The sequence below is a fragment of the Apus apus genome, chromosome 7 (assembly GCF_020740795.1).
Source record: "Apus apus isolate bApuApu2 chromosome 7, bApuApu2.pri.cur, whole genome shotgun sequence".
NCBI lineage: Eukaryota > Metazoa > Chordata > Aves > Apodiformes > Apodidae > Apus > Apus apus.
Genome location: NC_067288.1, coordinates 10,526,147 through 10,670,325, shown reverse-complemented (window position 1 = coordinate 10,670,325; position 144,179 = coordinate 10,526,147). Strand labels below are relative to the sequence as shown.

General features: G+C 37.6%; 1 long non-coding RNA gene across 1 annotated transcript; it reads right to left on the bottom strand.

The window, feature by feature from the left end:
- Positions 1-31,015: 31,015 nt before the first annotated feature.
- Positions 31,016-141,471, bottom strand: LOC127386909 (uncharacterized). Its single transcript, XR_007890012.1, has 4 exons — positions 141,378-141,471; positions 86,330-86,441; positions 49,064-49,155; positions 31,016-31,073 (listed from the first exon to the last, which is right to left on the bottom strand). It is a non-coding gene; the product is annotated as an uncharacterized LOC127386909 (long non-coding RNA).
- Between the last annotated feature and the right edge of the window lie 2,708 nt (positions 141,472-144,179).

The window sequence follows — 144,179 nt, the reverse complement described above, 5'->3', positions numbered from 1 at the left end:
CTCACCCAAGTGGGCAAAACATAAAAGATCAGATGTTCTATAAGGGTCAATCTAGTAGAACAGTAAATACACTCACAGAATGTGCATATTTCTCCTCTATCCAAAAGGTGATCAAGCCATCAAATATCAAAGGAATAAAAGTGCAATGTGCAAATTTACCTAACTCAAATTCCAAGATCTCTAGTAAGGGAGACAAACAGGGAGCAAAAATTAATTTTCACCACCTGGCCAGGATGCAGATTTAAGTAAGCATAAGAAAAACTGCTTGCAACAAGAAGTGAAGTAGTATCAGCAGGTAGTATGCTTGTTATAAGGCACTTACCAAAGTGAACAACACAACTGACCTACAGAACCCAACAACAGTTACTTTTCAAAAAACCACAAAATTATCCCCTTTAAGACCTATTAACATTGTAAAATGCTTGATGATTCAATGTGGAGAATTGCAAGAGCTGAGCTTTTCCAATTGTAGTGACAAAAATGTGATGAGAATGTATTTCTATCATGTTGGAGGATAGATCGTGCAATACAATACTAGGGGGATAATTACTGTTCCTTCAGGCATCTGACCATTGTATTCAAATCTGAAAGATCTAAGAAGAACCCAAATCACTTTGTAGGTGAGTTAACTTCTACTTAGGCCATTTGGTTATTAATTTCAGCCCTTCTCTATGCACTTGGCAGTTAAAGAAAAATAAATTTCTGTTGTAGTTCTGATGTTCGTTCAAACAACAAAACCTTACTGCTTGACCAGGTATCAACACAGCACTGATGTGAAACGCTAACAAGCAGAGACATTCCGATTAGATAACTTAATCAAATGCTTAAAAACAGTTTTAAAGCTGCCAGTAAAACAAGATATAACAATAAAAAAGACTGACCAATGTATCTTGGTTAGTCATTTAGGTTTTTCATTGTTTGTTTGTTTGGTGGTTTTTTTTGTGGAATTGAAATTAAGAAGGAAAATAGACTTCACAGCTACAACAGTAATTGTGCACAGCAGTCATAAAACAGGGATTATAAGGTTATGGATAATTTAAGAATAATGTGAAATTACTTCAGGAGTTAGGCTAGGCTTGTTTTTCTGATTATATCAAGCTCTTTAGAGAAGCATCCTACCGGATCCTAAGAATGGAGACATGCATATTAATAATATAAAATCCATTTCTCCTCGATAGAATAAAGGGTAATTCATATGGTAACTAAATATTGAGGTTTTGTTTTCCTTTTTATCTTAATTGTACAACTTACCAAACAATATGTTTAATACTTACACAAAAGGAAAACAAAAAGATAAATTATAGGAAAACTGGTGTGGTTGGTATAAACATCTGCTAGGTTCTATATAGATGCTTAGTTTTACTGACACTTCCCACTCTAGTTACTCAAAAAACTGACACATTAAGTATTTAGGTTAAGATTATAATTATTTTGAATTGTATTTATTTTCCTCATTTTGTGTAAATTTACATAGAATACACATCTCGTCCAAAACAATTTTCTAACTAAATGGTAATACAGGCTTCCAGAAAATATATGTTCCTGTGCTGAGTATCTTTCATTTAGTCTCAAGATTTTCAAAGGTTGCAAGGGTAATCATAGGAGCTTATTAATTTTGAAGTTAGCTGCTTATGCTCAAAATAATAACAATTAGAATTATATCATTGCCTGCTACAAGTATTAATAAATGGATTTCCTCATCTCTGGCTTTGTGAAAGGCAGATTGGCTGCACTGGGCAGCCCCTGCAAATCTCAAGTCTCATTCATTTAAGTAGCACTCGTTCAGAAGTGCTATTCCATTAGGAAATACATTCTCGGAAAACATTACTCCTTTCTCCTCCTTTTGGTCCCCTCTAGCCCACTTATGAAACAGCCTTTCTATTTCAACACAAGATCATTCAAACTGAACAGAACAACTTCTGAGAATCAAAAAAACCACACAAAACGAATCAAACCAAATTGCTCCTATATCTCCTTTTGTTTCCAACTATTAACCTGCCCTCTTTCCAGTTCAACCTAACACATCATCCTAAAGCATCAAGAAAATGTCTGATCCTGCCAGCTTCATTATTCCAATTTAGCTGATAATGGACTTTTCATTTTTTTCCTCCATGAACAAATGTTCCAGTGATCAGCAAAGTTATCAAACACTAGACTGCAAGCAGAGGCAGTGTTCTACGCAGCTCAGAAAATACACTTCATCCTACACTTGTGTTGTAATCACTTGCCCATGCCAGCAGGTATAACAAATTTGATTTCCATAAATGAACAAAGAAAAGAATGGCAGATATAATCAGCATATAGTTTCCACTTTTCAAGAGAAACAGGATTGTAAATCACATCTTTGCAATGGGAAATGGATGTACTAACTATTTAAGAAGCTGAGCTACTAGTCGTGAATACTTTAAAAGTAGATTTCCAATAGTTGTTTATTTTTGCCCCTACTGTCTGCATTTTTATAACTTTAAATGGGATACATATACATATATATATATATATATTTCACATCTGTTAGGAATTTAAGTGAACATTTAAAACCATTTTTTTCATCAGTTAAAATCTATTTCCTGACAGAAATGATCATAGGACAAAACACAAGTCCTATTTGAAAAGGCATAGCAGTTAAATTTTTGGTGTTAATATATCTTTGATGTAACATTAAAGCATAATGTCAAGATCTTTGAGATTAACAGATGAAAGTTTAGATATTCCCATAAGCTTTTAAATAAATTAAAAAAAGGAAAAACCTAAGCATGTATAATGCTTTAGGATTCAAAAAGGTTGTTTCTTCTAGATCACCACTTATAAGTGATCTAAGCTGAACAGGTCCCAACTTTTAATTGTATTTCTATTTCAGTAATTTTTTATAAATTATTTTCCCTTTATATTTACTTTTTACTAATCTTCATTCTTATTGCTTAAATAATATTTTACTGCTCTCTTCTTTCCTACAATAAAAAGCCATAAGAATAAAAGCTGTAATTAGAAAAACTGCAGTGACCTCTCAATTGACAAACATTCACATCCTCAATTTTACACTTCATTAATGTTCCAGGTGCTGTTAATAGGTGCACAGATATTGCATGCTTAGCTGTATTCCATGACCTACTTATATTTGCAACTGTGGCCCAAGAAACCTCTAACACAAACGAAGTGCAAAAGAGCATTTTTTCCCAGATCACAAGCACCAATCATAAAAAAGTCAGCTCTAATCCAATCCAAGGAATCAGAGCTCTATGACTATATATATATAAAGGATCTGCAGTATCTTGCCCACTTGTGCAGAAAATGGAGATTTTTGTTTTCTCTTCTTAGAACATAATAAAATGCAGTGGTGGTGAAGACAGCTTTGTGACACCTGAGAGACAGCAGTTAACCCGGGAAGTAGAATAGCTTTAAGCATATCAGTGGCTGGTGGGCGGGGTGTTCATCAGAGATTCGGGGGAATGACAAAAGTCAGAGTACAGGTCTCCCATATGCCAGATAAGTATCTTAACTGCTCTCTATGGGCTCACTATGGTGCTTTCCTCTCTGCCAATTCTATTATGTTGCTAGATATTTAAGAGTTAAGTGATAAAATAAATCTTCATGCCAGTGGTGCAGTTCACTATCCACAAAAAGCTTTAAAAATCTATCCAGAAACAAAATAAATTCTGCTAGACATATGCTAAACTTCAGATGACATAATTTGTCATTTTATTGCTATCAAAACCCAAATACTGTATTTTATTTAATTACAAGGTATTTAAAATTTTTGCATTCACACTCTGTGACTAACTGGATAATTAGCTATATTTTTTGCAAATAAACAAATGCAGACAGAAGATTTACTTATCCAAGACAGTCATAAGAGCTAAAAAAGAACTATTTATACAACTCTTTCATACAAAAAATTTTTAACTCCCACAAGATTTTCACATCACTAAGTATACTCTTGTATAATAAATGTTTCTGAGATACTATGTAACTATTTCCTCCCTGGCAACAAATCTAACATACCTTTTCTGCATCATGCATGAAGTACACCTGTCATTTTATTCAAATCAGCACATCATCATCCAAATTTGATCAATTAATCTGTCACTAAAATCTAGGAGAATATTATCATCTGTACAAAGTTATGCATGCAAAATCCGGCACATAAAAATAATTCAATACATATAAGAATATTAAAATATTAAGAATTATAGTCAATGTGGCAATCTTATGTACCTAATGTTCCAGAAACTGCCCAAACTTTTTGATCAAAGTTTGAGAAGTAGGAAAGAAGATACATTTCACAGAGCAGCCAAAAAAAAGAAAAAATCACAAAGAGGTATTTTACAGCATGAAACTGTAACTGTTATTCCCACATCCCAAAACTGCAAAATAAGGCAATTAATACAAAGGTTAGTATTTATAATAGCAGGTTCAAACACATCTGTTTTAAGAGAACAAGCTCTTGCTGTAGACTGGTCTCTTAAAAAACTTAAACCTTGTATTTGGCAACCATCAAAGCACAAAGAAAACAGCCCTAAACTTTCACATATAAAAATGTATGTACTCATAGTTATTTTTACATCTGTATGTATCAGAATATGCATAAAAATGTTTTAACCACTCAACACATCTAATCCATTCTAATAAAACAGCAAATATTTTTTTGCAGATACTGCATTTAGACCACATCTTTTTAATAGCTGTGTGCTTTATTCAAGCCCAGGAGATAAAAGAAAGAAAGAAAAAAAAAACACAACATTCCACAGTTAAAGCACACGTTCAAAGAAGTCTGCCTCCTACTCAGACAAGTGTATCTCCCTGTAATGGTACTGACGTACATATGGAGAACTTTGGTGTGAATAAATGAAGGAATGCACTGTGGGAATGTGATATTTTCTAAATACATATAAGCAGCTAGACCAGAAAGATTTTTTTAATTTCTTTTTTTCCCCCTCTTTTTTAAGGAATAAGTAAATATATGAGATCATTGGTAAATATTTCAGGCCTGACCTCGTTCTAGCAGAGGACAATAGAATTAAGCCCAGGCAACTTAAGCTGAGTAGTACTGTCCAAAGCATACTTTTCTTTTTCTGTTTTTGATGGTATTTGATGTCAGAGTCAACCAGATACATGTCCTGACTGCCAAAGCACAAGCATTGAGCATCATTTAGGATGCTGGAGATTAGACCTTCTGTCTCTGGCACCCTCCTCAAAGGGGTACAGCATTGTCTGTGTCCTGGGTTGTTTTTGCCAGCCCTCTGCAGGTAACCTAGGTACCAAAGACATCTAACAATATACTAGCCCTGAAGTTTAAGCAAGTGACTCCTATCCTGGATAGGTGACTTGTGGAAACCAGTCCATGCTGTCAGGAGTGACTTCTTGTGTCTAACTCCCAAATGGGAAGGTGCAGCTGGCAAGAAATAACTTTCTGCAGGTTATAATACTCATGTGGATTAAAATCAGCATGAATTCTTCACACTTCTTTATGGTTATTCTGTGTTTTGAAATTTTTATGTTACAAATTTCAGTAAAATATGAGTTGATAAGTACAGGGCTACTTGTTTCTTCCTCAGCATGTCTTAGTCACTGACTGTTGAGGTTTTGGCTTTTAACTTTAGCACATTAAGTATCAGTATGACATGGCTTCTAGTTCCCTGCCAAAGTATATTCCATGCTTCCCAGAAAATCGTTAGATGCCATTGTAGCTAACCCTATTATTGTAGGATTTTGCTGTCAGCTGGGTACATAAGAGGACAGTTAAAAGCTCAGAGCCACCTATTGTTTCTCTAATTTCCATCAGTTGATCCCCGATACCAAATACTTCTGACTGAATGATTCAGACATCTGTAGAGCAGGTACATTTTCCAAATTTAGGCACAGGTTTTAATACTTATAATGAAATGCATAACTTCTGCTCTGTTGTAATAAAGACTCAAGGGACAATTATTTTCTAAGACTCCCAATGTCAGGGATTATTACAACATAGGGATTAAATTAGAAATGGTTTGGATTGACAGACTAAGGACTCAGCTTTTCGAAAAGCTCTAATATTCCCTCAGCAGGTCCACGTATTACAACGAAGGATAAATTCAGATTAAAAAAAATGTGTACAAGACTTACCAGTATGGCTTTCTACATATATATATACACACACACATATATACTGGCTGTCTAACCGGTTGCCCTTTATGCCACACACTCCAAAATCAAATCAAGCCACAGATTCGATCACAAGCCCCAGCAGATTTGTGATACAGCTTTGAAGGCCCTTAACGCTGATTCATTGCAAACGTGCTCCATTTGCTGCCTGGTTGTATCCTTAGAGAGTGAGGGATGAGATCACATTGGTATACCTTATTCTAGACTGTATTTTACATTAAAAGTAATCCCAGTGAAACCAGAGCAATATGCATGAGATTGAGTCTCAGCTATGATAGATGGAAACCTGACCAAGAGAAGCGAAGGCATCAGCACTACAGCAGAGACATCCACAGCATGCTAGGGCAAATGGCAGAATTTGGTCTACATACAGGTCCTTTATAAAGTTTTGAAAGATGTTAGTATTTAATTAACAAGTCATTAAAATGTTTTGCTAGCTCTTTTAGAAGTGTCATGAGCAAATACAACAAAATTACTAATTGAACAACAAAAACAAAGCTTCGGATACATATATAGTAAAATTTAAAGACAAAGTAAATGAAGGGTTCAGCCACTATTTATATTCAGACTAGAATTTAAACAAAATAAAGTTAGAATTGTAAAACTATTTCTGAGTACACAAATAAAAATACCTGATGTGTGGATTTTAGCAGCACTGAGAATTGTTTTGGGCATGTAAGGAAGGCAGAGCAGAAAATTTTGGAAAAGGGATGAAAGGTAGCCATACATGTCAAAGACTGCATGTCCTGTGATTAAAAGAAGCTTTAAAGCTAGCAGACAAATGTGACTAGTTAGGGTAATCACAGATCAAACTTTCCTTACACCTGCACTTTTATAAAGACTTCCAACAGCACAGCAATATCATCTTAAAACCTCATGTTTCATGTCCTGAGCTCTCTGCTGAAAAGTCCTAAGAAGACTTTTAATGATTAGAGGTCTTTCAAAAGAAGACGAAAGTATATTTTACAGCCTACATAAAGTCACTGTGCAACAGTTTTTCTCACTACAAACTGAAAAATTTAAGTATCAACCAAAATATACCAAAAGGCAAATGAAGGGTGCCTGCTCAGACAGAAAGCTGAAGAGCACATACATATTAGACATTACTAAAAAAAAAAAAAGATTTTATGTAACATTATAAATGGCACACACTGTAGCAAATATAATAACTTTCTGGTTTCTTTGTCACCTCCTCTCTTCTGACATGCTGTGTTTTTCCAGACTATTCAGGTCCATGAAGCAAGGAATCATCTGCATTACATGTGTCCATGCAGTGACTTCTTTTATTTCTTTCAATAATACATACAGAGGCTCCAGCCCACGGTCTGTATCACACACATTTAAGTATAAAGCCATGAACTTCACAGGATCACTCAATAGTTCTAGATGAGCAAGCATGTCAGACTGATGGATTGTGTCCATATTGCCATTTCTGTAATACAACACTATAGTGATTTCTTCCCATGATGAGAAGTTACTCTATTATTTTGTAATTTTGTTTTTAACAGAGCTCTCTGAATATTCATTGAAAGGGGCTTTTTAAAAAAAAAATAATCAAGCATACAATTTTTAATTGTGTGGTTTCATCGTGTGGTTTAATGGAGCATTGTTTTATATATTACGCATTTTTGTATGCACAGCTGATCATCTAGATCTTATAACTGATTTTGCAGCAGCATCAGTGTGACACAGAGGCAATGGCTAATGATGTCATCAGTGAATTATATCTCTCAGATGAAAATGGTCATTGCAATCTCAAGTAAGGCCTTAGGCAGTGCAAAATATTTGAAGGGTCTTTTTATTTTCCTCTGTGCAAGAAATTGATCTGACTCTAAACACAGACTCTAAATCTGGAAGAAAATGATTGCATAACTGAAGAATCAGAAAAGATGAGTTAGAACCAGATGCACTGCTTGTCTAGGCTGACAGAGCCCCCTTGAAGTCGAGAGGGTTTAGCCCTTACATGATATGTTTCCGGTATTAGGCAAATGATTCTCTTGGCGCAACATCAAAGGTACTGTGCACAAGACTTGCACCTCTGCCGTGCCTGTGGTTTGATCCACTTTGGCTCATCAGCCTGCCAGAATACCAGAGCTCCAGATTAGGGATTTTGGAGACCTCAAAAGTATTTTCTCCTCCTTTGTACAACAGCGAATGCCTGCTATTTGCAGCCAGAATTCATTCATCTCCATTTCATGCTACATCTTTATTCATAAATCATTTGCCACAAACAGCCTGTTGGATGGTGTGTGGACAGGGTTTTTTTTACTGGGAGGGTGGGGAGATAATGGAACAGATTGCCCAGGGAACTTGTGGATGCCTCATCTCTGGTAGTGTTCAAGGCCAGGTTGGACTGGGCTTTTAGCAACTTGGTTTAGTGGGAGGTGTCCCTGCCCATGCAGAGAGGTTGAAACTAGATTATCTTTAAGGTCCCTTCCAACCCAAACGATTCTATGATCCTATGATTCTTTCTTGCAATCTCATTGTAACAGTGACTTGTGATAAAACTTGCAGGAAAATTAATAAATAATATGGCTCTGATCATGATTCTCATGGTACTTGAAGACAAAAACTAAAAAAATAGTTCTAAAGATTAAAAATGGTAAACAACCGATAAAGTTATTTTAACCAAGGAAGGTAAAAATTTCAAAGCTCCTCTCCTTTTATTTCCTAGGGTGAAGTCAGCACTTGGAAATCACATTTGAAGATTATTTTTTTATAATTTCCTTTCAACATTTAATAGCATTATCTTTAACGAGTAATCCCACTACAGTTTTGCTGCTTTTTCCTTCTGCTTACAGCATTACTTTTCCTTTTTTTTTCCAGAAGTCTTTTTTGCTTTCCTTCAGACAGTATTTTCCCTCTGTCAGTTGCATTTTCATCTAATGATAATGTTAAAAATCAAATTTAGATTTGAGGCCCTTGACAGCAAGAAAAAATTTCCATCATAGGAAACCTAGTAATGTAGAAGAAGATAATAAAACTTGATTCATCCATTCTTATTCTCTCCAAATTCTTTAAGTTAGGCTGAAACATGACATGAATTAAAGTGGAATAATTAAATCCTCCTATTTAAATCCCCAAAGAATAGACACTAGCTCTATTGCAGTAACATCTTCAGATTTTTTTCCTACCTGTTTCCTACCAAAAAACTCCCATATCTTAGTATTGCAAGGGACACCTGTTGGCCAGGTCACTAGACCTAAACCTGTAATGCCATTTCACTACTGGCTGATGTTCATCCATTTAGCACAGGAACTTGAACAGACCTATTGCAAGCCTCAAACCTGTCATATGTCTTGTGTCTCTTCAGCTGTACAATTTAATCCATCAGTTCAAATTCAAAATCTGCAGGCTGCTTTCTATACAACAGTCAAGGAACTAAAGACAAAATATAAAAAGCATCATCTAACAGCACAACTATTTTACAAGATTTAGTAAGGCTTAAACTCTGTTTAGTAGAGATCTGTCAATTTTCAAAATACATTTTTTAGAGATGATGGAAGAACAACAGCAGAACTGACCTGTAATACTACAAAGCAGTACTATCACCCCTGCCTAGCTACACTTCAAAGCATCCACAGAAACCAAAATGAACAGCAATCCAGCTGACCGCATAATCCCCTCTAGGCACACATCGCCTGGTTTTGAAAAACACATTAAGTTTTCTAAACAACCAGATTTTAGAACTTTACCAATTTGGGTAAACATTATGCAAACACTGTAGAGTTACGGTATCATGTGTTGTTAAGAGGTTAACATCTACTGAGAAGTACATTTTTAGCAGCACACACATGCACAATTACAGAATTCGTAATCCAAGCACTAAATTACATTGCATACTGAATAGGCAGACTAATTGCTTCTGTACATCAACTTCATATATTAAGAAGTTTTCATTCTGTACTACAGAAAAATGTAAAGAGAAAAAATGAAGTCACAATAGACAGTTCTACTGAAAACATTAAATGAAAAAGAATTATTAAAAAAATTGATTGCAATGTTTCTGTTGTAGTGAAATAACTAACAGGAGGCCACACTCAAAAAAAAAAAAAAAAATTAGGATATTTGTGTTATCTTTGTTACTATATAACTAATTAATACTTCTTTTTTTTTTTTAGTTCTTTTTAAAGGTGAAAACTATAGAACTGGTGTATCTTGACTATGCACATCCCGTCAGCCTTTCAGTGTAGCCCTCCATAGCTACTTGCTTGATAAGAATGCAGCAAAAAAGAGGGACAGGTGAAGAGCAGTCACTTGAAAAAGCTGCCCTGCAGGTTCAGGGATGAGCCCTCAACCTACCCTCTTGCATCTGGCAGGTGCTGAAGGCTTGTCCTTCTGCTCACTTTTGTCCACTGTAGGAGAGAGAACTTATCTTAATCACTTCTAGAAATTCTCATCTATCCCCCTCTCTGCAAATGAAAGTGGATGGTTTCATGGAACCTCCCCCCCCCCAATGACAACAGTAAAGACAGGAGAAGCGAGACAGCAAGCTGGACATGGGCAGATGAAAATTTTGTGCTAGGAATACAGCAAGATTTTTTACTTATTAGCAACATCACCCTTGCAGTTAATGTTTATTTTTAGTCTGTATTGAGGCAAAAAAGGACATTTAATATCTTGAATACTAAATATCATCTACAGGCAGAAAGATGCATCCAGGCTAAAAATTAGTCACTAGGCTACTTATCTAATAGCTAGTGCTTATGATCAGCTTGTGTACCTATGGAAAAATAGGCTGGTAGGTACTAAAAACTCCTCCTTCTCCCCCACTCCCATTTCTTCTCCCTATTTTTCATAGGTTTTTCCTTTTCTCTCTAACTATGCACCTTCTTTCATGGCCCTTTCTAAGTGGAAGGTAAACTAAGTAATGTTTGAGTTAGATGTTTGAATCCATTTTGTTAAATTTACTTGGAAATCAGGCAAAACCAGGTTGACCCCCTTTAGTCACTGCTGTTGAACAATTACTTCAGAGTAGACAAGCATAAAAGCAAAGAATATTTACTTAAAATTAAGTAATCACTTCAGTTTTCTCCTTCTAGCAATTAAGGATGTATATAGCTGGGTAATGGAAAAATAAACATAAAAATTACTGTTCTATTCATTTCCAATAAACAGTATTCAGCAAGCTGCCACTGAGAATACTTGGTCACCAAGAAACGCCCACCTCCTTTCTGAAACAATAATCACATTCTCTTTGCATTCAGCTCAAGGCACCTTTCATTCCAGTCAGAAGTCATGTTCTAATTAAGGAGCTGCTCAGGAAAATGCTCCTGCAACGGATGAGCTCTTTGCCCTGTTGCTGTTTCCCAAGTGCCTCCCACAGAGATGCAAGCCCCTTTGCCAGACTGGGACATTCAGTGAAGCCACTCAGGTGAGAATCTTAGCATTAGGGCACTAGACACATGGCACCTGAGGGAAGAATACAGTCACGAGCACCTTGCAGGATGCCCAAAATTTTAACAGAGAACAAGCGTGCAAATGACAGTAAGCAGACAGGGGAAGCCAAGTGTGCACCTTGGCTGAACACCCAAATGGTGGCAGGGTGGGGATTTAGTGCTCATCCTCAGGTTAACTTCAGCTCCCAAACCAAACCTGGGCCCTAGTGATGCAAAATTCAAACCCTGGAGTGGGCATTGTGTACAGCCTCCTGCATCAGGCTGCTGCTCCCTCTCTGAGAAAAGATAATGAAAGCAGAAGTCAATAGCGTGGAGCTCGTTCATTGCTTCCTAGTAGCTGGAATGTATCCGGAAAACTCTTGAAATAGCATCATCGCTGCTCTGCCAGCTCCCAGGGTGACAGCCCAGAAGGATTACACTCAATTACTTTAGGTCTTTGTTATCCAGCAAATGGAAAGGATGGAAATTAAAGCTGCACTCAATTAGATATTAAAGCAATTCAGATTTATTAAATTATTGCAGACCACACAGTTCTTCTGAAGCTACTTCTGATGAGTGTGTCTTACTAAATCTCTTAAAATATATTGACTTTGCCAGCTTTAGCCCACATGGCAGCTCTTCTATTCAGTAACCAAACTGTGTCATGTAGAGATTAACCCAGTGATCCCACACTTGAAAGGGAATGCTGCAGGACTTCATTCATATTCTAGCACCAGCATTATGTTGGGAAAGGCTAATTAGTCCACAGTAAGAGCAAAGTGATGAAACCTGAAGCCTGAAGGAAATGCTGAAAGATGACTGCTTAAGTGCTTCAGCCAAAATAGTAAATCTTACATATATGTTACAAATAAACATTGTGTTATTATATAGGATCAACTAAATTGTGGGAAAACAGATTACAAAATCATTAGCAGGATACTGTATTTATAAACGGCTGTTAAATGGGCAGCTTTTTGCATGGTGTTTGTGATCTAATATTCTCTAATGTGCACAAGAGCTAGCAAGGATTGTTCTTACAGTAAATGCAATTGATGAAAAAACTTCTTCTTTACCCTTGAAAGTAAAAAAATTCTTTTAAAAAACTTCTAAATTGCAAGAGCCATTTCAAAATAATCCAGTTCTCACACAAGCTTCTCTTTTTGATTTGCAACTTAACAAAGAAGTATGCAAGATCTGACTAAACATAATTGTAAGCTTGCTCTTTGAAGTCACGTAGTAGTGAATAACTCTTGGAAATATTCGTCATATCCTGTTTGTGAAATACAATTTAAAATACATACACACTTGCTTGAAACTGCAGATTTGGGCAAACAGCTTGGAAAGAATTACAAAGGTTCCCAATTTTGCAGAAATTAGTAATCTCAGCGAATGAAAATTTTCACCTGAAGAGTATTCTTAATTTGGGGATCAAAAGCAATACAAAATGTCTATCTTATTAATCTAATATTTTAGAAAAAATATTCTGACTGCTTTTTTTGACTTTTTTTCTCCTTGATAGTAATTTTAAGACTTAAATACTCTTTGCCAACATTATGTCAAGGTTTGAATGAGACTCAGTGTTGAAATAAGAGTTTTTACTTTTCTGTCCTGCCAACTGGAAGAGATTGCAGATCAGATTTTCCCTGTACCACATTTCTCCCCTGCTAGTGTAAAGCAGAGAATTAAATCCAAGAGTCATATTCAGACCTTCTGCTTTAGACTACCAGTTAATGTGCAGTTCAGAGCATTGTTAGGGAGTCTAATTTCCCAAAACAGTACTGGAAAGAGAGACTTCTCCAGGACACAGTTTGGGTGCCAAGGGCCAAATATTTTAAATGAGAGTACTCCTAGGTAGTAAATACCCAAGTAACTTGGGCATTCATTAGCACAGGTCTTATTAAATTGCATTTCTCAAAGTCAGACTCCTAACTACTCATAGTAGCAAGAAATTTTAGGAGGCTATAACCCATGCTCAGGAACTTGAAGAGCATCTGTCCAGAACAGAGTTTCCATTCTGAGGTCATGGACTTCAGATGTTTTCCTGCATTGAAAAAGACCACCCACAATTTTATTCTACAGTGCATAATCAAATATTTTAGAATAATTCATTAGAGTTAAGCAATACTGTGTTTCTCTGAAATGTCCACAGAAGATCCAAGACAAACATGTTTACACCCCTTTTTATAAAGATCTGTTGTAAACAACTGTGTCAGAGCTTGCAGGACACACCTTGGCTGGAAACTGGGTTCTTAAATTCCTGTTAAATTAGGTGTAATTTTCCAATGACTGACCAATATTTGTCATATAAATAGGCTACCTAAAACTTGCCTCACGTGTTTACTCTCTCTCACATTTGCTTCCCTGTTCAGGAGAGTTTTAGTTTAAGATCTTCAAGTTCAGTCTTAAAATGAAATTCTGTGTAAAACTCAAAAGATGAGAACGAATGTGACTGAAGCCAGAGACACTGTTTGCCAGTTCAGTGATTTTCACACAGCTGTGAACAAGTGCATTCAGCTTGTCCAGTGGCACATGTTGTCTTTACTTGAGGGGAAATTATTTGACTGTCTGAAGTAACAGTACAAACCAGATGAAACAGCTTTCTGTGAATAACTTCAACCTGGGCATTTGTCCTTGCACCAGGTCAGACTGCAGAGATCATTCTAGCTCATTCTTGCATTTGAAAAACTAGATCAAATTATTAGAGAGAGCATTTAAGTTATTGGATTGGAAGAACCGTATGAGGCTCAAAATTACAAAGATGCAATGAGGTGAGGAGCAGCCATGTGAGATGTGAATTAGTTTCCCAAGGACTAAAGAAAACAGCACTTGGGAACAACACTGTGTACTTGCTATAAGACTTTACACTGGAAAATAATTAAGATTATTGCATTCTTCTAGTTTATTACAGTGAGGCTACGAAACTGAAGCTGCTGAAAAGGCTGTGGAAAAAAGAGCTTATCAAAATGTACTCTGTAGAATGCCCCAAGTCAGCCTGAACAAGTTAATAAAATTAGGGAATAATAAATAAACACCTTGATAGATACTTGCCTCACTCCTGTTCTGAGACAGTGCATGTAGCTTGCAGCTACGCAGTCTTAAAACCACAATTTTAATAATTCTTCTAGAATCTCTGAAAATAAACAAATACTATTTATCTCTTCTCCAAAGCAGGAAATTAAAGTAATGAGATTAAAATAATTTTCCAAAGCTACAATTCAAGCAATCTGCAAACAGGATTAGATCTCAAGATCCTAGACCAGCCTTCTGCCCACTAGAATATATGAACTCTTTATTAACCACTGGAGAATACTTTCTTAAATTAAGAATTAAAAAAAAAAAAAACAAAAACACTTTACCTTGACTATATCTGTGTATTAGAATTTAGATGTAGTAGTAAGAACAATCAATGCATCTTACTGATTACGAATGGCTTATATGTTGATTAAAAAAATCTGATTAGGTGGCTGCATGCACTGTGGACCAAAGAAATGCTTGATGAAAACAAGAGTGCAGGGGCAGGTGCACAGATTACTCTGCATAGCATCAAATGCAGCATTTAGGTTTCACTGGCAGAGGCTGTGACTCTGTGACTAACCTTAAATCAGCCCTAAGATGTAGTTTTCTCTTGCAGTTCTTGATCTGTAGTTTTAATTCACTGTAATCCAGAAATTAATATTAGTTACAGGAAAAAAATGATAAGAGAGAGATGCGTATCAGGGTGTTCTGATGCTTAATTAATATTTGCAAAGCTCTTTGAGCTTCTCTGAAGAAAGAAGCCATAGAGGGCAAACTGTTATTTTTCAACTTATTATTATTTTGTTTTCCATTTAATTAATTGTGTCAATATATGAATAATTGAACTCGCATACTTCATCAGTTGTTTTCCTATGCTCTTTACAAGCTGCATTGCAGTGATTGAGAATAGAGGAGAAAATAAAACGGAGAATAAATAAGTCTAGTTACAAGTTATAGATACAAGTTTGAAACTAGCATTTTATCCACTGATCTAGAAAAGAACCGTTGCCATAGCAATGATTACATCCTGTGTACTGAATCCTTCCTTAGATACTGATATAACTGTCCCTTCAAAGACTGAGCTTCTGTATGCTTGACCATAATTTACCAAAAAAAAAGAGGAAGTTTCTTTTGGAGGTTTACTTATGCCTTACAGTTTTTACTCTCTAGCCTCTCCATGAAACACTCCTGTGATCAAGCATGATTAGTGTTGCTTGTTGGGTGGTCCAGCAGCACAAGTCTAAGCTCTGGTCAGAGGAACACGAAAAGCAGCACTGCAGGTGGCATGGCCCAGCATCCCTTCCCATCCCTCTGCCCACTCAGATACTTATTTAGTCTTATGTGGGGGGAGAAGATGGGCTGTTCTCCACAGATACCCACTTACTGCCCCTGTCTGCAAAATGGGCATGTGCCTACTTCAGTGAGGGGATCTATGGAAGCTATACAAATTTTAACTACTTATTACCCACGAATTAAAAGAATTTGTGAAAAAAGGATCCATAGCTAGAACACATCTGTGATTCAGTCAGCCTTGACTTCATATTTAAATGCTAAGTGTACTTGTCTGGGTGCCCACTTCTCACTTGTTTGGGTACTTCTTTTTTAACACTTTACCACACCTTCCCTCTTTAAAGACAGAAATATTAACTAAAAGATTAATTCAAAAATTCTCCCTAATTATTTCTCTTTTCCATTCAAAACCTAAACCAACCTCACCACATTTAAGCTCATTTTTAAGTCTATGGGAAATATATATTTTTAGCTACTGTTGTTTTATGTACTTGCTTTAACTTCAGATAGGATATTTGAAATTACTATGATACTTTAGCATTGCAAAAGAACAAAGCATTTTTTGGACACATCCGTTACTGTTTTCTTATGCCTCAGGAGTCTGATTGTCAGTTCATATCAATCAACATTGTTCCAGCAAAAGTCCATCATCTACCACCTAAGAATCAGGTTTGCAGAATTTTCAACTGTGTGTGATTCACTAGCAAGAGAAAGCTTCTACCTACTGTAGATAAGGGATACTCACACTGAGTTTCCATTTAGAAAAACTGTGGTTATATATTTTAGGAAATCTGCATGGATTTGTTTCCTCAGTCAAGGATACTGAAGAGCACAGCCTCTAAGGAAGAAAACTGTGCTCATTTAAGGGTCACCACAGCAGCCTCTCTTCTGCCAGTCTTTCACTTCTATCAGTCACTACTCCTACAGTCATTCCTTTATACATGACAATTATCCTGTTAGACGCTAAGCTTGCCTCCATTGCACAGATTTGTTTATAGCTTGCTCTTCTTCCCTGCTTATTTCTGCCAGAAACAAGTTGCATTGTTTCTCTCTTTGTAAGGATGTCATTTAGTTTTCACTCAGCCATTAACAAGGTTATACTCCCATTAAGAATAAGTATGTTTTTCCACCAGCAGATTTGACCGCTGGAACATACTCATTTTTTAATTTAACACTGTTTTAAAAAGGGAAGGGCGAGCTGAATTATTATGAAAATTAGACTAGCATTTGGAAGATAAAGACAAGCTCTTACACAGCAAACAAAGAGATTTTTAGTAAAATCCCAATAGCCAGCCAAGTGCTTTGTTTTTTGGTTTTTGTTTTTTTTCTTTTCTTTTCTTTTTTAAGCAGTCATTCTCTTTTATTTATAAATTTTGGATTACAATGAAAGATGGCAATTGAGCAGGTTACATTTTTTACAAGAGCTGGCAAGAGGAATGGCACTGAGCGTAGTGGAAGCTACTATGTGAAATGAATAAGCACTGTGGAGAATATACAGCATCTTTTATGCTTTGGAATTTTGTATAAAAGTTGGAAACCAAGGGATTTGGTCATTGCAGCCTGGAGAGGCACATGGTGATCTCCAAGCTAGTCTGTCCACAGAGCTCAAGTACAGAATCCAATAGAGATACTTGCTGATGTCCTGCAGTTAATTCCTTTCTTTAGCAAAATGTGGCACCTGACTTACTGGTGTGTCTTTCAGTGGGCTAGTTAGCCCACTCAGGAGTTTACTTTGCCAATTTTACCTCAGAAATTCTTGAAAGCATCTGCATAGCACTATCCACGTTAAGAGGCTTAAGACTGCTAGGTGCCCTGTTCACACTGATTTCATAACTCCCTGGCTTCCTCGATTTTCAAGGAATAACTCATTTGTTTCTTTCTACTGACTACCAAAGGTGCTAAATCATTCAATAAAATACTTCTCAGTTTTATTACATAGCATGTTTTATGACTGTAATAATGGCAAGATTTAGTTCTTTAATTTTCAACATATCATCTTGATGAATTCACTTGATTAGATACATTGAAGGACTAAACTCCTTTTGTATCAAAAAAAGCCGGAAAGGTATCTGAATAGACCTGAAACACCAATTAGAGATAAAATAATATTAGCTACATCATTCAAGAGACACATCCCATTAGAATGTTTTCATTCTTGAAATGAAGGACGAGAGCAAATATAGATCATGTCTTAAAGATCTTAATGCTTTGAAGCCCAACACCAGTATTTCTAACTACTGGAAACCTGGGCAAACAAGATCCTTGAGACTGCTGGTGATTTTAATGCCTGAAAGCTGGATGGTGCTGTCTTCAAAAATCCTTATCAAATGGAAATAGTGTACTTAAAGAAAAAAAATTTCACCCAAGTGTGGGCTCCTGGCTCTTGTCCAAGTAATGTTCCTTCTCTTCAGCCTACTTCTCAAACCCTGGAGCTGTTCCTAGCAAAGCTAATGATATCGTCTGACCTTTCCCTCTATTCTCACTCTCTGAGGGTATGTTGATATTTGAAATTGAATATACTATTGAACTGGATCTGATATTTACTTCTGAAATACTAGGCTTGGAAAAAACCAAATCTTTACTGACTGGCCCAAAATGGATGACCATGTCTCACTAGGGTTACTTCTGTATAAAGAATACCAAAATCTGCAGAAAACACACAGCCAGGAGGTCAATTACTCTAGTTCAAGTAATATCATCATGTACTTCATGTTCCTTGCTTTGTCAGAGACATTAAGTGCGTGTCTAGCTTTATGTAGAGGAATAATTTCCTTGTGGCTTTTTTTTTTGCTGAAATTATTTTAAGCTTAGATCTTAATATTCCCAGCAACACAAGGAGCGCACATAGGAGTGACCCCTCAGGATTAGGCCAGTTGCCTGCGTAGTCTGTCTTATCTTGGAAGGTGGTCAATGAAGGATGAGAGAGGAAAGTTCTAAGAACAGAGAAGAGCTAGAGGTTACTTCCCTAGCGTGTTTTCCCACTTTCAAAATTTTCATCTCAGAGGCTGCCTCAGGCAGAAATGATAACTACATTTAAGAACCAGCTGACTTTCTATAGCTATTATAGCATATACATTTTGTGGCTTATTTGTGTTTGCAATATTACTATTCAAATTACTGTAAGATTCACTTTCATACTGATGCCTTGGATACTGTCACTTCTGCAATTACTCACAAAACATTCAGATGACGTAAGTATAAACATTTCACTCTCCTCCACTGATTCCTGCATTTTTACAAGCTTTGAAACAAATCTCGGCTTAGTAATAAAAGCAAGCACAAAAGAAAAATAGATAATAACTTAATTGTGCAAACTTGAAGCCCCATGAATGTTATGGGTTTTTTTGCTTTCAAAGAAGCATTTATATCACTTCCATCTTTAGACACTCGTAAAACCCAACTTACTTTCATTACTGTATGAATTTTTTTAGTTATTTGTTTTACACCAAATATTGGTTGGCTTGGTCAAACAGAATTTTTCCCCCCGCTTTCGTGTAATTCGAGTAATTAAAATGCATATTTGGCTCCACCACCCCCCTGCCCCCCCTTCATCTCTCCAACAGGCTTTTTATCTAAGTAACAGCTTCTCTGATATTCTGAAGAAAAAATAATTTCACGGAAAACACATTCTCTAAAGTATGTCTTATATTGACAGATTTACTCTTATTTCACTGGTTGTCTAAACACATTATTCCTTTAAAGATGCTCAGCATATCATTCCATAGGCCATTTACCTTCATAGTTACGGACATCTTAGGAATATTGAAGTATTTAAAATACTAGATCTTAAGCTTTATGCCCTGTAAGCCTAAAGATAATGAAATAAGCTGCATGAATGTGTATGTATATACACCTTACCTCCCTGCATTCTATATAAGGCATGTACTGCAGCATGAGATGGTATAAGCATTTTATCAGTGCAAATTTAGAATCACCTCATTAATTCTGAGTAGTGAAGGACAAAAATTAATCCTGTCAGTCACACTATGAAGATCTATATGATGCCAGTAAAGAGTATCATAGGAAAATTTTGCAGAATTGGATAAACTTGATTAACAGTGTTTTCTTTGCACTTGAAGCTAACACCTTAGAAGTTACAAAAAGTAACAGTAAATTTCATACATCCAGTCCAGCTGGGCAGATGTCTGTCTATATTGCAAAATCTGACTTCTTAACCTTTTTAATAACATATTTATGCATGAATGAAATGCTAGTTTTCTAACAGTGGCACCTTACTAAAATGCAGGTACATACATTTTCTGTCTAGGTCAGCAACATTTCTCAGTACTGTTACAAAGCAGATGAATGAACCTTGCATAATTCTTTCTATATATTGTGCACCAAGGAAAACTCAAAAGATGTATCAATGCTGCAGTCATTTCTGCGTCTATAATTCAACAGATACCAGAGCTGTTAGTTGAGATGACATCAGCAATGTAACCACTGCAGCACAGGAGATGATCACATCATAGGGTGACTTTCAATGTTCTTGTGACAACATACCTTGCTCTAGATAAGCAATTACAAAGCCAACTTCAAAATATCCACAAAAGTGCAGGGCATCACTTCAGACTTGTTGTCATTCTTGGTTGTCCAGATAGTAACAGAAGCCAAAATCATTAAAACCCAGAACATTTTCTCTACCACACATGACAACAACTCTATTACAGTGATCTACATTTCTGTCTTCATCAACACACATTATATGGGAAATTCTATGTCCACAGAAGTTACAGGACACCCAGCTGCAAGCCCTTTGGGCAAAATCACAGCACACCTGTATTCCATTCTCTACACAGGGGAGTAAAAAATAAATAAATCCAACTGTAAGTTTACAGTAAGGTCAGCAATTTTAAAGCCTTCAAACTGGCGTGGGTCAAACTATCTCACCGTTTGCTTTGTCATCCATTACACTTTCCGGAAGTGCTTATCATCTAAAGTACTACAGCGAACATTTCCCTGAGAGGCATTCTCCAGAGCAGAGGGCAGCTGCTCTCCATCAAAGCCCAGAGCTCTGAAATATACCACTATTGCTAAGCACAATGAGCCAGAGTCTTCATTGAAGTCCCAGGGTGAAATTAATCTTTTTAGACAGAAATTTGTCTATTAAATCACAAGGCTGACAGCCAAGCAAAGTTTTCTTACAGAAACAAATTAAATTAATCCTATTTGAAGAAGAATTTTAAGATTAAAAAGAAAAGAGAGGCAGAGAATGAAATGTAAAAAAAAAAAAAAAAATAAGATTATGAGAAGGTTTAACAATTCCATGGTTGGCAACAGGATTTTGTAGTAGTAGAAACTTGATTTTTAGGATACTGTGTTGGAGATAGGATATGTTTTTAACCAACCACATCTAACTGGACTGCAAGCTCTGAATTATTATCTATGCATGTTCTTAAAAGGGTCAACAAAATCCTCACAAAATTTAATCTGTGCTGAGCAACCTTTTTCCTTTAATAAACATACTTAACTATAATTTCTTCAGCTTTTGATTAGCACAAAAAAATTATGATCCTGGTAAGCAGCCACTGTATAATACCACTGCATAATACTACAGGAGAAATAAGGCTTTTAAATCTCTTTCAGAGAGAGAACCTTACATGAATAAGAAATCTAAATTATTTAGAATTCTTTTGTAGTCTAGCTTGTTAAAAAAAGATCAGAGGTTTTACCTGATCCAGAGCCAATCAGGTAATAAAAATAAATAATGACACTTTTCACTTACCTAGCAATACAATTTTACCACTCCAAACCCCTCAAGCTATTTTCATTATTAACAAACTAGCTCAATGTCACTGCAGATGTACAGGTGCTGCATGATCTTTTTTTTGGTTTTGTTTGGTTCGGTTTTGGGATTTTTTCCTGTTTTTTTTTCTGATTTTTTTTTTCTTTTTCTTTGGTTTTTTTTGTGTTTGTTTGTTTGGTTTGTTTTTTTGGTGGGTTTTTTGGTTTGGTTGGGTTTTTTTGTTTGTTTGGTTTTTGTTGTTTTTTTGTTTGTTTGTTTGTTGGTTTGGTTTGGTTTGTTTTTTTATGTTTGGCTTCAGATGCAAAGCTAGTACTACATTATTGCTTATTTAAAAGATAGGGCCAGAATACAGAAATAGATGATGAATCTGAATTTCTATTTCCAGGTTTTATGACTGCTGTTTTAAGTCAGCTACTAGTTTGTTTAAAAAAAAAAAATATCCCACTGTAACCATAAAATTAAACCTTTATTTATAATAAATATAATTTTCCTCTTTGTTTTGTAGCTGAGATAAAATCCATCCAGTGGCACAAAACACAGCTCTACTGCCTATGGCAGGATGTATTTAAAGGCACTTCTGAGATTTATGAATATTTGTGTGAACTCTAAGTCTGGGTCACATAGGACAGAGCAGAATCTGTGGTGGACAGGGCCACCATCAAGCAAACCCCCAGTCATCCTGTCCCTCAAAGGGAAAGCGGGAGAGTCTTGATCTACTGCAATTCCTGGATTGTTCAGGCACAGTGGAACAAGAGAAGTCTCCTCTCCATAAACATTTTATTTACTGCCCTGGAAAAAAAGGTTTTCCTGTTCGAAATTGATTTAAAAGTGTACCAGGAGATTTTAAAGCAAAAGAGCTACAAAGAACTCATTGGTGTTACAAGCTTTATTGTGAGCTATATTGTAGTGCTACAATTCGATAATAGTTTCAGATACTGCTCTGGTCTGAGGCATAAATTTCCTGTAGTGGTCTGCTGTTCAGCACTTAGGTCAGGATCACAAAGTCAGACATTCAATAAACAGTTATTATAAGAGTATTAGCCTTCCTGGGTCCCAAAAAGAAGAGAAAAGCAAATCTAAACTATAAGTCATTTTTCTGGCTTAGTAAATTAAAGACAGGGTTTTGGTTTTAGCAAGCTGTAGCTCAGCAAGATATTCCTCATCTAGTCTACTCCAGGCTTGTCATTACTGGTCCTTTTGTCACTACTTCTATAAAAGTTGCAGCTGGCACATTTGCTAGCACAGGTATATGCAAAGCTATGCCATTTATCTTTAAACACAATAGCATTGATTTACCCCGTCAAGAGCAGGCAGCACAGACTGTAGCTGCAGGAACTGCAGTCTCACTTTGGGGAAAGTTTGATAATGTTTTTCCCACTGTCACCTTCAAAATATAACCAAAGGGAAAGAAATTCCTGGTACAAGTTAGATCTCTATTGGAGGCCCTCCTTTGGTATGCAGGAGTGACCTGCAGGGTTAGGGTACCTGTTGTGCTTGGTTTCTCACTTCCTGGTGGAGGGGAAGGTGACTCTGCTCTGTGGTGCACATGAAGTCCAAGCCAGCCCCCTGCTGACATGCTCTCTGGTTCACACTGTAGCCACTGGGCTGGTATAGAAACATCTCCTGGCACCCTTTTTATAAAGGAGAAACGTCTGAAGCCAATGAAAGGTAGTTTCCTGCACGGTTCGGGAAGCCAGAAGCAGAGTCATGAGCTAGAAGCAGTGTAATCACATCATTGTGATTCCACTCCTAAGCAATTTCATATGGTCTGCATATGTGGCTGCTCAAGGCTTCCAGTTTAAACTATGGCTGTCTGGGTCTGTGTATTAGGTGCTAGGCAGGGACTTAGAAGCAATAGGTACATTTTTGATTTAGTTGACTAGCTCTATGACCTTGGCAGGAAACTTTACTCCCTTTTGTTTTTATTTTTTTCTCTGACATTTTTGTCCATTTGGCCTCTTTAAACTACCAACTAACAGCAGGGGCTGTTCCAATATGACAAATGCTTTTTAACATATGGTACTGTGTATAAATGGATTCCTAGAAGTTTGCTGAATGAAGAGATAACTAAGCAATTGGCAGCATTATATCAGTATTATTAAAATATTTCAAGGCGGAAAACACTTATGTTTTAGAGCCCACTCTAACCTTTTATATTATTTTCAAACTCTCCCACTCAATAATAAGGAAAGGTCCACAGCTCTTGTATAGCACCTTTTACATTTCTGAACATTGAGAACAGTTGTACCATCCTTGAACACACTTAAAATCTACACAGAAGGGTAATTATTTAGTCCAGTGCATGGGAATTCTGCATTAATAAATATAAATATTTACAGTAGATTTCTCACAGAATGCTTATGCTGGGATTTGGTGAAACAAGAGAGCCATGGGGAATAACATACCAAAAAAATAGTCTTCCATCTAGAATACTGTGCAATATCTAGCACAAATAAATGTCCCACATGAAAGATCTTAGCCTAAAAGTGTGCTACAGTGCTTTACAATAAAAGCATTTCTTGGTACTGAACCAGTAATATCAGAGGTAATGCAAGGAGGAAAGTCAGACTTTTTGGTGCATTGGAACCAACGCTTCTGCACAAGGTCCTTATTCTATTCACTTTTAGACTAGACCAAAAGTTTGCCGAAACTGCAATATGACTGACATTACTGAGCTGGTTTTAAACTAGATAGCTCAGATACCAACGGCAATGTAACCATGACAACACAGAACTCAGTCAGGATAAATTTGTCCTGTACAACCTGGTATCATGCTGGTTGGATCCAGCTTTCTTAGCAATTTCTGTAGGCACATACATGACTACACTGCAGCACAAGTAAAACCAGCTTAGCAGGAAATCTCCTTAACACATTCTAGATGTCAAAGTTTCAAGAGTTACCTTTTTATTGGAAAAGACAGTAAATAACATCAGTAAAATATATATTTACTACTTAACTAGCTGCACAGTAGTGAAAAAGCTCAAATACTTCAAAAATTAATTCAACATTTTAACACAGCCAACAGTAACAAGACTCTGAATTCTGTATGACTGCATTGAATGGTGGCTCTAGTCATTCATCACTGCTGGAGATCTCAACAGCAGCAACACTTCTTGCTCCACAGTGTTGGGTATGGTGCCAGCACATCTGTGTTCAGTGCTGAGTCAAACAGGACTCAAATTTATGTAGTGTTATAAAGTCCTGATGAGGATGGACCCTCTCTCTCCGAGATGAGAACTGTTAATGGTTATACTAGTCAAGTGAACTTGGCTAGTTAGCACTATGTTGTATATACTAACACCACAAGAAGTGCTATTGTGCTTTGCCAGACCTCAGCCTTTGAAAAGGTTCCCACCACAGTCTCCCATTAGAACTTGACAACAACACCTTCAAAGTCACCCAGATCTACTTTGATCTTACATGTATTTTCCTGTCCCATAAGAGAGACTCTTGGAAAGTAATTTTCCTTCTTAGTGGAAGACATCTACTCAATTTACTACTATATTTTCTAACAGCTTTTACATTAAATTTTAAAGGTGGTGGGATTATTTTCACTTGAATTCTGAACTAAAATGCTAACTGAACTAAGAATGTTTACAGTAGAGTCTCAATTCAGTGCTAGAAAAAATTAACAGTAAATTAAGAAATTACCCAAAAGACCCCAGTTCTATCTACCAGCCAGAGTTTCACAGTGTCTGCTGTGTGTTGCCTCTCCTGTATGCTGTCCTGACATCAGAGGCACTCAGTGGCCATTAGAACTGCATTTGAAATAAAAAGGCTTACTTCGCCAGCTGTGAACAACACGCACTGTCCAGCATTTCTCCTAATCCACCTTTCTCAACTCTCAATTCTCCACTAGGATCAAGGATCATATAAAGCCAGCCGTACTGATAACACAGTTGTAGCCAGCATGAATTCCCACAAGTCTTAAAGCTAAATTTCCTTTTAACAGTTTAACAGAAAAAAATCTAGGATTACAAGGACAGAAATTATAAGCAGCTCCAAAGCACTGTCTGGAAAAGAACCAAAAAAAGATTAAAACTGAGCCCAGTGATTAAATAGAAATATATATAATAAAACGAACATGGCCAAGCTATTGAACTCACAGCAGACAAGCAAAGCAGCTATTTCTGAATGGAAGAACAGACCTTTTTACATTGTGTTCTGTTTCCCTTAAGGAGAAAACTAAAACCAAAAGCCTCAACTTTAAACCAGCAGATAATTCTCATCTAAAAGATGTTTTAAAACCAAACTCTTCAGGTGTCCATTCTATTCGGAAATAACATGCATGGGCAGACTGCAAATGTCTTAACAGGTTTTGTTTGCATCTGTTAAGAATAAAAACAACTACAGTACTGATACGGATGTCCTTGATTTTGTTTGTCACCAATTTCTACTTTAGCAGAACTAATTTTTCTCAAACTTTTCCAAATTAGTATCAGAAGATCAGTTTTCATGCATATCAAGAGTAACTTTGATGTTGTACAACTTTATCATCAGCTTTTTTCTAAAAATCAGGCATCTCCCAGATAGTTCTGTGCCTTTTCATTTTAGGAAACATTTGAAGTGCTAAGCTGGTCTGTCTTCTTTTTTTTTTTTTGTTAATCCTCACACGATCTGGGATGTTAGACTGCAGTCAGTCTGTAACACTGCTGCAGTTCTTGAAAATATAGCACTTTTATTCAAAAAATCAGTAATAATTTTTCCAGAGTTCATTAGTTAACCCATACAGCCTGCTGTATAAAACATATTATGATACCCCTGTTACAGATTGGAAACTGAGGTACAGAGAATTACTGTCTTGTATAGGACTAAACTGAAACAACAGTAATGTATTTCCAAGCCCATTCCTTTAAACTATATTACCAAAAAAGAAGGGAGATAGACCAAGTCCAATACACTTTGAAATCTGGGAAGTTTTTCAAATGAGAATGGATCACAGAGTCACAAATAAGGATAAGGAAGTAAGAAAAGGAATGAAAATATAAATAAAAATTTTTCGTTGTGTTTCCTTGCTGTTATCTACCAGTATCCCCTAACTTCTCAGTAGAAAATGAGGGACACTTCAGCACACATGAATTAGGGACAACTATAATTCAGATTTTAAAGTTGACTGAGCTTCTGAAGATGAAGCTGTCAGACAGATCAATGCATGATTAGCATTAACTGTTAAATATTAAGATTTATTGTCTTTCCTCCAGAATTGGTTCTTTAAAAAAATAATATTAAAAATTAAAAAAAAAAATCAAACATATTTCAGCCAAGAAAGCATCTCTGGAATTTCCTTTGGGTAGCGGCAGTATTCCCACTTCCAGTGTGGTTATAGAGCAGCCTTGGAGCTGAACACCTAGTGAGGTGTAGTGTTTGCTCTCTGTGATCCCTGAAGTCCTAAACTAAACACTTCATCAAGAAGTTACTGTACATGCATGAGCTTAGGTTGGGGAAGCAGAATAAGCCAACGTGAAAACATAGGACTTAAAGCCCCTAAACTAAACCTTGTTCTTTTTTTCCTATATATTAATCTTTCTTTCTAGTGTTTTGCTGCTGCACATCCTCCAACAGAGCGTACAGTCCCATCTTATTACACACAAAATAACAACAAACAGCTTTTTCAACTAGTGAAGTTTGCAATACTAGAGATAAAAGGTACTATTTATCTCCTAGTCCAGTAAAATAGGCACAGGGAGCATTAGCAATTTACCCACAATCAGTCACTGGGAAATTGTGAAATGATTTATGTATCCTCAAGATCTCCCTTAGCTATCAAGCACAGAAAGACCACCTTTTTCTTTTACATAAAAATTAGTTCCAGAGGAGAATCTAGTGTCACTGACTGCAAAAGGATCATCACTGCATTCAAGAAAAAAGAAATTCTTTCAAAAATAATGAAATAATTTTTCTAGCATCATTTTTCCTTCAATTTGAGCACAAAATGCACAACAATTATCACATTTGTTCAAAATCTCATTTTTTTTTTTTCAGTGGATTCAATTAAATGTCTCTGCAATAAACATAAATAGACTTGGGACAGCATGATATCCTTGGAATCAACAGTCTCACAGTGCACCAAGTTTGCCATCATCAGAAAACCCTGGGAAAGTGTGATGCTTACAGCTGCTTCTGTACTTCAAACTTTGACTTTTTGCATCTCCAATGCATAACACCTTTTGTGATTTTTAAAGAGGTGAAGATTACTGATGGCTCAACACCTGGCATACATCACTGGGCATAATCTCTGACCAGATCACGAGACTGACAAATGGATTAACTAACCTAGGATGACAGTAACCAACCAGGGAAACAGAGGAGGTTTCAGTTTTGTTTTCTGATAGAATTCTAAGAGAGAAAAAAGAATGGTATTTTTTCCAGAGTGTCAAGGAGTCTTGGTGCCAGTACTAAAGCTCCCCAACTGAACTTTAGGACCAAAAATGCTTGCCAGCTGGATTTGGATTGACTATTCTCTACAATAGGGTTTATGATCATTCAGAATCAAAGTCCATATTAATCTATGCATTGTTAGCAACTAGGACTTCCTGTATTGATATGGACTGCCTACCCAAAATACCAAATATTTTAAATACAACTAAAAAAATATCATGCAGTGCACAAGGATGGATAAAAATCCTCTAGTACAATAGAACATTCCATGTCTGATAGTGAAACTAATAGTGCCACATAGTGATTCTCTGTGAATATTTCAGTTAATTTCTAATGAAGAATGAAGGTCCAATTTCTGTGCATTGCACTCATTGCAACCCTACTAGTTGCAGAAGTGCATTTCTGGTGCAAAGTATATACCCAGAATTCAGTTCAAAATGTTTGCAATTGTTTGTGCATGTGTTTTGCTGATAGCCTATTACTCTAAACCAGGAGCAGATTGCTGTCAAGTGACATCCCTGAAAATCAGCAAGCATTTTGCATTTGGCTGTCAAGGCCAGGGAGATTGATGAATACTGTAGAACACTGCAATAAAAGAGCTTGAATCATATCAGAGGAAGTGTATTTGATGGAAAGTGTTGTGTTTATGGCACACTAACACATATGCAGATTGAGCAGATAGTGTTAGCATCTTCATCATTCAGCTTTATCCAATCCAATAAACAGTGCTAGGTTTGTGGTCAAGTGGACTCTTATCGCAGTATCTCAAATAAGTATATAAACATTTATACGTACAGCCACACTTAGGTTCAATCCCATCATTTATCTGCCATGAACTTGCTCCAGGCCACTAAAAAGGCCTTTGGGAGTTCCAGGAAAAGAGCCCGGGTTTCTTGCATGCAAATGACCAAAACATTTAACCCTCAAAAATTGAGAGCAACATAAAATATAAATAACAGCAAAATATTTTCCCTGATAAACCAAAGATTTGGCTGATAAACCAAAGGCTTGCTTTGTCCTAGATTTGGCCTTTTCCAATTTTATCATTTAAATAGCTAAATCTTTCCTTCTAATAAATAATCTTGAGTGCTTCATACTGTATTTGGGCAGCATATATTATCTATGACTAGATAAAAGATACACCACAAATGAGATCAGAATTGTGAAAGAAGACTGAGTGGCATAGAAACTCAGTTTATTGGGAAAGAGTAGTCTGGTGCATGACTGTATTAAGCCCTACTAAAAAATCTCAGCTTTCTTCTTCAATTATGTGTCTACCTTAGGAAAAAAGCAGAAATTCTGCTGTACTTCTCTGGAGTTCCAGACAGATTATTTCTGGCAGATCTGAAAGCAGACCTCGATTTGCATAATTTTTGGAACCTCTTTTCTCCTTAATACTAGTGTGAATGAAACTGTGTATGTCTATAAATAGTGGAAATAAATGTAAAGAAATAATCTGTTTAAGAAGTAAAATCGCAGAGGTGAGCACTGCTAAGGTTTGAAATTTCATTTTACAGAGTTTTGGAACCTTCTGTCCAGACCCTTAATTTTATGAGTTATGTCTCTAACTTTAAAAATACAAAACAAGAATAAAAAAACCCAACCCCAACAGATGAGCTGGAGAGAGTGGTAATTCAGAAAGCAGAGAGACTGGGAGTCAGAAGAGATGTTAATAATGGAACAGTTAAATGAAAGTTCCAAGGGGGTTAATATCAATCCCTTTTAACAAAATGTAGGAACATGCTGCTGGCATCAGTAGATATCAGCTCTTCAGTAGGATTTGTATGCCTCCACAGGAGAATTTTTCTCTGCCTCTGTTTTATGGTAGACAGCCAATCAGGTTTGCTGAGATTTCCAGTGGGTTGGGGCAGAAAAGGGCTCACAGAAGCATTAGCTAGTGCTTTGCCAACAAAGCTAGTAGCCCTGTGCCAAAGAGATTCCCTTAAATCGTGTGAGATTCAGGCAAGTTATTAGTTTGGACCAGGGTGTGAAAGCAGGCCCACAAAATTGGCACTGGCCTTGGTGGAAACTGTGAACCAAGAGGTAACTCTATACCCCAATTCCAAACACTTAATTTGTTGAAAAGGTGCCATTCCCAGAAATTTGCCTGGCCAAAGCCCAGATCTCAGTCTCACCTAACACATTCAGAGAAGACCATCTAATCTGGACAGACTTCTAAGTCACACTCTTAGTGTAAATTATCATTTTATTGATAATTTTGGATGAATAAGGAAATAATACCCTAAGTTGTATGAATCTTGCCTGCTGTCATTTGAAGGACTGAATTTAGCCACCAGACTACGGGCTTTGTTAATTATTTATCTGTTGAAGAGCCTACCATTTGGCAGATCAAAAGGCAGCACATTGCACAGCTCATGCTTGATATTGTTCTATAAAACAGAACTATGGACACTCATAGCTCCAAGCAAACAAATGTGTTGCACTCAGAACAAAAAGAAAACATCAATTGCTTTAGAAAAGCTGATATCTCAATGAATTTTGCAAAAGATAAAAAAAATTTACATATTGTCCCCACATAACAAGTTTGTAGTTCATGCTGCAAAAAGTGACATACAAAACATATATAGACTACCAAAGGATCTATAGGAGCAATAATTTTGAAAAAAAGTTAATTATATGCTGACTCCTCCAAATTGCACTTGTGACATCCAGAGCAAAATATTCCACAGGGTTAACAGATAGTGTTTCAGGAAATGAAACAAGCGCAAGGCATAAGAGAGCCATTCTCCATTCCGCTTTCATTTGCTGTTTAATTAGAGGCAGTTTTTCCCCAATGTATTTTTTCAACTAGTGGAAATAGACCAGGAACATTGATATAAGTACAGGCTGCTTTTTAAAACTGAATGGTTCTTGAATAAAAATTCTAATAAATAAACAAATAAATACGTTTAAATAAACAGAAGAGTGGCAGTTTGTAGGAAAAATGAACAGTTCAATGCAGAAAACAGGGACTAGCAGCAATATATTGAAACTGTGTGCCAGTTTTTTTACACATACAAGATTACAGAGAATGAAACAATTTTCTTAAACATATAAAGTGTTAAACTTACCCTGTCTTAAGCAGTGTGTAGCAGTCTCAGAAACCAGGAGATAAAACACCAGAAGAACTGCAAAGGATTGCAAAGGAGTAATACACATCAGAACCAACATCAATGAAAAATATTTCATTATAGGAAGACGCAATATAGTATACTTATATGATACTATAGATATGTATGTGACAGCCCAAAAGACTAACGGAATATTGCCCATTTAGAAATGTCCTAGAGGACATACTGAGAGAATGAATGTTCTGTTAATAATGAGAGATTTCAAAGACCATTCTTGGCAAAAGTAAATTTAACACGGCCCAAAGCAGTAGAACTAACAAGAGCAGCAATAGAAACAGCAGAGGAAAAAAAATACCAGATCTGTTTCAAGATGGAAATAGTCCGACAAACTCAAACAAAATGAGAAGCTAGGTGGAAGGGGTATAAACAGTTAATTTTCTTTAACTTTCTACATTAAAAACAGTCTCGTTATTTAAATATCTCAAGATCAGATGCTTAGATTAAAAATTATGCAGTGATTAAAAGCAGTCACCAGACTTGGAAAAGTAGAGTCTCCAGAAGAACTGAGGAAGGAAGAGCAGTCACCATGTGGTTAAACAATAACAACTCTGATGTGACAGAAAGGAAGCAAATGAGTGGAAGCAAATGAGCCTTTTTGAATGGAACAAAAAGGCACAACAGTATACTGGTGTGTCAGTTTCTCTCATTAACTAATGTATGTATGAGCTGCACAAACCGAAAATTATAATATTCAAACCTTTATTTACTTTTAATAATTTCAGAACCAAGAAAAAATATTGGCTGTAAAAACAAGGCCTCCACTCAGTTGAATTAAGCTATAGCAAATATGAATTAGTTACTATTTTAGCTATAATTTTTCAGGTAAGATTTAGCAATTGACAATCATTCTGCAGTACCCATCACTGACCCTTATTTAGAGAAAGCTTGAAGAACTTAGAGTTGATAACAACTAGCATTTATAGAAAAGACCAGAAGCAGAAGTGAAATGACCTATGAGAATTCTTATGCATCAGGAGATAAGGCACAAGTGGAGTCAGGTGACAGCACAAGAACACGTTTTCACTCTTGTCACTGTTTTAGGAACACCACATACTAATGCTAAGGATGTCTGCAGGAATTGTAAGCCACAGTGAAGCAGGTCCCAAAATTAGACATTAACATGTCCCATGAATAGACAGCATCAGGTGAGCCTTAAGATGATAGTAAGCTAGACATCTTACGGTGCCAAAAAATGATAAAGAAAAAAAAAACCCTCCAAACCATAAAAAAGTGCTGCCACAGACATTTGCAAGGGATCTGACTCAAGTGTATTAGACTGCCATATGGAACACTGTCTTGAGCTTTTCAGACACTGAAAATTTGTTAAGAGATACTCTGCATCCTGGAGTCAGAACTGACAACTGTTTTGTCATTTGGACCTATGATACTAAATGTCTATCAATGTAAAAAATATCTTTCAAAGACTGGAGGTAGCAGGACTTTGTTAAGACAAAAAGCATACTTCCATTGCTACTGGAAAAAAATAAAGTTGAGCTAAATGACAGCAAAAGCGGAGATTTATCCTTCAGACCAACAAATCCAGTTCTTCTTCAGAGCTTGCTCAGACTATACACATAATATTCATGCTACTTGTGCTGTTAGCCCAGGAGTTTTCTCAAGTGTCAGCTCTTGAATGGTTACCACATACTCCAGAAAGTCAGAGGCTTGTCATTCATCCATACAGAACAGGGTATTTTGTCAGCCACAGATACTAGAAGGCCCAGGTCATAAAGGGTTGAAAAACATGGCGAGAGGTAATTTTTTTTCTTTATATTTTAATCTGTATGGTTTAAGTTTTAGGAATGCACAAAGGCTTATCACAGTCCAGCCACACACAGCTATCCAGAAGCACAGACTGAAGTTTGATTCGGAAAAGCAAATCTTAAATTCTCACGATATATGGAGGTAAATTTATTTTAAAATAAGTTTCTTATTACTTACCTCATTCTTAAGCTCTGCCATTTATAGATTATATAGTTGCATTAAGTGATAGAGATGCTTTTTAGCTACTCTCCTTACACTTACTCAGTAAAAAACAAGATGCAAAGTAAGAATTCACTTGTGAAATATGATAACCTTGCTTCAGGCACTCAGAAAAGCACCTTACACCCTATGCAGGAGCCAGCAGTTGTCTTCCCTAAAGTCCCCACTATTGATCTTACATCTGTGGATTTATCAATTCTATCCCACAGCTCCTAATGCATTCCTGAAGAGATTGACGTTTTCTCAGTGCTCAGGTCTGGACATATTGCAAAAAAAAAAAAAAAAATAAAAAAAAATTCAGAAGCAACTAAAATAGTGTGTTGATAATATGGTTTGACTTAAAGATTTTTCATTTATTCTTTTACTGTTTTTATCATGCACACCCATGTGTGATAAGCAATTACAAAAGATCCTTTATGAAATTGCATTATGTTGTGTTATGTTTTGTGCTACACATAACCCAAGGTGTTTATCTCCAAAAAGTCAAATCAATTAAAATATGTGATGGTTGGAAGATAATAATACCTAGTCATACAACTATTTTATGTTTAAACTCTTAGGTCTGATTTTCAAGGACTATGAAACATAAAAGATTCTTTGCTTGCTTTCTTTTACTTTTTTTTTACCTCAAACCCCTAGAAAATTACTTGTGAACCATGAGACAATGTGTTAATTACATTCATTTAAATTTAGTCTAGAATTGGCTAACTCACACACCAGTTACCCAACAATTCTATGAGGTTTCTTGAGGTGTGCCCCAGTTAAATGTTCAATAGGGATATGATATATGACAATATTATTACTACTATATTAATAATAGCAATAATAACAATAACAAGAATCATCATCATCCCCCCTTAGAAACCTGTCAGCAATTTTCTGTGGAGATGGGAGGGAATGAATTCCCAATACTGGAACATTGCTTGCTGGACACACTGTAGGATAAAATGTTTAGTGGGCAGGAGGTCAGGCAGCACAGCAGCCATACTCCACCATATGGCAGTACAAGATGCAGGTCCATAAGGGAGCTGTCAGCTCAGCTTGCAGCTGGAACAGCCAAACTGGGAGACCAGAACTTGCAACATCCAGTCTCCCAAAGGAGGAGTTTCCCAAAGTTCATCAGATCAAAATAGCCTGAAAAGTCTGGGAAGAGCTACATGGCAGCTCACTAACCTGGCACTGTCACAGATGAAAAAGCTGGCTAGAAACTATGCAATCTGGCCAACTTTTCTGCCAGACCTGCTTTCCACCAAATGTTTTGATGTAATCTCTGTAAACTTTAGAAATGTTTTGATACCATAGACTCCTCATTTTCCAGGAAAACTCCCCACGATGTGAAAACTGCAAGTCCAGAAATGCAGAATAAAAGAGAGAAAAACACAAGGCCATTTTACACTAATTAGAATCGTCTGATCACAGAAATCAACACAAGAAGGGACAGAAGCATCACTGTGGACAGCTCAGTGAAAATTTCTCTCTGATGTGTAAAGAAATCATAAACCAAATAAATGTTAGGATGACCAGAGAACAGGACAGACTATAAAAACTTATGCACATCTTTTAATACATTACTGAGTTTGGTAGTGCCTCAAATACTGTTCTGGTCCCTATGTTACTGTGAAACTGAAGGGGCTCAGAAACCAAAAGTTTGAAAAGACATTCACATACTCAGACATGAAGAGTTTGAAATTATTTCCTAGAGAAAGCACAAGAAGCAGAAGGAACAATAGTCAACACATGTAAAAGACTGAGGTAATTTCTGTCTTCAAGACCTTACCAAAACCACTCATTAAATGAAATTAAATAGTGGCAAATTCTGGTAAAAGCTGGTAAGTGGCAGATAAGGAAAGAACAGCCTAAGCAAATACCACCATAAGCTTGTTGTCTTTGTACTTTCACCCTCTTCACACTGAAAGTTTTGGGGCTGCTATGAGAAGAATAATTTGAATCTGGGCCTCAACCTAAAATTAAATCTAATCTTAAACAAACAAACAAACAAACAAAAAGCAAATAAAAATAATCACCAACAGCAACCAGATAAAGGCATTTGGGAATTAAAACTAAGTTTTCCAAAATCTCTCACATGGCTCCTTATTTCATTTATGCCTTTGTTTCTTCTTTACATGAAATGTAGTTTCCAAAAGCATGAATCAATGAGAAGTCCCTAACAACTGGACAGGTAACAAAGATTGCATGGTTTCTTAAATGCAAGTTACAATGGAAAAAAAAATAATCACATGGAATCTTAAATACTCATCCAAATCCAGTAGTTATAAAAATTGAAAAGCTGTTAAGAAACTAAACTAGCACTGGCAAGCTAGAGGAAGGCAACATTGAACACTGACATTCACTACTAAAAATGATAGTAGAAGCAGTCTTTTCAAACTTTCAGCCTGCAAGTTTCCTGTTTCACAGCCTATGGATTATAGGGGGTGATCCAAAGACAATTTAAACCATATTTTCAGAAGAACTCAGCGTGTATGAAAGCAGCAAGTAAGTCATAAGCCTTGTAAAATAACTCTGTGGTAGGGGACGAAGCATATCTTAAAATTTGACCTTCCATTTATATATTGAAATTTTAGGTCATTGCTTCTGAAAATTTGTTCCTATTCATTTTGCTGAACATTTAAAACTTTGAATTTGAGATAGTTCCTCTATTTTTTAGTTGTATTAACATCACTGGTAAATCTAACTTGACTGTAGTCTGCACATTTGACACTCTGTCATTAACAATACGGAAAATATACTTCGACTTCCCTTTTTCAACTATTGCACAAATCTTTGGAAGCTGATGGTAGTTCAAAGAGGGTAACAGGTTAGAAACAGAGAACTGTAATACCATACATGTCTGAATGACAATAGTCAGCACCCAGTGGTGTTCAGTTCAGGCTGTGAGCAGGTGACAGGGCTGCTGCCCATGCCCTGGCCTGAGGTACACCCAACTGCATGTAATGTGAGAAGATACTGGACATGCCACGACAAATTTCTAGACATGACAGATAACAGTGTGAGATGCTGATAAAATGTGGAGATAGTGCCAAGGGGATGGCAGCATTTCACTGGTAGTTCAGGTGGAGTTCTCTATGAAATGGTCAAACTTCACAGGTAACTGAAAGGGAGTACTGGGGACCCTTTGGAGAGCAAAACATTTTATGGCAAGAAGCACCTGTGTGTCTGTGTCAATAATACTGTATGAAGTAAAAATTACCTCAGCAATGGTATCTGAAGCACCAAACTTGGGTACAGATGTAGTGAAATGAGACTAATGGGGAAGAAGTATTAGTTGCTTACTGCAAGGGTATCAGGGCAGAGAATGGGAGGGACAAGGGTGACGAAAAATGCGTCAAGAAATAAGGAAAAGGAAAGCAAGGTACATCAGTGATATAATCAATATTGTTGTGCGTGAGTTTACATCATGTTGTTGTGACCTTACCGCATGGCCAAACCTGCTTCTGTGTTGGCTCTTCTCAGCTGCAGGGAATTCCTCTCTTCCTCTCCCTTCTTCTCCGACCTTGGTGTTCACAGGGCTGATACACGTTTTTTCTTCACTCCTCACTGCCTGTGTGGCATTTTGCCCTTTCTCAAATACGCTCTCGCAGAGGCACCACCAGTTTTCACCGAGGGGCTCAGCTGTGCCCTGCTGTGGGGCTGCTCGAACCGGCTGGAACCAGCTCTGCCCGGCACGCAGCAGCCCCGGCCTCTCCTCACAAAGGCCGCCCCTGCTGCCAGTGCCTGGGCACCTACAGCCAATACATACAGCTATTTTCCTTCACAAATGTCATGCCATGAATATAAAGATTTACACAGGAAGAGTAAAAGGGTTGGTTTCAAGGAATGTGGGAATGTCCCCTGGATGTGTGATGGTAGGCCTGGTCCATTTGCTTCATTGCAGATAGCCATAGAAAGATCAAGAGTGAAACATCGTCATGGGGTTAAGTAAGGCTCTATTAACAAAAAAGCTCCTTAACTCATAAACCATCATACATTAAACTCTTGCTCTTGAACTGCTCAGTAGTTACTGCCTTTATGATGAAGAATTTCTGATTTGTTTCTAAGTAATGAAGTACCAACTGCTACCATCATCCTGTTAGTCTCTTTACATGACCGGGGCTGCCCTCCTTGACACTATTCAATTAACCCATCAAAGGATGCAATCAGAGCAGGCACACGGCAATACACGTTATAAATGGCTCTCTTGTATGCTCGCTCAACTGTTGTGGAAGTAACAGGCAGACCTCTAGTACTAGTGCTCACATAAGGACTTTATTTCTTATTCTTTCCTCTGTGCTTAAAATCCTCTCTGTAATAACTTTAATTATGCTCTCTCAGCTCAAGCAATTCCTCTTTAATAAAAACAAGTGACCATAAGAAAGCATAGTAGAGTTTTACACAACAGACACTGACACGTTTGTTGTAATTGCTTTGAGGAAAACCCTGAAAATGATCCTTCAGTTAACATTAATAGAAATTATTTATGTGCCCCTTTCTTACCATAACAAGAATGTTTGCTCACCACTTTCTTCATCATGCTGTTTACACACAGATTTCTAAATATGAATGAAATTGGATTTACTTTTGAACATAATAAAAATCTTGACATTCAGTATCTTTCTAACTTGTAACTGTGAAAGAAAAATTCTGATCAGGTTAGATTTTAGAACCATTAACCCTACCAGGTATCAAAATTATTTTCTAGGCACTCAACTGAGACTCTACTAATAAATGCCAGTCCTACAGTGGCCTGTAGGAGCGACTGCAAACAGGCAGGAATGTGCAGCAGGATTTCAGTAACACACCCCATCAGTGTCTTAATGTGTATTCCATATCCAGATCTAAGAGCAAAGTTATTAAAGACAGAAATTAGAAACCTACATTAGACCCTCCCCTCCCAATCAGTTTGGGAGAATAACTTTATACAGTACAATAATAAATCAAGATTCCTTTTTTCCCCTCTTCTATTTTCATTGATATTGTATCACTTAATTAGGTTAACTTCTAATACAGTTTCATACACATGTGGTCCAATAAGACAATATCTGTACACATTTTTTATCTGTTACAGTTAAAATTGAAAATGGTTGAATTATTAACACAGTAAATCATAATTTTATATTAAAGACAAATAGAGTTAGACTCTATTTTAAAAATATGTCAAAATTCCAGGATTCTAAAGAGCTTAGATTTTCTAGTTCATAGTGTCTTCCTATATGAAGTCCACCACATTTCAGCCACTAATATCTGTAGACTACAAATGGTGATGTATTGCCTTTTCTCCCCTGTGATAGTCAACAGATAATATAATTGTTTCTCACTCAAAATGGTAGAGCTTAACTGCAAGGTTTTATTGGAATAGTTTGTGATTTTCAGCTCTGAGTTGGGCTAAGGTGGTTTCTATCAGATGATAACATCAAAAGTTCACATACAGGAGCAGAAAGAATATAATACGTCAAATATCAAGGATTTTCAAGGACATAGAGCACCTAAATCAGGCAAGAGAAATCATTAATTAAGGAATGGAAAAAAAAAACCAACAACCCACACCTTGGAATTGCATTTTTTCTCCAACCATATGAAAACAATCACCAGCAACAAAAGACAAGATACCCAAGGGCAAAGAGAAGTTTTAGACTAACAGTCTGACTGCTCCACATACCTACAAAGAATTTTATAATTACCAAGAGAGACCTATGAGTGTTACCTCACTCTGGGGCTACCAAAAGATATAATTTTAGTATTAATAATCACAGACATAAAATTGTGAGAACTTACTTGATACTCTGATTTTTTTTTTTAAGTGAAATTCTGACTAACCTGCAGCAGACCTTCTAAAAATGTATCATTTTACTCCAAAATATTTAATTCAACACTTTCTGGCAGAGAACTGTCCCATCCACCAGAAAGTCCATATGCCATTACTTTCATCCTCAATGCAATACAGCATATTTGTGTAAATGATGCTAATGTATTTATAATTATGCCTCACAAAAATCCATGACTATCTGATTAGGCTGCAACTATTCTATCAGCTGTAGCAGACAGGAAACTCTTTCACCATATTATTCCATTTGATGTGAAGAGGTTGGGAAAAAGTCACCTGCAGAATTTTTAAAGGTGCTTTGGATCTGTTATTACTGATGATCACTAAAATGTTCCAGTTTAACAGATTCAGACAACATTAGTAAGCTGCCATAATTCAGTGTGAAAATCTAAGGCCCTACAAAAATCTGGTTTTCTACCAAAAGGTTATGCAAATACATAAAGGTATGTGGAAAACACACTTGGTTTACAGGATAATTTTCAAGGAGAATGTCAGAATATAAGAAACATTATTAATGTGGTAATATGGATTCAGAAGTAAAATTGATGTCACTATGATAAGGAGGACCTCCTTAGTGAGGCTGCAGGCAAGAATGAACATGACTACCAAAAGAACCTGATACTATAGTCACAATTGTTCTAAACAACAGTTCACTTGCTAAAGAAACATAATTATGAATACATTAAAATGATTCACCTAATTCAACAAATACATTCATTATCAAGTCTACTTACAAAACATGATTCCAAAAAGCTATTTTGGATAAAAATTCTGGTAATTATTTTCAAATATGAAAAAGAGAACACTCTTCCCTACTCCCAAGTTTAAACAATTTTAATTTATGTCATGGCTAAACCATGAAACCAAAACAGTTGTTCATACAATAACTATGCTATTATCCTACTATTTTATGAAGAAAGAAAAAACTATGTCAAGAAAATAGTCTTGAATTCCATGCAACAAAACCAGAGAGAACCCCTAAAGTAATTCCAGACCTATAATCTATTATCTGAGGGCCACTGAAACCAGTCTTATATCATAGATTGCAGTTGAAACCAACTTTGCATTTGTTCTATAACTTTTCCAAATGGAAAAAATATCAGAAAAACACCCGATGAAATGCATAGCAGCAATACATTACATTTCAGATGCAGAACACTGTAAACCTGTCCTTTTTACCCTGAAATCCATGAAAAATCTACTTATTTGCAGTAAGTGACTAACATGAGGAAAACAAGGCAAATCATTTAATGTCAATTAACACTTCCTATAGTGCAAAATTATCATTAATCTCAGATGACACTAGCCAGAAATTCACACCTTCATCAAAAGTGGAACAAGTCCCCAAGCACTGTAGGGGAAACATTGTACCAGGAACAACTTTCTGCTTAAAAATAAGCACATTTTAGTTATTAACATTCATCCTTGAAATTTAACTGTCTTCAGTTGACTTTCATTTCTATGACCTGAGCACTTTCATTTTGCATCCAAATTCTCAAATATATGGTAAAAGGTAAAGTTAACTACAGCTGAAGTTACAATTTTCAATCCAATTCCATGTTGCTCCCAGGAAATATCTTCTAACGGCTTGCATCTGAACTGCATTTGGCTCCTCAGCCTCATGCACTACAACTGCATTAACTAAGAGTAGGACAGAAGTTTTTCCTTTGTCTCTTCTACAGCCTGAATAGATGTAGATGCAACAAAATACTACCAAATCATTGTAAAAATAGACCAATTTCTTTTTTACAGCTTCAATGTACAAATGCACTTACAGAGCCCATTATCGCACTAAAGATAAAATCTATTTAAACATAATAATATAACTGCAAATTCAATCCATAAATCACATTTGTATCTTTGCATGGTATTTTATTTTCTATTCCTTAAGTATTTTCACAGTGATTTGAGATCATTGGAAAAACTGAACATCAATTCACAGCCTCCACACTCCAAATGAAAGAAGATCTCTAGCTATTTTCCTAGATGATTAATAAATTGTCCTACAGGTCTGACAAAGTTTAGGGAGAAACATTAAAATCTGTATTTTTACAAGTTCGTAGACATGTAAAACTTATCAATCAGAAAAGAGATGCAGGATTGCTCTGCTCTGAAATGCAGGAAAGAGACATTCTTCCTCTATAAAAATTACTAAAGGATAATGGTTATCAGAAAGTTTTAGACTCCCAAACCAAAGGCATCAAAAGATATTTAACATAAGGGGCTTGGAATTCAAATGATAACTTTCAAGAAGACTGAACTTGATAGGTACTGCTAAACATTTTATGAAGCACCACTAGTGACAGTGTGGCCAGAAGATTGATTCCAGAAAGCCACAACTTTGGATTTCATCAGTCATGTAGCTTTAATGCCTAGCATCAGCTGTGATTATGACCCACTTAAGGCATAATCCTCTTCCCTCATATACACACACTAGAATAGCTGGCATGTGTATCTAATCCTCTGATTAATAAAAGTAAAAGCACCTGAGATCAAAATAATTTTCGTATTACACTGATAATTTGATTAATAAATGGATGCATGTTATTCTCTGAAATCTCTAAAATTCTCTAAAATTATAACCTTGTAAATGGGATAATTATAGGTGATATGAAGGTTAAGAGATACAGACATGCCATTCCTTTTCTTTCTAGCCTTCTAAGTTTTAGGTGGATAGAGGTAGGATTATCCTATCTTAACTTTCATGTGATCCTATTTCTCATTATTAATAACATTTCATCTTCCCAGGAAAGACTTATTGAAGCATATTGTCTGATCCCATCTTCACGTCAATCCTGAAATGTTCTAACTGGGATTACCCTAATAACTGTCCTTTGAAATGGGTTTCCGCTGCAGCAGATTTTACCTCAGAACAACTACAAGATCTAAACATGCTTAAAAATACCTTACAAGATGCTGCTCAAGACTGAGTTAAAACTGAATCGACCTGGAAACTATCATGTTCTAATTCCTGAAATAAGGCAGTACATTAAACACCTTGCAGGAAGAATGTACTATTATTTTCATTTAAATACATACTTTTATTAAACACATACTTCCATTTCATTAGAAGATTTCAACAGTTTTTCTAAATTAAGTATTCTACAAAATATTTAAGAAATAGAATCATAGAATCGTAGGGGTTAGAAGGGACCTCGAAAGATCATCTAGTCCAACCCCCCTGCCAGAGCAGGGTCACCTAGAGTACATCACACAGGAAGGCGTCCAGACGGGTCTTGAATGTCTCAGTGAAGAAGACTCCACAACCTCTCTGGGCAGCCTGTTCCAGTGCACTGTCACTCTCACAGTAAAAAAATTTTTTCTGATATTCACCTTAAACCTTCTATGCTCCAATTTGTATCCATTACTCCTTGTCCTATCACTGGTCATCACTGAAAAAAGCTTAACTCCATCTTCTTGACACTCACCCTTTACGTATTTGTAAACATTGATGAGGTCCCCCCTCAGTCTCCTTTTCTCCAAACTAAAGAGACCCAGCTCTCTCAGCCTTTCCTCATAAGGGAGATGTTCCACTCCCTTAATCATCTTTGTAGCTCTGCGCTGGACTCTTTCCAGCAGTTCCCTGTCCTTCTTGAACTGAGAGGCCCAGAACTGGACACAATACTCCAGATGCGGCCTCACCAAGGCAGAATAGAGGGGGAGGAGAACCTCTCTCGATCTACTAACCACACCCTTTCTAATACACCCCAGGATGCCATTGGCCTTCTTAGCCACAAGGGCACACTGCTGGCTCATGGTCATCCTCCTGTCTACTAGAACCCCCAGGTCCCTTTCACCTACACTGCTCTCCAGCAGGTCAGCCCCCAACCTGTGCTGGTACATGGCATTTTTCTTCCCCAAATGCAAAACTCTACACTTGCCCTTGTTAAACTTCATCAGGTTTTTCTCCGCCCAAGTCTCCAGCCTGTCTAGGTCTCTCTGAATGGCAGCACAGCCTTCTGGTGTGTCAGCCACTCCTCCCAGCTTGGTGTCATCAGCAAACTTGCTGAGGGTACATTCTGTACCCTCATCCAGGTCGTTGATGAAGATGTTGAACAACACCGGTCCCAGTACTGACCCCTGAGGGACTCCACTAGTCACAGGCCTCCAACTAGATTCTGCCCCATTGACTACAACTCTGTGACTTCTACCTTTCAACCAGTTCTTGATCCACCTCACTACCTGATCATCAAACCCATACTTGATCAACTTATCTACAAGGATGCTGTGGGAGACCGTGTCAAATGCTTTACTGAAATCAAGATAGATCACATCAACCACTCTACCATCATCTATCCACCTAGTAATTTCCTCATAGAAGGCTATAAGGTTAGTCAAACATGACTTACCCTTGGTAAAACCATGTTGACTGCTCTTGATGACCCCCATGTCCTTGATATGTCTAGAGATAGTGCCAAGGACAAGGTGTTCCATCACCTTTCCAGGGATGGAGGTGAGGCTGACCGGTCTATAGTTACCCGGGTCCTCCTTCTTGCCCTTCTTGTAGACTGGAGTGACATTTGCTATCCTCCAGTCCTCAGGCACCTCTCCTGTTACCCATGACTTACTGAAGATGATGGAGAGTGGCCTAGCAATGACCTCCGCCAGCTCCCTCAGCACCCTTGGATGCATTTTGTCCGGACCCATCGATTTATGGATGTCCAGATTACTCAACTGATTCCCTAACCCAATCCTCATCTACCTTAGCAAACTCCTCCTTTATCTTGACTTCTTCTGGGGCTATTTGAAACTGGGCCTCATGGGGAAAGCCTGCAGGAGTAAAGACAGAGGCAAAGAAGGCATTCAGCACCTCTGCCTTCTTTATATCCTCTGTCACCAGGGCACCCGCCTCATTCAGCAGTGGGCCTATATTGCCTGTGGTGTTAGTTTTGTCGGCTATGTATTTGAAAAAGCCCTTTCTATTATCCTTAACCCGACTTGCAAGGTTAAGCTCCAAGGAGGCCTTAGCTTTCCTAGTTGCCTCCCTACATTCTCTGACAACAGTCCTATATTCTTTCCAAGTGACCAGCCCCTCCTTCCATGATCTATAGATTTTCCTTTTCCACTTGAGTTTGCCCAGCAGTTCCTTTTTTAACCACGCTGGTCTCCTAGCTCCCTTACTAGATTTTCTACCCATTGGGACACACTGATCCTGTGCTTGCAAGAAGTGGTCCTTGAATGTTGACCAGCTATCTTGAGCCCCTTTACCTTCCAGCACCCTGTCCCATGGGACTTCCCTTAACAATTGATCGAGGAGGCCGAAGTTTGCTTTGTGGAAGTCCAGGGTTCTAGTCCTGCTGGGTATTCTGTTCCTCCCACACAGGATCCTGAACTCCACCATCTCGTGGTCACTGCAGCCAAGGCTGCCATTGACCACCACTGCTTCAACAAGGCCCTCCTTGTTGGTGAGCACAAGATCCAGCAGCGCTCCTCTTCTAGTCGGCTTGTCCACCATTTGCATTAAGAAGTTGTCATCAATGCATTGGAGGAACCTCCTAGACTGTGAAAGGCTGGCTGTGTAAGTCGAAAGGCTGGCTGTGTAAGTCAAATACAGCATTTGTAACAGGGCAGAGACTGTAATATACATGTAAAACAACTGAGTCAAATACAATCATCACTTGAAATAAAAGAAAGGAAAAAGATGTGGGAGTACTCCCTCTACTAACAGCATTTAGGTCCTAAGGAACTGTTTCTCCTCCTCTTCCTCCTCCTCCTTGTGGCTAGGAGACTATGCCTAAGGCAGCAGAACATGTTTTTGCTGTCCTTGCGCCCGTATAACACGGCCACCTGAAACATGCTCCATTTTGATATTACCAATGACAATAACATTTTCAGCTTTATACTGCTACAGGGGTTGGGAGCATTTGTGCGTGAGGACTGTGCAAAGAGGACTGTACTTGCCACATTAAAAGGGAGAAAGTCAAAGGCAGACTGAGAAAGAGGAGAATGAAAGATGCTGTGAATACACTCTCAGCAGCGTTCAGGACCACAAGGCACGTTTAGCAAACAACATTTGGACTGAGGCTGTGGAAACCTTTGTGCAGTGGAATACAACACACACAAAGCTGCAGCCACTAGCAAGTGATTTCCTTCATACAACCTCAACATCAGGATTATTAGCTAATACAGCTCTAGAACAGCAACCTGATCTAGTGAGAGGTGTCCCAGCCCATGCAGGGGAATTGGAACTTGATGGTCCCTTCCAACTCTAACCATTCTATGATTCTGAGTTTAAAATATCTGTTTCTGGAGAACCAGTATAACTATTTTGGGCCATTTTCCCCAGTGTTGCTCCAGTTTATGGTTTTGTGGTAGGGTTTTTTTTGGTTGGTGGTGTTTTGTTTTGTTTTACATATTTCCAGTCACACCTCTAAATACCATTTACAATTTGAGATTGTTTTTCAGTCTGTGCCACCTGTACATATTTTTCTGTTTTTTAAAATGTAATCTAATCATGCAGACACTAGTGAGCTACCATTGTTTACAGGACTCACAAACTAATGCCACATGCAGATAAATACTTTAGTGAGAGCATAATGACCATTATATGCAATCAACTCTTTACAAACACAGAATCTCAGAACTACATTAAGGGCCAGATTTTAAGTAAAAATATTGGTTTTTTGGGCTATGTGGGTTACAATATGACTTAACCTAAGTCCCCTGTATAAAAATTCCCTGTGATGCAACACAGTTATTACTGTAATAACATTTTTGGGTGAACCAAGGGCCTTGCCCTTCTCCCCATCCAAGAGCAACGAGCCACATTGCATTCAGGAAAATATAAAGCTCATGGTGATGCATTACTGTAGCACAGCCAATATCCTGCTAGATCAACTAAAGTGTGGGCACAAATAAGAAACTCCAGCAAGGCTGGAGACTGACTTAACAAGCAGGGGACCAAAACCAGCTCTGTAACAGTTCTCCTGAATCAGAGAAGAATAACAATTTTAGTATTTTTGTTGTTGTTGTTGTTCTCCTGAGGAAAAGAACTGCCAAAGAAGTTACACAGCTGGATATCAAGTTTTCAGTCTAATTAGACTGGCATGATGCAGAAGAAATCCAGTGCAGCAGGAGGAGCAAATGGTGTATTACTTTAAAACTTCCCATAGGCTCCTGCCAATCATGCCAGACTACTGCTCACAACTTAAATTATTAATTGGGAAAGAATAAAAATTTAATCAATAAAGCCAGGGTCAAGTCATCCTTAGTAGAGGTTCAGAGAAAGAAGATGCCTTGAAACTCATCTGTAAAATATTATGTGTTTTGAATGAAACAATATCTTCTCTTGTTCCTATATTCATTAATAATAATAAACCACCACCTCACCTGACCTTTGCCTTCACAGTTTTGAAAGATAATTTATGAAAATCCTTAGCATTACTGGATTTCTTTACCACTACTTCAATACTTAAGGTACCTTCAAGAATAGTTAATGTTACAAAGACAGCTCTTGATCTTCCTGCAGCACTATTTGCGTAAACAGCTGTTAAGAGGAAAGCTTCAATAGAGCAAGGTATGCATAAAGCTGGTCACCATCATTTACCTTTCATCTCCTGCATTGATACTTAAATGGTAAAGCATCGGGTTGCAATATGTATTGATACTACATCTTTTCGTAATTGACAGGGTCAGAGGCAAGTAAGTGTTCAGTTACTCTACATTGCTGTAATTACAGTGCAAACCAGTCACTCTCCAAGTCTGCAAGGAAAGCTGGCAGCTAAAGTCACTGCACACAGCAATCATAACAGCACTGACAGGCTGCTGTCAAGCAGGCAGGGGCATTCTGGAGATAGATAGCAGAAATGCCAAATCCAAGACAAATGCGCTTGGAATATGTAATAAATCATGTTAGCTGTCTGATGCTTCTCCTTGGTGTATGGATAGTTATTCAAATCAACTCATTAAAATAACAATTACCATGTGATGAAACAGGAAACAAAGATGTGAACTATGCAACATGGCCATGAAGTATTTTTTAGCACTCAAGCCAAAACAAGTCCTGGTTTCCCCACCTATTAACCAATTTCAGGACCTAGTACACTCGGCATCAGGTTATGGAAGTGTCAAACAGAAGCACAGATAAATAGCCCTCATCTGAGCAACCGTATAGAGATGCTATATTAAGATCTCCATTTATCAAGCATTGGAATAGGCTGCCTGGGGAAGTGGTTGTGTCACCATCTTGGGCTTTATTAGGGACATGGTATAGTGGTGGACTTGGCAATGTTAGGTTTATGGTTGGACTTGATCTTAATGGTCTTTTCCAACCTAAATTACTCCATGAGTCTACAACTTGGACTGCAGTTCCAGGGAGCTACAACAGCCACTTTGAGGTGAAATGAAGAAAGCAGATTCCACCTGCAGCCCTGCTAGGGTACAGGCAGGAGACACATACACCGTCATGGCCTTCCTGTGTCCCACAGGCCAGGACGCAAAGATGAGGATGATCTATAAACAACCACACATGCAGGGGAGGCATAGGAGAGTCTTCTGCAGCAGGAGGAACCTGCAGGAAGTTAGTGCCTTGCAACAGAGGTTTTGCTTCTGTGACTTGATCAGATACATATCTGCATCTATCTCAGGCAAACATTTCAAGCTAACCATTCTTTTAAAACATCTTAATAACCTTTCAAACAGAAAAAGTAAGGAACAGAATGGTTTGCATGTAGAGGATGAGTGAAGTGGGTCATGCTCTTCAGTCAGCCTCATAATAATGACAGTTTGCTAGTACAGATAATTAAAGGTGTACATTTGCACCAGCAGCAATACATATGCAAAATTTATGGCATTTAGGTGTCATACACTTCATGTGTAAATTGCTTTCAAAATAGTTATAGATGTAAAATGATGAAAATGACAAGCATAATTTCATTTAAAAAAAATTGCACTGAAAAACATGGGAAAATACTTGGTGTTAAGTTAACCAACTCAAGTGACTAAATGTTTATATCCAAATATTTATGTGGTGCACATGTGAGAGATTAGCTTCAAAGACAAAGCATTTCAGAATGACCTACATTTGCAGAATCTGACTTTGCTCCCTTCTATTCAATAGCATTCTTCTGCATACAGTTATACTAACATCTAAATGCTTTTAAAGACAGTATTTGTATAAAGGGAAAAGAGCAGATAGACTGAAAGCCTAGTTAGGCCCTTAGCTGGGATTTTCAAAGCCAGGTGACCAAGTTTCATTAATATTCCTTAGAAATACAGAATCCAGCTGCTCTTTGTGCCTCAAAATGTGAGCAGAAAGAACAGAAAGTTTCTTTTACCAAGATTATAGATATTTCTTTTAGTAAATACATGTCTGAAGATAATCCTTGAAGATTAAAACAAGTTTGTCAAGTCCTAAGTACAGGCTAACAAATGCCTTTTGCAAACTAAATTACATGTTCACAGCATAAATAACACTATGAAAAAAGCATCTATGAAAAACTACAGAATAGCTAGTCATCTGATACTCTCATTTGCTTTCATTTCAGTTTCTCAGCGGGTTGTTGTTTGTTTTTTTTCTTTGAAGAGCCATTTCCTTCTATCGGCAGGTCTGGAATCTACTACTTCTTGTGGCTGCAGAGTTACCTCCCTAACCCTCACTCCCTTAAAAGATGACAGAGTGAGAAAAAAAAAGAAATGAGTAGCACTGCTTTGCAGCAGCTCACTGATTATCTGAATACAAGAAATATAAACAAGGATTTTTACCAGTGATCTCAAAAATACGTCACTGTAAAGGTTTTGAGAGTGCAGAGAAATGTTAGCTTGCTGCAAATGAAGAGATCTGACATTTTCAGCCATGGAAACATTACGTGATCAACCAGAAACATACATTCTGAAAAAAAGTTGCAGTATGTCCAAATAATATACCATAACATGAGTTACTATGGTAACTATTTGAATTTGAGATCATGGAAGTGGAGCTGTTTTCACCACACAAAACATTAAATAATCACATAAAATATACTTTTGGCATTACCAGGTAAGCCTGATTCCAACATGAATACTAGTTTGCATTTTGTCCCCTTCTTACAAACAACACTGGGGTAAAACACTTTTGACTGAGCAGGCTTTTCTTAGGTTAATTCTTAATCCACAGTGTATAAACAAACAGGTAACATTTAGGAAAAAGAAAAAAAAAAAAGAAAAAAAAAAAGGCTGAATGTAGGAAACACTAAAACAGATCCTTTACCTGGAAAATGCTCAGAATGGGCAACTTTTCTTGAAGAAAACATTCCTTTGAGGACAGGTCTTGCTTCCATCCACAGTATATTCTGTAAAATTCTGTAAAAACATTAGACGTTTGCAAGAATGAAATGCAAGATGGCTCTTAATGTACTGGTTGAAGAGGCAGTAGAAACAGTGTTCCAACATTAAATTCTAAGAGTGCAAAATATAAATATCATTATGTAACCAAGTGCTTCAGCTAAAGAAAAAAGCAAATTTGTTAATTTGTTTTGAGCTTAAGAATGAAAAGGCAGCAGCAAAACATTAAAATAAATAAATAACTTAAATTTTCTCATTATGCAATTAGGGTTTTTTTACTGGTCTTTATAATTGAAATTTATTTGTAAAGATCTGCCATAGGAAGGAAGGGAACCTGCAACAATGACTCCTACAAATCATTACTATTCAAAAATTTTATTTTCAAGGTAATAGTCAACTGTGTTTGAAAACTCCCCTTAGACAGAACAATAGTTCAGTGAGGTCATTTTAGTTATACAGTGCCACAAAAGCTACACATTTCTGAAGCTAGTCGTGGAGGGCAGAAATAATATAGATATTAGGAAATAATATTCTACTGAAGCAGGTAAAAACATACATATACATATGTATATACACAAAATAAAATGAGACTGAAGACAGGCAATAAGCCATGTAACTCAGCAAATATTTTCTCATCTTATTCTTAGCCAATCTGATGAAAAATACTCTGTTCAAATACAGAAAATCCTAACATTGAAATTAACTTCTCTCTCTATTCTCTGAATACCTTGAGTTTCACCTGCATCCTTTTAAGGAGACTAAACAAAAATACAAGTGACTGAACAAAAAATTATTAAAGCAGAGTAATGGATTTAGAATTCCCATGTGGTTTTAGTCCTTGTAACACTCTTCCTGTTGTTTGTTTTGTTTTTAAATAAAGCAAATAGTTAAGCAGACTGGTTTTGTTCAAGGCCTACCAGCAATTTTTGAATTACCTTTTTTCTAGCTGTGTTTCTCACTCTTCTACAACAGCCCAGGAAGACACAGTGTTCCAGAAGCCATGATCGTTTAGTGCATTACAGATCTATTTTTCAAGGCAAAATTGACCAGGTCTCATGTACGTGAAAACAATAATCCATGACTCCACAATCCACAACCTTTACGGCTTAGGGCACAAGAGCTGTCTCAAACTGCCCCTCAGCAAAAAGCAAAAATTTATCACACAAGATTTAACATATTTCTGCACTGGATACTGATCAGTGAAACAGTGCATTCTGTCTTGTGCAGAATAAACAAGACTTTTTTTTGATGTTTTAACTGATTGTTGACATGCACAATAGAGGACAGTTATTCCTAAGATGTTTTAGGAGAATTATCAGAGGATGTGATGCCTCATTTGCTGGGTAATAAATGTTCCATCATGGTAATAACTGCATGGAAGTGTATGTTTCTGAAACAATTTTCTAGCTGAAGAAATGGATTAGAGAGATTACTGTTTCATCAAAGTGGCAGAAAAGTTGAGAGGAAATATGGAAGGAAATTTTTGTATAATTTCTGTAAAGTTGTTACTTGTCAAACCTCACTGGCATCAATCACACAGTATCTTTTCTTCTGATGCAACCACATCAAAAAATGTGAAGTTTCTCTTTAATATGCATGTGTTAGAGTCAAAGAAGAAGAGACATAGTATTGGAAGTTTATGTTTCTTTGATTTGTACTATCATCTAGGCAAGAAAGGTGCAGATGATACTATAATTTTAATTTCAGTTTCTAATCAAGTAGTGAGTCTTTGCAAACATTAAAGAGATTGCAGTATTAAATATTCTATAGCACATTTTTAAGCTAACAATGTACCGTAATTTCCAGCAAGGTACCTGATCCTGTATATAAATAAGAAACACATCGATTCTTAGACAAGAAATTCACATATAGAAAACTTGACTAGTCTGACATTCTTGAAGAATAATGGTGATTAACATGCCTGGACTGCATTCAGTCAAGAACCATGTTAATGGATTTTGGAGAAGGCATTCCTATCGACCCATGCAACCCTGTAGAGAAGTCATTAAAGAACAAGAAATAACCAATAAAAGGATTTGCTGCACATAAAAAAAAAAAATGTTGCTGAATTAGAACAGGATGGCAAAAGGGCCACATCACAAGATTCTTTTGTAAGTATCTTTCCCTACATTTTATTCTGTTATCTGTCTTGTTATCTCCCCCCTACCCCAGGTTTCAAACAGAACACTTCATTTTCTTTAGAGATATATATGCAAAAAATATAGCTGGTTGTAGGATGATTTCCATATGTTGTTCAAAAGAGATTTGAGAGCTCTCCAGAAGCTTAAACTGGTGGAAATGTTGCCTACTGCTAGTAGCGCAGTGCTTATTAGAACATGTAATGTTTGTGCTTAGGTTACAGCCCAAGTACAGTGTAGAAGATTAGTGGACACTGCTCGTTTGGTGCCCAGGAGTCTCAACCCTGATGGAGACCTGGTTATTGAAATAATTGCTGCTTTTACATTTTCACTGCAGACTTCGCTGTGAAATCAGTTGTCATGCATCTGAGTTTTCTATTCCAGGAGCAACGCACCTTGATGGTTCCAGCTTCACTGTCTACTTTTTATTTTGGTTAAATTGCCTAAAGTTTTTAAACTACTGAACTCAAACTATAATCTAAAACTAAACCAAAACCAAACCAAACCAAACCAAACAAACAAACAGGCTAGTTGAATTTAATGTATCATTCAAGTTTTTAATGTTCTAAGGAAGAACTTTGGTAATGTCCTTTTTACATAGCATAACCATAGCCATCAGTTTTCCACATCTCTTTAAAAAGGAAAACGGTACTGACGAAATTAAGAGAGCACGATTAGAAAAAGGTTGGTCAAAAATGAAGCTTTTTGGGTAGTTTTGAGACGACAATTTTTCATAGATTTTGAAAAGTACATTTCATTATTTATTTTTCATAACTTGCCAGCTTTACATATTTACTGTCTTCTCTCTTCAATTCTATTGATAGTATAGAATCATAGAATCGTTAAGGTTGGAAGGAACCTCAAAGATCATCAAGTTCCAACCCACCTGCCATGAGCAGGGAACCCTACCTCTAGTTCAGGTTGCACAAAACCTCGTCCAACCTGGCCTTAAAAACCTCCAGGAATGGGGCATCAACAACTTCCCTGGGCAACCCATTCCAGTTCCTCACCACCCTTATAGTGAAGAATTTCTTCCTAATATCTAACCTAAATCTCCACTCTCTCAGTTTAAAACCATTACCCCTTGTCCTATCACTATCTTCTCTGATAAAAAATCCCTCCCCAGCTTTCCCTGTAGGCCCCTTTCAAGTACTGGAAGACCACTCTAAGGTCTCCCCAGAGACACCCTTCTCTTCTCTAGGCTGAACAGTCCCAACTCTCTCAGCCTGTCTTCATAGCAGAGGTGCTCCAGGACTTTGATTAATTTGGTGGCCCTTCTCTGGACCCTCTCCAACAGGTCTATGTCTTTCTTGTGCTGAGGGCGCCAGAACTGTGCACAGTATTCCAGGTGGGCTCTCACCAGAGCAGAGGGGCAGAATCACCTCCCTGGCCCTGCTAGCCACATTTCTTTTGATGCAGCCCAGGATGTTTGGCTCTCTGGGCTCCAGCACGCACTAGCAGCTCAAGTCAAGCTTCTCATCCACTACCACCCCCAAGTCCTTCTCCTCAGGACTGCTCTCCAGCCATTCTTCCCCCAGCCTGTATTTGTGCCTGGGGTTGTGCCAACCCAGGTGCAGGACCTTGCTCTTGGCCTTGTTGAACTTCATGAGGTTAGCACTGGCCCACCTCTCCAGTCTGGCAAGGTCCCTCTGGATGGCATCCCTTCCACCTAGGGTGTCAACCACACCACACAGTTTGGTATCATCAGCAAATCTGCTGAGGATACACTCAATCCTACTCTCCATGTCTCCAGCAAAGAGGTTAAACAGCACTGGTTGCAGCATTGACCCCTGAGGGACACCACTTGTCACCTGCCTCCATTTGGACATTGAGCCATTGACCACAACTCTGTGGGTATGGCCATCCAGCCAATCTCTTATCCACCAAGTGGTCCATCTGTCAAATCCATGCCTTGTCAGTTTGGAGACCAGGATGTCATGTGGGACTGTGTCAAACACCTTGCACAAATCCAGGTAAATTATGTCAGTTGCTCAGAATTACACAAAAATATCTAGAATAACTGGCAGTTTTGTTCATAATAAACCAATTCTGTTTTTAATTCACAGTAATGTTTAGTTCCATTAACCAGCTGCTTGTTCTAATAAGATCCATTTCACAGGCAGGGAATGCACTGTGCCGGTCATTAGTAAAAAGTGCTTCTGCACACATATAGCCTTTGGCAAGGTGTGTTTCCTGGTTTTTTATTTGATGGAGTGTTTTTGTTGTGTTTTTTTTTTTCACATTGACTTTTAAAGTGCTATCCAGAAAACTCAAACTGGTTCCAGAGTGCCTTCAGGTTTCTGTGCTGAATGCAACATCTCTAGATCCACAGTTGTTCAAAAGTGCAAGAAACTTCTGCAGCACAATTGCAACACCATTTTATCAGATCACCTGATGATGAGCTGTCAAAAGCTTGGAGTGAGAAGAGCAGAGAGCACAGCTGGGCACTCTTAGCACATCCAAGGATAGCCCCTGACAGTGAAATTCTCTGCAGTCACAGTTATGGCTCAAGATATTTTTCTAAGCAACAGAAAAACTCCAGTAGGAGAATGGTCAGGCAAAACCTGCCAGGCCTTCCCTTGGCTCCCTTCACTGTAGGTACCCTCCACTGCCTGCCTTGAGAACAGCATATCTGCACTGAACAACCAGAGTGGATTCAACAACTGACCTTTTTCTCCAGCATGGCACCTATGAAACAAGATTGCAGTGCAGAAAAAAAACACAAAACATTTACTGTCACTATATATCTTTAGTTTATCACCAGTCCACTGAGGCATGCAAACCCTTTTGAATTCTTTGCTTTGACAACAAAATAAACATAAGATTGCAATAAACATAACAGCGCCAACAACCCCCATGTTGGAAAAAGAAAAAAAGAGCAAAGCTTGACATTTTACAATGTATTCCCTGAAAAAAAAAAAAAAAAAAAAAAAGGCTATTTAGAGAGACTAACAGCACATGTCCTGGTGGCCAGCCTCCATCAGTTAGGAGAGCTCCTGTCAGCTACACTTCCTCTTGGCAGAGAGACACACTGATTAGGGCCTTGTAGCTTGTCTGGCAAGGAGACAGAGCTTCTAGTTTCTTCATGCAAAGTCACTGCTTACCATGGAAAATGTTTTACCTTTTCCTAGGTAAAGTTTCTATTCTTCAGTAGGTTATTTGCAGGCAGCATGTTATTCAGCAGAGTTGCTCACTCCTTAAACTACTATTTTTTAACACTTAATCTCTTCTCCAGAACCCATTTAGACAATGGCAGTCTCAGAAAGAGAAAACATCTGGTTAAATGAAAGTATTTTAAACCAAGGGCCACGAATTTTGGAAAATTTGCCTCTCAGAAGACAACTTTAGTCACATACCTCAAGACCACAGTTATTCTGTTGGTAACAGACCTGGTGTAGAAGTATTCAGCTCTTTATTTGTGTCCTCCCCCATCAGTGGTGGTGATAGAACTATGCACATGACAATGCTTCAAAGGTATGAAATTATATAGTTTAAAACAATCAAACCAAAGACAAACTTGCTTACATTACGTTATTTTTGAAGCCAAATAATTTGAGAATTTAGAATATAGACCAGCTCACAGGATACCAGGTTTTCTAAAAAGCTCAGGACTTTTACTTAAAATGAATTGTTGACAGGAAAGTAGTAGTATGACACAAACATGGCCTCTTCAAAAATCTTCTAATTCTGATATTTTTGTCTGTGAAAATGTTTCCAAATCCTCACTGAAGTCAAAGACTACTCTGCTTTAACTGGATATGTGTGTGGTTTATCAGACCAGTCACAACAAAGCCATGCAGAAGGACTTGTTGAGATCAAATTACTGACAGAAAAAGCAAAATTTGAAGTGAAAACTCCTTCAATTACTGTCTCTGTAGTTAGCTGAATATTAACCATATTTTTATGGCTAGCAACCACTCAGGAAAGACTGAACACCAAGAGAATAAAAGGAAAGCAAATTTATCCAAAGGGATTATCAGGGCCTCACCCTCTAACAGAAACTATGAATAGGATTAAAGGATTTGTTAAACAAACTAAAATGGTTGGCAAAAAGGTTGAACCAGCTTTAAACAGCACCATAGGAAAGGTGAGATAAATTGGCCAGAAACATCACAGGGCCAAAATCGTGAGTGCTGCTGTCTGCAAGAAGAGAGACCTGAGAAGGACGTCTAGGAAATGATAGCTACAAATGTTCCAGTCTTGGTTATATGAACAAAGTGCTTCAAAGATCAGTTGATCTTAATCATTTGGGGACTGACTGTAATCTCTTTCTGCATACTCATACAGAGCTAACAAATAGTTAACTACCAGCTTCTCTCTTTTAGGGCATATCATGTCATGTAGCGGATGTAATATTATAAAAGTAGCTATAAAGAACACTTCAACCTCATTACATGATCAAATGCATGGACTTTCAAAATAAATTATAATGCACAGTTTTTTCCACATGACAGCCAAGTTGTGAAATAGAGTGTTCCCTGGGGTATCTAAAGACCAAAGAAAACAAAGGAGCTTGCTATTAAGTCAGCTGAAAAAGAAGTCCACAAAATAACTACAAGAATATCTGAAATATCATCGGAAAACAAACATTTTTCTTCACAAAAATAAAAAAGCACAAAGACTACATAGATTTTTACTATTATTTCCTCTTCTCCTCGATATTTAATAATTGAGGAATACACCACAAACTCAGTAATTTTTCTGGTAAGCTTTCCTTTATGGATTAAAAGCCAAGCAATTCGGTCTGTAGTTCCAGCCATCTGGGTGGTTACACACAACATAATGTGACCCTAAAATACAGAATAAAAAGAGCAACCCTAACATACAGTATTATAAAACCAGCATTCTACAAACAAGCCAGACTTAAAAAAAAAATAAAAAATTAATAAATAAATAATACCAATGTTAATGTTTCACAGAAATTAATGGACTAAACTAGTTAAATGGCTAATTATCAAAGGTGCCCTTGTTGTATCAGCTAATCACATTGTGACCCCAGTGCCCTTTGAGCCTGTCAGTGATAGTTCAAAGCCTGTCAGCATATTTTCCATCTGGTTGATTATGACAGAATTAAATCATGCCCAACATGCTAAAACTAGACATCCTTCTGATTTCACCTTCTGGCAGCCCAAATAGTACCTTGTTCATCTTCTCCAGGGAAATCTTCAGATCACAGTCTCCCTTTGTGTTCCTTTCCTGTTCTTTCTCTTCCTGCCCCAGTTTAATGAAAAGGATGCTCAAAGATAGTAATGTCACAGGACTTTTGCAGAAGTAAAAAGCAGGCTCTTGAAAGGTAACAATGCATTCAGTCAGATTTCCTGACCTTCATTCCACAATGAAGTAGGAAAGCCACAAATTTTATGGAAATATCAAACAATACAGCTACAAAGCTCTTGTTCGGTTTTGCAAAGTTACCAAAGCCAAGAAGATTTAAGTAAGAGATAAAATATTCTTTGTTTCCCCACACACAGTATCCACATCCTACAATATAAGATCTGACCAGTTTGCATAGTATTTCAAGCTATTAAAATCACAATTAGAATAGTGATTAAACACCCTTGAAGCAAATAATCTTACTCCTTTTTAAACAGGTATCATGCTGGTCTAATTTTCAATTCCCCAAATATTAATAAAAGAAGAATTACATTGCAAATGTATATAGTACACTCTAGCAATGCACCAAACTAGCTCATTGCCAGACAATTTATGCTATTGCCAGCCTCTATGTTATCTTAACACTTGCCATCGAAATATGACAAGAATGTAAAACCTAAAATAAGCTGCTTGAATGACCTCCCTTCTACAAAAATCCATGAAGTCTAATTGCAAAATGAATAGCATAATAGGAAAGCTTTTTGCTGTCTGCAGCATAGATTTTTCTTAGAGTCAGTAGAATATCTCCATAAGTCAGATGAAGCACACATACAAAACACATAGCTCCAAAAACTATAGGCCAATATGCATTAAAAACAAAGCATATTTATTTCATGCTGATAAGTGGTGGGTCAATTCTCCTTTACTTAAAGTTTCTAAAAGCTGTCTAGGACACTTGACAGACTCCAAACACAGTAACGGGGGATTGTCAGATCTGACTATTATGAGATTAACTGTCCTCATGACCTCTGCCCTCCTCTAATACCCTCAGCTTTCAGAATTTATTTTCTAAGCAGAGTCAATTATAAATGACACTTTTAAAAACACATTAACTAATATAATTAAGTTAGATAGTTGGAAATTTTGCTCTGCCTTCGTTGGATTATTTGATATGTTCACATATAACTATCAAAACAGAAAAAGGTATGCTTATATTTCAACTCTATTTTTTTAAAAGGGATGTGCAAATGTACTAAGTGCATTGGAAAAGCTCCTTCCTTGTCTTACAAGAGAATATCCCCAGTCTTACTGTCAAAAACTAACATGACTACTCATAAAACAAATGTACTTATTCAGTCTTCGGAGAGAAAGTAGGGTTTATAACCCCATCTTGCTTTTGAAAATACAAATGAACACTGACTACCAGAGTTTGTAACAATACAATTTGTGATTGTGTAACATATTTAACAGGTGTTTCCAGTCCCACGTTGTAAACATGGTACACATTGAAATTTGTCAGAGCCGTTAAACAGCACATTTCATCTTAAAATCTTATATCAAGTAAATAGATGTTATTAATTTTTTTTTTGTCTTAAGAATAGTTCTGAATGTAGAAGAATACAGAGACCATTTGTATTTGTTTAAATAAAAAAAAGGCTCAGAAAATACCTATAAAATAATAATATAGACAGTTTTCTGGTCCTTTATGAGGGAAGTAGCTTAAAGCTACTCAGAAAAAGTCAAAGATTTCCTTACTACAAACAAGTGCTCTGAAGGTTATCAGGCCAAGAAAAACATGTTCTGCTGGGAAACAACAGCTTATGTACCTTCCAACTGTATTGCCTTTAACCAAGCAGAATGACTACTCTATTAAGAGATACATTCAGTGCAAAAACTGCACACCTTTAACAGAAACTTAGAACAAAAAATTCTGTACGCGTAGAATTAATCTCTCAAAAACTATTTCAAGATATGTATTTATTACAGCTTGATCCATCATTTCATTAACTTAAAAAAAAACATTAAAACAAAATTCCTTGTGAACTGGAAGTACCCCTTTTCCATGGTACTTTGCATAGCACACAGAACTTTCACATGTTGGGTTTGGTTTTTGTTGTTTGTTTTTTTTATTTGTGTTGGTTTGGGGTTTTTTTGTTTGGTTGTTTTTTTGTTTTGTGTTTTGGTTTTTTGTTTGTTTGGTTTGTTTTTTTCTCTTAAAAACCAGAAAAGCAAAGATTTTTCCATTGTATTTTGGGGAATTTTTCATGTTGATTGAAATATAGGAAAAAATGACCTGAGGATTTAGGATTTGTCGGATGATGTCAACCTTTGCGGCGAAGCCATAAAGCCACAAGAAAGCATAAACAAAGCATGAACAGAAGATACTTGGATTTAACATGCACCACTCTTCTGTCAAATGCTGGAAATACATTGCTCCCATTAGGCTCCAATGGGAGGTCTCCTTGGTTTATTGGAGTTAGCCTGCAAAGGAGTTTTCAGATGCTGTTCACCTAAACAGCTGTTTCTGTCAGCATTTCAGTCTTCTGTGGAGCAGGATGATTAATCCCATTCTGAGCGTCTCTAACGCTGTTACCTTTTCAGAAGCCTTTCCTGTCCTTGCTTTCACTCAACCCAAGAGTTGCAGCGCTTAAAGGTTTCAGAATAATTTTTGTTGTTGCTAGCCAAAGACACTGAGTTCACATGTTTGGGTGGGGGACGGAGGGAGGAGAGGCATTAGATCAATCAGTAGAAAACCCTTTCTGATAAATGGGCACACAGACACTTTATGAAAGGAAAAGAGATGAGGACATACGCACATCAGGAACATGAGTGGCTCTACTTCCTCCTCCTTACTCCGCCTACAAAACCCCTACTTGCTTGTCATTTATTTTTTCCTCTTTACCACTCTTGCAGTAAAAGATCTAAAAGTGATTATATTGGTTGTTTCCAACACAAAAAATGTAAAAGTTTTAACAAACAAAAAAACACAAACCGAAAAAGTATAGTTAATATATGATCCAGACCTGAAACACTTTAGATTAAACCTATCTCTCTATTGTAAATCTTCTCAATCTTCAATGTTTTTATCTAGTCTCTTTGCCCTGTAGAGTCCCAAAGGACAGCTAACATCTTTCCAGATATTTTCAGGTATCCTTGCTTAATCTTAGAGATAGGTGAAGTTTGACTCTATCAGAATCAGAGACAATAATCTCTTCCAAAGAAATTTCAAGTTTTCAACATTTCAGCATTTTCTTCAAGAGTCAGAAATTCATATATACAGGAAGCTTTTTGTTGAACTGTTGAAATTTAGTAATATAATGTTTAAAGGACAAGTTGGACAATTAACTCAATTTATTCTCTATCTCTCGTGATGTAAATCAAGAGAACACCCAAATTTAAGTGCCCTTCAGGTTTCATTCAGGTACAACTAATAATTTACAGCTATATAGCACACATCTATTTTCTAGACTAAAGCTAATGTAGAGAAAAGGTTCTTCAGCCAGAGGCTACTGATGCCCTAAGGTTTCACTTTCCTCTTTTTTTCGGACTTGGACTGCTGATAGTTACAGTGCATTTGACCTGAAACAACTCTGAATTTAGAGTAGGTTTGCTCTATATTTATGTCCCTAAGCCCATTTAGCTGACTCAACAGTTACTTTAGCAGTGAAATCAAAACTTCTCTTACTGACAAAAAGGAAACATCACCTGAGCTCCTTCTTTCCTCCTCTTAGGCTAATCCTTCTGTAGAGACTGTCTGTATTCCCTGAGCTCATCTCACTCAGCAAGCACTTAAAAATTCTTAATTGTACTGCTAGTTCATGCCTCTCCTAGATGCTTCAGTTTCAGACAAGTGCTCATTGCTGTCTCCATCTCTGTATCTTTTCTTTCTTGTTTCCATCAGGAAGCTCTCTTGACACACCAACACACCTTCTACCCTAAAATAATCTTGCTCACCCACAGTTTATACATCTAGTCACCTTCAATATCTCTAACATTCCTTGGATCCTCTCCCTTACTTCAACAGTTGCTATCTTGCTTATTCTTGCCAAACTCCCTCTGAAAATCCACAACTACTTCCTTTGATCCTTCCTGATCCAACTCCCAGAGGCCAATGACTGATTTTAAAGGATTTTACTGTAAATCAGCCCTAATTGTCTAATTAATCTCTACTGTGATTAGAAGGATTAGGTCCTTAGTCTTTGAGCAGTAAAACTTTTCTTTCTCAGTAAGAATACAGATAATACTCCCTAACACAGAGAATTCTCCTTTCACACAAGAGAACTGACAGATCTCAGTAGTCAGCAAAAAAGAATACCTTATACTTTGAGCTTTCACCAGTGTCCATTCAAGATAAAAGTACAAACATGAAGGAATTCCAAAAAGTCATACTCATTTTTTTAACACACAGACAAATCAGAAACTGCACTTTAAAGGAAATAAATTTAAAGGACCATCTGTTCCCACAGGAAAAAAACAAGCTATATTTAATGTGTATCATACAAGATATAATATGCTTCTTAATGGAAATATAATGAAAAATTATCACATAAAGGGACTGAGAGCAAATACATCAAAGCTTTTATTGCATTCAGAATATGAATAACATTAGTTGTACTGCAGATACCTTAAAGAAAGGTCAAAAATGGGTAATAATTCTAAATACCAATCAGAGGTACGTGTGTTAAGGACTACAGAAAAGAACAAGAACATATATTTTGTCTAGCTAAACGTTTTCTAATGAGAATAATAGAAAGAGCACAAGGAAATTAATTGCTTCATGCTGCAAATCAGCAATTAGTAAGCCATATCAGCCCTAAAGAAATCACCCTACATCTGCATGTGATATTTTTGCTTCTCCAAGGCTGTGATGCTACAGTTTACATTTCCCACATATTTATAGAGGCACTTGTGATGAGGTGAGATTTTGGGAATTTCACTACTAGTTGACTACAGGGCATGACAGTATCCCACCACAGGATGCCATACAAAACCACATTTCAAGGAACAGGGATTTTGCCAGCTCGCCTTTTTCAGTGGGTTAGACTGGAAGACTACAAAATCAAGTGTGTGTGGGGGGAACTTTCACAATACTAGTCAAATATTTTTTGCTTTGATAAAGCTATACTTTTTTACTTCAAGGGACAGATTCTTAAGAACTTGGTACAAAAATCCTGGCCACATTTTTGTTACAGCTTAGCATTCAATTGGTCCTATTTATGAAACTTAGAAACAGATTTTCAGATTTCAAAATATCCCACACTTGTTCACCAGTGAAAACTTCAGATTTCCAGCCCTAACAAGCATCAAAATTCTGAATGAAAAAATGAATTTGTGGTGCTTGAAGAATGGGGTAGAAGCTGCAAGTTAAAAAACATTTCCTGTTCTGTGGTTATTTACCGAAATGTAATTTTAGCTAGAAATTTCAGATCAGAGTTCATTATTTTTAGTGGGAGAAGATGTAACTTCATAAAAAAATGAAGTCTCATTGGCCAGAATACTGAAGAATTGGGAAACACATCCCATTACGGTCAGTGATATTTTAAGGGAATGTTCGTAACTGCACAGAACACACTCATTAATTTCATTGCACTACAGTACAAATGAATTTAGCCTCTTTGACAGAATCACAGAATCCTTCTGGTTGGAAAAGACCTTTCAGATTATCAAGTCCAACCATTAACCCAACTCTAGTGAGTCCAGAGCTAAACCACACACCTGAGCACCACATCCACATGGCTTTTACATACCTACAGGCCATGAGGTACCTCTGTAGCTTGTGAGATGTCCACCCCAACCAGGCTTTTCTTTCATTTTTTGTCAATTTAATGCCCGAGTTTCCTCAGTCAAAAATATAAATTTTAATTGATTACTTGGGTAATAAGTATGAAAATCACTCTATGACATCCTCCTATGACATAAAACCAAAGAAATATTCTGGTGGGATTTTATACGTTCTATTACATGCAAAGTAAAGCCTTAGATCTTGGAAATATTTTTATCAACTATCAAACTTGCTAATGCTCCAACTGAAGTTGTAAAGAGTGAGCTAAAGTTCGTTCCTACCTCTAATAAAGCCAGTGCCAGAATTTAAAATATTTCTATAATGAAATTAAGATCTGGAAGCAAGTAAATGAAAGGTTTTTGTTTATTTTTAAATCAAAGATAATTAAATTCCTGTGTAGCAAGAAAACTAAAGTGGCTCTGGCAGAAAATTTTGAAGCAGTGGAGAAAACTATTTAGTCTGACAAATGGTTTGGCTGGAAACATTACTTAAGTCTTTTACAGTGCATTTCCTTTTCTCAATGTTCACCTATGCCTACCAAGCTAAGCATAAACACAGTATGGTATTTTCTTCTAATGACTTACCATTGTGGAATTTTAAAAGGTTATTTTTTTTTTTCAAAAGAGAAAAATCAGTGCTAGGCGCTTCTTACTGTTCTGATTATTTCATTAATTTGTTTCCGTTTTTCACTACTTCTACAGCACAAGCAGGGATTTGGCCTTAAAAAGTATTTCAAAATCTCTGCTGTAAGTCTGTTGATGGATCTAGACAATGTTGGGTATATTTTGCTCTTTTCTTGAATCCCCTGCCAGAACCTCAGACTCCCCACACTTTCTCTTTGCTACAACGCACTGTCCTCCATTGAATCCATATCCTGATGATCTTCCCTACACTCCCTCACCAAAACCCTCAGTGCACTGTACCTGTAAATCTTCACCAAAAATTTACCCTGACTTTCCTGACTGAAAAAGCCAATATATATAAGCCATATATATGACCCTAAAAGCCAATATAGCAATAAAATGTACAAAACAGCATGCAGGTATTAGTGGAAGTCATATATACTTCTGCCAGACTTTTTGCACTTAGGTGAATTTCACCAGCCTTCCACAATTTTTTTTCCCCCTCCTCATCCTTGATTTTATCTATAGCCTTTTCTAGCCTACATATATCTCAGCTTGCATCCAGCCAGTCTATTCAAAAAGCTGCTGCTAAAATTATCACTTTCATGCTGCTCAGACCCTGCCAGACATTCATATTCAAACCAAAACCTTTATCCTCTGCTTCAAGTTCACAGTTGTTCTCTTAAATCCAAGGCCCAGAAAAACACAACACATACCTACAGTTTTGCCCTCTTCTCAATTTGCTCTGCTCCTTTTTAAACTTCCCTTTTCCCCATTACGCTTTTCTTACTTTCATCCCTATTTTATTTTCTGTACCATCCCTTAATAGTCTTTCTTGCTATTTGGGTATAAAACTCATCAGTTCTTAAATTTAGGTCCTTCCATAAAACACATTTATTTGAAGGGCTGGAGGGTAGGGCGGGGAAAAGGGGAGTTTAAGCACCACCTGTCTCTGAGCCTACAACAAAATCCAGAGAATGAATCACAATTTTGCTGCCTCATAGACTTCTGAACATTTTAACTTCATAAAAGAGACTTTTATGTTCAATCAGGGTAAGAGCCACTTAGACACTCAAACCCCAAGTCAACTTACTTAAAACAAAAAAGAGATAAAAACCAAGTAACATAAGTCTAAGATGGTTTTCAAACTACTCATTTCTAAAACACTACAAATCTTTTGCAAATTGTTTGGGTTTGGTATGGGAGTTTTTTGTTGTGTTTTTTTTTTGGGGGGGGGGTTGGTTGGGGTTTTTTGTTTGTTTGTTTTGTAAAAAAAAAAAAGCAGGAGAGGGGTTTTGCATTTGTATTGTTTGTTTTATTTTCATTTCTGACTGACTGGAAGACTCTGGCAATCGAAAGAAAGAGATGGTAAAAGGTAAAATAACAATCCCCATCTTAGGCCAAATTTTATAGTGTTCTGATTTCATCTCCTATATCACTGAATTCAGTTAGCTTGCATCTATTTTCAGTTAATCTATTTAATCTCTCAGCACTCAGCTGAGATGGGCACAAGGCACTGTTGCCATTACCCTGCAATCACTGCTTGCTCATCCACACTTTTGATCACCATGGGAGCACATCCTTTCTATTTCATACCCATCAACAGCCCAGACACCAAGACAGAAATGAAAAAAAAGTAAAAGATTAATTATAAAATTGGTTTTATGAAACTCCTCACCTGCTAGTGTTTGTTCTCAGGCACAGACTTTTGTGCCACTGAGGCTTTCACTGGTGGCTTCCCAGGTTATCACAACATAGCTGAGAATCCTGATGAGTACCCATCATGATTTTTGTGCTGAAAGCTGTAACGATATCTGTTCCTTGACTATGCTTCACTTAATTATCAGGTCTCAGTTAACACCCTGCAACTCTTTTCTGTTTGCTCTGCTTTAGTCTATGTCCTGCAAACTGATTAAAAGAAGGAAAAAAAAAAAAAGAAGACGACTTTCAGAACACTAGTTTATCCAATAATGATTTTATGTCTGAAAAGACATTTTTATCTTTTAATTATTTTTCTAGTTAGTTTCTGTGCCCTGCATGCAGCATTTCCCACAATTAGCCTATCAGTGACATAAAAAGATTATCTTTTTCATGTTGCTAGCAGAGTCAGAGATCTCATAGCTAAATCCAATCTCTGAAATTATGCCAAAACTCCATCTCATTTCCAGCTTTGTCTTCTCCTTATTCCCCAGTTCCCAATTCCTCTGTGTTACGTTGTTGTTATTGAATGTCTAGGGTGAATATTTAGCTCCAGCTATTGAAAAGAAGTTTAATACTTAAGTAAAATTATGATATATATTAGGTTTTTACTATAGAAAAAGAGAACATCTTTCTTTATGTTGAAATCTTTAAAGTATTAACAAATGTTTTATCTGAGGATCAAACATCTTTTGAAGTGTGATAGGTAAAGCACAGCAGAAGCTCTGCTGGCTTCAGCTTGCAGAATTTCTCTTTACTTAATGTGAGGGGGTTTTTTTCCCCCCTGTGTAGAATGAAGGCTTACAAACTCTGAAAACCACAGGCATTGGGGCAATTTAATTCACTAAGTTTCTCCAGTAAAATTCATTTTTTCAAAACTCTATAAATCCCTATGAATTGTTCTGTAATTCTTAACTTTATAGATCACAGGGAAGATGCAACAGGCAGCTTGAAGAAGTCTGTTACAGAGCAAAAACTCCATGAAAAAAAATAAAATACAAAAACCCACAGAGCTATAATGGGTGCATGTACAGCAGATTAAATAAATATTAGTTATGAGAAAATGCTTACTTAATATTAAAATATATATATACTCTCTCTATAGAAGAACAGATTAGACCTCTCAAACTAGCAGAATTACTCACCCTAAATGACAAAGAATGTGACATTACTTCAAGCAGGCAGAATAGTGCCATCAGGATCAGAAACAGATACAGGATGGTAGACGAAGCAGAGGGAGCAGGACTGGCTTAGAAGCTTTTTTGGTGTTTGCTTGGGTTGGTTTCTTTGTGGGGGTTTTGGTTGGTTTGGGTTTTTTTTTTTTGTTTGAGGGTTTTTATTTCTTTTAAAGGCTATATCTGTAGAAAATACAAACAGAAAAGATCTAGCTCAGCTCACCTTTTTCAGGTCAGTACTTCCTCCTCTGACACATTTATAGACTTTATTTGGTGTAGATAATCAGCTCATTAACCAAAAGCATGGAAGGAAATTTCCACACATAAAATATACACCTTCCTTGCATGTGTTTTCAGAATCTAATTGTCTATATGGATCTGACCAAAACTGGTAACATTGAGCTCAATATCCCTTAGTCTTTCAGGTACATTTAGTGTTCTCCTTAGGAGACAAACCACACCAGGCAAGGGGCTGGATCCCGGGCCTAGTAGAAGGCATTTGGAAGCTTTATTTGGAAGTTATTCTGGTTTTAAGGTCTCAAACACTGGCTGCAGCCTGTACTGCATGGGGGTAACAACTAAAACCTGTTTGACAGCCTGTAAATATCCCATGTGACTCAAATTTCATTGCATGTTTAACCTCCTTATCACTCCTGTTCACTCTGAGCTGATTTTTAACACTATTAGCTCTTTTTTGGGTATGTTTTTAAGTACATTTACACAGCATCTTAATTAGAATTATTGCCATTTAAAGAAAAGGTATTAATCACGTTTCTTTTGACAAGTCAGATTTTTACAACAATTAATAAAGTTAATTACTGTATTGTTCCCTTTAGAAATAGCTAAGATAACCAGAAAGGGAAGTGGCACATGTTTTAAGGGTATGATTAATTTACAGCAAGACATGTGAGGAAGGCATCATTCTAAACTGTAATCTGCAGAGAAACTATGGTGAAAGGACCATTAGCACAACAATGCTTTTGATATTCACCTACTACGAGAAATTGCAACAGACTGTCCCACAGCATTATGGTGACACAGTAGAAAAGGCAGAAAATTACTGCAAAGGCCAAATGAGGACAGTTTCTCTGCATACTCTCTGGGGGAACAGTGCACCGAAGTACAATGTGAAATTATAGTAATTATTTACAGAATTGCATCTCCTCAATCAAAATTAATTAAACCAACTACTATTTTGGAAAAGTATCTTTCACATTTAATCTATACCCATGAAGAATAAAAAATTCCACAAGATAATTGGTTGGTTGGAAAAGTCTGATATCCTCAGTTAAAAAAAAAAAAAAATCCTACTTCAGGATTCATGGTCTGAAAAGGAATAAATTTGTGAAGAAAACATAGCATATTTTCCACACAGATTAGGAAATGCAGACTCAGATCTATAGCATCCAATGTGATCATACAAATATTACTTAGCTACTCTGGTTTACATTTTCCAGCAGCACTAAACAAAATACCTGCCTTTCACGCACAAAATCCTTTCATGCAGCCTTTTCCTTGCTCTAAACTGAAATAAAGAATTGCTGAAGACCAGATTTATTTCCTGAAGTTTTCCTTAATCATTGCCCTCCAAATGACCATTAGAAGGTCCACATTAGCAGTTTGCAACCTGTGTTTAAAGGTAAAAGCATTTGTGCCTCCCATGGGAAATTTGAGAGAGCAGAATTGGCCTCAGGAGACACCAGGACAGCGATGGAGATGACTCCTCTTGCACCCCAGAGCCTGGTTGGGCAACCCATAGAGTTCATTCTCTCCACCACACTGCAGCTCTGCCTCCTGTGTCAAGGATCTGGCAGGGCAGGTTTTACTCTGTTTTGTCAGTTTGGATGAACCCGTTGCTCCCTTGTGCATTCTCATCAGCCTGTGCTGAAGGTCTTCCAGTACATTCTGAAGACAGGGACACACACAAAAGCCAAATTTTGATTTCTTTCAGAAATCTGGCTGACAGTTTTCGTCTCATATTGTAACATAAATTTGTAGTCTCCATGTCTGTGAACACAGAGCAGTAGGTATGTCGAAGCTTTGATCGACATAGTAATGTAATTTATGTTTCAGCTGAGGAAAAAACCTGTCTGCTTCTGAACTCCCAGAAACATACTGCACTGATGAGAGAGATGGTATCCGAGCACCATGAATAGCAATCTCACAGGTTGCAGCAATTGTACTCTAAGTAGATGCCTTTCTAAATTGAGTCTTGGAGCATGAGAAAGCAAGAGTGGCCCCAGTCTCCACAAGTCAATGCACTGTAAATTGGAAAATTACTTAACTTGACCACTGGGCTTTCCCCTCCTTCAGAATATCTCTCTAAATTAGATAATCTCTTCTGCTGCAATATTCAAGATGTATATTAAGCGGAAAAAAAACCACAAACAAGTGTCATAGTGTTGTGTTTGATCCCCAGTGGAACTACTGTCATACACTAGGTGAAATGTGCTAATCGACAATTTAAAATTTGTATTAGAAAATCTTCAGTAGCTTGACCTTCCAATGGTGAATTGCTCAGGTTAAATTAAGTTAATATAGTTTATGATCAAGTACAACACTTAGGAAAAAAGCATTTGTTTTGTCCATCCTCAATTGAACTTTAAATAGCACCAGCTTCCCATTGTCCTGGAATATAAAACTGTATACTGGGAGGGGAGGTAAAAGGCCTTCCCATCTGCCTCGAATCCGCCTCTCGCCACCTCCATAAAACAGCATTGAACTGCAGCCACACTACTTCCAGCCACATTACTGATCCACAGCAAGGCAATAAGAGAAAGAGAAATTTAGCTGCCTGGAATTAGAGGATAAAGGCAATAGAGCAGAAACTGAATAGGAAATATGAGACATTTTAATGTGGTTGTAACTGCCTGCTCCTAGCTTTTTTGGCCATATGATTGTCTCACCTAAGATTCAGACTTCTTCTAAGTTAACAGAGCTGCATAATCCCCTGCACGTTTCAGGGTGTTTGTGTTTCCTTCCCTCTGGGGAGCACTGTTCTCTTTCTGAAAAAGAAAAAGATAACCTTATGTCAGAATGACAGAAACTTGGGAACTCAGCTGTGTCTTAGCCAAATCCCCAGCTGAGATTAGAACTGAGCTTGAACCTCAAAAGCAAGGGTAAATCTGAATTTGTATCCTCAGCTCATGCTGGAGCTCAATGCAGCCAGCCAAAAATCAATGCACTAAAGCTAGAAGCTTCAGAATTCTGAGTGCCCCCCAACAAGCTTCCTCCTGAATTTTTCACCTCTTTTCTTTGGCTCTGAGCATTACTTTTCTATCAGTGATATACTGGTGTCACAGGAGGTTGTATATCCTCACAAACAACCCTGAGGACCCTCATTAACCTGAGAAATGCATTTGAGATCTTGACCATTATGCAAATAAGAGGTACAATTTGTTCTCTTTTTCTGAGTAGCATTATTGATTTATGCAATTCCAGGTTAGTCTCAACAGCATACTTTTTAATTACCAAAAAAAAAGAGGTTGCAGAGTTAAAAAAAACACAACTTAACTGTAGTTTTTGATAAATAAAAAAGTAGGTGCAATTGCTCCTAAAGGTGTGATATGGTAATTATATTGACCATACAACACCTATTCAATGCTAATCACTGTAGTAAATTGAATGGAATGAATGACAAAGTATTTCTTGTCCTAGGATTGATTACATAAGCTAAAAATGCTTATTTTGATATACAAAAAATAGATTGTTCACTGGGGATTTTATTCAATTATAAAGTTTTTAAATACCTCAAACCACGTCGTTTCTAAAATCCATAGTGACAGATCCTTCCAAACACATTAGTTTTCATCAGCCCCTTCATACTTCTCAGACCCAGCCGTGACTTGGCCGCTGCAGGGCAGAGGGAGCGAGGTCTCCAGCCACCCCCACCAAGGCAGGCTGATGTTGGCTCTGCCTGGGCAGCTCCAGGGCTCCACATGTACCTTGGCACTTGCTGCTGTACTTCCTGGCACTTCTCTCATTTCCTTCATATAACAGGAATAATAAGCTGAGGGACATTTTAAAAATCACTTATACAAAATCCTTTTTCCTTGCAGCTCACCGAAAATCTTGCTGAAAGAAGAGCAAAATTAAATCAATTGAGATGATGTTACTGCAGCAATGGTAAATCTGTGGCACAGATGCTGGCATCTGACATGGTGCTTCATCAATGGCATGTGTACAAGAGTTGGGACTTCTCCCTGCCACTGCCAAAATAGCAGGATATTTCAATGAGGGACAGGAGGGAGACAAGTAAATATAGAAAGGCAGGGGAAGGAAGAATCCTTGAATATTCTTTGAGGATGCTCCCCAGGCATCATCAATGAAAGGACATTGCTGAATATTACCAAAAAGTTATTTTTTTCCCTCCACTGAAGACCAAAAAAAAATATTTAAGCTTCCCCTTTGATTTTTAACCTTACAGAAATACAGTTCAGAAGAGTGTGTTTTGTACAAGGGATTATGCTGATTTGACACTACATTCCCATCAAGTTTTTACACTCCAGCTGTTAAGCACCAAGCACCCAGAATCTCAGTTGCCATGAAGTTTCTTCAGAAACTAGGTAGAAAAAATAAGAAATCAATTTAAGGCCATCAACCAAAACAGACAAACCCCCATCTTCATCTAGGAGTCCAGAAGGACTTTGAATATTTTCTCTAATAGGAACCACTGCTCCTGTAAAGGCTGGGGGCAAGCAGAAAAGACTGATGTTTTGGCAAACATAATAAAAAAAATATAAAAATAATCTAATAATGAAAAAAGGTAGTGGGGTTGTTGTTTGTTGTTTCTGTGCGTGTGTGTGTGTTGTGGGTTTTTGTTGTTGTTGTTTGCTTTTGTTTTGTTTTTAATCTGGTAGAAAAGATGTCATATCAGTCTGAATTTCAAGCAATGTGTGTGTATGAGTGTGTGTTGTCCAAGTGCAGACCTGTCTCTCTACTCCCCAGTGTGGCCAGGATTGGCATCCAGAGCAGGCTGGAAGAGAGGAAGCCAAAACCACAGCCAGGGCTACAGCTCATCTGCAGCTCCAGGAGGGGTCTGCGTCTGTGTCAGAGAGGCAGATGAGCTTGCCAGAGAATGGAGTGGGCAAGGATAGATCCTGTAACAACAGGTACCATTCTGCCTGATGGATACTTTTGCAGCAGAACAAAGGTGGTGGGCATTGCTTCTGTGGTCAGACCAGCTGGTCTCTCCTTTGTTACAGACGAGAGAAACAGTCTTAAACCCAAGTCATTGACTGCCTCCTTTGATCAGTTTTTGTCTGGAAACCTTTAATGCCAATTCAGCTTTTCAGGAAAAAAATCCAAACCTCTGCAAGTCTCTGCAAATCATCAATTCATTTCAGCAAACAGAAGGCCTGTAAGCACAGTAACTCCCATGGGTCTGTTGCAGGGGTTGACACTGTTACTTTGGTGCATACTATGTATTAAGCCACCAAAATTCATAAATCCCAGGTGTATTCAGTTGGCCAAAAAGCCTCTAAGAACTCATACAAATGGCAACTGGGCATAAAAGTTACATGTTTGCATTTGCTCGTCCATGTTCTGGTTATCTTAAAAAAATAAACTTATTTTCCAGATGGGACTTCAGACTCATTGGTAACCTCCATTTCTCATCACGCGCTCCAGCAAATGTGGGTGGCTTCCTTATCAAGTTTGTTGATTTGTGTGGTTACCAGGCTAATGCAACTGGCTTGAAAGCTACTAGACACTTACAGAGAGTGAAATAGTTGTGGACAGCAAGCCCCTATTTCTGAACAGAAATAAAAAAATCTGGAAAAGATGTGCTGATTGTTTGCTTTGCAATATTAAGTAAAATTCCCAGACCTTTTAGGAACATGTAACAAGTTCAAAGGGGACACACTTTCTAGTGAGACAAAACTTCCTAGGTTTTAATTTCTAAAAATCAAGTCTTCCTCTCCCAAAACCTGGATGCTCTCTGTAGACTTAAATACTTCATTTTGATTCCTCAGCAGCAAGAATGAAGATCTTGAACTGGCTAATACAGAGCACTAACACTCTGCATGATAAAGCTTAAGAAAATAATTTGTTTCTGTAGTTCATTTATTCTAAATGATATTGTTTTATTTAATCATTGCAGAAAGTGTTTGATTTTCACCTATAGCTATAGGGAGTTGTCATTTGAGTACATCAACCATTTTACCAGGCAAAAAAAGTACTTAATTAACCTTAAGTTAAATAGATGAAACAAAAAAAAAAGAGCTAAAACTACATAAGTTAAGACCTGGACATATTTCCCATTATGATCTCAGCTATTCCGCACACTGTACTGCCTGTTCTAGAGCCATGCCACGCTTTCTGACAAAGGTTTTCCAGCCCTTTAACAAATCTATGTGATTGGAGTCATCCTGGTCACTTAAATTCAGCTGTTGATATTGCATTGCTCTTTTTCACAATAATGTTAGCAATGGAAAAGACCTGAAGGGTTGTGAAATATCCATCTTTGGAGACAGTCAGAACTTGACTGGAAAATGGGCCAGGTGACTTCCAGAGAACCTTCCACACAAAATTGTTCTGTGAATCTATCAACTTTGGGGTTTGCAATCTAATAAAAAAGTTGATTGAAGTATTTTTATTTGCCTGTAGCTTTGGACAATTATATTTTAAACCAAGAAAATCTGAATGTGGTCAGCCACACTTAAGTAGGATCACCTCTCAGACAGGAACTGGCTCAAGGCAGAAGCCTCTTAACCTAATAGCAAAAGGTCTCCCACCATCAACAGTTTTGCCCAGGCATCCAGAGCTGCTCTTCAAAGTCTGCCTGCCACCTGCTCTCCTCCTGCATGTTATTTCAAGTTGAAATATCTATTCAAGTATAATTTTTCACCACAAGAACACACAAAAAAAAATCATATTCCTCTTCAGTGCAGCTTTAAAAATGCAGATTGCTTTTTAACTCACTGAGGCTCTGAAATGTTTTCCAAAGCATTTTCTGTATAACATCAGAGGGGTTTTACTCAACCCACCAGTTTAAAGGTTTCTTTTAAGGGTGTTCATATATTAAGTGGTTACTGTGGGATCAGTTAGCTAATGAGCATGGCAGCCCAGAAGGAAGATGTGCAAGATGCTGCTACCCACTCATATGGAAATTATTTGGACAAGGAAAACTGCCCTGCACATGTGCCTCCATCCACACTGGGCACAGAGATGTACGTATCACTTGGGCTGATCTCCAGCAGTGATCTCGGAGAGCACCAGCCAGAGAGGAGGAAAAGGGCCAAATGCACAAAGCGGTTCCCTTTGGCAGCATCCCCAGAAATGTTTTACTGACGTTCCACCACTAAGATGCTGGCAGGCTTACAACTGGCAGAGACTGAAGAACACAACATTGTCATACAGTGTGATAGCAAAGAGCTGGACTAATAGGCTCCTAAGCACCATCTGATTACTTTGGCTGTGAGAGTTATTTCCATGCATCACAAACTCTAAGAATTAAAATCTCAGCTCCTCAAAAGATGCGTGTCAAACTACTTTAAATAAATATTTAAAAAAAAAAAAAAAATACACCCACTAAAATCAAACCTTTCCTATAACTGATGAAAGGGATGAAGACAGCCTTTGCTGAATAAGACTGCCTGGCTCTTGAGCACTTAAATTATCAATGGTGTTAGGAACATTGCTTACGTATGTTGAAGGTATAATGGTCTCTAACATGTAAATCTCCAATCACAAGATTCTTACTAGGGAAAGCTATTTAATCACAGCAAGAACCTGCTTGTGTTTAAAGAAGGCAGTTGAAAGTTCAAAATAGTTGTAAGAAGGTATGTCAAACATAGCCAACTCATTAACCCCTTGCTTGCCTTAACACCCTTGAGAGCTGTGAATTGCAGGAAAAAGACACTAGCAATAAAATCTTTTCATCTGCCTGTGCTTTCTCTCTGGGATTCAGTCCTGCATATAAATACACAATATTATTCCCAACCAAACTATCTGCTTTACATTACAAAATGAACGATTCCCTGTTTGAAGGGGCTGCCAGTTATCAGTGTTAAGCATAAAGGAATATGTGCTATTTCAAATCCCAGGCTGCTGACAGTCACTTCTAAGGCATCTGAAAAAAGTGACTTGAATTAGTTATAATAGCAAGTAGGTTGGATCATCCATTGTTCCATTTCTACAATTAAATCAAGATAAGAAATGAGCTTCAGTTAAGTAGATGCAAATGATTGACCCTGATTGAGAGTCACGCAGACTCAACCCTTGCTGCTTTAAGGACTGAATTACAATACTCCAAAATAAGGGAGGTATAAAATAGGGTAATGTGAAAAGCATTTTAGGAAGAAGAGCTGAGACATCCCAAGCAGATGGGACATGTTTAATCAGAATATAAAACTTAGCTGAAGTAGAGTTTTATTGGTACAGGCCTGCCAGAGAATACCTCTCTTGGATAAAAGTGACTTTGAATGCTAATAACTGCTGCTGATGTAGCCCAGAATTAATGTGTTGCCACAAAGCAATTCAGTCAGCTGAGAGATACACTGCTTTTTTAATCAGGTGTTTACTCTCTTTATTCAGCAGCTGGGAGACATAAGATATCCCCGTATTCTTCTTCAGCTTAATACTTTATTTCATGTTAAATTTCTCACTTCCCTACAATCAACATGGCTGATTCACAGCATTATGGCTACTCTATCTGTGCTCCAAGTACAAGTAATCATTTATGAGTTTGTGTGTTGTTTTTTTCTTGAGCTTTTGAATCTTATTCTTTAAAAGTGCAAAATACTGCATTTTTTTCAGAGAAAAAAAAATTCCCATCTCAGAAAAAAAATCCCATCAGAGAAAAAATCTGCCCCATTAAAAACATATGACAGAATTAGTAATTCAACATTAAGACATCAAGCAAGCAGAAATAAGACCTGTCCATACCTGCCCAGAGAGACACAGTACAAAAACCTCAACAGAAGAAAACATGGTGCTAGAAAATCAAACTTTAAAGCACTTCAGAAATTCTCCAACATAAATTGAGGTTCTGTTTAAAAGGAATGATGCTGTGAACAAGAAATCTGTATACAACTTTAACTTCATGAAATTGTTGATATTTGAGACACAGTCATCTCTAAAGTGCCTTATTTTTTCCTAAAAGCTAAAAGCAACTTTGCCTTATGTGTTACCATCAAATATGAGAAAAATCTGTAGCATAACTGCCTCAAAGGAAGAATACAGATTTCAAAAAAACAAACATGGCACCTAGAGTCGGGTTTGAGGAGCAAATTTTCACTAATTCTTTTGATATGTTCAAGGATTACATTGATATACCTCAAGTTTGCTGAAGCCACTTCTACTGAGTGACTTAGTGGCTAGTGTGTGTTGTGTTCGAACAAAGATTCATAGAAATGACAAATTATCAAAAATTTGTCAGCTGTTATCTTGAAAATACCCACTGGACGTGAATCTTAAAATAGATTAAAAAAAAAAAGTCTAAAGGTACAAACAACTGCATTCTGTAATCAGGAACTATGTCCAGTAATACAGGATCACTTGTGCAGCAAATCAGGTTTCTCAGAGGTTAACAGTAGCCCTTGAATTAACTGCCAGAATAACCAAGGAAGCAAGCCAGCTCTTTCTCAAAACTACCTTTTCTAACACACTCATAAAAATATTTACCAACATAAGCAAACATCTTATCACATGAAAGCATTTCAATGTTTATACAAATTTCCTATGGGGAGAACATGAAAGAGAGAAAAAACTATGTAATAGATTATTCACATTGCTAAGTGCTCTGCTGGCGAACACTCTGGGCCATTGGTACAATTAGATGGAATAGTTCAGGTCCAGCCCTAATCTAATAGAGTTTCATTATTTTTATCACATACATTTCCTGAATGAAGTAAAAAAACCAAAACAAAACAAAGTGTTTTTAGACAAAAACAAGGATATAGAAAGTAAACATAGTACAATAACAGCCAAGTGAAGTAAATCTTTACCACCAGGGAGTTGAGGAAGAAACTGAGTGGCAACTGAATACCAAATTTCCCTAACTTATCTCAATTACAGAGATAAAAATAAACTCCACCAGTCCAGAAGACTGCAGTGTGTCCCGTGTTATTACTTCTTCTACACAGGTGTGACAGTTTGGAGACTACACCCATGTCCACTTTTCAATTCCACAATTCCATTCAGCATGGAAAAGAACCTTTAGTATGGACTGGAGCATTCATTCTCTAGCAGTAGCCTCAGAGTTTGGCAGAGACCATTTCTGGAAAACTCTGGCAGAAAGATCATTGCATACAGTTACTGAATGGTTAACCCTGGAGAAATAATAGATTTACTACCAGAAAAGTCATTACCTTTTCAGTAAGTTACTTCACAGAAACTTGTCTGAGTAAGAGCCTGGGAGTCCTGTTGCACATGCACAAATATAAAAACTGCTGTTTCTCTTGCTGCCAGTCCAAAACACTACAGAGTCAGTTTTAAAGGTAATTCTTTTCAAGCAAAAACAATCAGTTCACTGCTTAAAAAAAAACAACAAACAGCCCTAGCAAGAGGAAATGTGGAGAGGAGAGACCCCAAAAATAAGCTTCTAGGAAAACTGTATCTCTCCTAGGAGCACAAAAAAGCACTGGGCACAACTCAGGGCATTGCAACCAAGCAGGCAAGACAGCCTCTGAGGGAGCCATCCCAGCCACATGAAAATTCAGAGTGCCAGCGGCCGTGTGCCAAGACCAAGAAAGAGACAGCAGACATGAAAGGTGGGTCTGACCACACACAGTACATCTTGGAGAATCAGACCTGGAAACAGTGACTGGGAGCATGTAATCAGATCCTCAATCTGCTTATTGCTCTCCAGACAGCAGCATAACTGTTCTTGTAAAAAACATCATGACAGTTCATGTTTTGGAAGAAGTACCTCATGAGGCACTGCAGAAACAAGAAGTTCTGCAAACCTCACTTTCACTTGAGTTTTCACCATGTCTGTGTGAGCATCTAGTTTCAACCAGGATGTATCTTGCTGTCACTTTCTCCATTTTCATTAATGCAAATGATGTTCTACATAGTGTCTTCCAAGGGACTAGGGCTTGCAAAAACAATTAGCTTTGGTCTTGTGGATTAGCCAAAGTAAGAAGTACTGTTTGGTATTTTAACATGACCTTGTTTCCTTCTGGTTTGTTTTTGGTTTAGTTTATTGGTTTATGTTTGGTTTGTTTTTCTTCAGAGGGGGCTCAAAATGATAGGTTTACCATCTTATGCTCTTACAGTATTTCAAAACTCTCACTTGAAACAGTATGCAAATCAAGTTTCTGTGTCTGGAGCTCCCATCCTAAATATTCTATTTTAACAATTTCAGAAGTCAATGATCTGTGCTTTACTACATATTAATTAAATCTGTCTGTTATATATCCCTTATAAAAATTTAAGCTCATGCTCTTGAAAAGTACAAGTGCTAAGAAAAGGGGGGATACCTACAGGATAAAAAGTTATTAGAGCTATAAGAGTTCATGCAATCCTTATTCTCCCTAGGATTTTTCAATTATGCCAGGTTTGGGGGGGGGGGGGGGCGGGCATTAAACCATTGCTCCAGCAACCCACTCTGTATATAAGGCAGACACAGCAAGGTATTAAAACTGAGAGGAAGGGATTTTATATCTACAATACATACTCCTCTGATACATTTGAAAAAGAACTATGTTTTATTATTATTTAACCTCCTATGCAACTATGCTTAAAAAAAAAAAGTCCCAGCCTTATTCTCAGCACTGTGCATGAAAAGTCAAGTCCATGGCCAAGTCCTGCCATGAATCTCTATTGTGAAAATTAGAGTAATAATTATAAAAAATGCATATCTAATAGCAACGATTTCCCCTTACCCTAATTCACAGAGTGCAGTTTCCCAGGCAACCGACTAGTCCAGAGAGCCTGCAGACCTCTGAAAATTCTTCACCAAAAATATGAACCATTGTAAATTCAGCTTACATCACCCGACACAGGCTTGCTTTTCTTAGCCACCTGGCATGCACTGCTCTGCAGTAATCTCTGGACTTGCTGCAATGGACACTTTATAGGTTCAAACACAGTATACTAATTAACTTTGATTTCCCAAGGCAGTATACATCTTTTTCTGTTTTTGGTTTGTTTTTTTTGGTTTGTTTTTCATTATATATATTTTTTTAAAAACCCAAAAAATAAAAATAGGAACACACAGGTTTGTGAGCCCCCTCACTCCCTTCTTCCCGACTGCTTTCCTTGCACACGGCAAGGAAGAACCTTTCACAACACGCAGATTTGACATCTCTTAAGAAACTTTTGGACTGACCTGAATCATTTATTCTGTCCCATAAGGTCAAAACCTACCTATAACACTAGTGAAAAAAAAAGCCAACAAAATGGGTATTTCTGGCATTTAGAATCTTCATAAGACTAAAGCCTTCCTAACCATCACAAACATGCAGAACCGCAATTTTGTTATTCTAGGATTATTACATTTAATTAGAACTAACAACAATATCAAAAAGCAAAATATACCAATTCTGCTAATTGTACCTTCACTGTTGTAAAGCATACACAAGGAGAAAGCAAACTGTGAGCTGCAAAGAAGAATCACAGAATGCTTTGAGTTGGAAAGGACCTTAAAGATCATTGAGTTCTAACTCCCCTGTGTGGGCAGGGACACCTTCCACTAGAATAGGCTGCTCAGAGCCCCATCCAACCTGCTCTTGAACAGCTCCAAGGATGGAGCCCCCACAACATCTCTGGGCAGCCTGTTCCAGTGTCTCACCACCCTTACACTGAAGAACTTCCTCCTGACCTCTAACCTAAATCTCTCTTCTTTCAGCTTAAAATCATGACCCCTCGTCATCTCACTGCAAGACCCTGTAGAAAGACCCTCCCCAGCTTTCCTGTAGGCCCCCTTCAGGTTCTGGAAGGCCACTTTTAAACTGGCTTTAAACCCAGTTTAAAGCCCTGTCAATGAGGGCTGCTAACTTCTGGGAGAATATCCTCTTCCCATACCAAGACAGGGGCACAAACATCTTTCCGCTTCCAAGTTTTCCTTTGTGGAGAGTCTGAAATGGTAAACCAGGTCTACAGTAAGAGTCTCACTGTTATATGCCCATTCCTCAGCTGAGCTAAATGTACATCACAGATAAAAGTAAGGAGCAAACTAAGAGCCAGTTATGTCTTCCTATTTTTTTATTTGATTTTATTTTTTAATATCTCAGCACTAATGTAAACTATGCCCCTTGAAGTCTGATGCATGTCATAATGTGTTTGGTTTTTTACATTGCTCATGCACCTTCTTCACAGTCTTGCCAATGAGGCAGTGCAAGAATCAGCATGTCAGAGACTCCTCACAGCAGCGAAATTCCCATTTGCCTCTGTAGGCTGCTGCCTGTCTCCACATTCTAGACAGATGGAAGACAAGTTTACAAACTGAAGACAATTTACCAAGATCTAAGAGTTCAGCTGAAGACTAAACATGTATTTTTCTTACAGATCACTCACATACACAGTCTTTGACATAAAATTTCTCAATGGAAAATTGTCATAGATAGCATGACTGAAAACTCATTTTTAGGTTGTAAGTTATACATATTAGCTCCTTTATTTTGTATTAGCCTCTAGTGCTTATTTAAAGATAGAGGTTTACAATAAAACAGAACGCAAGGAAAAAGACATTATGAAATAGGTCTAATACTTTTCTTCTTATTTTTCAGTTTGCCATCATAAAAATAAGGAGGCTTATATTTACTATTGTTTCTCTAGATCACTGTAAATACAAGGTAAGATCTGATACCTGAAGTCATATCTGCATTCACTGTTGCCCTCCCAGTGTAAAACCTTTAAGGCTGGCCTAAAAATACACTAAGATTCCTGGGTTGACGGAGAAAATCCATTAGTATAAAAGGAGTGAGTGGAATACTTTATTTCCTTTTGTAGCTGTTCTCTTTTTACTAAAAAATATATACATGGTGTTTTCCTAAAAAAAAATAAAAATAAATTGGATTTCAGCTTAGTGTCACACCCAGACACACACACAAAAAAAAGGTTGCCAAAGAGTTAAAGGCACAAGAACAATTAACACTTCAAATCAGAAGTGTCAGCACACCAAGGTGGAAGGAGTGTGAATTTCTGCTGTACATCCTGAGTTTCTACTGCTGCAGAGTTTCAGTTTTCCCACTTCCCTTTTTTTCTCACTTTCAGATTTCTGCTGCTGGGAATTATAGAGAGATAAGATTTAGCATAAGATGACACTACACTGTTTCTAATCAGAGCACTTGCATACATGATGCCCACCTATGTTTTCCAACAGCCATTTTAATTTTAGGAACATATATTTGGATTACCACTAACTGAATTTATTTTAAATTGAGATTACAATGTCGATTCAACTTTACTATCAAGAGGCATTTCACAAAAGAGAAAACAATGAATTATTAAGAATTTGCAAAAGAGCTCACAAGTCTGATAATGTCCTCTATGGAATTGCCAAGTAGTCTAGGAGAATAAAGCGATACTGAAATGAGGGAATTCTACCTACAGGTGCAGTTGTATATAACATCTATTATTCTCTACAAACGTAGGAGCTACTGAGAAATAGTCTGCTTGGAGAAAATGGCAGAAAACATGTGCAAAAACAAGGCTTTTGGGAACTAGTACAAGAATGGCAAGAGGAAACCATGGAAGGCTTAGCCCTGAGACTGAAGAGCTAATTAAGATAAAAATGCAAATCAAGAAACAAACAGTTTATGCAGTTAGAAGACCTCATTGTGGTCATATACTGCTAATCTGGGAAATGCAGGAAACACATCAGTGGGAAACATGGAGCACATCTATCATATGAGCAGCCTGACTGCCAAGTACATAAAAGCTCACAATAGGCCACACAACTCAAGATTCAACAATTATTTTTCTTTCCTTGCATCTAGCTGGTGTCACCTCATGAGGAAGAACCTGTGGCTCTCAGCCATCCTCCAAGGATGAAGTAAATAACCTCATTATGATAAGTTATCTTTTAAGCCCCATTTAGATCAGTGTTACTTTCTGCAGGGTGTGAGATCACACCAACAGTGGCAAATCTCAATATGACACCAAACTGTTAATGCACCATTCCTGTTTCAACATGTTCATGTGCTGTGAATGAACACTAACATAGCAAACACCATCGTTGATTGCTCAGCACTCTCAGTGAAACTTCATGGGCAATGTCCTGAGAATTTGGCAGGCAGGGAGGCAATCTGGTGTTTATAGTACATGGCACATGTATGAAATGCTTCTACACTAGTGCTGAAGCTAGCGAGCAAAAGGTCCCAGCTGTCAAGCAAACAACTATCAACTGTCATGCTCATCAAAACCTGCATGTGTCTGCACCTCCTTGGATGAATGCACCTTCCCCAGGCACCCACAAACTCCAGTGGCTTGTCTGAGACAGTACTTAATGTCTTCATACTTTTCCCCTCTTTCTGTTAAGCAGCTGACCACTCTTTTGCAGGGAAATAACACTTATGAACTAGGCAGAGGAACCATAGAACAGAGTTTCACAATTTCAAGATACACAGATAGATACATAAGGGAGAACCCTGACCTCACTGCCTGTCCTCTCCATATTGTTTCTGATTCCCATTCACTCAGCAGAGACTACGTGGTGTCAGTCTTCTTTCAGAATGTCAGGCATTTCAGCAGTAGAGTGATGTAAACAGTAATAGTAATATCTGACTTTGAGAAATAAAGTTTCTATCCACATAAATACTTGAATTTTTTTTTCTTTACTCTTCTATGTTTCTCTTCATTTATTTCTTCTGATTTAAGACAGAAAACAAACTTTAGTAAGTTCTTTAGTTATATGTTAGTAGTCACAATTTTAGGTTTTAATAAAAATACAAATAGGGCTACTGGAGACACCAATTTTTCCCTGAAAAGTATAAAAAAATCTCAACACTTGCTGGGCAAGCAGATGGGAGAATTCTAATAAAAACCAGAATATTCCTCAAAATATCATGGATTACTTTGCATGTAGGTCAGCTGCCCTGTGATGCTCTGTATTCTTGTGAGATATGAGCAATCTTGACTGAGAGTTGAAGAGATCAGCTAATCTCTATTAATCATCCAATATCATACAAAACTATGACCACAGGGTAATGGAGGCAGAGCCCACTGTTAAAGCAAGGTGTATAAAGCCCAACTGGGACACAGAAGAATGGTAGAGCAGAGAATTGAGCTTAGTTTATCCATGCCCAAGAAACAGCCTAAGTAATTTTGTTGAGATCCAGAAGGGAGGCATTGTAGCTCCAAGTCAGCAAATGAGTCACCCCCACGACAGCAATGTGGATCTTAAACTCCTACATCTTTCCCAATACGGATCTATTTCATCCATTTTTATGGACAAAAGGAGGAAAGATTCAAATTCAATATCACACCAAGGTAGAAAAAAATAATTTTTGTACCTTGAAGATTTTTAATCAGGAAACTCTTATAATTAATTTATAATTATCAGTATTCCTAAAGCTAATTCATGATAAAAACTAAAAATTAACAACTTTGCCAAGGCCACTTAGCTTTCTTCACATAAACAACTATTCTGAAATAAGGGGTAATCTTAATTTTATATTTGCATTTCATTTACTCTCAATAAGTTAAGCTGCTCATACGACTACTACAGCTCACTGCTGATTCAAAGTGCACCTTTTAAGATGGTACATTATCAAATTACTTGAAAGACACCTTCATTCTTCTTCCCCAGACTCTTTTTGCCCTTCCAAACACACTCTACTCCCCTAGCTCCCAGGTCTTTGTCCCACTCTTCAAAGTAGAAGTAGTACATTACAAAGCAGAAATAACAAGCTAGTCCACTAATAGTCTTGGCTGCCCAGCTCCTAACAACTGCTCCTGGCTCTCCTTGCACCCGCTCTCCCTGCTGCTCCTGAGATCCAGTGCGTCATCTCTGGGAAACGCAGGCTCTTCCTCTATTACCAGCTGCTCTTGAAGTCAACAACAATCTGCAAACTGGAAAGAATATATCTCTCTCATAGAACCATATTTTCTGGCCAGCCCCAATCATTTTTTTCACCTCTTAGGGTTTTGACTGCGTCATTCCTTCTCCTTTACCCTTGAAAATGACAAACACAATTAAACCTCATTTTCAACAAACAGCAAGCAAAATTTTAATTTTTACAGTCTCAACATACAACTTTTACAGTTCAGGCAAAATAAAGCAAAAAATCCCAACAACCTCATCAGTTTCCCCTAAATCCATATATTCTCATGACACTACACACCTCAGAAAGCTAAGTTCTTAATGTTTTGGCAGAAATAATTGCCTCTCCCCTGACAAGGTGTCAACTTTCAGGCTGATGCCATATGAGAAGACAGAGATTAAATCTTCCAGATTTATAAGAGAAATACTGCTCACCCACCCTCAACTAGTGCCCTGCAACATACACTGACAATAGAAGATATTTGAAGACCTCTCCCCCACCCTCAATAACTTTTAAAATTATCCATAATATTAAAAAACGTAAGATAGAAAGTAACTGCTTCTCACTGCAGTCTCTCCTGTTACATACAAGCCTTTGGCTTTCTGCATAAGCTTCTTGTGGTTCTGTCTTATTTTCCATTTCTCTGTTAATGTGTCTCCATCCCTGGCCTTCATCAGGGTTCCTCTACAGACCTTTCATACGTATGATATGAAATACTTAAGCAGGCTGCTAAAAAGGGAAGGATAAAAAAACAAGCAAAAAACCCACCACCATCACAAAAACCAAACAGGGTTGTGTGTGTATAGGTATGCATATACACACACATATTTGATAGTTTCCAAACTTTGCTTCTAATTGTATGTGCAAAAGCAGAGCATCCAACAGGTTCTTGCAAGCATTTTAAGGAACTGAGAGAGTACAGAACTGGCTAGATGAAGCTGATGTTTCCTGCATAAGAAATTCTGTTTATCTTAAAGGGACCTTGCTTGTTTTCAAGGGATAAAGAGCTGGTAAGAAAATACCAAGATAAAAGCAAATGGAAAAAGAGACCTTCAGAGCATAATTAGAGGCATGACACATTCATTTTAGATTTGATACACACAGAAAAACCCTTGAGATACTTTTCATATAGAGTTACATAATGGGAATACCCAGAGAAAGGAGAATGAGCATCCTATGAGTACAGAAAATCATAAATAGAGCACTCCTCTCCAGTGTCACAGCACTGCATCTGGGTGTGGTGTTTTAGAAGGTGCTTCAGTCTTGGAGCAGCACCCACGTGACACTGTTCTGGCAGAGGGGAATGCTGTGCCCTGCCCAGCCAGACCCATCAGCTCTCTGCTGGGTGGATGTGCAGCCTAGTTGGAAACCATCAGCAAGTGGCACAACAAGCTGCTGCCGACTGCATCCAGGTGATTACTGTGCGTATTACTGAGCCTCCAGTGCTACATGGTACAGGAAAATGTTCTGCCCAAGAGAAGGACTGCTAGAAATCATGAGACCCAGATGGAGACATATTGCAGGGCATGGCACAGATCAGGCCGTGCATCAGGACGGAGAAAGGAGGTGCTTTGCACCTCTGAAGGCAGACTCCATACAGTACAGCAAAGCCTTTTACCAGCAATAGATGTAATTGATATTCCATGGCTAGCTAGATCAAAAATGCCACAGAAGGTTAATCCCTGTTTCCAGGAGAAGACCGAGAGACGTGCACAAAGGGATTATGCAGTAATCACAGCAGATTTCTAAAATAATGTAATGAAACAAACTCAGGTATTGAGGCATACTGGGGACAAACCTAACACTAGTGCCCAGTTTTAAAACAGATGCATAACAGGAAGAGACACACAAATGATAAGAGTGCTCAGCAATTGGGGAAAATGCTGCAAACCTTAAAATCCCAGCTAAGCCTCAGAAGAGGCTGAATCAGAGCTGCTCATTTTTCATGATAGAAATTATACAACAACATGGTTTTACTTCGGTCATTGAGGGATGGACTATGTGACTAATCAAGAAAGTGAAAGACCATTTTTCCCAAGCCAGGTGACATACATTGAGCACAGATGTCCAAGGGACAGTGCAGAAGAACTCAAGTGACTGGCTAACAAACAGAAAATTAAACATATTTTCCTGCCTACCCACAAAATAGCAGTAAGGCAGAGATGACGGAGTGCACGAGGAACATGCAATTAAACTTCTAACATTTTTCTCATTAAAATACCCTTTCATTAAAATCTAAACCAAAATTCTTTCTAAAACAAGGTCAATTCTGATATATCTCACAGCTGAAATAATTACCTATTAAAAAATTAAGACATCTCAAGCAAACTTTTTCAGGCTTATTAAATAAATACAAAGACAACATCTTTCATTTGGGAAATGCCTGACCCCTTGTTGACAGATGATGGGAGAATATTGAGGACACATATGTCTTGTCTTTTGCTTTTTCCAAAGTGCCTCCTCCTGATCTCTTCTAGAGAGCTTTGATCTGAGCAACCATTGACTCAAACAAGTCAGCTGGAAGATGCCTCTAGAGGTCCTGTAGTCTAAGCTCTCACTTGCAGCACAACCACAGATGCCAGACCTGGTCAGCCCCAGTGTTATCTGAACAAGTCCCAAAAACTCCCAGGGATGAAGAAATATCCCACGATCTCCCTGTACAGCACTTTCCTAGTGCTATCCTACCCTCCTTGCAAGGAAGCTTTTCCTAATGTCCAACTTGAACCGCCCAGGTTGTCCCTTGTGTCCATCTTCCCTTTTTTTACCAGCTGTAACTAGCAAGATTACTTGCCTTCATCATCGCCCCAGCTCTCTTCATGCTTAGCCCAAGCCAACCTCTTGTTGATGGAAAGGCAAAAGTAGTGATTACATACTGTACACTGCCTATATTAATGGTATGGTGTACTCATGCTCTGTGAACCCTCAAGCCTGTAGGAAATACAACACTTGGGTATGGCCCCAAGCCAGCACCCCTGCACAGCTCCAGGTCCAGACACAGCTCCAGTCCAGCTGACTCGGTGCAAGGACAAAAGATGCACATATATGCTTGTAAAGTACTTGAAAGGGAAATCCAGACAGGAGTCTGCCCTTCAGCTCCCCTGTTAGGAGGTGTCATACAACCTGGACCTAGCTTTGTGGGGGGTCGTGTGGTTACAGTTATAAGCTCTAGCCCAATATATACACAGAGCATGGAGGTGACAAAGAGGGAATATGGTCTTCTCACCTTTCTGATAAAAATGCACCTGCTAAGGGTTATACTGGATAGTAAAATAAATCTTCAATAATTACATAGCTGTACCAGATGATAAAAACTGTTTCTTTCAAATAACATGCTTAGGTTTATGTGCAAATAAGCCAAGAACAGACTTACTCACATGCTTATAGTTGAGCACAAAGACTTGCTGGACCAGATCCCAAGCGCCTCCTTTATTATCTCTATATCTCAAAATTATTGCTACCTATTCAGATTGCTCAGTTTCTCCATGCTATTTTATTTCCTGCTATTCCAAATATAACTTTTTCCTATTAATTTTAGCAGATGTTTTAATTTATTCTTTTTATTATATTTTATTAATGCCTATCACACAAGCATCTAGGCAGATGGCCAACTTCAAAACCAAAATTTTAGAGAGGAATTAAAAGAACAGTCAGGAAATGGGTTCTTCACAGCTGGGAAGCTGTTATTGTATGTTATATTTATAGTATATAAAAGATACTTGTGAACAGAACAGATGGTAACTTAAGAATTTACCTGAATTTGGATTTTGTCCTGAATATCAGCAGGTCCTTGTAAGTTTGACATTTGGCAGTTTTATTCTTTCAATCTTTTCATTTTCTCTTGTAACATCACACATTCAGGTTCTCTGAAAAGAGATAAATTTATAAACTTCAAAAAAACCCACAACTTTTTAAAGGTTAAGCAATAACTCTACACCGTTCATGAATCCAGCAGGTCAGCATATTTCTTACAAAGTTACAAGCAGCAGCAGTCTCTCCCGTAGATGCAGTACAACACTTTATAACCACACAGCTTCCTAAACAGGCAAGTGTGACAAACATATCAGCTCATCACCTAGGTGTTTCATAAGCCATTTGAAAGTAAACTCTAAATTTAAAACCCATTCAAGTGTTAAAGTTCAAGCCTAGGAGGGCAACTTGAGAAAAGGAGAGCATCTTTTAAAGCAGTTTCTTTATCAGCTGTACCCAAGGTACAGCTCACTCTACCTTTCTGAGGTGACGGGTTTTCTAGAGGAACTCAAAGACTTTTGGGATTTGCATCATGAGTTTTATACATACACAGTAAGTACAAGTTCTTTACACCGAATACACTTGCAGCATCCAAATCTATCACCTGAATTCAATGAGAGATTTTGAATGTTCAGACAGGCATAAGACCCTCATCTCCAGCTCATTTACAAGCAAAAAAATGTTGGTACTTAAACATTAAAATCTGCTTCAGAAAAATTAAGCTGCAACCCCATGACCACTCACTGGAGTGCTCTGTGCTACAAGATCTCTTCACTTGGCACAGCATCACTTGCAGATAGCTAGGTTACTTTTAACAGCATTTTAATGGCCACTTTATGGATATCCCAGGTAGATAGAAATATTTATTACATGTGACTTTTAGCAAAGTGTGTTATATTACAGAACACAAATATTTTTTTTATAAAAGTGTTAAGCTTGAAATAAATTTTAAACAAAAAAGATAAAATGTAGCTTGGTTATACAGAAAATTTCTAGTCTACCAACTTTGGCAGAATCGGGAATCGGCTCAATAAATGACTGGCCTGGCTGAACAGAAAGATTTGGCTGGAGCTCAGGAAGAAAAGGAGAGTTTATGGCCTCTGGAAGAGAGGACAGGCCTCTCGTGAGGAATACAGAGATGTAGTAAGTCAATGCAGGGAGAAAACTAGGAGGGCTAAAGCCCAACTTGAACTCAACTTGACTACTGCTCTTAAACACAATAAAAAATCCTTCTATAAATACATTAATAACAAAAGGAGAAGTAGGGAGAATCTCCATCCTTTATTGGATGCCAGGGGAAACAGTGACAAAGGATGAGGTGCTAAATGCCTTCTTTGCCTCAGTCTTTAGCAACAAAACTGTTGTTCCCCAGACACCCAGCCCCCTGAGCTGGAAAACAGGGAAGTGGGGCAGAATGAGTCCCTTGTAATCCAAGAAGAAGTGGTCAGTGACCTGCTACACTACCTAAACCTCCATAAATCTAGGGGCCAGATGGGTTGCACCCAAGAGTACTGAAGAAACTGGCAGATGTGCTCACCAAGCCTCTTTCCATCATTTACCAGCAGTCCTGGCTAACTGGGGAGGTCCCAGTGGTCTGGAGGGTAGCAAATGTGGCACCCATCCACAAGAAAGGCCAAAAGAAGCATCCAGGGAACTACAGACCTGTCAGTCTGACCTTGGTGCCAGGGAAAGTCATGGAACAGATCATCTTAAGTGCCATTACACACCATATACAGAACAACCAGGTGATCAAGTCCAGTCAGCACGGGTTTATGAAAGGAAAGTTCTGCTTGATGAACCTAATTTCTTTCTATGACAAGATGACCCGCCTGGTCGATAAGGGAAAGGCTGTGGATGTTGTCTACCTGGACTTCCATAAGGCCTTTGACACTGTCTCCACAGCATTCTGATAAAAAAAAAAACCCTGGCTGCTCATGGCTTGGACAGGCATGCACTCTTCTGGGTGAAACACTGGCTGGACGGCCTGGCCCAGAGAGTGGTGGAGAATGGAGTTTAATTCAGCTGGTGGACAGTTACAAGTGGGGTTCCCCAGGGCTCAGTATTGGGACCACTTATTTTAAACATCTTTATCAACAATCTTGATGAGGAGATAAAATGCACCCTCAGTAAGTTTGCAGATGATACCAAGTTGGGAGGGAGTGTTGATCTGCCTGAGAGTAGGAAGGCTCTACAGAGAGACTGGAACAGACTAGATCAGTGAGCCAGGGTCAACTGTATGAAGTTCAATAAGGCCAAGCACCAGGTCCTGCACTTGGGCCACAACTACTGCAGTGTGCAATGCACAAGCCTGCAATGCTACAGGCTCAGGGAAGAATGGCTGGAAAGCTGTCCAGCAGAAAGTGACCTGGGTGTTCTGGCTGATAGGTGGCTGAATATGAGCCAGCAGTGTGCCCAGGTGGCCAACATTTTCCCACAAGCATTATAAACACAGATCAGTGAATCAGAGATCGAGTAACATTAGTTTGTTCTGTTTGTGTATAGTCACAACCCTCTGTAAAAATAAACTAAAATATTTGTTATACATGTGCTCTGGAAAGACCCATGGGCTTTTACTGTGGAGCCATAGAGTCTGATTAAATGTAAGAAAGTCTATTGTATTTAAATACATCAAGGCAGTAGCGCAGATTTTTGTTCCTGACAAGTTTTCTAGAAGTTCATATATATTAGAGAAATTCAGTATGAACACTGACACAAGTGCAACTCTTTTTGTAATGATTTTTCTTACAGATCATCCTAGGAATACCCTGTTTGCTCTATCTAATTATTTCAACACTGCTGCTGAGGTAGGTAGTATTATTAGCCAAATCTTGTTTAAATATACAGCAGCTGAAATATAGTCTTTAATTATGAAATATATAGGCAAGCATGGGAGAGAATGTAAAGCAATGAGAAAGACTATTTTTAGTCACTTCCCAAAACTTAAGCTTTATTTTGCAGTGTAGTTGGGACCAGAATAGAGTTGGGACCTGGAGATGAATTGTCCCTTTAGTGTTATTTAAAATCCAAATTAATTTCAGATTTTTTTATTTATCTTAAAGATTAGCCTTCTAAATCCTGATGTTTTCAGAATTAATCAGTTCCACTGTACTAAACAGGAAATTGCTATGTGGGAAAAATGTGAGACCATCTCAACAATTCTTCCCTCCCCTGGTTTACTTATTTAAAGGGGGGGGGGGGGGAGCATGTTTTGGTTGGTTGTTTTTGTTTTTTTAAGCTTCCATAAAAAAAAACAAAACTGCTTACCACTGATGCAAATTAAAAAAACAAACCACCAAGAAATCATAAAACCCATATACCTCAAAAAAACCAAAACACCCAAAACAAAACTACAAACCACCAAAAAACAACCAACCCCAAACCAAAAGCAACCAAGAAGAAACTCTGGCACTCATATTTCCACTGAAATCAGCGTGGGCCATATTCAACATAGGACTGAAGACTTGAAAGGTAAGTGCTTCAGAACTTTACAGCTTCTGAGAGCATGACGTGAAGGTATCTGGTCACGTTATGGGCCGTGTAATCCCATGCAGAGCAGCAGGAGAGCAGGCACCTTGCACAGGGTTCACAGCAGCCAGGCTGCTGAGGAGGAATATACAGAAAACCAACTGCTAATTGTTGGGAAACAAAGGGAGTGGGCACTTTTCACCCTTCACATGATCTGTCCAGGACCACAACAAACAAACAAAAGCAGTTTCTCCTACCACACTTTGGAGCAGAACAAGAGCTGGGGTCTTGCCTGCATTCCTCTGCTTAGCTGGCACCTGCACCCCAGCACTGCTTGGGTTGAGCAGGGACAGAGAGGTGTGCTGTGGCACCAGCCCCATCAGTCTACAGATAAGCCAGCACAGTGTGCAAAGAAGCCTCCTGGGCTTTCAGTCCTCTTGAACTCAGATACAACCTCCAGCACAAACTGCAGCGTTTGCCCAGGACAGGGATGTTCTGGGGTACACACAGAAATGCAACTACTGAATACCCTTGAGAACATCACATCTCAACCAGGAGAGCTCAGTGAAGACTAGGAATTTCAGAACAGGGAGCAACTAGGGTCTACATTCAAACAGAGTCCTGAAAATCCCTTTTCAGTTATTCCCTCGTCTCCAAATTCAGTCCCAGAGGTGGCTACTCAGATCTTTCCTGGCAACAGCCCCAAGAACCAGGGTCTAATCACCTTTACTCACCTTGGCATTATTTTTCACAAGCTGAGGTCACTAGTATTTAGACCATCTGCAGTGGAATGTGCTGCTCAGAGTGAGCAATGGTGGCAGAAACTATTCCAGGGGAATAAAAATGCCCTTAACATGAGCATTTTTTAGCATCGGTAAATTCTGGTGGCTTCCAAATAAACTCATAATTCAGAAGCATTTGAGAGGCAGCAATGCATCAATACTAGATTTTTAGTAGGTTATATCCTTGAAAGAAGGTAGATGATATAGCGGACGAAATAAAGTTGTTGGTGGCCTAATACATTGCAAGTGGTTTGTCACTTACAGCGCTGCATTCTTTACAGTTATCTAACACACACACAAAATCTCTCAAGTGAATGTATTGACTAAAACCAGTTTCACAGAACCAATTAGTATCTTACACAGGCTGCCCTGCAAGACCTATGAGGCCATCCATCACTTGTCCATTTAACTATTTAGCATTTGTTCCAGCAATTTGTCACACAGAACTGTAGCATTTCTGAATAGGAGATTTTGGTTGAATGAAATCTAAACTCAGACGGTGCAGGTATTTCTATTTTTAATAAGACTTACACAAGATTTATGTTTCTATTATTTTTAACCTTAAGCATCTTGTCTGGAAGGTGAGGTTAATTCTTTGTATTTCAAAGGTTTCATATTTAAATCTATTGTTTTATATTATAATTTAAAGATATGATGTAAAATGGAATTACTTCAAATTTCATTAGCAATTCACAGTTCTGACATCATAGAGTACTTTATCTTACAGTTGCAGTGCTTACATTTTTATCACTTTTCCCATCTAATAATTTACTTTTACATTAATTTCTGGTGACTTTAATTTTACAGCACCAAGTAAGTCACAAAAAAATTACCTTTCATTGAATGAAAGGCAAAGTACCAATGTAACATTAGGATGTTACATTGATAACATGCTAAAAATTATCCTTAGATATTTTTGGGTCTTCAGACTATACATACAAAGGGAAAGAAAAAGTATTATTGCAGAGCTTCAATTATCCACCTATAGATATTTATAAATATAAAATGTACATGAATGTATAAAAAACAAAATGCAAAAGAAAAGTTTTAAGCTCAGCTACCTCTAACAAAGTATTTGTTATCTGTAACACATACTGGGAACGGTTTTAAAAGGCTGGCACTCACTTTAAAACACCCAGAACATTTTGCGCAAACGTAAGAATTAGACTAACATAATTTCTACATTAAATGAAAACAGCTACAGTGAGACTGTCAGGCAACTTGTTAACACCTTGTCATAGAACTCTTACAGTCCGATTACATGCAGTTGTATGTTCAGGCACTTGTTATTCTACCACCTCACAGATTCCATCAAAATGCATAGAAGATCTTCAATAACCTTTAGATTTGTTTGTTTCAGAAGCAGGACTCAATTTTTAATGGCACAAGTACACAGACCAGAGGTCTGCTTTCCCGATACCCTGTAGAGTTTCCTGATTTAGATTTCTTATAAAGTGGCTGGAGCAAAGAAGCCTGGAAACCAAATGCCATCTCTGCATCTGAATGCTGTTAAGCAGTTCCCATGGCATTTTTGCCCAACTCTCTGTGTGCGTCTGTCACTAAGCTCACTCCCAGAGATAAAACAGCAAATGGAAACTCCTGTGGGAAAGAGCATTGAGTAAAAAAGCTTTCTTGAAGCCTTGAGAATGCTGCAGCTCAGTCAAACATCAGCCTTTTAATCAGCATGCCCATCTCACCTCGGATACAGAAGGTTTTGCATTGTATGTGTGTTAGGTAGGAATAACCAAATGTTTAATATATAAAGAGCCGAGTATCGATATGTGAGAAGCATAGCAAATTTCACTTGATAACAGATTGCCACTGCTCAAAAATCCCCACTCCCCCCCCCACTTTGCTGAATACTCTTAACTGTGTTAAAATCTGACAGTTTTGAAGTATATGCTTTATTTTTCTCTAACCATTTCTGTCTATAATAGCTTCAGTCAATTATATTGGTTATCTGCTAAATATCACTGTTTCATTAGTCTGTCTGAAGACGACACACCTACCTTAGATTTAGGTTACTCAGATAACAGAAAAAAAAAATATTTTCTGCTGCCCTCAGAATCCCATAGCAAGTCTTTCAGTAATGTAGAGACAAATGGCTAGAAGAACCTGAAGGACAGACCCTGAGGTAACAAGACCCAAGGAGCTGGTGAAGGTCAGCCACAGCCAACAGGCCCAGTTAGAAGAGGAGAAGGTGCACACGCATGTGGGGATGCGGAGCCCAGCAAGCAAGAATGTCCATCTGCAAGCTTTGGGTCTGTGTAACAGCTATTTACTTACCTGTGGAAGAGGGTTTGCTCGTTTTCTTTTCTGAATATACATCCAACGTTAAAAGCATAAAATATGCATGGAAAATTATTCCAGCCACAGAAATCCACATGGAAAAAAAAAATACATTGAAAACAAAACTTCACTGGTGTTAAACATAAGCCTGTGGGGAGGACTGCCCACAACCAGCAGTCCATCAGTTTGTCTAACCTCTGTCTTTAGGGAGAACTTGAAAAACCTGTCAGCAATGGGACTGCCAAAGAGCAAACAAAAAATATCATGGTCTGCCTTAGGTCTACAGACAGCATCAATTCCTTCTGTCAGAAACCTAAACAAGTTAAAAATCAACTAGAAGACAAGATATTATAATATTCTTCATTCCCCTCCACCACCATCCCCCAAGAAAAAAAAAAAAGGCACAAAAATACTCTGCAGCTTCTGATCTGCTTTTCACTCCCTTTTGTAAAGGAAGTTCCAGGTCAGCTGCCAGAAGTTGCAGAAAAGCTTTTTAAGGTTTAATAGTCCAGAGTTAATTGCCATTCATTTGGCAGGTTTGGAATAAAAGGCAGGTCAGAATTAATTTCTCACTTAACCAAGGCTGAAATTCACATTTAAAGTATAAAAAGATATATAGCTGCTACTGAAGGCTTATTCAGAGTGAGATTACAGCAGCAAGAACTTGTCCTGAACATAAAAAGCATCCAGAAACACAGACCATTTCAAACAGAAAGATGGAAGTTTAAAGAAAAAAAATAATAATCAAAATTCATCATGAAGGGTCAAACCCACCTCTGCCTGTGTGTAGCTGCTGTCAGCAACAAGAGACCTGAGTAGCTTCTCCATCAGCCAGCACTCCAGGCAGCTCAGTGCACACACTGATTGGAACCATATAATCAGGTCAAAAAGGTTTCACAATGGCCCTAAACATGGATGATAGCAGAAAGGGGACTCAAAAGTATAAAGATCAATTACTATCTAACCAATGTTCCATTATATATGTTAATACTTCCATTAAGACAGGGAGAGGAAAGTAAATCTGAGGAATCAGAGGCAGGATTTCCAAATGAGCACAGCAGTGATTCCTATGACAAACCTTTCTGGAGAAAGAAAATGCTGAAAATAAGACAGCATCCGTAAAAAATGGCCATAACTACAAAACTTTCCTGAAAAGCGAACATGGAAGTTTACATAAACAATGCCAAACAAAAATACTGAACACTAAAGTGCCTTGTTCTAGAATGCCTTAGTTCAATGAAAATATTCTTCCACATCTTCTTTTTATCATGCCACCTGCCTGTTGCCATCTGTTTTTTCTTGTCCCATTGCTAGGAAATTCAAGGTCACTAGTAGGAAGAGGGCATTTGTAATATTCTGTGTATCATGTCAGATTTAAGAAAAAAAAAAAGGGACAAGGTTACTAGGTAGATGTGTTGATTAGGCACATCCATTCTAAAAATGAAGTTTTAAAATTAATCAGTTTCTGCCTGAATCTGAAGATATGTCAATATGCACGTTGCTTTGACTTGCAAATTCCCGACACATTTTGCATTATTTAATCCTTGTTGGGATTAGGTATTTTCACATTGCTTTGCCTAAGAGGACACACTTAATAACCTTCTCTGAGTAACACCTGCTGTGAAGTGAGGCATATGTAAATTGCCATTTGTGAATTCAGGCAAGAATTCAAATTTTTATTCCTTTCAGGCATGGGGAAAAAAGTAGAAAAGATGATTCTGAAGCCAACAGCAGTGTATTTACCTACAGACATCTTTTATGTAAACAGGTCCTCAAGCTTAGGCTCAGAGGAATGTCTAAAAAGAACCAATGTGCAAGAGTGATGCTGGTTGTTGCATGTATGAGTAACAACATTGAAAATGTTCTGGTACACCATGTGGATGGGGATGAATGCTATGATAAAAGAAATGCCAGAGGACGTGTTACCATTCCTCTGTTTTCTTCCCCTATTCTTCCTCTCACACTTGGCTCTCTGTTCCCCAAATACCTATAATCTCATTGACTTCTTGAGATAAAATGTAAAGTAAAATTCAGAGTGCAACTGTGAAAGCCACAAAACTAATATTTTAGGTAGCAACAGAAGCAGCTAAGTGGAGTTCACGTTATTACCAAGGGCTTGTTAAAGCCATACAACCCTGCTTAGTTTGGAAGCAGATAAACTATGAAAATGTGGCTGTAATAGTAATACTATATAATAAAACAATGTATAATACAGTAAACTATACTATATATTCACCCAGGAAGCAAAATATACTGCTAAAGTAATTACTAGACTAGTTTAGTTTTATCCAGACACAGAGCTACATTGGGAAAAATATTTCTGCATAGCAATAGAAAAAATGATGTACAAATACTTTGCACTGGCATCACTTCAGAGCAAATAAAGTCTCCACATTCTTCTAGCCTGCCACCTCATTGATAGGAAAAAGAATGTCCTATACTGAAAGGTCACTGAATGTCAACAAAGATCTCAAAGTTGCAAAGTCCAGAGTTATCATCCCTCCACACAGTTGTTCTCTTACTCTCAGGGTGGCAGTGGCATTGTTACTTCCAGACTGATCTTTCTGACTCCATCTACTACTGTATTTGCCAAGCTTTAATGCTTGTCTTTGCAACACAGGTCTCAGCAGTTTACAAAATAATGCTAAAATACATAATATATTCTAACACCGTAACAATATCATGCACACACGTCAAGTAAATGCAGTCAGTTTAGAGACCAACAGAAAAGTCTCAAACATGCATACATAGAAGTCAAGTGTTATTCTGACCTCAAGGACTGCCTTACAATTTGAATTACAATTCCAATGAAATAGCTGGCATTATTCCAAAATCATCACAGTTTATCAGCTAAACAGATGGGCACCCAACACAATGGGGTCATGAATTTACTGAATATATGTATTGGTCTCAAAGAAAAACCAGGGGGGAAGCAAAAAAGCCTAAAAAATGCTTTTTATTTTAAAGTAGTTTTTGCTTTTATCATTATTCCGGCAGACAAAAGTGGATGAAGTTAAGCAATAGGGCAGCTATATCTTTCATTATATTGGAAAAAATTACTCTTCTCTATTCTGCTTTTCCCTAGAAAACTCAAGAGGTAGTCAAATTATAACTTCTAGCATACCATGAGATTAGTTAGAATTCCAAAATTGTGTTTAAAACTTTGAAAGTGCTTAGACTTTTATTCAGCAGTTCTTTAACTGAAAATCAAGCATGTTATTCAAAGAATTTATTTTTTCTTAAAAGATTAATCATCCTTGTTTCTCACTTATAGTCTGGGGATGTAGCCAATCTTTTCACTCTGTTCTCAAAGAGAACAGAGAACATATTAAAAAAAACACCCTGACAAAACTGTTCTCATTTTCTTTATACGTTGCCATGGAAGACAATTCACCACAAGAAAAAAAAATATTAATATTTCACATTTCTTTGGGTCACTTTTCAGCTATAACAGTAATGCTAAAATTTTTCTGGAGCTAATAGAAAGTCTAATCTCTTGACAGTTTATCCGTTGAAAATGCTACCTACAAAGGTGTTCTTGTAATACTACTCAGGGGAAGAAAAATAATCTGAAAATAAATTGAACAGCAAATGAGAAAAAACCACCCCAAACTATTTTATTACTCCTGCATTTTATTTTTTTTTCCGTTGCAATCTAACATCTCTAATTAAACTCAATGCAAGTTTGGAAGTCAAGTAAATCCAGGAACATGCTAGTAAAGAAGCATATCAGAGCTCTAAGCATCTCCTGTTCTGTGGCTCTGGATTTAATAATTTCCTTTAATAGCCTGTGTAGCTAGAAACTTTTTTGTCAATATGACTGATGTAGCACCAGCCTCAGAACCTAACTTCAAGCCTCACTCAAAGCTCATGATCAAATGATACTGGTAGCAATATAAGCTGTCTCCATGGATTCTTGAAATACAACATTTTACAAGTCTCATCTTCACATTTCGTGGGTTTCAAACCTTCTCTTACATAAACTACTATATATAACTATATAAGTGAATTTGCCCCTTGGAGCCTTACTGGATTTGGAAAAGAAAAAACAAAACAAAACCACAACAACAACAAAAAAGAGAGGATAATTAGATAAAAAGAACCCTGTGGATTAGGTGTGGATGTACTGGTCATGGCAAATGTTGCCTGACACATTTCATTCTTTTGTGGCCAGGCTGTAGGAATGTTTGGCTTTTGAAAGCAAAAAAAACCCAACAAACTGAAACAATGGATTTTTTCTAAATCATGTGCATTATTTGTTGATGCATGTGTCCAATCTGTGGAGAGACTAAGTATTTCAAAATACAACTGTTTTGTTGTCATGCATTTGTACAATGCCTAGTGCAAAGGGACACTGATCAATGACTCAGATGACACTGTATGCACAAACATTTGTATTTCTATTGTTTGTTTCCTTGACAGCATGATAAACTCTGAAAAGATGGTAAAATTCTTCACTTAAGAGCTGAATAGAGGGTTTTTTTGTAAATTGAAGAACAGTTAGATCGTTGGAATGCAGAGATTGAAAAAGAAATTTCTTCAGAAAATTTAACTGAATAAAGTGTTGCCTACAAGTTATTTTTCTATCCATAGCAAGTCCTTCTGTCTTAAATTTAGTTTTCACTAGTTACATTCATATAAACTGTACACATATGCTGCAAAGTATGCCACCAAATAATTCTATTTTATTCTATTCTAATAGGCTCTGTACTCAGGCACTAGAAGGAGTTTTGCAGGCTACTTGACAGGAAAGAGACAATAATCCAACAGCTTCATGTCTTTGAACTACATAACTAGGAATTTGGGAAAAAGCCCATATCAGAACTTAAAAATAAAGTACTAAGACTCCAAGTTAAAAACACACTTACTGACAGTGCTGCTCGCCAGCCAATGCCTTTTCCCCAAATACCGTAAACTATCAGCACCTCTGTGCATCTCCCTGGCAAGTCACTCATGGAAAAGATTCTCAAAATAATGAGCCTTTGGTCTTATGTCACAAGTCAGATTACTCTTTTCTGTCTTGCAGCTGTGCTTGGAAACCAGAATAAGTAGCCATGAGGAAGGAAAGGAAACTAAGCACCAGCCCCAGGTGCACTTAAAGCTCATTCACACAGAGAAGCAAAAAAAAAAGATCTGGCCAAAGCAGTTCCATTTGTCATCCCAGCCCACTGCTCCTGCCAGTGCATGATGACATGCTAGTCTACTCCATAAGCCTACTTTGCACACCATAGCTGGGAAGAGCTATCTGTCACAGCCCAGTTATAGTGGCCGTCCCATCAAATATTCCTATCATTCTTCATATGCCAAGCTGGGCTATCACTAAGCTATGATTTCTTTGGAGAGCCAGTGAGCACACACATGTGGTGCAGAGGGATCAGGGGGACAGGACTGCCCTCCTCCAACTTCTGGTAGATGAGAGAGAGGAGGAGCACAAAGGAATTTCCTTTCCATCTATTCCTGTGGCTTTTCCACTTCCCTGAAAGATTGCACAGTGTGTCCACAACTTGACATAAGGCCCATAATAAAAGGATCCAACATGGAAATATTTATTTTAAAGCAGATTCTTTCTACAGCTGAAATCTTCGTGTTTTAAGAAAAAGGCCACACACATCAAATAAGCAGCATAGCAAAAAATATGAATCTATATGTACACAAACATTTTTCTGCACTAAAACACATTTGCCTTCTCCACCTGTTTATAATAATTTTAGTAAATATTAAATTATATATTGACTAACAACGTTGAAATGCAGCAACAGTTACTGAACTCTCAACTCACTTTGGTATCTAGGGCCACAGATAGTAAATTTGCCAGGAGACACAAGATAAGCCTCAGCTGACTAGAACAGCCATAACCTCTTTCTCATAAAATATCCCTTATTTCATCAAGATTTTCCTCTTCCCATAACATATCAGATAAATACCTAAAGGTAGGAGATGTGCTAGCACCCATGCAGAGACTTGCAGCCAGTTTTCTCCCACTCCTTCTGATAAGCCCAAACCATACCCTACACCAGGAGACTTCAGAGGTCTGTCCTCACCAGTGCAGGGAGCTTCTGTGCCAGTGAACCAATGGCCATTTCATTTCCGTGGGACACGGATGAAGTGACACACCAAAATTAGTTCTGTTTCAAAAGCTTCTTGCTACAAGCTAAAACACCCTTCTCCATGCAGTTTTTAAAAATACACACATTCTTCTGAAGTGCCTATAAGCTTGCTGAGAGGCCTAAACCCTCTCATCAGGTGAAGAGTGGTCCTATTTATCTGCTTCTCTCCATTGTTTTTTTTTTAGTTTTGGGGGGGGTTTTGTTTGGTTGGTTTTTTTTCTTTTACCTTTTCCTTTCTCTGTTACCCCTTCATTCTTTGCTAAAATTTATCTTCCCTCACCAAACCCCCAGATGAAATTCAAACAGCTTGTTTCAGTGCTTTTTATTAACAAGGTTTGGCTATGAGTGCAAAATGTCATTGCTACAAATATTCACATGAACTAAACCTTTACTTTCTATGCGTATTTCTATGTGCATTTATGTCAAGCATGTACAGACCCCTCAAAATGCAGTTAGCACCTTGCCATTTTTTTTTTTCCACACTATCATAGATACATTTCAAAAAGTGAAAAAAACCTGAGAAACAATAATAAACTTAAGCAAGTGGAGCAAGGGAAGAAAAGGGAGTATAAAAGACTCTCTTAAAGAAGCACAAATACAATTTATGAGAAAACGACACCAGAAACTTACCTAAGCAAAGTGAATAGTCTTGGGAATATTTTTTTAAATGAAATAACATTTCTATAAAATGAAGACTATTTACTATAGTGGTGAATGTAGAACCACAGTTATTCTCAATGTGATTAACCAAAAAAGTACATGCTGGATTACTGTATTTCTCTACCCAAACCAAATACAGGATTATTTCAGATGTCACCAGATATCTTACAGTTAATTACTGTAATAACTACCATTAATTAATAATTGCTGTTGTGATTTCCAGTGATTCCATGAAGCTGCTTGCCTTTACTAAGATAAGAGTTCAATCCTCAAAAAACCTGAAACAGCAGATACCCTTAATGTTTAGTTCCGTAAACATTTATATGTATCAGGACCTTTTTTAATGTTAAAAAGCATCACCACCGAGGCAAAAGGAAATATAAATGTAATGTTACAGTACATGGACCTCCAAAAGCTATTGTCTAATAGCACTCACTAGCCACTTTAATACTTGCTCTTTCAGGTTTCCCATGAGTGGAACCAGGAATATGATACTGCCTCTGTCTCACTCCTCTCCTCACAACTTGGCAAGCTCCATATCGTTTGAAGTAACAACGTTTTTCCAAGCAGCCTATGCCAGCTAGCAAAACTTCCTCCTCCTCCCCCTAAAAGTAATGTTTCAGTCAGAGAAAAACAATAAATTGTCCCCTTAAACAGAACGTCTCTTCTCCCTTTGGCTATGTAAAGGATGCAATCCATCTTTGTCTGCCAAAAATCTAAAAAGCAAATCTGTTTTCCTATGTGTAGACCCCAGAGTTTAGGAACAAGCTGGCTGATAAAATCCATGTGGTTGGCTGCCGGCTTCCTCCCCAAGATCGTAAAAGTTTAAACACACTTGGCACTACTCTGTTTCCCAGGACTTGTGAAGTATGGACAGAAAACAGACTCCTTGAAAACAAAGAAATAAACAAAAAATACCAATGGTTCCCTATGATGTTTAAAAACCAGCACAGGATTCGATGCAGCTCCTCCTTGCCAGCATCCTTTTCTTGCCATCCATTTCCTTTGATTGCATTTGAGAATCTATGCCAAGCACACAAACCAATTAATGCATGGAAGTTTAAAGCAGCTTTTCATTGATTTTTAGCTGTTCCTCCTTATTATAGAAGTCAAAAGTAGAAGTCAAAAAAGTAGAAGGTAGATTGAGATTGAAACCTACACAAGAAAGACATCAAGTTTTCTATAAAACAGCATTTTAGCATCTTGGAGCAAGCAAGTGTTCTGCACTATGTAATTCCACTTTGTCCCTACCAGAACAGTCAAAGGAAGACTCATGGCCAGCAGGGAGATCCAGACATAAGCACTAACAAAAAATTGTTCTCTGGCTGTGAGCAAAAAGAAAGTTATTCTCTGCATTGATAATGCAGGTCTCCAAAAAACCCACATGAAAATAAAAGCCCAGTATTCACTTAGCTGACTGACTCCTGTGCTGACTTTCTTTGCCCCTTATTTCTGACGAAAATCTATAGTAATTTTACTATTCAGTTCATTGAATAGTTAGAAGTGTTTGCTGATCACCCTTCTACTAGGACTTCATTAACTTTTGGCAGCTGCCCTTCCCATAGTACTTCTCAAGATGGCCTTCAACCAGTAACTCCAGGGTCAATGATAAAACACCTGGGACATCTGAGTTCGGATATTAGATAAAGTGAACAGATGTCTAACGAAAAGAGTTTTCAATCAGGAAATACTGAACAAAAGCAGTTCCTGAAACATATTTTTTCTAACAAACAGTCTTTTTCTTAAACTTCCTTGACTTCCCAAAAGATCATACACTAAAGCCTGAATCTCTGGACTTTCAGGGTCCATGAGCTGCTCCTACATTGTAGAAGTGAGCATTACTCGCACACGCCTTTGCGTTACTGCCTCAGTCCTTGCTCTCCGTGAGTTCTGCTGGGCACTTAGATCTCAGAAGCAAAGGTTCAGCTTGCTTAAAATTTGTAAAGGAAAAAATGAAAATACTTTCAAAGATAATTCTAATAACTCTCCACTTCAAAACTGCTAGTTCTCTCTTCTCAAAACAGAATGTTTTTTTCCTAACTAAAAAATTCAACTTTTTAGCATCTTTAGTCTCAACTCAACCTGACTAGTACCTCAGAGCAATGGTTTTCAAGATACAGTCTGCAAAGCAGTCAAGGTTTTTGGATATCTGTAAGGGTAACTTGAAAAGAAAACATTAAAAATTCAAGGTGATTGTCAGTGGGGCTTTAACTCACTATACACAAATCTGTATTTTCAGTGGAAAAGGTTGAGAGGTTCACAGATCGAAAAAGGTCAAAAACTACAAGCCTTTAGAGCAATATACAAGAAGATTGAAATGACTTGATAATTTTAGACCCATATCTAAATACATAACTCTAGCTGCAAACACGAAACGCTTATCTTTAATCTTCCCTCGTCTCTCTATAAAAACAGCTACCCTAAGCAAAGGAATGACTGCAGTTCATACACAACCAACACTGCCTCTAAAGACTTGGGCCAGGGAGTGCTGTCATTTGGATTCCTTATCCTGACAGGGCTACCCAACCTGCCAGTACGGCTTGGTTTTACAGTGTCTTCCTGCTTTTCTACAGAAACAAACATTCTGAGAAGCAAAAATACACCATTTTCTCTCTTTCAGGATGAACTCAATACCACAAGCAGATGTTTCTCTCTAATTGTTATGCTAATTAATACATCAAAAGGGGAGGCTCACCTCATCCACTGAGGCCCCCACAAGCTCCACACCTCAATAAACCTCTGGCTCTGTCTGTCCTAGGAAACAAAAGACAGTCCAGATGTGCACTATTTCTCTTCAGATAACTAGATCCCAAGTGACTATTTCTGTGTATTAAACCATGCACAGGAATGGGGAAAAGAGTGAATTAGGAAAAAAATTCTATTGCACCATTAAAATTGAAAGTACCTTCCTCTTATTAACAACTTCAGGCACCTCCTGCTCATTTCACTGCTCTGTTTATCTCCTTTCCCTGATGGCAGGGATGTTGAATCATGATGAGCCACCAGGGCTCAAGCCCAGCCTCAGGCTATCATGTCCATTTAAGTGATAGGATCCCAGTATCTGGCCCCATATTTCATACATAAATTGCATCAATAGTCAGACAACATCGGGGACTGAAGTTTTGGGTATGGACTTTACTAAACACATTACAAATAGGAACAAAAACTTTCCCTACCAATGCAAAATGGAAGATTTTAGAATAATCTAAAGAAAACCCAAAAAATCTAAAAGAATCAGAATTTAAAACTGCATATGTTTGAAATAAGTATTACAGAAGTTCATAGAAAGCAATTCCCAGATTTTCACCTGATAACATTGCTGTCTATAATCCAAATGGCTTCTTATTTTTTTTTTTATGGTAAGGCACAAATGTGGAGGTCAGAGTCTGTGGAGGAAACGTTCTGCTGGAATGATGTTTTGCATCACTACACTTAATAATAGAACTTTAAATTGTAATAAATACTGAAGCAAGTTTTCAGCATATAGGGAAGTGAGCCTGCATCAAGAACTGTAAGGCATATCTCTAATATGAAAATGCAACAGAGATTTAAAAGATGTTTCCCTTCCTCTGCCACACACACATACCTAGAAATAGTGAAATATTTTGGGGTTTATTCCCCTTTTTAAGGCTGCTTTTAGTGTTAATCCTGTATATAAATCTGCTTTCTATATAATTTTGCAACTACTCTCCCCACTTTCCCTTTTAATACATCAAGAAAACATCAACAGCCAGTAGAGGATTGAGCCACACAGCGATCTGGTACTATCACCTCCCTAGGTCATCATCTTTCTTCTAGTGACTGGCATATCTGATCTGACACAGCTCTGCTCATCTCTCCACCAACCACTTTCCTCCCTTTGACCTCCCAAAGGCAAATCTCAAGACTCTGTGCTTTGTTTGACACTTGCCATTCTCGAGAGGGGCTAAACATCTTCATGAGAAGAGGAGAGAGATGTGAGAGAAAATGTCAGTCACTACTAGAACTACTGCAGTCCCAGTGGCACTGGGGATGAAGGAAGAATATAATTTGTGGCATCTACATAAATACTTTTCTGTTCAACTTGTCATTTTCTGAGGGAAGAAATGCAGAGGGGTTTGAACATCTCTGACCACTATACTTGCCAAGTTTACTCATTGCTTCAGTGCTGCAACTTTCCAGTATTTAACAGATTGCAAACTCCCCTCTCCCCCTCCTCCCCCAAATACGATTTCTTAAAACCAATATAACAGAGAGAAGAAATATATGCAATGTATTCTCAAATCACTTAGGAAGACCTGCTTCACACTCTGCATATTAGCATCTCATCTTTACATTTTTAAGTGTTCAAGAAAAACTGCAAGGAATTTTCTTGACATAAAAACCTTTTTTTTTTTTCTCTTAACCCCAGGCATGTATTATCCACTGTATTCCCTGGAAGCCAAACCAGACAACAGAGCATTCCCATGACTGCAGGGAGCAATGGCTGAGCTTTGCTGAGGGCAACATTTCACTCAGAATGAGAACAGAGATGCCGAGAAGAGCTCTCTTCCTACATCAGTCCTTCTGCACACCAGTAGACGAAAGACACAAAAATGCTCTAAGCGACTGGATGCTACCACCAAAATGACATCTATGAAATTTCTCTCTCTCTTCTCTGACTATGCAGTTTTTCTGCTAAAAAAGTAAGCCTGTAAACCAGTGATGGACAGGGAAGAATTTACCACTTAAAACCCATTAGGCCTTTCAAATGTTAATGTTGTCAATCAGAAAAGACTAGAAACATCTCTCTGCACACACAAGGCTATTTAATTCTTCTATGGTAGAGTTATCAGCTTCATGAGCACCAATCTGCACTGACAATGACACTTGTTCTGCCGCACCATTGCATTCATTGTATGTTAGAAGCTTGGAGTGTTTTGTGAAATAGTTTGAAAACCTAGACTAACTGTGAACACATTATGAAATACATATGCTATCAAATAACTTTAATTTTTAATCAACAGTATCAAAATTAGGAAGTAACAACTCCAGAAAAAGAAGGAAACACATTGTTAGCTTTCTTGCATATGTTTCTACATGTTGTTTGCCTGTGTTATTTTGAGCATTATCTATTTAAAGAAGTTGCATAATATATAGAAGACAGCAGGTAAAGTGATTGAAAGAGTCAGATGTTAAATTGCCATGTAGCTCAGAAAAGGATAAAAATATTTCTCTACCTCAATTCATTCTATAGGAAAAATCCTCTTGCATCCTGTATCATTTTTACACTTAAAGGTTTCAAAGACAAAATAAGGTATAAAGGGTAGTGTTTAAAAATAAGAATACACATTTTCACAGCTTTTTCTTTTTTGAAGAGTATAATATTGAAAGAGAAAAAGCCTGCTTGCTCTCAGTTAGGTTTACTAAATCAGTCCTGAAGGCAGCTGATCTAAAATGCATCAGCTGTCACGGGCCCAGTCTCAGTCTGACAGTTCAATACCTCCTCATCTTCTGAAAATGGCAGTGCTGAGACCTGAGTAAACCACCTCTGTATGCAAACTGTCACAGAGCTCTTGGCATATCATTAGGCCTGTCCTCCATGGCTGCAGTGACAACAGGGAACATTACAGCCAATTGTCATCAGAGTTTAAATTAATGCATGGGTCTCCAAATACAGCAGTGGGCGAGGTTAAGCCCCACAAGCGGTGGCCAGTTGATGAACTACATAATTACAGCCAGATAATCTTACCCCGTTGGAGAAAGCAAATGTACATCACTAATTCTCTACACATATCTACACATCTATAGGTATATTCTTCCTCTCAGCATTTTTCTGGACCAAATATGACATATGTCAGTATATCCTAGTTACCAGCTGGGGTAGTAAAATGAAACATTATTCAGGGCCATGAAGGGAAAATTTAAGACACATTCCCAAGTAGTGACAGTCAGGGTCACATTCACCATGGTTAGAAAAGTTGTACCTGATCATTTCAGTAGCCCAGATACACAGACCAACATGGCATCTCCTCTCTCTTTGAGATGCCCCTTTCTGCCTCGCTGCAGCCAGCGGCAGGAGCCCACATGACCACAGCACAATGCTGCCAGCAGCAAAAGATCCCCATGAGGGCTAAGGGCAGCCAGCAGTGTCCTCCTAGGTCCCAAGGCTAACTTGGCAAGGTAGGCATCTTCAGAACTGCTTAGCACCTAATAAAACATGTTCTGAATAAACTTAAATGAGCTTAAAATGATCTAATTTCATATACAGACTCCTTAAATTTTGTGGTATTACAACAATCAATCATGTTTGTGAGCCCAAGCAAAGCTTGTCTAGTTTGTATTACCCAGTGAACCCCACACCCCCTCTGTATGACTATTCAGATTGTAACTTCTTGACTCGTTTTAAAATGCCAAGTCTAAAAGTTCTGAAGACCCTGATTCTCCACTACACCAGTGTGTTTATAACCTTTCACTAACCAATCAATAATCAATTCAGATGCCAAATACAAATAACTTGACTGAATACAATAATTTTAGATTATTTTTTTTTGGCTACAGAAATAATGGAAAGCAACATGAAATAAAAAGTCTGACCAAGTGAAAAAGCTACTAGATATATTTTCCTCCTGCAATAACCTGGACTGAGGAACGTGTATCAACATCTCCCAGATACTCAAGAGCCACCAAGGAAGTGTGGGATATTCAACAGGAGGACCAGTACATTTACTTTCAGGCCCTATATGGAAACTTTTATCCAGTTACCCTTTTGCCATGATCATAAAATCAACATAATTATGTAAAGAGTTACAGAGCCTTTGCCATTTTTTTTCCATTATCTCAAGCCATCCATGGCACTGGAACTGCCTCCTCTGGGAGTGGTTTTGATCTCTTATCTTAATAAATATCACTGTTACTTATATGACTGTCTAGTTTGAGGTTTTAATGAAAGAAGTGTGCACCTCATGAAGTTATCCTAGAAAGCAAATACCTTCAAATAAAACACTGCATAATTCCAGACTAAATTTCAAGGAGTTTCATTGTCTTTGCCAGGAGGAGAAAGCTACTTCTGTATAAACAGTTTTTCTTCATGCTGCCACATTGGCTACAATCCTGGTTAAAAAAAAGTAATAATTAAAAAAAAATTTAAAAAGTGAAAATAGTGCAGTACTACTTCCATTACTGGAGAGACTTGTAGAAGCAGTGATGTCAGTCTCCTCTACCAGCTTCAAATAAGCAAGTTTTGCTTACCTTGTGCTTCCTTTCCACAATCAAAGTAAAGAGGAAATGGGGGAGATTTAAGCTAGATATCAAGAAAACTTTCTTCACAGAAAGGATTGTCAAGCACTGGAACATGCTGCCCAGGTAAGTGGAGTCACCATCCCTGGACATCTTTAAAAGTCGTGTCCATACAGTGCTTAGGGACATGTTTTAGCAGTGGACTTGGTAGAGTTAGGTTAATGGTTGGTCTTGATGGTATTAAAGGTCTTTCACAACCTAAAAGATTGTATGATCCTGTGACTCTAATGTTCAGCCTTTGTATTCCCACAGCCTGTTCAAGAATAAATTTTGAGCACCATTCAAAGTGATTAGCTGTGTGAGAGATCATAAAAGTCACAGGTAACAAAACCTCCTTGTCCCCCATGAGGAAAAGAACAGTAAAAAAGGTTGGATTTTATGAAATTACTTTTTATGTAAGCAGTTTCAAGGTACATACACCCATCTCAGTGTAAAAACCATGTTGCAGAGATCTGACAGAACTTAAAAAAAAATACAAGTGCCATCCTCTCCACAGAGCTCTCCCCAGAACATAAACCACTGCAGATCACTTGAGAAAAGTTCTCACTTTTTTTTTTTTTTATGTCCCCTAGTCATGTAGCTTGAATATAAACAGACCTTTCGGACTCTAACCCTAACTTGAGCAATTGCTTAGCTAAAAATCTTATACATTTCTTAACAATGATTCAGGTACATCTTCTATTGTCTTAATCAGGTCTATGAAAATGTATTTTTAAAAAAATCAAAAGGATTAAATATCAATGTATAAAAAAATCCCAAGTCTCATCTGCAAGAAATGAACATATGGTTTAGAGCAGTTTATGATTTAAATTGACAGCAAGGACAAAGCAAGAATTGTATTGAGCATTATCTGGATATTTGAATGCCATGGTGGTATTCAACCCCATTTGCCAAACATCACTACCACCTCATGGATAAATAAATAAAGCAGCCTGTAGCTCCACCTATACAAGCTCCCTCAATCTGTGTCTTTGTATGATAAATTGCAGTCTGAAATAATTTTCTTCTAAGCTTAAAAATTCTGCAGTGGATAGAACTTGATCAAAACCAACTCCTACTCATTAGGATGTCCCCATATAATTCACTCATAGTTCCACTTCATACTGCCATTCATGAATTATGAGGTCATTCCTAACTGAAAAAATATTTTTCCTCATGTCATTTCACTGTCATATTTCTTTATACTAGACTTCTCCACCGGTCAATCAATAGCAAAAGCAGACACAAAGTACAGCAGTTCAGCAGTTATTTGAGCTTTTCTAAATCTCCAATTCCCTTATGAGTTTGGTCATTTTCTATTGAAGGCATCGTAAGAAATAGCCCTGCAACCCATTTGCACACTTTGCAAAGTGTAAAAAAAAAAATAATAAAAATCCCACTTCCAGTAGAGGGCACTTTAAGCCCCTTCAGAAGTTACTACTAATTTAGAAAAACAGTTTCTTCCTCCCACCCACTCCACTCCATTTCACTTTTCATTTTTACTCAGTTTCCAATCACTTTTCCCCAGGCTTGATACTTTCTTATTGACACATCACCACACAGGAGATTACAGAAGCTGGGTAGCAAACACTTGAAGAAACAGAGACCCAAGACAGTAGAAAGTCTTCTTTTTAAGTAAAAGGAATATCTACATGCATTTGTCTTAAAACAGTTTGGTTAAGATAAGGCAGTTCATTCTTTTAACTTTAGTTTGAATTTTAATTAGCAACAAAGCAGATTATGAAAATGCAAACTAGTTGGAAGCATGTAACGGTAATTGTCTGCTTTTGGGAAATGGTGCTTTTATCCCATTCTTAAAAGCAGTAACTACAGAGGTCAGCGCTCTCCGAGCACTACATATCCGTTTCTGGTTGAGTTACAGCCCTTTGGCTGTTAGCTGTTTTCAACTTAGGTAACCACATACTGATATGTCTTCTTGCTTCCTTTGTTTTGTTGTGCTTTTTTTTTTGCAAGCAAGAAACATGTTCCCTCAGTACTGTAAGAAAACTGACAAACCATACAAAGTATTAAACCTACTTATAATAATGACCACAAAAGAAGCCAAATGTGCAAGACATAATAGCTTACAATTTTCTCATTGCTTTGCTTAAGTATCCCTCTCAACATTTGAGAGGGGGAAAGAAGAAAATCTATGAAAATCTGCCATAAATTTTATTTCACATCAGCATGAGGCTCAGACACATCTTACATTAATGCTACAAGTAGTTATTAAAAGATTAATGCTTTATTAATAGCTGGTTTACTAAAAACCAAATCACTGGACTGCTTAACAGATTGATTACAGGTATACCAGGTCTGCATTATTTTAACACTTTTTACTGGCACTGATGATCACTATTTACCATGTGATACTCCTGTATGGCTGTAATATATGTAAATCTGACAATTTTTTTATTTTTTTAAACAAGCAATATTTTTTAATAATAATGTAAAATTATTACAGAATTTAAACTTGTCTCAGACTCCACTATGGTTTTCTTACTTTTTTCCACATTTTATCTGCTCTTCTGGTTCCTACTACTGTTTATGTTGCTGGGTCTCCATGTTTATTCAGTCTCCTTGAAACATACAGACATTTCTGTGACATTAAAATGTTACCATTTCCTATATCCTTCTTAAAGATAATAAAAAAAACAGATCTAGAACGAAACTTCACCTTTAAACCATTTTTGTAATAGCTACAACAATCACAAATGCAATCACTGAACTGAGAGAGGATATCCTCCGAGTTTCACCACTAGAATAAAGGAAAAAACCACAGCCATTGACTCATATCAGGCCTAAACTACAGTCCCACCTCATTATCATGCTGGTTTGGATAACTTGTGATGTCTGATCTCTGCAGAGATAGTTTTAATCATTGTGAATATTTACCAGATCTAAGAAGTTTGGGTCACTGAAGGAAGATTATTCCAAGTATGTACCAACTTCACTTAATTTTCAGGCACACAAAAAGCTTTGGCAAGTATCACACTACCTACAGACTGAAAACAATTACAAGGCAGTGAAATCAAGTTAAACACAGTAACTAAAAGGTATGAGATGAGGAATTATTGTTCTTAAGCCTCAACTGATTACAAAATCATCACTCACAGCAGCTGTACAAATGTGATGGTTAGATCATCTCTACACTACTCAGACACAGAAACCCAGGAAGCATTCAGCTGAATCTGTGACATGCACCAATTCCTACTGCAAAGCGTGTGTAATCTTTTCAGGGCTGTAAGGTCTTCAGAAGAAGTAATCCCATACTAGACAAAAAGTTTCACAAGCAGAGTATTGATACTTTGCAGTCACCGTGCAATGGATAGGGTTTTCTTTGGCCAGCACTTTCTGAAGTCAGGATGTCACATGCCCCTGCTCTTCACAAAGCACTGCATGCTATGGGAAAAACATGGCTCAGATCTTCAGAGCCCAGCTGCAGCTCTACTTGTCAGGAGCAGAATGGACCACCATATAACATTCCCAGTTTGTTGGGTTTTTTTTCATATTCCAAATCAGATTTATCAAGCTACAGGATTCTATTGATACTGCCTACAACTTTTTTTTTTTTTTTATCAATACCTTATTCATTCATGTCTTTTTTCTGGGATTAGCCAGCCATCCACCGAACACTCTTTTCATCTTGCACACACTGTAGTGAACACATTCTATTTCATTTCAAAGATTCTACTCAAAGTTTTAGGAACAATCAGGAAAAAAAAAAAGTGCATTTCTGTGTTCATAAAGACAATTTAAAAATACATATTTTAAAATGTTTGAAAAATAGCTTTCAGTTCTGTAAGAGTATTTGATATTGGAAAACATTTTAGATTAGAGAGAAATGGGCCTTAAGAAAAAAGGAAAAGAGAGAATAAATCACAAAATAGCAACACAAGCCTCTTCAGTAGCCTGACAGCTTTTTTAAAGCAATGCTCTTTTGTTTGAGAAATGAAAAGTCCCTCAGAAGTGGGGATATTTTTGACCCCGTTGTGAATATCACTGCCTCAGCTGAACACAAACGTTTATATTGTTATCACTGCCAGTAACAAAAACTCACTATCAAACTGTTAACAAATTGATCTATTTTGTTACTATTATGTACAGTAATTTTCTGGTTTACTTTAGATTTTTTTGATAAGAGACATACAGCAGGGAACCTATCTGCAGATTTTGTCAGTGGATCTAGATTCCCGCCTTTACAAAACAATTGTTTGGAAAACCAATTGCCTTGATAATTCTTGAACAATTGCATACATTATTTACAGGCATGTATCAAATTATAAAATTTTCATCTGAATTAGATTTTGAAAATAGCTTATTAAATAATGAGTAACTACCAAGAAATCTTAAGATGCTTGAAGAGCTTTGTCATGCAAAATATTATAAGACTTTCTCCAAACAGAAAAGAATATGGTGCTTGATGCCCCAGCTTGGGTTACTGTATGCGAGTGGACAAAACTCTAGCCGAGACCCTACCAGTAATGACTGGAGAAGAGCTATTGCTTTCATATTTCTATATTTTCTTGTATACATAACGGGAGGAGACTGGCTTTTTTCACAAGAACATGAAACCATTGATGGTCACCAAGAAAAAAAACAACAGGAAACCCAAAGGGAGCCACTGCCAACCCGTGTGCTCCCAGTCCATGAGGAACAGCAATAATCAAGAACTACAACAATATCAGAATTAACTGAAAAAAATTGCAATGCTAGGATGAGCTGCATCAATTTGCCCATATCTATCTTCTCCCAAATTTCATATAATAAATGAAGACTGCATCTCAAGTGCTTTTGTTCATCTATCATCATGTTGCTGATTATTACAGCGTTACAAAACAAAGAACAGAAAAATCTTAATTTCAAGAGAGATTTATGGTGAATAAAACACATTCAAATCTGGGTACTCTCATCTAGTCAAGTAAATGTGATGTTTGCTCAGACAAAAAATTTGTACAAAACCACAGGTTTAAAGTCTCAGTGGTGAGGTATTAGATCTAATTGCCAGCATAGGAAAGAATAAACACTAGTTAATTAAATCAGAACCAGGTATTTTAGGAAGATAAAAAAGACTATTATGCAGGTTATCCAACTGTCGCTACAAGTTAGTTCTCCTACTGTGACTTCAATACTGTCCAAGCTAATTCTACATGCCTGAAATGTCTTAAATGTTATGCAATTTAAAAGTAATACGCTAAAAATAACCTGCAGTTTAAGAATAGTGATTGGGGGGAAAAAATGCATGGTAAAAAATCTAAAGGCTAGCATTGAATCAGGCAGGGTCACTGTCCCTTAAAGACAGGAAAACTGTGATAACAAAAGTATTTTTTTTTCTTTGTCCGAGGTTTCCAACTTATCTTTTCCTGCTTTGATACTCCAGTAAAATCAAGTAATTCATATAATACCAGCATGATGATAAAAGGGTGAAAAATGTATAGAAATGCCTGAAACCAGAATCTGTGCTCTTACGACACTGAGGGCATCCACCCCACAGCCACAGTTCAGTATCTCAGTGAGATTTAGCCCACTCTCATATGAAACCTGGTCATTCCTGCAGCCCCCTCTGCATCCTCTTTGATTCCAGGAAAAACACAGCCAAGGGTGCACAAGTGCTGGTTTTTATTTTTTTTTTTAGCTGTTTTCTGAAATCCCTTCTAAGAGAAATACACTCTCCCACATACAAGTAGCATGACAGGACTAGGAGAGTCCCTGGCCACAGAGGACAATCACAGCATCACTGTGGATTCACATAGGATTCACCTGGCATGAGCCAACTGTGTGATTAGATCCCTCTCTCAGTCATTACATTAGCTGCCAAGCAAATACATTTTATTAGTAGCATAAAGCAAAGACAAGACAGACCAAGTTGTACTAGAATTAATACATGAAGGCATGAAAGCCAGATTTCCCAGACTATGAATCATATTCATAGGGGTCACATCTACAATTCTCATAGCACAAAATGTATTTAAAGTGGCCTAAGATTTAGTGTTTGCTATGAAGAGATCCATCTTCCTAAAAAATAGCTCAGCTGTTTCCTTGCCTTTCCTCCTCAAAGTGAAGCCAAAGGAATAGCAGAACAAGACAAGCTATCTTCTATATAGTAAAAAACCTTTTCTGAAAGAGAGACTCTAAGTTTTCTGTCAACAGAACAACTGCAGTTGTCTTAAGGTTGTGAAAAGACCACAAATGATTTCTCCCAGGTCCTAACTCCACGGAGTGGAGGAAAGATAAAGGTGCTATTTGAAGAACTAAGCCCCTTACTGAGAGTCATTCATCCTTATTTAAATTATGACAAGTACACAGATAGTAAGACAGGAAAAAACTTAAGAAAACTGGAAAAGAACTACAAATCAACCACTTCACAGGTTGTCCAAGTGCAGCGACCCATGCACTGTGCATTCATCTGTTACAATTCATCTGCAGCATCTCTTTAGTTTCACAATTTGTCAACAATTTGTCATAACTGAACAATGTCTCAGTTGGGATCCTGAGCTTTACGGATTAACCAACATCAAAAATCCTTTTCACTGGGACATTGTATCATCCCTGCAATCAGTTAACGTGCATAGTTTACCATTCTGCAGTAAGGGGTCTTGAACCTAACTGCAAATGTCCCTGAGTAGGTAAACTCTGTGGGCTGAGAAATAAAAAACAAGACTTGAGCCTAGCAGGGCCTTCCTTGTAAGCTCTCTCTGTCACACCTTTTTGCAAGTTCTCTATACCATAAAGTGAAATGCAGAAAAGATGAGTGGGAGAAGCATGTAAAAGAGCTGTGGAACTACATGAATTAACTTCTGCTGTATCATTCAGACACTGACCTGCATGAGGCACACAGTGCAATGGAGAAACACAAAGCTGGGGACTGTATGAGGTTCCGAATGGCTTCAGCAGGACTGACACTCACATGGCTCTAACTACAACAAGATAATTTAAAACATACATAAACTGTAAAAAAACATTTTTCTCTATTGTCCTCTATTGTGCGGACATGCAAGAGCCAGCCTGGATCTTTCTCCAATTAGAAAACTCATTTCTGTTCACAGGACATTATGGGACTTGTTTTAATTCTACTATATCTCCTTCCTGACTGCAGTGAGGTTTAAGAGGTATAAGAGATGATCCATCTAGAACACTGTCATTTTGAAAAAAACAAAAACTATTCAAATTTCTGAAGCCTGAATTATCTGCATTTACTAAATAGAGTGTCAGAAGCTTTGAAGGGCGATGATCCATGAACTATAACTTTAAGATATCAATGTATTATACGAAAATTAATCTGAAGGTACAGTAATGGACTACTGAGCAGATAATTACACATTCATAATGGGCAGTAACGGGAATTACGTAATTAAATTATGATGCATCATGTAACATGCTTCACTCAGATACAACCCTACTTTGAGAAAACATCTTGAGAAGGGTAAGATTCACAAGGGTCCAAAAAAGACCTCATGATTTCTGTACTTGGAAACACTACAGCTAAATTTGCAGAGTATGCATTTCAGGTGGTCACATTATTTAATAAAACCAACTTTGCCTTTGCCTCCAAAATATAATAAAAAAGCAACGCAATGTTTCAAACACATGAAATTATGCTCCACCCTTATCAGAGGGTGACATTTAAGATTAATTTAAGCCTGAATCTATTTCATTCCAAAAAGGAAAAAGAGACAAGGATAAGAAAATCTAGGCATTTTATATTGATAATATTGTTATTAATTAAAAATGTCTTTGTCTGGTTTGCAATAGGAACAATAGGAAATTCATGAAAAAGAAAAAATAGACAGCAATATGTACTTTTTTCAGCTTTAAAAAACTACCCACGGGAAAAACATAGTAGGGGAAAAAAAAAATAAATCTTATTTATGAAAAATAACCATACTAAACAAGGTTAGCTGATAGGACAGACTCCAATAAATTATGTAAGACAGTTACTGCATGTGTCCTATTCACATAATACATTCATTAGTGAGAAGGACAGCCTGATTTTAAAATTTGAATTATTTTGCATTTCTGTTTGTGTGGGAAGGATCAACAGCAGTTTTCAACCACCTTAGAATTAATCATTCTGCTATATAAACCCTTTCTATTTTAAGAACTTTGAAAGTGTGGTTTCAGAAAAATTAAATAATATATTAGATTGAAAAATGTAATTGTTTTAATATCCTTCTTTTTGTAAAAAAATTGCAATTACAATATAAAAACTGATTATATTCTTCTTTTAAAGAATTATGGAAGTTGTCATTGTTTAGTTAACCAATTCAGATTCAGCAAATGTGACCTACCATATCCTGAGGGAGAGACCTATTGTAGCAGTAAGCAATACATCCCTATGCACTTGTAATTCAAAGGCACTGAGGCAAAAACTGTCACAACATTACTAAAGTCAACAAGGATGTATGGTTCATTAGTCTAGGAACTGATGTGTTACGGACCTGTTTGTGATCAGCCTGATAATTTAAGTTGCAAATTTATGTAAACCCACTAGAACTCTATAATTAAATTTCAAGTCAGGCCTTCAACAAAGGCACCGGTCATTATAGACGTTTATCACAAGGCCATAACTAGTCCCCATCATGCCAATTTAATCAATAATCAATTTATAAGATATCATTACTTTAACTGAAAAATCCTAGTTGTTTCCCTTGTATTGACTCTGAGGGCCAAACTGCAGTATAACATCAGTACATCAGTCTTTGTTCATTAACACAGAATTAGACTGTAAATCATGCAATATTTACAAGTGTTTACATGTGCAGAAAAGAGCGATCTCCAGTGGCAAATCCAGCTGCCTCCTCCCCGTGTGGCCATCAGCTTGTCCAGGCATGTCTGATGCTGGCAGCAGTGCATACCTGACAGTGCTGCTCTTGGGCCCCTGCTGGAGCACACTACCTGCACATCAGGTCTATTCGGCATCCACAGCTTTACACCAGTCAGAATGATATCTAAAATATGTAACCACACTCCACGCATTGCTGGTCTACAGCCCCTCCTGTTGTTGAAACAGGACAAAGACTTGTGCCATTAGCTTAAAGAGGAGGGCTTGCAGAACTAGGCTCGTGATTGCTGTCTCAGCCTTTCACTCATTGCAACAGGTCACTGCAAAACATTAAGATTTTCCCTGAGACAAAACCTCCTTCTCTCAATGATATTACATAGTGATACCCTCTTTTGCAAGATAAGCTTTCCATCTAGACAAAAGAAAACAAAATCAAAGATGATGACTTCCTGGAGGACTGTAAACAACCAACACTACAACACAGTTTCAAAGATACACTTGATGCCCAGGATAAAGCTGCAGTTGTCTTACAGTTAATTGTTTGATTATAATTTGATATCAAGTTTCTCTGTATATGAAGGAGTATTCTATTGACATTGTATCCTGTATTTTGGGCATAGAGGACCTTAATTTTGAGGCTTGGGTTTATGAAGATTGCATGCACTGGTGACACAAGTCATGACTGTCATTCTGCAGCCCTGAGAAGATAAAAAGGAGGTGCTAAGTAGCAAATCTGTAAAAGTCTGCCCAGTTCATGTCTTCCTTATCATGACACACTAGAGCTCATTTTCTTAATCACAAGTTTGTTTTTATACAGCTTTTTATTAAATTATAAAAATTACTGCATGAAAATGAGAAGTAAGGGTAACCTGAAAATGTTTGCTTTTCAAAGGAACTTTTTTTTAGGCAATTTATGTTGAAGTACTGTATAAAAAAAATCTCATTGGATTTAGCTATTTTACATTTGTGTGATCTTTCCAAAACGTCATTAATTTAAACTTTTATTGCTAAAAGTGCTAGAACAAACATTTTGCCATAACTACCATTCCACATCACTCTGTAACCTAACACTCTCTAATGCAAAAGCAATTTCTGCAGATCAGAGCGTGCCTAATGACAAAAGTCTACAGTTTTCTCTCCTTCCCTTCAAATATGCAGAGCTTCTAAGGATCCTTTTTGTCAACAAATTCAGAACCAGATAAACCTGACAAACCAGTAGCTTTAGGTATCTCCACTAGATTTCACCACTGCTGTAAAAGCAGAGGGGTGAAGTACCTTACCTCCACTTACAAGATGTGTGGACGGTAACCTATGCGGAGAGGTGAAAGGTGGGCAGCACAGGATATAATGCAGGTGGATACAAGAAATTCAGAACCAGCAGTATATTCCAACATTTCAGAACAAAGAGTTTGCTTCAGGACACAAACTTGTTAGACCACAACTTTGAAGGACTATCAGTGCATGAACACAAGATGTCCCACATTCCAAAAGGCTTATTTCTACTGCATGTAATGTCAAAGTATCAATAAATAAAACCAACTCGCGCACATAAAGAGAAGAAAAAACAAAATCTATCTCCCTAATCAATATCAAAATACTGCACTTACGACTTTAGCCGTAACATGAAAAGCTCAGGGGTCATTGTTATTCTTCCAGGTGCAAGGTCCATTAGCCATGGCTCAGACACTGCTGGTAACAGAGAGATTGTCAGATTGCCCCAAAATGCCCCAAGAACAAATCAGATATTGTGTGGAACATCTAATTTTGCTGAGGGATGAAACTGTCTCTTTCTAACTGCACCACTTCACAGCATTATTGCACAAATTGCAAAAAAGGTGTTTCCCTGCAGGCCACGATCAGAAATCACTGATGCAGAAGGCCTTCCAGAAGACTCTGGAGAAGGAAAGAAAGTAAAACACGTGATTTCTCCATAGGGTTTCCATCTATTATCAGTATTTGCATTTCTGTCTCTTTCTACCAAATGAAATTATTCCTGAATAGTGTTATTGGCAGCACTTTTTCTTCTTTCAGAGATGTTCCTTTGAACATCATTCATTGTGGAAAACAAGAGACGAGCATGCACAGAGCAGGAGACTAAGCAGGATTTGTTTTAAGACGTATCATCATTTCAGAAGACAAAAAAACCACAAGCTTGTTTTCTTTAAATTTGTTCTACAGTCTGTGTATCCATATTATTCATTGATCCAAAAAAAAATATATAACAGGAGTTCATGGAATGCCTGACATCTTTCCATAACCCTGGAACAGTACAGGCTCAAGCAAAATGCATACCTGTGCTAAAGCACAGGAGGAGAGGGAAGGTATTATTACTCAGCTCCACAAAACCAAAATAAATATTTATTATAATTTCCACATCCTCTAATAAGTTATTAACTTGGAAATTCATGAGAAAATCTCTTGTAACATGCAGCTACAAGCTTTTATATTATATTTTTATTTGAGTTCAGGGTTAAAATGCAATCAGCTTTCAAAGCAAAACAACTTACTTTTCTCTCTCAAACCAGATGACACAATGAAAAGTGAAAGGAAGCTTGGCTTAGTTTCCCCAGATTTGTGATATTTCTTGCATACACATATGTTTTTCAAAAAGAGTCAGTATCACAGTGATGTCAATACAGCATACTTGCTGCATTTTACTTGCCTACTGGTTTTGAAGCAAAAATTTCACATGGATCAAATTTTATCTAAATTTTCACATGAATGCCAGTAGAGAAAGACTAAAGGAGTTCATATTATACTATTAAACAAGTCTCATGGCAAGGTATCTTAATAATTAAACATCATCACTTTCTTGATGGAGAAAAATCGTGGCTAAAATTTCAATATAGGTACTCCAAACAGAAATGCACGAGTAAACATTTGCTGCAATTAACTGAAGGCCACAAAATCACCAGTAATTTTTTTTTAAATATATTTTTCTTCTGCAGCTTAGATAAAAATAATCATTTTTTCTCACTGACCACTGTCAAAGCAGAATACTGAAGAAATCTTAACAAGTGATGTATATCTTTGGTTTTAATCTCTAGGTTTCCACTTTGTCTAGTTCTGTTCTTTTCTGTCTCCCCCCACACAGACCAATGCATTTAAAAGATGATGGAAGTAATAGTTTTTACAAGACTCCGTTTGAAACCAGATGGGAGCTTTTCACTCAGAATCCCTTTCAGAGTTCCTATGACTTCCTGCTAATTTAATTATTTGTATTCTCTCTTTTGCACAAACCTCAATATAGTGAATATGTATACACCAATTAAAACTGCCTACCTGCCTGCTGCATGTAATTATAATTGTAAAGAGGTTTACAAGAGCTTTGGGGTTGTTTTTTTCATCAGCAGGCAAGAAATAAGTAACACACGCAAATTAGTTCAATTTACAGACTCAATGAAGTCATCATAATTTTCATTCAAAATGCAAGGGAATAAAAAGCTTTTAGTAATACCAGGAAGACAAGCATATTTCTAATTCCATTCTTTGCTGTGACTTGGTCTTCAGCTGGTGGGTTTAATCCCTAAACATACCAGAAAGGCCATGAATGTTTTTTTAAACTTGCTTAAAGAAATAGTTTTAGCCCCAATACACCAGTTGAAATACTAGCGCTGAAAGAGACCTTATTGAAATCTCTCCTATGCCTACTTGATCTGAGTTGGCACTTTCATTTCTATTGTGCTGCCTAGTTTGTTTGATAGCTGAAATAACCACTGGGCAAAGGTGTTTGTGGGAAACAATGACAGTATCTAATCTCCTGGGTGAATGCCACAATCACCAAAATATTTTTAGGAAGTCCTAGAAGAGTTTTACTTATTCTTTCTATGCTAATCAGTCCCACAGAAAGCAGAACCATCATGTTTAGTCAGTCAGCTCTCAGGTGCCCTTGTTTTACCACCACAGAAATCGCTCAGAGCTTAGGAAGGCAGAATTTCAGACTTCAAAAGAACATTAATTTTGTAAACTGAGAAATATCCTAGTCTGGGTATAAAGCATATTAAGGCAAAAGGAATCCAGTTTTATGTTTAGATACTTAGAAGTGGCTGACAGGTGCCCAAGTCCCGTGAGTAACGAAGGTGTACGTCTATCACAGGATTAATTTATGCTCTTTCCACTTGATGGATACCATTAGACACAGAATAGTTGTTATGAGCAGTCACACTGAGGAATAGGACTTGAACTAGACCAAAAGAAGCTGTGCATTTTAAGTCTCTTTTAAAGGGCATACTTAGAAATTATTTGCAACACTGACACACAAGAACACAATGCTTGTTACAGGCTGTAGACCACATAACTGGATCTCCCCAGAACCCCAGAGCCAGCCAGTGGGCAGACTGCTTTAAGAAAACATGATGAAGCATTGCAAGCATTCATATTAAGCTGTCATGCAGTTTTTAAATGAATTTTTTTTTCTACAGGGAAAAGGTTGGGACACTAGTTCTTACCTGCCTCTTGCCAACTCTCCCAATAGTGAACTGTGGTTCACAGCCCTGGAAAGAGTGACCAGAAGCAGCCCTTGTCCTGCTAGTGAGATGCAGGGAAAATGACCATTGCCCTGTGTGCAGGAACACCCAGTGGCACATCAGGCCAGAAAACGCCTAGTGAGCCCAACAGCTTTACCTGCACATTAATTCAGTGCAGCAAAGAATACCAAAGGATCAAAGTCTTGGTCTGGGGAACGAGGAAAGCACACCTCAGCCATAAAGCCAACAGAGTTCTATTAGAATAATAGCAATCTTCACAGCCTGGTCAAAGAGCTTGGTTTAGTTCAATTGTTACAGAAAAAAAGATGATGTTATACAGTAATATATTATTGTATAATTCAATATAAAAACTGTTATAAGCACTCTTCCAAGTATTCCCCACCCCCTCCTTTCTCTGATATCATGCTTACCCTGCTACTGCCCCAGGGCTCATAATGCAAACTGCTCCCCTGTGGCAGGGCGAATGCAGCCATTGCCACCTGCACACCGACTTCTTCACTGCACAGAAGATGATGTTGACAATGATCTAAGATGTACTTAATTTTTATGTATCTTCCGATAATTCAAAAATTGCTCTTTCTTTAGTGCAGATTTACTGTATATAGTGCATTTTACAAGCAAGCTACTTGTTCTTTACTCTGGAGCCCCAACATCATCTTTACCAAACGTCTAAGTTGGCATTTCTTTAACTGACCACTGGTTGTCATTTAAAGCTGTGGGCTCTCTAGTGCCCACTCATGTACTGCCTCTTCTCATCCCATGCCTGTACTCCTCTATGAGGCATCCTGTGCTCCCACCATCAAGGCTCGTGCTGTCCCACCAGGCTACATTTCTCTACACTCACCGTTACGTTAGAATCATGAACACCTTGTTCTACGCAGAATTACTACTAGGGGAGAAGCCTACAATGAAAACCATTACTTTTCATATCTTAGATACTTGAAATGACTATTTTATATTTTAGAATTTTTATCTTGATAGCAGTATTTCTAAAATCTAATTCAATAAGTGCAGTTAGCTATTTGTCATAGTGTTTCAGATGGATTTATTCATTTAACTTGCTTCATCGTGGAAAAAGAAAAAAGCAACAGTAAAAGAACTTAACTAACCTAAGCAGGCTTAAAAGTTGTTAAGAGTTCTCTGTGTAAAAGTTAAACTGTTTGTTGCTTTTTACTGAGAACATGTGTTTATTGGTTAGGGTTGTGCTGTAGTATTTGTAAGGGTAATGAGCTATTCAGTGTCTATTCAGACTGAGCTATTTGTGTCTAGTTAATGCATTTCAAATTGTAATTGACAAATGAATATCTCTAACTTTTCCCATTAGCTGTATTAAATAAGGAAATGGTTGTTCCAGAATTATAACCTTTATATTTATTATACCAAACTTCTCTCGTAACATATTAGCTGGTCTAAGCTTTCTTCCAATAAATCAAACTAAAGAAAGAAAACAAACTTTTCCCTTCTATTTCTGGTCTTCCATTTCTGCATATATCTTAAGCTACATAATGAAAACTAATAAAATTAATTCCACTGTTTAATACTCAGGTTCACAATATTGCATTGCTCAGTTTATCACCAATAAAAGTTAATAATGTATTTTTTTAAAGTCTGAACCATTAAAAAATAACACAATGTGATTAATTTGTGTTTGTATTCTTGATTTCAGTACTGACTTCCTTTATTACAGGGTCATATATGAAACAACTTTTTTTCAACTGAAGCTTTTCAAGCTTTTTCACAAAAAAACCCCAACCTATAAAAGCTTCTAAATTACTAAATATCACTATGGCATCCGATCAAGCTGCTACATGTAATTATGGAAGTACCCGAGAAGGATCCATTTTGAACACTTGGAATACCTCAATAACAAACAGTGAGCAAAGATCAAACCCTTCCAGTGACTCAAACAGCTTTGTCTTTCAAGGACCACAGAACAGAATTTTTGCTATTTCTTTTAGACACACATTTGCTCATGGCTGTTTCTGCTGGCCAACTGCTCAGCATAGAGGGTGGCAAAATGAAGTTTTCAGCATCCCTTTTCAGATTAGATACCCCTAACCATTTGAGATTATTCAAGGCTACTTACTTTCAAGGTACAACAGAGTTACAAGGCTAGCATCTTAGCAATGCATTACCAACAGTCCTATTGGTATTGGTCTACTGCAAAGCTTGGGGTTCTAGGAGTACAGTGAAGATGCATTCATATTCTGTAGTACATTCTGTAGTATAAAGCAAATTCCAGCCCATGCTTCTGGTGGAGAAATTAACTTCAGGTTTTCCCTGATTCAACAACAAAGTTCATCTCACAACACTTTGGTTCTTACTAGTACTTCAGAGCCAATAACTTTATTGCTTGATGGTAACATTTACACCTCTATTTACTGCAAATAAACAAACACTCTAGAAGTCAGCTGGATAATAATTCTGATAAAAGTCAGCGTGCTACTTATCATTTTGGAAGCAACCAAACAACCAATAAATCCAAACCAACTGTATTTATCACTTACAGTGAAGATAATTTATAAAGTATTTTTATGTGAATAATCGCATAGAGAGAAAAAACCCCCTATTGTTCACCAAAATATACTTGCAAATTGATTTTAAAGGTTTGAATTACACATCACAGCTAAATTAAAATGGCTAATTTCAGAAGAGTTAATATCCTCTACAAAAATATATTGCATAGACAGAAATTTGTTGGATGAAAGGAAAAAATGTTATGGGACATCTACATTTGCTAACGCACTTTGAGTAAAAGGAAAACAGAGAGGTATGTAAGAATCAATGAGCGTATCAGTTTTATCTACTGCATAGTCCCTGCCCAAAGACACTCAAAGAAGGTCAAAAGTATCAACTGTACACCTGACAACTGTTAATAAGAAAGCTTTAGCTTGCCACGCAACAGTGGACAACAACTGGAAGGATCCAGTCTCTAGGTAAGCGAATTTTCCTATAAATAAAATATAATTCCTTAACCTGGAAATGCTCATCTTCCAACCCTACACATCAGCAAATGCAATAGGATGGAGCTACTGGAATAATTCCTACACATTCCAAGTCAAGCATACAGAGCGAGGAGCATAAACACATGCTCACCTCTGTAGATAAAACACACAGAAGAGATTTTACTGCTGAGATCCCTCTATGCTTTGACCTAAGAAGAGGTTGTGTTAGTTCCCTCAGCTCTATCAGCAAAACTGTAGTTTACATCTAATTTCCACAGTCACTGAAACATCTTTTCACGGCACCAGGCAGACAAGCTGGAATAGTAGATACGAACATGATCAAGCATGTCCAATAAGCACCATGATCTCAAACTTCTTCTGTGCCACAGATGTTACTTTGTTAAGAGATAGTTGAGTATCTCTGCTTTAAAATGCTTGAACCAGCACAAGTGCCACTTCATTCCTACATTATGTTTTTATTTGGCAAGACAGGTGCTCTTGCTGCAGAATATCCCAAAAAAGAACATCTAAAATATGTATTCACCAACATCTGTCTTGCTTTGCCTTAAATGCATACTTCAGTAGCTTCTTGAAGTATAAGCAAAAAGTTTTTCACTTACTTTGACCTGCTAAAGAAGATTCAAGAGGCTGTATGCCAAAAAACACAGATAGAAAAGTAACCTTGACTACACAAAATGTGGGCACTGGAACTTGAGTTGGAAGGGGGAAAAAAACCAACAAAACCCGTAACAAAAGAACTCTCAAGTGTCTCTACAAAATATAGAGCTTAAAGCAATATATTTTTCAATTGATACAACACTTTTGGAACCTTTGTAAAAAAGAGGTATGACTAATATGTTGAATACATACATTTTTTCAGCTGTAAGTATTTACATATAAAGCTTGCATTTTATTTTAGGCTATGTCAGAAATACCAATAGCTTCGTTTGATAGAACCAATTTGGTTTGGGATTTTGGAGCTTTTTGTGCTTGCTTATTTTTCTTTCCCATGGATATAGTACAGTTTAACATATGAAGCAGTGTTCCACATGCCATATAAAACTGCGACTAGAAATAGGTGAATAACTTTTCTACTTATCTGTCAGATTTTACTGTCATGTATGACCATGTTCAGCCCAAAATCTTTTAGAAATAATACAAAATATATTCCATCACCAATGAGATGAAGATGTTAAAATCATAAAGAATCACATGCACAGTGGGAATTTCTGCATTCTACAGTGCATGCGCCTGGAAGACTTTATTTCTATATCTGTATTGTGAGACAGACCCACAGAAATACATGCTTAAATAGAAAAGCACGTGCAGCTCAGACCTACTTTGTATCTTCAGTCTGGCAGAATCATAGCAGCTGGTGGTATAGTACCATCATTACATAGCTGGTGATGCCAAGTTAATTAACTAGAAATCAGAAGTATTTTTTAACCTAGAAATCAGAAGTATTTATTTAGTCCAGAGTAAACTGATGTCTGATTCTGAGTGAAAATAAGAGTATTTATCAACTTCCATGGGGTTTTTTTTGTTGTTGTTTTACTAAGGCGAGTGCTGTAAATAGGTACTTGACAGATGTAAATTTCTAACACAGAATTCTTCTTTATATTGCTGGTCTAGTGGGAAGTGTCCCTGCCCGTGCAAGAGGATTGGAACTAGATGATCTTTAAGGGCCCTTCCAACCAAAACCATTCTATGATTCTATGAAATAAAAAACAGAAATTCAGAACTTAGAAATGTGGACAGACAATAACGAGTGGTATTCAGTGAGGAAAAACATGAGCTAGAACACTTAATGGATAATCAGGTACACAATGTAAATTATATAGGTAATTTCATTGAAAAAATTTAGAAGCAATAATGGACAGAAAACAGATATGTTTACCATAAAATATGCCACCAACAAAGGCCTACATAAAATTGTGGGGTTTTTAAAATCACATTGAAATATACATATCTGAAAATAGACCGTTGATGTCTACATATCTGAAAATATTTAAAAAGAGAGGAAATACATTCTTGAAGGTTATTGTGCAGAATATACTTCCATTATTTCTACAGGAAAAAAAAAGTGGATTAAGCATTAGGAATGCCAAGTTATTATCTAGACCTGTTAGTCTACTAATCTTTCAAAGAATTGGCAGATTTGGATAATTTGTAAAATTGGATAATTTTAAATTAGACTAGTCAGAGCACTAGAATCTGCACATTATTGTAAATGCCTGTTTTGGAAGGAGAAGAAGCAGAAAACCTAAGCTGTCTTTATCCCTCACTAAATTTTAAATAAATTATTCAAACAATGCTATCTATGCTACAAGAAAAACCTCTATCTAAACAAGTACTTCCCTTCACATAATCAGTTTTTTAAAATTTATCTTCTACAAAAAAAATTAGCAAGAATCTGTACACAGTATATAAATTAATTTTTAATACTGCTGTAGATGTTTTAATATTTCAGGAGAACATTTTCATTAATGACTACAACAATAAAATGGTTTCTTACAGATCAGTCCTTGAACATCTCAGCCCATTACTTGATCTCTCGATCTCCAGTTTGAATTTGAATTACATACAGGGCTTTCTCACTAAAATTCTTTCCTAATGTGCTCATAAGCACTACCATCAATTCTCTGAGCCAGTGGTTTATCATGGGACAGACAGAAAACAGCTTTTGTAATTTGAACAAGGTAATATTTGTTGTCATTTTCACTGTCACGGCTCATCTTATCCATTTTTGTTATCATGGATAAACAGCACAGCTTTTTGGGATCACTGCCTTTTGGTGAACCTTGTTCTCATCCACAATTAGTTTTGTTACCAGTAGAGTAGGCACATCTCTAGTCTTGACTTTTTGATACCAATCAGAATATTCCCAGCCTCTCACAGGACACGGAATTTGCAGACATTAGTGTAATATATATGTACTACATGTACACTTTAATGCAAGATTCATACAGTTGAATCACCACATTCTATGCACAGCAAATAAAGAGGGAGCTCTTTTCCCCTTAAAATTTCTCAAGACAAGAACAGCAAGAATTAGCTCTTTTTTTTTTTTTGTAATTAGAATGGCTTGAAACAAAGTAATCTCAGATAACACCAGCTAATATTTCACTATTCTCAGTGTTCTCCACAAAATAAGATTTTTTTTTTTAATTTTTTTTATGGAAATCACCCAGAATTTTCTATTGACTCCAGTGCACATTGAATCAGGCTCATCTGAAGCATTTGATATTTTCTTTCTTATGCACACCACACAATTTGTCTCTCACTCTTCCCTTTAGAAGTCTTTTATGAGTAAAACCACAAACAACTCATATAGCAATTATAACCAAGATAATACATGCTTTAAATACAAAAACAATACTCTAAGGATTATAATATGACATGACATTTCTCTGAACAAAAAATGCAAGTTCTTCTCCAAACTAAACCAGCCTTATACTGTAAATTAAAAAGCTCTATCCCAGATGTGTTTAAAATGTCTTGGTAGCAATGGGTTTATTAGATGTTATTAAAACTAAGGGTTCTTGTCTGTGCTTCCTTCCCACTTGCATCCAAGACAGATGCTCTTTGGAAATGTTCAGACAGCAGATTTGAACCCTCTTATACCTCTCTTGAAAGCTGTTGTGTGAGAAAGGGGCAAGTTCTTATTTATGTAGCTCAACCGATATTCAGGCTCTCTAGAAGTCTTCTTACCACATCAATATTTCAATCACCACCTGGGCATGAGCCATTTGATCATTTGGTGGTGAACAGATTACCATCCATTTGTTCTCCTAATGGCAGTTTAACAGGTATTAGGAACACATTTGCTACCAGAAAATGGAAGAGGTTCTAGAGAATACAGATTTACAAGAGAAAGGACTTTTAAAGGTCTCATTTAAAGGCATAATAAATTAGACTTGTTTGATATTACCCATAATGTACTGCCATATATAGTGTGCCAATACCCTCTAGTGGATGCACTTGCCTGTGTTTATGTCACCCTGTATTAGCTGGCATACTAAGTCCTCAAGATCTATAAGCCTTCCTATAAAAGTTTCTCCTTGCTCGTTTGGCAAACGATAGCAGTTTTATAGCAAAGGTGTCATTAATTTATGCCCTGCAATCTACTGTGTGGTCAGGTTTAGTTAACATGGTCCCTAAAACAGCTTCTCCTTCTCCCAACACATGTAACTTGATTAAAATCTTGATGGAATTTTATGAAATGCTGTGTGAATTCATATGGGATAATAAATAGGAACAACTGAAGGCAGCTTGACACTTGTGTATTTATTCCTTTCTGTTCAGCAGCCTAACGATATCGTCTGCTACCATGAAGTGACTTATACAACTACGTCAAGCTCAGAACATGTTGAAGAGGCAGCTTGCATGAGCCAGACTGGCGGTGAGAGAGAAGCTTCCATTATCATCAGAGAGCCAGAGTTTAAATTGATTGCTGTACACAGAGCGCTTTCTGAATTGGTAATGTTTCTTTCAGCTGCAAGACAGTCTCTGTGAATAAATAGATATCCCTACAGCTTATCTCTAATCATTTGCTATCCAACAGCAGAGAGGAAAACACCACCCATCTTACTGGCTTGCAAACGAGTACTTACTTGTCAGCTAAAGTTGTAAAGTAAGGATTCTGTGCAGCATTTCCTGAAATTGTTGTACATATTTCTAAATTTAGCAAATGTGTCTGCGTCTGCAAGAGGCTGTACTCAGTTGAAGGAATTTACGGTGTTGAGCCCAAAATTTAAGTGCAAGGCTTTAGAAGGGCTACTAGAATACAGCATGTGTGTGTTAAGGACAAAAGAAAAGATCTTTGGCATGGCAAATTGTTTCAGGAAACTTAAAAATCATATTTCACTAAAAAATAATTTGCAACTAATTTATTTATATGGAAACATTACTAGAAGAAGAAATAAATGGTGCCCTTGTACTAGATGTTTCTCAAAAGCAGCCATGCTCACTAATAACACATCTGAATGACATCCAAATCTCCTCTAGCATTTTCTTGCAAAATGCATGGATGAAAATGCTTTCTATTACATTGACAGGTCTTCATAAAGCACCTCAATTTCTTAAGAAAATACATCTTATGCTTACATCTTATAAAACCATTGTTACACATACAGTATTAAGAACCACTATCTACATTGCATCAGCTTTTCTACAGCAAATAACAGTAGCCTTTTTCTGATCACTTTGCAGCCTAACTACACAGAGCTCAAATAAAGGTTGGGTTATCATATGGGAAAAAAAAAGAAAAATAAAAGCATTGAACAATAAAATACTATACTGTGTACTCCAGATCTGCCAGAACTAAGCGAATAAACTGTAATTTGAAATTGCTCATGTTGTTCTTTCTGCTCTAAGGGGCTAACACCCTCCACAGACAAGCACAGATATTTCTTGGTGACTCAACCCAATGCAGTATCAGATAATTTTCCATTTCAAGGTTAAAGTCAAGCCAGAGGAAAAAAACCACAGTAGGTCCTGGAGGAAGAGCCAAGGAAAAAGAATAAGGGCTTGACTTCTGCTGGGCTTTAGAATGGTTAGGAAAACACAGCACTTTGACAGAATTTGTTCATAAGCAGGTTTTACTCTGTAATCACCATTTTACTCTTAAATACATGGCAAGTCTGCATAAAGTGTAATTAATCATTACTAATAAGGCAAAACTAAAAACATTTCTAAAATGTCATATTATTCTAAATTGAGGTTTTGTTTTCTTCATTATAATTCCTTATCAGATACGTGGTCAAAACCAAAGTAGGAGGGAGCAAAAAGAAAGAAGCAGCAAACAAATTTTCAGGACACAAACCGCTGCCTGTACCACATGACAACACAATTTTGGAGAGTCAACAGAACTGACTGCAATCAACAGAGATCTAACCTGGTGTTTCAATGATCAAAAGTTGTTTTAAAATTAACCATAACTAAAGGGCAACATTCTCAAAAGAATGTTTTCATTTTACCCTCATGGAAACATGCAGTGTTCAGAGCTACCCTCCATAGTAATAATCTCCTATCAAGCAAATAGCAGAATGACAATTCAGTAGGCTTCACAACATGACAGAAAGTAAGGATATAGAGGAACACAGATGAAATAGCATGGGATATTTAACTAATTATTGCAGTTAAAGAGCATTGCTCTAGTTTAGCACTTGCTTCTCTTAAGAATTCAGCAGGCTCAACTTCCTATATGGGTATCTAAAATTTAAAGAAAATACACCCTTTGCTAAGTGTTTATTATACACACAATAGAACAAAGAAAAGCATATTTCTATCAGTTCTATTTTCTCTGATAGAGGAGTATATTAATAACAACATACTAGGACCTAGCCTTAGTCCAGAGGAAGGACCCTATGTGAAATAAGGCCAGGCCAGTATCTGTACATCTATTACAATCAGTCTGTAGATCACTATTTTTCACACTAGTTTTTCTCCTGTGAGATTTTTTCTTTGCCAAACTTTCTCTGAGGAAGAGGTGAAATAAATTCATTGCAAACATGTTAAATCGGGCTCTTGCAAATACATAAGAGAAACAAGTACAGTCATACCTCCACTGCAGGAGGAGGAAGAGGAGAAGCAGTCACTAAGCTGTCCTCCTCCTCCTAGGTTGCCACTTCAAGTGAGACCCAAGAGCAGGAGCTGCTACCAGGCCTGACAGATGCTTCATGGACCACTTTTAGCTCCTAATCAGTTTTCAATAGAACAGAAAGCATAGAAGCACTAACAGTTTTACTTGGCAGCATTCAGATCGGAGTTTGGCCAGAAACCGAAGAAGGCTTGAATCCTTAGAGCTACAAGGCTTGTCCCTGGCTCCCACCAGGAGCCCCACAGCACCCAGAGTGACCTTGATGGGAGAGCTGCAACCCTCACAGCTGTGGCTGCTGCTACTCCATGGGCAAGCACAGGGCTGTTAAGTGTCTCTGGTTGCCCAAACCAACAAATCACTCCAAATAATTTCAGCAAGATTAAAAAAAAAAAAGTTTTCCGCATGTTTAATCCTTCATTTTGCTTTATAGAATGGCCTTACAGGAGACATGAGAGGGGAGATGAGACAAGGCAAGAATTGCTTAGGATAATTCAAAAGAATAATTTTGTTCCCCCAATAAAGTGAGAGGCATGACAGCACACAGCCACTCTCAACCCTACATCCCAGCTCCAGGCACACTGTTTCTCAGCCATGAATACAGACACTGCAAAGAAAAAAAAATAAAAAATCTTTCCCTTCCTACATCCTGGCGGCAGACCAAAAATCAATACCAGTTGCCTAAGTAAAATCTCACCCTGACAGGGCCTCCCTGCTGGCTACGCAGCAATACTAATGTTCTTGTAGTGGTCTTTAGACAACACAGGGATGTCAATATAATTTTATTCTACTTTTCTTGCTTGCCAGCTCCCATCTGCAACCAATTCATAACCTCGGTTACTCATACCTTTGCACAAATGGACCGACTCTCCACCTACACATTTAGCTGTCCCTTTCCTCACTCCAGTACTTCTCTGATCATTATGACAGCCTTTGCAGTGTGTCCCTCCAAATCTGCTTTGCCTTTAATATTTCACTAAAATACCAATGAAAACTGACTTTGCATCCTGGGAGCACAAAAAATCATCATCTTCAAGCACAGTAGACAAAGCCTATTCCCATCAGGCTAAACAAATAAGCAATAGAGTCTGAAAATCAGGGACATATATTGAAGACTTCTCAAGTCTTAACCTCAGAATGCTTCAGAGATATTAGTTAACTCCATAGGGAAAATAGTCTATTTTATAGGAAAAAAAAACCAGTTATATATGCACTGGGCAAAAGTGCTGGAAAAACACAGTGCATACCTTTTGGTGAGTAACACCACAATACATTCTAAAGCTTTGTATCATAAATATTTAGGTTTCCTATCAGGCATCTGGCTGTAGAGAAAGACAAACAGAAACATGGCCACCTATAAACAGACAATGTTTGCTAAACATACCTGCAAGGAAGGACGACCGCTTTTCAGTCAGCACAGCTCTCCCGCCTCCAGGAGCGCTGGGGGTTTGGAGACACTGAGGCAGGGCCAGGGCCTGCACCCCACTTGGGCCAGCCCAGCCACCAGGCACAGCAGCGCCTGGTCAGCAGGCTCCCTGTGGGCACGGGCCTGCCAAGGAATCGTATTTCCCCGTTTCTTTCACTGTGTTTTCACATGGTGCCCAAGGCAGGCACAGTGCCAGGCAGCCAGGGCCTTGCTCACCTGCAGGCCGCAGGCCGCCATCCCCATGGCTGACACTGCTTACAAGCTGAGCAGTGGTAAGAAAGCTTGCGGTAAAAAAAAGTATCGCTTTCCGACGTCACATAAATGTTGTCTTTAAACAAAGAAAAGCCCCACACCACAGATCTGTTCCAGAATGGAGTCCTGCAGGTCTGTCACTACCATCAGCCTCAACACTCCAGCTGGCCTCACTCTTCCTCCCTCAGCTTGAAAGGCAAACACAAACTTTGCAGCAGCATTTGCTCTGCTACAATGCCAACGTGCACCGCAATACCGCATTTGTTTTTTAAGTGCACAGTGCAAGAAACATTATCAGATATTACTTTCTCAGCCAAGATTCAAAGTGAAGCATTATTTTGGGAGGCAACCATAAGGATATGCAAGATCAAAAACAGCAGGAAAGTTTGGGAGCAGCTGTTTTGAAGATCCATAGTAGCAGACTCAGTTCCTCATCACCATTCCTCCAACCTTTGCTTTTCCTTCCCTGTCTCTGTGCACCCACCCTGATCTCCAGCTATTTCAGCTGCTCAGAGATGTGTTCAGACTCTGAAGCCCTGACATTCAGCTAGCAGCCCACAGTGAATCAACACCTCCCTGTATTCCAGAAAACAATCACAAGAACTCTAACTGCATTGGATGGAAACCTGATGAAAGTCCAGCTGCATTCAAGGCCTGTAGAAACTGAGTCCTGTATTCTGCAAGAATTGCTAAGTATTGTTTTGGACAGGTAAGGGACTTGGGAGTGGTAGTAGATGAGAAACTCAACATGAGCCACCAGTGTGCACTCGCAGCCCAGAGGGCCAACTACACCCTGGGCTGCATCAAAAAAGGTCTCTGGTGAGACTGCACCCTGAGTACTGCATACAGTTATGGAGCCCTCTGCACCGGAACTACATAGAGCTGTTGGAGAGGGTCCAGAGAAAGGCCCCAAAGATGATCAAAGGGCTGGCGCACCTCTGCTATGAGGACAGGCTGAGAGAGTTGGGGAGAAAGCTCCTGGGAGACCTTATAGCAGCTTTCCAGTACCTGAAGGGGGCCTAAGGGAAAGCTGGGGAGGTGCTTTTTAGCAGAGAGGGCAGTGATGTGACAAGGGGTAATGGTTTTAAACTGGAAGAGGGTAGATTTAGGTTAGACATCAGGAAGAAATTCTTCACCATGAAGGTAGTAAGGCACTAGAATAGGTTGTCCAGGGAGATTGTGGAAGCCCCCTCCCTGAAGGTGTTTAAGGCCAAGCTGGATGATGCTTTGTGCAGCCTAGTCTAGTGTGAGGTGTCCCTGCTTATAGCAGGGAGGTTGGAACCTGATGATCTTTAAGGTCCCTTCCAACCTTAATTATTCTGTAATTCTAAGGTACACCAGAGTAAAAAAATCCAGATCACTGCTATTGGTTTCAAGGACATAATCCTGAATTCACAATGCAGTAAGAAAGCAAACAGATTGAGAAAATTCTTTCCCCTCACTAAAGTGTCAGTAAAAGTAATTTTTTTTAGTAGCTCTTAAACTTGAGTCATCCTGAACATATCTTACAAGAAGTAATATATTGTTTGTGAATAGTGAGGATCTGGGCGTAGTACCCAGAAATCTACAGCAGTTGCTCATATATTCAGGCATACCATAGAAGACTGGTTCATTATTTCCATCCTGTGATGGCTTAAAGAGTTTTGCCTTTTTGCTTCCTACAAGGCATTTTGACCAAAAAAAGGAAAGTATTAACAATTTCAGAGTACCATTGCTACATATAGATACAGGTTTTGAAAAAGCATTTTAAGAAATCAAGTTAAAATTAGCATGTAGATGTCTTATGTGAAGTAGAAGCACAGGGAAAGATTAACACCTTGCAGGGAAGAAGTGGGAGGCAAATGCACAATAAAAGATGAGAAGACTTTCAAGAAGATCACAAAAGGAGCTAGAAATACTGGGAATCATGAACAGGACTCAAAACAAAATTGGGGCAGGTGACAGTCTTTGAGTATTCCTATTGTGTGGATGGCAACGACAGATAGACACCTCATAAATATATTTTAATCTTGAATTTCATGTTTGTTTTGTTAGGATGCACCAACTTATTTTTCTATTTTACATTATTCAAGGGGAGCATATATTTCAATTAAAAGTCCCTGATAATAATTTTCCTAACAAAAGTGATGATAAAGGTATTTATATACAGTATTGCTTTTAGCATGTCAGCATACAATTAAATAACTTTTAATTTTATTTTCAGTATAAAAAGTAAGGTGTTTCAGAGCAATTAATAGACATCCCATTAGCATAGGATGACAGGATACAAAAATTTGTATATTCCATTTATTCCACAACAACCTGTGAATTATCACCAAGATAAATGCAAAATATTTCACATTTGGCTAATTCAGAACCAACATTAATCTTCTTCATAGCCAAAATAATTGGGCCAAGTCCCTGGCAAGTACAAGTCTGTTTACTCCAGCCCATGCTGTCTGAAGTTCAGATCTTAGATTATGACCTGACACAGGAATTACACTGAGTTGTATCAACAACTGATAGGACGAATTTCCTGTCAAAAACTCGTGTCTTCACTTAATATTAACTTATTGGAAAATAAAAATAAAGAGGCACAAGGGGGAATTATCAATAAAAGAGAGGTAGCAGATTAGAAGAAAAAAATATAAAAAGCACATTACTTATAAACAATAAGAAATTTTCCCAGAAAACTGAAAAACTTTTTACACTAAATTTTTACTACTTTGTTTACAAAAAGAAGATATTTGCAAAGACTGATAATTGTTCTTTCACAAGATAATAAACCAAGTATGATTCATATTGAAAATAGGCACATATCTTGGTAACCCAAGATACAAATACAGGCTGGGGTAGGTCACACTTGAGAGCAGCCCTGTGGAAAAGGACCTGGGGGTACTAGTGGATCAAAAGCTGGACATGTGCAGTTGCAGCCCAGAAGGCCAACTCCATCCTGGGATGCATCAAAAGAAGTGTGGCCAGCAGATCGAGAGAGGTGGTTCTGCTCCTCTACTCTGCCCTGGTGAGACCTCACCTAGAATACTGTGTCCAGCTCTGGTGCCCCCAGCACAAGAAAAATATGGACCTGTTGGCATGTGTCCAGAGAAGGGTGACGAAAATGATCCGAGGGCTGAAGCACCTCTCTTAGGAAGACAGGCTGAGGGAGTTGGGGTTGTTCAGTCTGAAAAAGAGAAGGCTCTGAGGGGACCTCATAGTGGCCTTCCAGAACCTGAAGGGGGCCTACAGGAAAGCTGGGGAGGGTCTTTCTGCAGGGTCTTGCAGTGAGATGATGAGGGGTCATGATTTTAAGCTGAAAGAAGAGAGATTTAGGTTAGAGGTCAGGAGGAAGTTCTTCAGTGTAAGGGTGGTGAGACACTGGAACAGGCTGCCCAGAGATGTTGTGGGGGCTCCATCCTTGGAGCTGTTCAAGGGCAGGTTGGATGGGGCTCTGAGCAGCCTATTCTAGTGGAAGGTGTCCCTGCCCATGCAGGGGAGTTGGAACTCAATGATTTTTAAGGCTCCTTCCACTCAAAAAATTCTGTGATTCTGTGATTTCTTAGTGAAAACAGAATTACATTCTCACTGGGACAAATTTGCTCAAAATGTGTCATTTTGCCTAGGGCAAAAATGTCACAGTGAATTCATGTGGTGTTAGAAGTACAACCTCTCTCAGATTTGGACAAACTCTCCCCAAAAACCCATATGTAAAAAAAATTGGCAAACCAGCTTCCACAGATCTACGGATAAAATAAAACATACAATCTTCAAATATGCTGTAATTAATATGGCTGCCCTCATTACTGAAAAAGCCAACTTTTCCCAAATGCTTAGGAAAGAAGAAGTGAACAGCATTATGGACTTCTCTTCATACTTCACCTCAGACCAACACGTAAAACACGTTCTTCAGTTAAACTGTGATATCCCTCTGTCTTTCCACACACACAGATATATATTTAGAGATGAAATAGGAAAGCTGACAAAACATGTATACTGTGCACTTGCATTTTAAGGAATACTTCAGGAAAATGGTTTATGTTGTTGGAAGCCCAGCTCCTGAGTTTAAAAATAATTATGAAGCTTGGGTTAAAAAAAAAAAATATATGAAGCATGGTCCTCAGCTCACAACAGTCCAAAGCATAGGACTGTCATTAGCATTATATTATTTCTTAGTGTACTGTATTCAACTGTTTTCATTTCAAAAAAGTGAAAGATGGAAGATCTCTCATCACTTCTACTACTTATACTATGGCCTTACAATTCTTAAAAAATATAATTCTAAAATAATCACAAGTAGGAGACTTTATTGTCTAGTATGCTCATTTAGTTTAAAGTTAGCACAGTTCCAGCTACAATGTCATGGAGGCTTTCAGTCTGCCCACTGAATAAGTCAGTAACTTCAATTCAGTTGTTTCAATCAAAACAGAAAGGAATAACAAAAACATTTTATTACAACTTGATTCCTGTCCTTTTTTTTTTTTCATTTAAAAATTATTGCATTGAAAAAATAGACTACTATGTTTTTTGAGAAAAAACAGTTCAAACTGAACAGCAAATGTAAGGATTTATCTTTCACCTTTGCTCCATATACAAACACACAGACTTATACAATAACAGCAGGATAAGATATACAGAAGTGCAGCAGAAGAGGAGGCAAAGCGAAGAAAAATTTTAACTTCAAAAGCTTCAAGGAAATGATTTATTTTCAATTGAATTTCAATGAAAGGCCAGGAGGGGTTAAAAAGAGTGAAACACCAGCTATCTGGCCCACAATGAAGATGATGCTTCCGGCAGCATCAAATGCTACATTTACCCCAGAAGCAGTTAGGATCTAGTTCTGGTGGGGATTAGGAGATCATTCTTGAAGCTCACCCATGAAAGAAGTTCTTCTCCATGAAGGAAAAATGTAGCCTCTATGCCTCACCTAAGGTCCCAGCGCAGCACTTGCCCCAACAGCTGGCAGCAGTTGCCTCACAAGTTAGAAGAAATGAGAATGTGGACTGCCTACTCAAACTAAGCATCAGATCACCATAATTCTGGGTGAGGGATCACAGAGAGCAGCACCTCCAAGGCAGAACCCTCTTGCCTGCCTCCAAAGGAAATTATCCAATACTCCTTACTTTAACATTGTAAAGAAGATTCACATTTTCTATTAGAAAACACTGTCTTGCTCTTTTCCTGGTTGCTGGCCACAACCGAGACTTAAATCAGCCAGTGCAGAGGTAGAAATAACATCTTGCTAAGATTCATTGGAGGTTATTTCCTCAGTTTTCTTCTTAAAAGATACTTTACTTTCTCAGGAGTGACTGTGTGGTACCTGACCATTGGAAAAGAAAGCATTAAATATGACTATCACATCAAAAAATCTGAAGCTGAACTGAAAATAAAGTCTGTGAAATGTGAAAAAAATGGAGTTTTCACTTTCTACTGTATTTAAATATACACTTTTCTACTTCACTTAAACAAAGATCATTAACTTAATCTGCCTAGCCCTGGGTACCTAGGTACCCAGCAATGACTGGCTTGTTAAGTCAACACAAGCAGCTCAGCTGCTTGCTTTTATTCCAGCCTTTTGAAAAAGAAAGGGTAGCTTTTGTCTTCTCCTTCTCTGTACCCATCTTTGATAATGTAAAGCCAGAAGAAGAAGGATGGGTTAAAATTAAATGGAGCTGCTTTTTCACAGGTCCTGGGCAATGAGAAGACTTGCAGGAAGTGGGGAAACCACCAAGGCAAGTTTTGCAGCCTCGCTGCAGGACAGTCAATGTTCATAGAGCAGGACTGGAAACACAACACTAGTTAACCTGAGTCTAAGATGGTCTTTTAAGAAGGCAAAACAAACAAAAAAATCAGCTAAATTTGTTTTCCTAACTGTGGTACAGCAAAAACAACCAAAAATCAATCACCTGCTTGTCCTGGCTCTCTCTTTCCAACAACAAAAAGAACAAAAAGAATTGGAAATCAGCTCAAACCCTGTAGTACTTTGAACTCTTGTGACTTCTGGTCTAATCTCATTCTTTTTGCTCATCTAGCTGACAATTTTTTTGCACAGTTTTAAACAGTTCCAATTCTGTGACTTTAAATCTGTTGCACCAATGTATACAGGCATAAATACGGCTCTGAAACTCTACAGCTTTGCATAACCAGGTGAAGGGTTAAAAAAACCCAACAGGTCAGGGCGAGATGGCCACAGCACATCCTGCCCTCAGAGTCTCAAGAACCATCCCCATGCTGCCCGGGCACGTTGCTACCTCCAATAGCAGTGGCTGCGCCCCACATCAGAGGGGAAGGCATCTGCTCCATGCCTTGCTCTGCTGCCTGCATCAGTAACAGGCACCATCCTACAGCTGGGTGGTGGCTATAGGCTTCAATAGGCGATTTTTCCTGCATTTGCTTTAAAAACTGTTTCACAATAAAGAAACTATTGATGTGCGAATCTCTAAAGGTTCAGAGTTTGCTCATTTTGGATTAGCCCTGAAGCATTCACAATTTTATTCAAGTCACCCTGCCCGGGATCTCATGGTAGCAACAGACTTCCTCAGGAGATTTTTGTTATTGCCACTTTGCTGTTCTGGTTGCAGTGTTAGGATATACTCCTATTCTTAAACCTGAAAAAACTTAATTGAACATTTCAGAGCATTTAAAACACTTATTTTTAAAAAAATAAAAACCTGTGTAGCCAATTGTCAAAATTTGTGCTATGTAAAAGGAAGCCCTAGTTTCAGATTTCTTCAATCATTTGTAATTATTAAAGTTTCAAGGATATATTTTTTCATGTATTTTGTTAACTTTTCCCCCCATTACAAGTTCCTGAATTTACCTAGCTCTACCAGAAACAAGGCTCGTACTTTGTTTTTTACTTCTGGAATTATAAGCCAAAAAGTTCACTAGTTCAAGACAAGCCTGATTTAAGTCACTGAAGTCGTAGGGCTTCACTTTATATTTCACTGTGATGCCCCAACCCCAAAAAACCTATTTTAAGAATTTTGAGTCTCCCATTACCTCTACATCTTCAATCTTTGATTGCCTTAGAATGCCTTCCTTCCTTCCTTTAAAGGCCATGATACTTTTGTTTCCTTGAGAGATGAGCCTTCATTATACAAAATCAGAAAAATTGTTTTGCATGAGCTCAGGCAGCAGCATCCTACCCGGGTCTTCCAAACTACACTTCATTTTACTGGGTGTCCCAGGTTGCTTTTAGTAACAGGAAGTAAATTCAGACAGCTTCTCATTTTCAGAAGTGCTTAATGGTTTGCATTTCCTCAGGCATAGATTGTCTTTGTGTTTTGGTTCTGCCAGTATTTTAAGTATAACCTGGAATACCTGTGTATTGATGGCATCCCACTTTACATGTTTACTGTGTTAAATACACCAAACAGAACTTAGCAAAACACCTCTCCTAAAACAAAACAAAAAACTCATGATCCAAATCACAGATTTTCTTCCCCTTGAAACTTCTATTGCATCACTTGTTTAAATTCCACATATAAATTCAGTAAGTGTATTTTTCTGTTTCACAGATTAAAGTTCCTGTAGTTTTCTAAGAAACACAACATAGCAGAAAAAAACCCCACAACAACACATTTAAAGAGGCCAAGATTAGAAAGTGAGGTAGAGTCACCTGAATTTCTCTTGAGCTCTTTATTCATCAGCTCCTGTCAATTTCCAGTTTCTATCATTCTTGTGGTAGAACACAACTCCAACATACAGTACAGCACATCCTGAAGAAGAGGAAAACCACAGAATACTTCATGAAATTCCAGCTGCGCTGTCTTTGTGGGGTACCAGGAAAAACAAAACAGCAAACCAGAAAAGAAAACAAACAAACAAACACACCACACAAACAAAAAACACACACCACCCAAAAAAAAAAAAAAAAAACAAAAAAAAATCCAGAAGCACAGGAATTATGTTTTCCTGAAAATATATTGATATTTTGACAGATGGTTCTCAATAATATTTATGGCACAGCTTGAAGGAAACAATATAGATATCATCTAATTCCACACACACTGTAAAAACAGTCTTTTGCTAGTAAGAGTTCACAAAAAACAATGGGATGGATAAGAAGAGAGAAGAAGGGCTATTATCCCTATAGGTACAAGTAGTTACAAGATCCCTACAGTGATACACAGAGACTAAGTGACATGCTACAAGGCACGAGCAGTATTTGACAGAGATAAGAACCAAGTCTTTATTGCCTCCCTCTGCTCTCTCCCCACTAGACTTAGTCACAAGAATATTAATCTTTTCAAAACAAAGCTGGACATCATTTTTTGACTTTCCAATTCCAGATGCAGAGACAGACTTGGAGAAGCTGAAAAGCCTTCTTAATACCAGCAAGCGTTTTACAACCACAACAAGATCTGGAAACACTCAGGTTTATGCAAAGTAATACCCAGATAGTATTATACATCTATATCATAGCATTAGATTTCCATGAGAAACCTTGTGATAATTTAGATATGAAAGGGAACCCAAAATCCACAGACACGTAAGGGAGAGAAGAAAACATGCTAGTAGTCAGAACCTCAGAGGAAAAAGATGGGGAAATCCACACAGGGTTTTGTTGATATCTTCTTCACAAGAAGAAAAAAAAAAAAAGACAATAAGAGAGTTATCTCCCCTTCCCCCAGATCAGCTTTTGCAAGATCACTTATACATAGATACATTCAATTAAGAAATCCCAGACTGTTTGCCTGATATTCCCAAAGTCTCTGCTGTTCACAGGTGCAGGTCTAACTCAAGCCAGAGCCAATTTCAAGTTCCTTTGTAGTTTAACTCTACCAAGCAGCACAGCTGCAGCAATGGCCTCATTATGTATATAACCTACTGGTTTCACACTTGAATCCATTTTAAACTCCTCCATGTGCCTCCCTATTAGCTTAATATTCACTTAATAATGAAGAGTACATAAAATAATGTTTTTAAGCTGACTGAAAAATTCAAAGCATTCCCAGTGAGACAGATCTGTTGAAACCATGAAATAACAGAGGTCACTGGATTCTGTTCACATTGTGATATTGCTAGTTTTTATATTCATGACCAAAACCTGAACATCTGAGATAGGCAGAAGGAGACAAGTTTTTACATCCTTGGTGACAAAGGATTTGCCACTGAATATAAGAATCAAAAAGTTAACCTAGGCAATTAGCTGGCTGAAATAATTAGTCTCAGCTGTTTTGTACTTCATTCTAAAATCTGGTAAGTGCTTACATTAAGTTAAACAATTCACCTATGAGTAAGGGAGAGGAGTATCTAGTGATTAGAGCACAGTCCCTATGCTATTTTTGCTGTAGCTACAAAGTAAAATTTCAATATAGCATATATTTGGCATACAAAGACTCTCCAATTCATTAGCACCATAGCTGTGCAAAAATAAATAATAAAAAATATTTTAAAAACTCAAACAACAGAACCACTCCACCTCTCTAGACACCTTGAGTTTTGTCATGCTAGTGGGTTTACAATCTCAGTAATTAAGATTTGCAAGTATATTAATTCACCAACAGAAGAATACCTAATCAAATGGCCTTCCACCTTCTATTCTCCCACATGCTATCCTTGGCTCAGCACTGTCTCAGCTGAGTCTGTCCCCTCGCACAAAAAAATGTAAGTAAAGGTCCTCATCATGGTTGTTGCATTAAGAGAGAGGTATTGCTCAAGATGAACAGTGACGTTATTTCAAAAGAACTACCATGCACAGCTTAGAGTTAACACAACTTACTGGCTAAAGAGAATCCTAATATATCAAAAGTGAACCAATAATACAGTATCTCATCTGAAATAATTTATATCATCAAGTAAGATTTTTAAGCAGGAAAAAGAAATATCTTACTGCCAGCTTCTTAACGTTACAAACTGAATTGTAATCATTGGGACCACCATGTGTTACTTGACATTCATAAGCTTTGCATCAGACAATTCAGTTGATGGTATCTACATATCCTATAGGTCTCCACATGGTGTGCAGGCACAGAAATAATCTTGCTCTAGAATCTCATGCCTCGAATTTTATTTTATTTTTTAAAAGCATCTGCAACAACTCACCAGAACCACTGAGCTGCATACATATGAAACTGTTTGTGTAGCATATGGAGAAGGTTGGCATCTGTTTGTTAGGGAAGATCAGACTCCCCAGTTTTGGGAACTGAAAATAAGCAGAAAAAAATACGGATTTAGTGGTAAGCAAGCCACTCACATGGACCATTAAAGGCACAGCATAGTTTAATACAGTGTCAGGAAACACATTGCCTGCTGAGGTAAATATCACATCTCACAATTTACCACAGGATTGCCATCTCTCTCTTACACAAATAGCCCAGGTTGGTGAGAGAGAGGAAAACACTGACAAACATACTTAGTCTTTTACCATAACATGTGGGACCTCTCCCAGCTGAAACTGATAATATCATTACACTTTTCTTACTGAGGCAGATATAAGGCAGGAACAGCTCAGAATTTCTTTTAGGAAAAAATAAAATTAACTGAAAGATTTCAATGCATAACGTGCAGTCGTGGAATGAATTTTGAGACAAAAAAATACAACAACTTTTAATTACAACTGATGACACCTCCTTGCTCAGTACCTGCTGCTTATAGAGCTCTGTTCTCATCACCAGGTCTTCCTCACTCCCCTGGAATAGCAGATTGAAAAAGGCACTGGTATACTAATGGTTGGAGAAATACCAATGGGAAAGGTTTTGTGGATCACAGAATCACAGAACGGTTAAGGTTGCAAGGGACCTTAAAGATCATTAGGTTCCAACCTCCCTGCTATAAGCTAGACCAGGCTGCAAAAACCTTGTCCAACCTAACCTTAAACACCTCCAGGGAGGGGGCTTCCACAAGCTTCCTGGGCAACCGATTTCAGCACCTTACCACCCTCATAGTGAAGGATTTCTTCCTGATGTCTAACCTAAATCTACCCTCTTTCAGTTTAAAACCATTACCCCTTGTCCTATCAGACAAGGAACACAAACACAGGTAACTTCAGATTCCAAAGAACATGAAAATATTTTCAAATACATGCACACACAGGTTCCCAGTAAGCAGTTAAGAGATTCATATTTTATTTTCCTATATAGTAATAGGAAAAATATAAATTGCATCCTCTCCTTAAGAACAGAAACATTTTAGGCCCAATTCCCATAGTCATGAGGAAGCTTGTAAATATTTTTATATACTTTAATAGCATCTGATTATAATTTTGTGCTAATTGCTTTAATCAGCCCAACCTGAAATGTTATAGTATTTTTCCATAACTAAGCAATAACACATGACAGGCGGTGCTTTTCAGAGCTATTATAGTACTTTCTAATGCTATAATAAACAAAGATCATGCATCTTAATTATAACCAATAAAAATTCCATACACATTTAATTACATGCTACAGTGAAATTCCCATAACTTTAAAAAAAAAAGCAGTTCTGTTGTGATTATTAAGATGTTGCTAATATGAGCTCACATTAATGGGCTGTGCCCACTATTAATGTTAATGCAAATAGTTTACATCAGGAATCTGTATCTGAGGCTTTTCCATTTATAGTACAAGAAAAGGATAAAGCCACTCAAGTCAATGAGATTATGTAAAACTACTAACTAGAATAGTACTGGCTCAATCTCCAGATGCATAGTATGAAACATAACAAATTCTCATGTACTTTCACCCCTAGGCCCTGTCAACAAAAACAAAAAAAAAATCCCTAATACCACCACTACACATCGCTTTTGAATCAGATAGAGCAGAATTCTAGGTCTTTCATGTGAATAAGGCTGATAAAAAAATCACAGGTATCTTAACGTCTGCAAATCACAGGTTACCTTTAGGCAAAAAGTTAACAAGACATGCTCCCGTTGGGCATGTGAAACATGACCAGACCCCAAGGTGTTAGTGCCATACCACTCATCTCTACTGCAGTCCCTGAAGCAGTAGCTCTTTTTCTGAGGTGTCTATATGGATTAAGAGGATTGATGTACAAGCACCAGGGCATCAGAGTTCCATCTGGAGGTCATTAGTGAATACCTCAGCAATCACAAAGCTAAAAGTTTGAACAGATATCACTTTTGCTTTTAAAAGATGAGTTTAAATGTAACAGCAAAAAGCCCATTTCTGAAGCTAGTTATCCCCTCCCAGCATATATACAGCATGATCCCTACGAGATAAAGGCCCTGAAGTCCCTGGCTTACAAAGGTTACACATCAGCTCTGCCATTATTCAAACAGAGCTTGAGACTATTCTCTCACACCTGGTACTGCACCTAAATAGGCTCATGGCACTGAATCACATGATGTAAAAACAATTATAAAAAAAAGTCTGTAAAGCAACGATGCCTTGACAAATAATTTGTAATACTATCAATTGTAACTAAAATCTGAATAATCTTCTAGTGCACAAAATCTGAAATACTCCTTAATTCTTCCCTGAAATTGAATAGTTTTACATAAAAACAATGCTTAGCTGAACAGTGAACAGCTACTCCATTTGAGGTACTTCCTTTTCTGTTTCAGTCTTGATCCTTTCTGTAATCAGAGAAACCAGGGTCCACTTCACCTTTCTTGTCACGTTCTCTTGGAGCCTATTACCAGCTTCCCCAACTTAGATCAGCTTATAACAAATTCATGCTGAGACCACCATGGGACAAATCTTGGAAGACAATGCAAAGATATTCTGCCCTTCCCCAGCCAAGTGTTGCAATCCCAGTTTGCCGCTGCTGTCATCATGCAGCCACAGCTCGTGTTTGCAGTCTCTGTTTCCAAGAAGTTCCTACAGCGTGAAGCAGGATTTAGACTGTCTTAAGGGAGATATTTGTGTTGCATTTCCTGCACTTCCCCTTTCATCATTGCATTCT